The following is a 144,179-nucleotide window of genomic DNA, read 5'->3' on the forward strand; positions in this document are numbered from 1 at the left end:
GACATTCTTTTTTTTTTTTTAATTAAGCACAAAGCTACACAAGGGGCTATCTGTGTTCTGCCCACCACGGGTATCGAAACCCGGATTTTAGCGGTGTAAGTCCGCAGACATACCGCTGAGCCACTGGAGGGGGGAGGAGCAAAAAGAACGTCGCTTTACCTTTAAAGCATTTTTGTTCGCAACTACACAATATCGGATTACTGACGTAGTTTGGTAATCCGACGTTTCACAGATATCGAACGGTCCGTGAAAATACCAAGAAACATTTCAGTCTTGTCGAAAGCAACTCCAAGTTCGCGTGTTTTTGGCAGATAGATGTCAGAACAGAAGAGATGTACTTTAATTTAATATTAATTTTGGTTTAAAGTCTTTGTCAGAGCACAGTGTAGCACAAAAACTGATTGTAACTGTATTGATGTGTGCATTTACAAATAGTGTTACGTTCAAGTTTATTTTTTCGAATTTGAAAGCAGTTTATTTCTTAACAGATATGCGGAATAATATGGGTTAGTAAATATGCGGAATAATATGGGTTAGTAAATTCTTCGCACGTTAAAGAGGCGCGGGTTAAGCCTGCTTTAGAGCCCTGGATTTCGCAGCTAGACTGTCAAACCAGGTTCGAACCCGTGGGCTACCGTAAAATATTCCCCTCACTTTAAATGTTGATTACGTTATAATTGTGGCACTCATTGGTAAGTGACGAGGTGCTGCAGACTGGCTGCATTTCTTGGGATCATTGGTTCGAATTTTGGAACAAAGGCAGATAACCTAAAATGTATATATAATAAGCAAATTAATTTCGAGTGTTTTTATATTAAAATCGCACCTTTTGTTTTTTATTCAAACTTTTAAGGGGGTAAAATATTGAAGATTATCTGACATAAATATTTTATTTGCACTTTACCACATTTTTAAGATATCAAAACCCATATAGTTAAAGCTACATGAGGACTGTCTGCGCGAACCGTCAATAATTTAGTAGGGTAAGACTAGAGAGAAAACGGGTAGTCATCAACACCAATTCTGGAGCTACCCTTTTATCAACATATAGTGGGATTGACCGTTACTCTATAACTCTCCAACAGCTGAAAAGACGAGCAGGTTTAGTTTGATCGGGATTCGAACCCGTGACCTTTAGATTACGAGTCGATCGCCCTAACCAACTGATTATATCGGGCAGTTATGATAGGCAAACAGCATGAGAGATAACATTACACTCAAACTCATAATTGACATTCTGGTGTTTAGAAGAAGAAATAAAATAGTTTTCTGAAAATTAAAAAAAATTAATTAGTTTTAAAAAAAGCGCTTCTAGTGAAAGACGTTGTGATTAATTTATAACATAGCCTTAGCATTTTTCAAATTACTATTTGCCAGCAGGATGCTCGTTACTTTCGCTCCTATATACTGCGCTGAAGGAACAATTACCACCAACTGGGTCTGTAATGGAAGGCTTGGTTTAATTTTACATCTCAGGGAACAATTTTCAGTAACTTTCGTTAATAAATGGAGATTCTCATAATCTCGCAAATTACGACAGGTAGGTGCTCACCGCTCGGTAAAAATGAACACCGTAATTATGATAGAAAGCTAGATTCAGATACAGCTAGAGTTAACGACAATCAGTGAATCAAAGTCAGGGAGAAGACAATTTAAAGGAAAATTTTAAAATTTGGCTCCGATATGAATTACCATTCTACTTGACGAAATAAATCTCACGTGCTTTCTTTTCAACAAAAATTATTTTACAAATAGTTTGGATAATAGTTTATCTTTCCTTTCTGTTGTTATTTGTTTCCGTAGGAAAATACAGCAACTATTAAGTTAATTATATTTATCAAAAGCCACATCGGACTATCTGCTGTTTCCACAGAGAGGAATCGAACTCTGGTTTTAGCGCTGTAAGTCAATATATTTACCGCTTTCTCAGCTGGAGACTTATCAAAAGCAAACTGGCTCGGGGGAGTGGTTAAGGCACTCGACTCGTAATCCGAGAGTCACGGGCTCGAATCCCCGTCACACCAAAACATGCTTGCTCTTTCAGCCGTGAGGACGTTGTAATGTGACGGTCAATCCCACTATTCGTTGGTAAAAGAGTAGCTTAAGAGTTGGCGGTGGGTGGTGATGACTAGCTGCTTTCCCTCTAGTCTTACACTGCTAAATTATGGACGGCTAGCGCAGATAGCCCTCGCTTAGCTTTGCTCGAAATTCAAAACAAACCAAACCGAGAATCACGGGTTGAAATCTCCATCACACCAAAACATGCTCGTCCTTTCAGCGGTGTTACGGTCAATCCCACTATTCGATGGTACAAGAGCAGACCAAAAGTTGGAGAGTTTTGGAATATGAAGTAGATAAAAGAAAATATAAAGTTATGGGAATGTTATTGATAACACCATGTAACACAAATTTTGTTTCTGGATAGTATGTGTTATTTCTTAATTGCTTATGTTGTAAAAGTACAGAAAATGACCATCATTTCTTTCAAACTTTGCTTTAGTGACCTGGATAATGAAATTTAGAAATAAACCTATTTTCTATGTAAAAACTGGTAAATTTGCACATTTTCATTTACATAAGGTCTGAATAAAACAACATATGAATCAGATTTACATATTTTTGTACTAAAATTATACAAAAATGTTTAGAAGTGAGTAGTTTTTCGATATTTGCGACTATAATGTAAATCACTTTCACGTATCAGCCAACAAATATAGTCTCCCATCATGTTTTCGTTTCACGCTCCTTGGTAGCGGCGTTCAAAGTCCAGTATATCTTGGTGGAAGCGCTCGCCTTGCTCCTCTGAGTATGTTCCCCTGTTCTCCTTGAATGTATCAAGATGAGCGTCAAGGATATGGACTTTCAGGGACATTCTGCAGCTCATTTTTCCGTATTTCTTCTCCATAACCTCAACCAATTCCACATAATTTTCAGCCTTGTGATTGCCCAAGAAGCCCGAACCTCTGCGACAAAGCTGCTCCAAGCTTTTTTCCCTTCCTACTGAGCTTTTTGGGGAATTCTGTGCACTCCAGGATCTTCTTTATTTGTGGTCCAAAGAAGACACTAGCTGTGGCCTTTGCCTCAGATAGCTTAAGAAAGAAGTCTTGAAGGTACTTGAATGCTGGAGACACCTTATCAAGAGCTGTAACAAATTGTTTCAAAACACCCAATTTTATGTGCAATGATGGGAACAACACCTTCTGGAGGCCAACTAGTGGTTGACACTTGACATTGTGCCTCCCCACAGAGAACAAGGTCCGTTGTGACCAGTTCTTTCTGTTGTAGTGCGCTGCGGTGTCCTTGCTGTTCCAAAGGCAAAGATAACAGGGAAACTTGGTAAAGCCTCCTTAGAGACCCATCAGGAATGCAACCATTTTGAAGTCTCCAATACCCTCTCAGCAATACTCATCATACTTCAAGACTTCTAGCAAGATCTTGACGCTGTTGTATTCCTCTTTGAGGTGCACCAAAAGATATTTAAATTTTAAAAGGTCTAAAATGTATATAATATAAAATCTTTCTTTTCAAGCAAACAAAAATTTTCCGTCTTACCTTTTTTTCCAGTGTTCTCAGGTAAAATAACATACCCAGGGTTTGTATTGATCCATGACAGACATGATGAAATATGTCTTGTAGGCTTCACACATTTTAACAGAGGTTGTCACAAAGTACTTTTTCGTTCTTGTTTTGATAAATTGGCCACATATATAGCAGAATGTGTCTGGAGAATGCTCACAGCTTCTTGATGTCATCTCTGATAAAATCAGATAGGTCTATGTGTTTACTTAGGCAGCTAAAACTAAACTGAAGTGGTGAGTGGTGAGCACCTGTATATACATTACTATGGAAAGTTTTAGAAAATTCTAAATTCCTGAAAATTCTCGTAAGTTCTTCAACATTCTAGAAAATTCTTCTAAATTCTACAACATTATAGAAAGTTCTTGAAAATTCTTGTAAGTTCGAGAAAATTCTCTATCAGCTACTCAGCACTCGATCTATTTGGAATGTTCTAGAAAATGGGTAAATTTGAAAATTTCTTTACCCAGGTCACAAAAGCAAAATTAGAAGAGAAAAATAGGTCTTTTCCATTTACTTTAGGCGTAAGCAATTGGGAAATAACACTTTCTGTCCAGGAACAAGAAAAAGTAAAAATTTTGTTACACAGTGTAATTGTTAAATTTGATACATTAACTTACATTATAGACGCATGAAGACTATTGCTTAACCAGGTCGTATTTGATATTTCAATATCTGTGATTATATAGAATATACATGTCACGATTTACCAGTAAGATTGTTTGTTTTTGATTTCACACAAAGCGACACGAGGGCTATCTGAGCCACACGTTTCTAATTTAGCAGTGTAAGACTAGAGGGAAGGCAAGTAGTGATCACCACCCACCGCTAACTCTTGAGCTACTCTTGTGCCAACGAATATTGTGATTGACCGTTACGTTATAACGCTCCCACGGCTGAAAGAGAATGTTTGGTGGTACAGAGATTCGAACCCGCAACCCTCAGATTACGTGTCGAGTGCCTTAACCACCTGGTCATTCCAGGCCCTTCTGATTTGGAGAAGTCTCGTGATACTCGAGTTGTTTCATATCATTATAACCTTGTAGCCTTAAATGTTAGCTTTCAGAAAAAAAAAACCACAAAAAATCGTGAAATACGTGATTCAGTATATGAAATAAATCTGTTATATCTGAAAAAAAAAACGAGGCAGGTATTATAAATAGCGAAGATACTTACGTAAAAAAAACGCTAAACATCCAACCTTAAAATAAGTCAATAAGTGGTAAAAACGTTTATTATAAAGAGTACACTTGTTCGTTATAGATGTTGAACTTAATATAAACACAGTTATTAATTTTTTTTTAAAATGAAAACGAGACGTGATAATAGAGTGCGCAACTGTCACACTTAAATGACTTGTTATATTCTGAAAGTGAAGCCCTATTCATGAATGGCTTCAAAACCCTGCAGTTTCACCTTTTCCCCTGAAGGGTTAATTGGATTTCTCCCCGTTGGTGATCTGCTAGTCTTTCAGTGGAGAAGTTGGCGGGGAGTATTGAACTGAGCCGTCCGATCGATGAAGCACACACATGCCACCCATAATAACATAGCTCAGAAGGAGCGCTTCCTCAGAATTATATGTATTCGTGTGTAAAGTAATGATAGCTGTTTTTAGAAAGAGAAGAGTCTTCGATGTGTAAGCAGTTTTTTTGCAACGATATGAGACGTTTCAGTTATTCTGTTTTATTTCCTGCTCGTTTACCGATTTATTTATTAATGCGAGCTATTGAGGCAGCGGACTATTTCTTTGTAAGGGAACTTTGCAGTAGTTGAAATGTAATAACACATAATTTAACAGCTCAGACAACGAGGTGTTATTTACCTGTAACTCATACAGGAAGATATATTGATGACTAAAAACTTTGTTTTCTCAATATTTTTATTTTATTTTATGCAAAGCCACACGAGGGCTATCTGTGTTAGCCCTCCCTAATTTAGCAGTGTGAGACTAGAGGGAAAGCAACTAGTCATCACCACCCACCGTCAACTCTTGGGCTACTCTTTTACCAACTAATAGTGGGGTTGACCGTCATATTTTAACGCCCCCACGGCTGAAAGGGCGAGCATGTTTGGTGCGACGGGGATTCGAACCCGCGACTCTCAGATTCCTCAACAAATAAATTACCAGATAAAATATTTTGATTCACTTTTAAAATATATATATATAAATATATATATATATATATATTAATATTTAAATAACAGCTTTTGTTCGGTAATAATAAATTCAATAAATTGAGGACAATTTCGTACGGCATTTTCCTTAAGTCTTTTAGCTACTCTATTCAGTTATGGTACAAAACACGATTATGTACATTTCGTTTTGTTTGTTCATTCTGTCTTTGGTCTCACTCACCAGAGGGTACTACAGTCGTACTTGGTTCTGTAATATGACTAGCAAGCCTCTTATTATTATAACACTATATTACAAAATGTTTACTTTTTCTTGTTCCTGGACAGAAAGTGTTATTTCCCAATTGCTTATGCCTAAAGTAAATGGAAAAAGACCTATTTTTCTCTTCAAACTTTGCTTTTGTGACCTGGGAGCGTATAACGAAACCATGATGTGAAACTATATTTGAGGACTGATACGTGAAAGTGATTTACATTACAGTCGCAAATCTCGAAAAACTACTCACTTATAAATATTTTTGTGCAACTTTAGTATAAATACATGTGAATCAAGATTCATATGTTGTTTTATTCAGACCTTATGTAAATGAAAATTTACAAATTTGCACGTTTTTACATATAAAATAGGTTACTTTCTAAATTTCATTATCCAGGTCACAAAAGTAAAGTTTGAAAGGAATGATGGTCATTTTCTGTACTTTTACAACATAAGCAATTAAGAAATAACACATACTATCCAGGAACAAAATTTGTGTTACATTGTGTTATTTATGTTACTTAGTAGTGTAATTTTGCATAAATCATGCGAAACCTTTTCTCACGTGTTTATCATACTGAAAATAACTACTTTTTATCGACAGTTTTTCTAGTCTTGTCAATCGAACTGAGATGTCTTAATGAATGAAATAACTACTAGGAATATGTTACTAAAACTACAATGTCTTAGGTCACCCTCTTTTGATACTGGCACCTGCGTTTATACCACTTAAAGAAATAACTACTAGGAATACGTTACTAAAACTACAATGTCTTAGGTCACCTCTTTTGATACTGGCACCTGCGTTTGTACCACTTAATGAAATAACTACTAGGAATACGTTACTAAAACTACAAAATACGGCTGAAATATTGTCTAATAATTTTCAGGTTCAGTGATATCCGTGCATCCTAGTGGATTAGCAGTACGGTCATGAGAATATGGCGCTAAAATCGGGGTTCAATACCTGCAGTAGGCGCAGCGAAGATAAGACCAGTGTGTAACTTTCTACATGAACACAAAACACGCAATCATTTAACATCAGACTGAGACTGTTGACAACTTATTCTTCATTTTCGTATGTGATAACATAAAGCTTTTACTGTTAAGCTCACTTCAGTTACCCTTAGGGTACCTTAAACACTCCTGAGCAGTATTGTTTGCAACTCACTACAGAGATATTACTTTTAGATCAATAAAATGATTCAATGTAAAAACCAAATTTCGTGTTTAATCAGGAGTCTCGTAACTTAAAAGACTCTGGTAGGGTAGGGGGAGAAGCTACCATTCGTTCATTCAGCTAGAATTTGTTTGTTTGTTTGTTTGTTTTGGGATTTCGCGCAAAGGCTACACTAGGGCTATCTGCACTAGCCATCCATAATTTAGCAGTGTAAGACTAGAGGGAAGGCAGCTAGTCATCACCACCCATCGTCAACTCTTGGGCTACTCTTTTACCAATAAATAGTGGGATTGACCGTAAATTTATAACATCCCACGGCTGAAAGGACGAGAATGTTTAATGCGATGGTGATCCGAACCCGTTACCCTCAGATCACGAGTCGAACGCCTCAACACACTTGGCCATGCCGGGTCTTCAGTTAAAGACCCTATTCTATGGTATATTTTAGGTTATATCCAGCCCGTTAAGAAATTGTTCACAGAATCTGAATCCCTTCTGAACATGAGGGTGTTGTCACCTCCACACCCAAATGACGTCACTGCAGAAAAAGTTTTTGATTTTATTATTATTGTTTTGTAGTCATGACAGTCAAGTAAAAATATTAAATGTGTCAGATATATGTTTATATATATCTCGCTCATTACAATAAGATAATAATGTCTATAAATGTATACTTTTATATTTCACACAAAATGTGTATAATATGAACAGGAACAAAGTAACAGTTAAGCTCATTAGCTTTCGGATGTTTATAGAGTAGGGATTGAACCTCAGCAATGGGAGTGAGGAACACACTGGTACTACGAATGTGAACAAGTGTGAAGTGTGTTGTTTGATATACAGGGTGTTCGGAAAGTCACTGTACACTTATATATTTATTAACAGACATGTTTCAATATAGAATACAGGAGGTAAATATGAATGACAATTATAAACAATGTTGAAAGTGACCCCCGTTGGCATCAATACAGGTCTGGATCCTTTTTATTTTGTTTCTAAACACCGCTATCAGTTGCTGGCTTGAAATAGACTGAATAAAATATTATTACAAAACTGCACATGACTTTCCGAACACCGGGTAGAAGCCTAAAGTGTTTGTTTTATTATAGTATTATGTTCTTAGTCGTAGTGTATGTACTACGTAAAGTAAGGACCAAAAGTGTTTGTTTTATTATAGTATTATGTTCTTAGTCGTAGTGTATGTACTACGTAAAGTAAGGACCAAAAGTGTTTGTTTTATTATAGTATTATGTTCTTAGTCGTAGTGTATGTACTGCGTAAAGTAAGGACCAAAAGTGTTTGTTTTATTATAGTATTATGTTCTTAGTCGTAGTGTATGTACTACGTAAAGTAAGGACCAAAACGTTTTCGAAATTATCCTGTATTGTCACAGAAACTGAATAAGCTGACGTCATTAGACGTTATCCAGAATATGGTTAAAAAAAATTAACATCTGTTTTGGGTAGAGGGCGTGCTGAAGCACTATTGAACACCCGCCGGATATCTTATAGAACGTCCTATTATATATTGTGCTATGAACCCCCCCAGAGCACAATATATAATAAGAACGTTCTATAAGATATCTGTATTTTATAAACGAGTTTCGCTCAACCCAGTGTTTCTCATTAAAAAAGTGATGTAGTCTTAACTTGCAAACTGCGGATCGCGAGATCGAAACACATCGTCGAATATCCTCGTCCTTGCAGTCGTGTGAGGGTTATAATTAGACTGTTTTAAATAAAATATAAAATTATATACATTGTGAAGGTACTTAATATAAAGATGGCCCACTACGTGAGTGTGTGACCATTCATGGTATGTTAACTGGAAACATACAGAACACAAAGCAGAGTCTTAGAGGTTTTGCTCGAGATATAAGCCCCTAAAATAGAGCACATTTTCAATTTTTATAGACTTTTTATTTCCGTCGCCCACAATTATCTGGCTCGATTCCGTATTTTTAATGATTATTAGAAACTGTTTAACAATGTACGTGGGCCTTTTTGTTTCACGGTTTTTCTCTGAAAGTGGGATAAAGAAATCCTGAATTAGAATACATCTTTCTTTTTATAGACTTTGGTTTTGAACTTAAAGACACAAGTACGGGTTAACTGTTACCGTCCACAATGAGCATTTAATGAGGTCATTAGGGATAAAATAAGTAAATGAAAAAGGGGAACATTATCTTTTACAGAATCCTTAGCGCTCTCAGCAAGCGTGTTTAAAAGCTGCGGGAAATGAAATGTTATTATATATACGTATACGCTATCAAGTTAGCAAAACAGCAAAACCATAAGTCAGTGCAAATGTGTTGTACAATACATCCGAATTTAAAATTGTTATAGATGAAGACACAAATAGGTTCAGCTTGTTATGGTGCGAGATATTTTGAACCAACTATAGGCTCGGGAGGGCCAGGTGGTTAGGGTGCTCGACTGGAAATATGAAGATCGCGGGTTCGAATTCCCGTCTCACCAAACATGCTTGCTCTCTCAGCAATGATATGGTAATAATTCGTTGGTAAAAGAGTAACCCAAGAGTTGGCGGTGGGTGGTGATGACTAGCTGCCTTCCCTCTAGTCCTACACTGCTAAATTAAGGATGGCTAGCGCAGATAGCCCTCGTATAGCTTTGCGTGAAATTTAAACCTAACCAAAAATCAAACCGAGGGTCGCGGTTTCGAATAGTCGTCACACCAAACATGATCGCCCTTTCAGCAATGATAGGATAACAATGTGACAGTCAATCCCATTATTCGTTGGTAAAAGAGTAACCCAAGAGTTAGCGGTGGGTGGTGACGACTAGCTGACTTCCTTCCAGTCTTATACTGCTAACTTAGATAAGGCTAGCGTAGATAGCCCTCATGTAGCTTTAAGCGAAATTCAAACCAAACCAAACCAAGCATATTAGAGATCTAAACACTTGATAAATATTTACTATCTAAGCACCAGAGGAAGGAACAGAATATTCATGCAAATATAAGGCATTTCACTTTATATATTTTGTAGAAAAAATTCGCATATGTGCTAGAATAATCGCAGATCTGCAGCTGTGTTTTGAAGTCATAAAATCATGTTCAAAAATCGTTCTCATGGCGTGGCTCATCGACAGGTGGCAGCGCCGTAAGGAAGCCCGTCGATTTCGATGTAACGGTTGTCATGACAACTGTTTTTGTTTGTAGATGGCTGTTGTTGTTTTTTTTAATAAAATATTTTTCTCGTTCCTTCGAATTTTCAGTAACAGGAAGTTTAATGGTATAAAATAATAGGAATATTAGTCCACAAAAAAGTACAAAAAGAAACAAACCCACTTATCACAGTTCTGTTTATAAGTAATGCATCTTAAAACACTAAAGCAAAAAATTCACTATTCAGATTTTTTAACATCTGTGTCTCATGCAAAACGTACACTTGATACGGATTTTGTAGTTATTTTACTGAGAACTGATACACTTCCAGGCTAATTTCACACAGATTTCTGCTTCAGCTATACAGTGCTTTCGTGTTATTTGTTACGTAGATTTCTCTCACTGTCTTCCATTTAACGAAGACCTTGTGAAAGAGCTTGAAAAAAAAATGTTGTTCTGGTAGGACGTTTACATTAGTCTGTAGTTACACTTCCTAACATACACAACTGGAAGCGTTTCTTGTAAGTAGAATAATTCGGGTATCAAGCAAAATATCATAATTACTACCACGTTATTAAAAACTGTATACGTAGTAGTAGTTGTTGTTGTACAACACAAAGTTGCACAATGGGCTATCTGTGCTTTGTCCACCACGGGTATCTAACGTTGTAAGTCAGCAAAAACACTGCTGTACCATTAGGGGGGCATAGGTATATGTACACAAACTAAAAATATCAAGATGTGTGATCCTTATATTTTATTGCTTGCCACTTCTTGCACAAACAAACATGAGGACAATTGTTATTATTTTTGAAGTGATAGCCTAAGGAGAGGCAGCCAGTTAACACTAACCACTGACAGTTGTTGTACTTTGCACTTACTAACCTGAAGAGTGAAATTTGATTGTCACTCGCGTAAAAATCATTCACGGACAAAAGTCAGAGTGCTATTTGTGTATGTATATTTGTGGGTAGGTGACGGGAGGGAAGGGGGTATCGGGAACACTACATGCAGAACCTTAGATCCATTGCACGTCACACCAATTACTGGCTCGATTCTGGCTCTTCGGCCAAATATAAAACAGACTCGAGGCTCTGATACTGTAGAGCAGTGCCAGATGGCTCCAATTTATAACAAGACACAGTGAAAAAAGGAAAATAATAAATAAGGTTAAAACTAAAAAAATATGTTTGTGAAGCGTAAATTACTTTGTTTATACACAATAACTAAACGTGACATAAAATTCTACACATTAGTGTAATTGTATAACATTATTATTTAATGTACTATTATCTAAACAAACACGTTTAATTCAATGACCAACACGTGATTTTCAACCACTATAAAGTAACTGCAAGGTCGCTGTCTTCTTGTTCTAAAATTAAGTTTGTTGTTTTTTCTCTGTGAACACGCCCCTCCCTGCGGACTTACAATGAGAGAAACCGGGTTTCGATACCAGTGATGGGCAGAGCACAGATAACCCATTGTGTAGCTATGTGTTTAACTTCAAAACCAACAAACAAACCCTTTATAAAACACATATACCCTCCCATATTTAATCGTGGTATAGTTTCTGATAAACTTACAGTAGATATTAGAATAAACGAAATAGCAGCAGTACCATGGTGGTTGATTTCTATGATCTAAACCTGTAGTTATGTTGTGACTTTTTTAATGTCTACTTGTTTCTGGTTTCATTTGCTTAAACATATTTTAAAATGCCCAAGGCCTTAGAAGAGTTTGTTTGTTTGTTTGTTTGTAGAATTTCGCACAAAGCTACTCGAGGGCTATCTGTGCTAGCCGTCCCTAATTTAGCAGTGTAAGATTAGAGGGAAGGCAGCTAGTCATCACCACCCACCGCCAACTCTTGGGCTACTCTTTTACCAACGAATAGTGGGATTGACCGTCACATTATACGCCCCCACGGCTGGGAGGGCGAGCATGTTTAGCGCGACGCGGGCGCGAACCCGCGACCCTCGGATTACGAGTCGCACGCCTTACGCGCTTGGCCATGCCAGGCCCTCCTTAGAAGAGACATGTAACACTAAAATAGTTTTTCTATATAAGATTGGATTGATTATGGTGGATTCTCCGATTTTATTTTAAAGGAAATGCAAGGGATTTCCATCCCTCTTTCTTTTTTCTTTTTTTTTTATGCTGTCCTCAGCGCCATCTGTGGCGATCTCGCAAACTAATACAAATAGTTAACCAGTCGGATGTAATAGGAAGAATTTTCATCAAAATTCAAGGTAAATTTTGTAACAATTGACAGTGGAAATTGTATTGAATAGAGTTACTTACGTTTTTCAATTCATATTATGCTCCATTTATTTTAGTTAACGCACGAAACCAGTCACATTTGCTCTTCGCTAAAACTGACCTAGAGATATTAATAATTATTTACTAAATGTAAAATTCCTTCTTTGTATAATTTCATTTAACTAACCAACAATGTAATCAATAAGTTAGCTTAGAATTCATATTAGAATACAGAATATATATATATATATATGTGTGTGTGTCAGATGAAAACACAAAATGGTTGTATTCAAGCCCACTGAAATTCACTTCATACTCGTCAGATGTCTCTCATCGTAATATTTTCAACTACATTCTAGAAATTAGAGTAAAGAAGTCGAAAATACACTAATTTTATTGCTAAAAGAGATTTAAAAAATATGATTCTGTAATTTCTAGCACCTGTTATAATTATTTAAAAATTGCTCATAAAACGTGAGTACTCTGAAGTTTTACGATTTATTAGATACATAGAGAGAAAAACACTCACAAACTGTTCACCTTCTTATATATTTATCGTTTCATATTTGAAATGTAGTTTTCCGATTTTGTAACTTTAAAATACTGGTGAAAACAGAGTATGTTGATACGAATATATAAAAGTTATTTTTCAAACATGTACGGTAAAAAATACATTATTGTACTTCATTATAAGCACATATGGATAATAAACTCCCTTTTTCCCTGTAAGACTTCAGGGCTAGAAGGAAACACTTTATTTACAGATATATGTAGGTACATACATATACTGTGATATTTTGTGTATACCAGAATTTAAAATTCTACATTTCATATCTTGACCACCATGCAGCCCTGCTAGAAAATCGATATTTTTGTGTCGTATTTTTAATAATTTTTGTTTGATTGTCGTTGTCTATTACCAAAATTTTAAACCTTATAAGAACATACTTTTGAGCTTCTGACAAAAATTCGGTTACTTTTGTCCTAAAACATGAGTTTGTTTTATTTTATGAAATTAAATGAAAATTTCTCATCGATGTTTTAAAAGACAAAGGATAATTTTGTGATAGAAATTTATGAAAATACACAACGTGTATATTTATTAAAAGAAACAGAACTATGCTCCAAACATTCGCAACAAACTATTCCACAACCAACTGAAGCATTTGGACATAGCAAATTTTCCCCATAGAAAAAACAATGTACCCTGGACTGAAACCTCCACTGATTTGGTTAACTGGTTAGTAAAACTAAAACAAATTTTCTCAACTTTAATGTCTGTTTTGAACAATTGTTATGAACTCAAATCTGTAGCAACTGTTAATATATTAAAAAGAAATAAAGCTTAAATACGCAATATTTATGACAATATTTTGTTTTTAAATAGTATGAATACTGTAATTCAAGTACTTAACACCAGAGCACTGATATATTTTCATTGGTTGGTGTTTCTTGCTTTGAAACTTCTTGTTGTTTCCAGTCCTAAGAAATACACACTGCAGTAGATGTCTTTCATATTATTGAAAATACGAAGAGTGTACCAAACGGTTGGCGTCGGGTCAGTTAAAGGTTACTCAGCTAGAAGAAGAAAATAAATGATTAAAAGTACAATGCTTATAAATGTACAGAATTTTACAAGTCTAGAATAATTAGAAACACGTGTTTCGATATATTTCACTAATGAAGTCACATAAAGCGTTGTAAAATAAACCCTTCAAATATTCGTTTTATTCCAAGAAATCTTCATATGAGATTTATCATTGAACTTAACAAGGCATGGCTAGGTGGTTAAGGCACTCGATTCGTAATCCGAAGGTCGCGGGTTCGAATCCCCGTCACACCAAACATGCTCACCATTTCAGTCATGGGTGCGTTATAAAGTCACGGTCAATACCAGGATTCGTTGGTAAAAGAGTAGCCCAAGAGTTGGCGGTTGGTGGTGATGACTAGCTGCCTTCCCTCTAATCTTACATAGCTAATAAACTTATAAACTCCCTTTTTATTAAATACTTCACTTCGAAGTATATTTATTCGCTTGAAATATTGTGCTCGTGTACACACTCCAGTTTTATACGTAGGTACATATAGACAAAGTGGTCATGTATATTTGGAAAACACGCACATCTCGTTACACTCACGTACGTCTATCTGAAGTTAATAACCAATTAACATGGTGCATGCCAACATTTGGCACCTCATGTGAACTCCATGAAAACCAATATGTATTGAAACTATAGAATGTGAAAAGTTAGACAACTCCAAATGGAATGACATGACAAAAATTAACACAGTATCGAATGAAAATAAACAGAATGTCATTCCTACGACAGTCATTCGTCTGTATCATATATCTTCTGCCATCAACTACAAAATACAACCATATGCGATCATTTTATCGTGGTAACTACTTAAGTAACAACAATATTACTTTGGTGTCGTAGCATAGTAATTAGGCTGACCTACCATGTTTGTCTCGCTAGTGCTGCCATCTAGGTTTCCTACTAACCATTAAAAAAACATGGAAAATTCATTGGATGAGATATATATAAAAAATATAGATCTACACATTCTCTTTCATTTCTTTGGCTTTATTACATATTATTAATTATTTATTATTAATACATTCCCTTAGTGCATGACAGTGAGTCCGGTAAGCTCTATCAGGCACAATTGTATGAATATCATGTTTCTCCTAGAAAATTTCTACCAAGAAGTAGCCAGGAACATTCATCATGAAAGAGTTTCTAGAAAGCCAGCATTGTAACATTGTTACTGTTCTTAGCTCTTAGTGACAGTCAGCACCCACTACCACTTTCCATGGTTTCTTATTTTACAATGTTTCTCGTGATCTGCTACAAAGAAAAGTTCCTGTGTCACATCTACATATGTGTGTATCTCTTTCTCTCTGTAGGCCTGGCGTGGCCAAGTGGGTTAAGGCGTTCGACTCGTATTATGAGGGTCGCTGGTTCGAATCCCCGTCGCACCAAACATACTCGCCCTTTCAGCCGTGGAGGCATTATAATGTGACGGTCAATCCCACTATTCGTTGGTAAGAGAGTAGCCCAAGAATTGGCGGTGGGTGGTGATGACTAGCTGCTTTTTCCTCTAGTCTTACACTGATAAATTAGGGACGGCTAGCGCAGATAACCCTCGAGTAGCTTTGCGCGAAATTCAAAAAACAAACAAACAAGCACATCAAGCAACTGAGCAAGAATCAAACAGTTGCAATTTGAATTTTCGTACTCCTTGTGGATCTTACATGTGACACCAGCCAGTGTCAATGCACCATACATTCCACAAGAACATGCAGTGCATTCCGCTATAAACAAACAATTTAAATGGCGCATGTCAGAAAAGGTGTTGTACAAAACTAAAACAATTCAAAAAGGTAACTGGGAGGGGTACATGGTAGTGGTGGTAATTTCACAGCTCAGTGAGGTGAATCAAGATGCATCTTTCTTTTAATATGTAGGCCCGGCATGGCCAAGCGTGTTAAGACGTGCGACTCGTAATCTGAGGATCGCGGGTTCGCATCCCCGCCCTTTCAACCGTGGGGGCGTTATAATTGGATGGTCAATCCCACTATTCGTTGGTAAAAGAGTAGCCCAACAGTTCACAGTGGGTGGTGATGACTAGCTGCCTTTCCTCTAGTCTTACACTACTAAATTAAGGACGGCTGGTGTAGCTTTATGTGAAATTCAAAAATTCAAACAAACTTTTAATATGAGCATATGCATCATGTTTTAATAATTATTTTGTAATTGATATATTATTATTTTTTATTTAAAAAGTGAAAGACTTTAACTTTCATTTCTACACAACTCTTATTAATTTTTCTGCCTCTCGCAAAAACAAAGGTTTTTATTTTTTCGGAAACCTCCATCCTTTGAGAATATAATTAGTCGTATTGTATTGTTCTGATGATTTCCCTCAGTGTCCAATGTTCTAACACCTTGGGGTATGAACAGCCACTAATGGAGTACAGTATTGGATTGAGCAAGTTATGAAATATTAATTTATTGTAAATTGAAAGGTGACGTCAGCAGTAATTTATGATTTGGCGGTAAAAGTGGCTGCATGTAGATCGTCTGAAATAACCAAAGATATTATTTCTAATAACCAGGTTTAAGGTTAGACGATTACTTTAGTGTTCTAAAAGGAACAAGTGGGAAAATTTCATGAGTGAAAATTAATTTAAAACTTTCTTCTGTTCTGTTTTCTGCTTTCTTTAGTTCTTTCTGAGCTCTTAGCTCTTTTCGTACTCTGTGGCCTCTGAACGATGCTTGAACCTTGGATGCTGCAGTAGACAGGACTGGATCATTTGGATCAAAATTACTACGTTTCTGATCGCTCGTATTCTATGAATAAAACAAAAGTGGGAAAAGACATTTATCAAGGAAGGACATAAACTTTGTGTCTGAGCAAACAGTTACGTGATCTAAAACTAGAACCTGCACGTGCGCATATTTTGAACCAATGATGATCGCTAGGAAGTAGTTTGTTTCTCATTCAAAATTAATGAAATTCTAGTTTTTCACAAAACTGTCCTCATCTATAGTCTCCACCAGATATTTTGCGGCTCTTCTAGGTTCTTGCTTAAAATCAAATAGTTTTCTTTTTTCTAAATATCAAAATCATACTTTCAAAACAGCAGCTTGTTGTTGTTCTTGGTACGAAGTTAGATGTAAGGAACGTGAACTTGAGACAAAGTTTTACTCATTTCATAAAAAAAAAAGTCGTTAGAAAATTACTGGAAAGCGTGTCCGCTTTTATAAGTCCAGCCGGATTTAAAAGCCATAAGAACCCCTGTGATAAGAATATATTGTAATCCGGCGTAATTGAAACCATGTGTTTTTAACAGAAGAAGGGAGAGAAGAGACTAGAAGATGTGAGAGCGAAGGAATAAGTCGAGAAATAGGTGAATGTAGAAAGTAAATTGCTGCCAATAACATACAAAAAGTAGTTAAAATATATTTGCAGTAATAAACGGTAATTTGTTAAATTTAACTTCGTATTAGCAAGTTCTTGATAGAAAGTGCATTGCGAGTTTTGTCCACTCTTAAAAATCCATCCAAATCCAACATCACAAGAAGAGTTTAAAACACATCTACAGAAGGGTCCTAGGAGGAAAGTGGACAGAGTGACACAGTGAAGTCAGGAAAGAACGCAAGTTTCCCTTTTGTTCTCATGTTATCTATTTTAGTTTCAATGGTGGTTTAGGTAATTCTTACTGGTCATCCATTTTTGGTTCATTGCAGACAATTGACGCTAAAAGTATAGTCATTGAAATTCACTGACAAAATTCAGTTGATAAATGAATGCAGAGGACTGGGCGTAACATTTATTAGCAATTGTAAAAAAAAGACGAGATACAAACAGTTTGAAATAGGAAACACAGTACACGATTTTTCTTTGTTGAGCTTATTGAAAATTCGGAAACTGTTTGCAAAGGTTATCGTAACAACACTTTGCTAAGATAAACTTAGAAATGAAAGTGTTAAGTTTTGCGAAAGCGATAAAGATGTATTTTACGTATTTTGAAATAATAGCGAAAGCAGAAGAATAATTACAAGATATGATGAGAAAACGAATTCCTGCTTTGTCTGGAAAGGCACTGTTAACATACAATAACACAGTATCTGGAAAGACATAAGTAATACACAATAACACGGTATCTTGAAAGGCATTACTAATACACAATAAGACATCATCTGGAAAGGCATTACTAACACACAATAACACAGTATCTGGAAAGGCATTACTAACACACAATAACACAGTATCTGGAAAGGCATTACTAACACACAATAACACAGTATCTGGAAAGGCATTACTAACACGCAATAACACAATATCTGGAAAGGCATTACTAACATACAATAACACAGTATCTGGAAAGGCATTACTAATACACAATAACACAGTGTCTGGAAAGGCATTACTAACACACAATAACACAGTATCTGGAAAGGCATTACTAACATACAATAACACAGTATCTGGAAAAGCATTACTAACACACAATAACACACTATCTGGAAAGGTATTACTAATACACAATAAAACAGTGTCTGGAAAGGCATTACTAATACATAATAACACAGTATCTGGAAAGGCATTACTAATACACAATAGCACAGTGTTTGGAAAAGCATAACTAACACACGATAACACAGTATCTGGAAAGGCATTACTAACATACAATAACACTGAAAGCACATATAAAGTATAATATAGTGAAATCAGCTGTTATAGAGATGTATGGGTTAAGTCCAAAAATCTGTCACAGTATATTTAAAGAGTTAGAAAAGTGGACAAACGATACCTTTAAAAAGTTGCTTATAAAATGGACCAAAGGACCTAACTGTACTAGAGTTATGGTAAATTTAATTTCACGTTGCAAGATGAAATTTAAAAAAACAACAACAACAAAAAACCAATGCTGTAAGTAACAAAAAAGAGGTCAGTAAACACGTGAAGACAAAGGCTTTAACATTTTGTAAATATAACTAGATCAGTTGTAACATAGAACTGTAAGGAAGATGTTTCCACAGAATGGTTTTATGAATAGGAGCAACTACTCCTCAACTTGTTCATCTACGAACCATGGAGACGAAATGCAGAGTAAGAAAACTACACAAATAAAGAGTTTGTAGTTAAACACAAAACTACACAATGAGCTATCTGTGCTCTGTCCACCACAAATGTCAAAATTCGGTTTCTAGTGTTGAAAGTCCGCAGACACACTGGTGTGCCACTAGAGGGCAGAAAGAAGAGAGAAATAAATTTATTGTTTTGAAGAGAAAGGGAGAAAATTACAAATAAATATTTCGAAGTGATGATAATTAATTAATTCGTAAACACTTTGAAAGACTTTGGTAGTTAAAAAAACTGGTGGCTAAAGAATTAGTGAAATATAGTCCCCTAATACATTGTATTTTACTCGTGTTTTGCGTCACGGTGGCCGGATAACAAATTACATTAAATTAAACCGAAACAGGGATAGGAGTTTGTAAAGAAAAAAAAAAAAAGACTATTTGTTTGGTGTTTCAATTTCGCGCAAAGCTACAAGGGCTATCTACACTAGCCGTCCCTAATTTACCAGTGTAAGACTAGAAGGAAGGCGGCTAGTCATCACCACCCACCGCCAACTAAGCGAATAGTGGGATTGACCTTCACATTGTAACGCACCTACGGCTGAAAGGGACAAGCATTGTTTGGTGAGACTGGGATTCGAACTCGCGACCCTCAGGTCGGAAGTCGAGCGCCCTAACCACACGGCCATGCTAGTAAGAAACATATAATTAGAACAATATTTTACTTGTATCTCAATATGGCTGGTATGGGTATTAAAACTTTTATTAATATAAACTGGAGAACAACGTTTCGACCATCTTAGGTCATCTTCAGGTTAATAAAGAGAGTTTGCACATGTCGTAGGGACATACCAGGCGTATTGAGATACATTTCTACTTCAAGTGGGTTATCGTCGTCATCTTACTTGAGGCGAGGTTTCCTCTTTCATCTTTTCAACTTCTTTCCTTGCTTTGTATCCACGGAACATTGCTTGTATTTTTGTAGCAGCCATTTCTTCATCAGGAGTCGAAATGTAATCAGCTTTTGATAAAAAAAAAAAGAGTTTTTATCGTTTACATCTTATGACATTTTCGTCTAGTTTAAACTGTACAAAAATAAATATTGTCGATTCTCTTTTCAACTGCAAACAAAACAGTAATACTACTTGTGTCTTTTGTTTGTTTTGTTTTTGAATTTCGCGCAAAGCTACACGAGGGCTATCTGCGCTAGCCGTCCATAATTTAGCAGCGTAAGACTAGAGGGAAGGCAGCTAGTCATCACCACCCACCGCCAACTCTGGGGCTACTCTTTAAACAATAACCGTCACATTATAACGCTCCCACGGCTGAAAGGGCGAGCATGCTTCGTGCGACGTGGGTTCGAACCCGCGACCCTCAGATTATGAGTCAAACGCCTTAACCCACCTGGCCATGCCGGACCTCCTTCTTGTGTCATGTGAGCGTTTGTGTGAAATTACGGTCTGATGAAAAATATGGGAAAAGACTTTCGAATTCATAAAGTGGACAAGATATATTATATTGGTACGTATTTATGTCATCCAGCCCCATAAGTGGCACAGCGGACTGACACAGATAAAAACAGGGTTTTGATACCCGTGGAGGGCATACCACAGATAGCCCGTTGTTTAGCTTTATGCTTAATTCAAAACAAACCAACGTATCTATGTATGTATGTGTATATATATCTGTGTGTACAGTGATATATTGGTCTCTCTTGCCCTTGAAGAATAATTGACAATTAGTATCCGTGTGAAACGGATGTAATAAAATTTTTAATAACTGAAATTTCTAGACATAATTATGTATAAATTGCAAAGTCTAAAGCGTCATAATTTCTATATAAATTCGTACAGAAAATGTGAAAGACTTTCGATGTAAAGCGTCACGGTTGTGCATATCTGCAGATTTACAACCCTCGAAACTGGGTTTCGATACCTGTGGTGAGCAGAGCACCTATAGCCCATTGTGTGGCTTTGTCTTTAACGGACACATAAGAATTATAAATGTAGGTAAAACTCACAGTTTTATTTTAAATACGGCGATGGAATTTAGGTGTCGACAGCCTACATACGATCTCTGATTTTTGACATATGAAACATTTTTTTTCTCTGTTGGTATTTTTCAAGGGAGAATTTATTTTTTAACAAAACTTCCCCAAGAGGTTATATAAACTTTTAAAAATATCTCGTGCATACAAGACTCTGGTATTTCAGTAAACAAGTTCATTAATATATACGATATTTGAATAATTTATTTAATTGACCGCAGCTTTCCGTTAGATGTCAACGTCTATTGGCCAAACATCAATAAAAACATTTCAATTTCTTCCTGTTGTTTGTTTATTCTGACTTTAACGCAAATCTACACGATGGCTACCTACCCTAACCGTCTCTGATATAGCAGTGTAAAACTAACACGATGGCTACCTGCCCTAACCGTCGCTGATATAGCAGTGTAAGACTAACACTATGGCTGCCTACCCTAACCGTCTCTGATATAGCAGCGTAAGACTAACACGATGGCAAACTGCACTAACCGTATCTAATATAGTAGTGTAAGACTAACACGATGACAACCTGCCCTGACCGTCTCTAATATAGTAGCGTAAGACTAACACGATGGCTACCTGCCCTAACCGTCTCTGATATAGCAGCGTAAGACTAACACGATGGCAAACTGCCCTAACCGTATCTAATATAGCAGTGTAAGACTAACACTATGGCTACCTGCCCTAACCGTCTTTGATATAGCAGTGTAAGATTAACACGATGGCTACCTGCCCGAAACGTCTCTGATATAGCAGTGTAAAACTAACACGATGGCTACATGCCCTAACCGTCGCTGATATAGCAGTGTAAAACTAACACGATGGCGACCTACCCTAACCGTCTCTGATATAGCAGTGTAAAACTAACACGACAGCTACCTGCCCTAACCGTCTCTGGTACAGCAGTGTAAGCTAACACTATGGCTACCTGCCCTAACCATCACTCATATAGCAGTGTAAGACTAACACGATGGCTACCTTCCCTAACAGTCTCTGATATAGCAGTGTAAGACTAACACAATGGCTACCTGCACTAACCGTCTCTAATATAGCAGTGTAAAACTAACACGATGGCTACCTGCCCTAACCGTCTCTGATATAGCAGTGTAAAACTAACACGATGGCTACCTGTCCTAACCGTCTCTAATATAGTAGTGTAAGACTAACACGATGACAACCTGCCCTGACCGTCTCTAATATAGTAGCGTAAGACTAACACGATGGCAACCTGCCCTAACCGTCTCTGATATAGCAGCGTAAGACTAACACGATGGCAAACTGCCCTAACCGTATCTAATATAGCAGTGTAAGACTAACACTATGGCTACCTGCCCTAACCGTCTCTGATATAGCAGTGTAAGACTAACACGATGGCTACCTGCCCTAACCATCACTGATATAGCAGTGTAAGACTAACACGATGGCTACCTGCCCTAACCGTCTCTGATATAGCAGTGTAAGACTAACACGATGGCTACCTGCCCTAACCGTCTCTAATATAGCAGTGTAAGACTAACACGATGGCTACCTGCCCTAACCGTCTCTAATATAGCAGTGTAAGACTAACACGATGGCTACCTGCCCTAACCGTCTCTGATATAGCAGTGTAAGACTAACACGATGGCTACCTGCCCTAACCGTCTCTAATATAGCAGTGTAAGACTAACACGATGGCTACCTGCCCTAACCGTCTCTGATATAGCAGTGTAAGACTAACACGATGGCTACCTGCCCGAAACCGTCTCTGATATAGCAGTGTAAGACTAACACGATGGCTACCTGCCCTAACCGTCTCTGATATAGCAGTGTAAGACTAACACGATGGCTACCTGCCCTAACCGTCTCTGATATAGCAGTGTAAGACTAACACGATGGCTACCTGCCCTAACCGTCTCTAATATAGCAGTGTAAGACTAACACGATGGCTACCTGCCCTAACCGTCTCTGATATAGCAGTGTAAGACTAACACGATGGCTACCTGCCCTAACCGTCTCTGATATAGCAGTGTAAGACTAACACGATGGCTACCTGCCCTAACCGTCTCTCTAACCGTCTCTGATATAGCAGTGTAAGACTAACACGATGGCTACCTGCCCTAACCGTCTCTCATATAGCAGTGTAAGACTAACACGATGGCTACCTGCCCTAACCGTCTCTGATATAGCAGTGTAAGACTAAACTAACACGATGGCTACCTGCCCTAACCGTCTCTGATATAGCAGTGTAAGACTAACACGATGGCTACCTGCCCTAACCGTCTCTGATATAGCAGTGTAAGACTAACACGATGGCTACCTGCCCTAACCGTCTCTGATATAGCAGTGTAAGACTAACACGATGGCTACCTGCCCTAACCGTCTCTGATATAGCAGTGTAAGACTAACACGATGGCTACCTGCCCTAACCGTCTCTGATATAGCAGTGTAAGACTAACACGATGGCTACCTGCCCTAACCGTCTCTGATATAGCAGTGTAAGACTAACACGATGGCTACCTGCCCTAACCGTCTCTGATATAGCAGTGTAAGACTAACACGATGGCTACCTGCCCTAACCGTCTCTGATATAGCAGTGTAAGACTAACACGATGGCTACCTGCCCTAACCGTCTCTGATATAGCAGTGTAAGACTAACACGATGGCTACCTGCCCTAACCGTCTCTGATATAGCAGTGTAAGTATGGCTACCTGCCCTAACCGTCTCTGATAAGACTAACACTAATGGCTACCTGCCCTAACCGTCTCTGATATAGCAGTGTAAGACTAACACGATGGCTACCTGCCCTAACCGTCTCTGATATAGCAGTGTAAGACTAACACGATGGCTACCTGCCCTAACCGTCTCTGATATAGCAGTGTAAGACTAACACGATGGCTACCTGCCCTAACCGTCTCTGATATAGCAGTGTAAGACTAACACGATGGCTACCTGCCCTAACCGTCTCTGATATAGCAGTGTAAGACTAACACGATGGCTACCTGCCCTAACCGTCTCTGATATAGCAGTGTAAGACTAACACGATGGCTACCTGCCCTAACCGTCTCTGATATAGCAGTGTAAGACTAACACGATGGCTACCTGCCCTAACCGTCTCTGATATAGCAGTGTAAGACTAACACGATGGCTACCTGCCCTAACCGTCTCTGATATAGCAGTGTAAGACTAACACGATGGCTACCTGCCCTAACCGTCTCTAATATAGCAGTGTAAGACTAACACGATGGCTACCTGCCCTAACCGTCTCTGATATAGCAGTGTAAGACTAACACGATGGCTACCTGCCCTAACCGTCTCTAATATAGCAGTGTAAGACTAACACGATGGCTACCTGCCCTAACCGTCTCTGATATAGCAGTGTAAGACTAACACGATGGCTACCTGCCCTAACCGTCTCTGATATAGCAGTGTAAGACTAACACGATGGCTACCTGCCCTAACCGTCTCTGATATAGCAGTGTAAGACTAACACGATGGCTACCTGCCCTAACCGTCTCTGATATAGCAGTGTAAGACTAACACGATGGCTACCTGCCCTAACCGTCTCTGATATAGCAGTGTAAGACTAACACGATGGCTACCTGCCCTAACCGTCTCTGATATAGCAGTGTAAGACTAACACGATGGCTACCTGCCCTAACCGTCTCTGATATAGCAGTGTAAGACTAACACGATGGCTACCTGCCCTAACCGTCTCTGATATAGCAGTGTAAGACTAACACGATGGCTACCTGCCCTAACCGTCTCTGATATAGCAGTGTAAGACTAACACGATGGCTACCTGCCCTAACCGTCTCTGATATAGCAGTGTAAGACTAACACGATGGCTACCTGCCCTAACCGTCTCTGATATAGCAGTGTAAGACTAACACGATGGCTACCTGCCCTAACCGTCTCTGATATAGCAGTGTAAGACTAACACGATGGCTACCTGCCCTAACCGTCTCTGATATAGCAGTGTAAGACTAACACGATGGCTACCTGCCCTAACCGTCTCTGATATAGCAGTGTAAGACTAACACGATGGCTACCTGCCCTAACCGTCTCTGATATAGCAGTGTAAGACTAACACGATGGCTACCTGCCCTAACCGTCTCTGATATAGCAGTGTAAGACTAACACGATGGCTACCTGCCCTAACCGTCTCTGATATAGCAGTGTAAGACTAACACGATGGCTACCTGCCCTAACCGTCTCTGATATAGCAGTGTAAGACTAACACGATGGCTACCTGCCCTAACCGTCTCTGATATAGCAGTGTAAGACTAACACGATGGCTACCTGCCCTAACCGTCTCTGATATAGCAGTGTAAGACTAACACGATGGCTACCTGCCCTAACCGTCTCTGATATAGCAGTGTAAGACTAACACGATGGCTACCTGCCCTAACCGTCTCTGATATAGCAGTGTAAGACTAACACGATGGCTACCTGCCCTAACCGTCTCTGATATAGCAGTGTAAGACTAACACGATGGCTACCTGCCCTAACCGTCTCTGATATAGCAGTGTAAGACTAACACGATGGCTACCTGCCCTAACCGTCTCTGATATAGCAGTGTAAGACTAACACGATGGCTACCTGCCCTAACCGTCTCTGATATAGCAGTGTAAGACTAACACGATGGCTACCTGCCCTAACCGTCTCTGATATAGCAGTGTAAGACTAACACGATGGCTACCTGCCCTAACCGTCTCTGATATAGCAGTGTAAGACTAACACGATGGCTACCTGCCCTAACCGTCTCTGATATAGCAGTGTAAGACTAACACGATGGCTACCTGCCCTAACCGTCTCTGATATAGCAGTGTAAGACTAACACGATGGCTACCTGCCCTAACCGTCTCTGATATAGCAGTGTAAGACTAACACGATGGCTACCTGCCCTAACCGTCTCTGATATAGCAGTGTAAGACTAACACGATGGCTACCTGCCCTAACCGTCTCTGATATAGCAGTGTAAGACTAACACGATGGCTACCTGCCCTAACCGTCTCTGATATAGCAGTGTAAGACTAACACGATGGCTACCTGCCCTAACCGTCTCTGATATAGCAGTGTAAGACTAACACGATGGCTACCTGCCCTAACCGTCTCTGATATAGCAGTGTAAGACTAACACGATGGCTACCTGCCCTAACCGTCTCTGATATAGCAGTGTAAGACTAACACGATGGCTACCTGCCCTAACCGTCTCTGATATAGCAGTGTAAGACTAACACGATGGCTACCTGCCCTAACCGTCTCTGATATAGCAGTGTAAGACTAACACGATGGCTACCTGCCCTAACCGTCTCTGATATAGCAGTGTAAGACTAACACGATGGCTACCTGCCCTAACCGTCTCTGATATAGCAGTGTAAGACTAACACGATGGCTACCTGCCCTAACCGTCTCTGATATAGCAGTGTAAGACTAACACGATGGCTACCTGCCCTAACCGTCTCTGATATAGCAGTGTAAGACTAACACGATGGCTACCTGCCCTAACCGTCTCTGATATAGCAGTGTAAGACTAACACGATGGCTACCTGCCCTAACCGTCTCTGATATAGCAGTGTAAGACTATGGCTACCTGCCCTAACCGTCTCTGATATAGCAGTGTAAGACTAACACGATGGCTACCTGCCCTAACCGTCTCTGATATAGCAGCGTAAGACTAACACGATGGCTACCTGCCCTAAAGGTCTCTGATATAGCAGTGTAAGACTAACACGATGGCTACCTGCCCTAACCGTCTCTGATATAGCAGTGTAAGACTAACACGATGGCTACCTGCCCTAACCGTCTCTGATATAGCAGTGTAAGACTAACACGATGGCTACCTGCCCTAACCGTCTCTGATATAGCAGTGTAAGACTAACACGATGGCTACCTGCCCTAACCGTCTCTGATATAGCAGTGTAAGACTAACACGATGGCTACCTGCCCTAACCGTCTCTGATATAGCAGTGTAAGACTAACACGATGGCTACCTGCCCTAACCGTCTCTGATATAGCAGTGTAAGACTAACACGATGGCTACCTGCCCTAACCGTCTCTGATATAGCAGTGTAAGACTAACACGATGGCTACCTGCCCTAACCGTCTCTGATATAGCAGTGTAAGACTAACACGATGGCTACCTGCCCTAACCGTCTCTGATATAGCAGTGTAAGACTAACACGATGGCTACCTGCCCTAACCGTCTCTGATATAGCAGTGTAAGACTAACACGATGGCTACCTGCCCTAACCCTCTCTGATATAGCAGTGTAAGACTAACACTGCTACCAGTGTGCCCTAACCGTCTCTGATATAGCAGTGTAAGACTAACACGATGGCTACCTGCCCTAACCGTCTCTGATATAGCAGTGTAAGACTAACACGATGGCTACCTGCCCTAACCGTCTCTGATATAGCAGTGTAAGACTAACACGATGGCTACCTGCCCTAACCGTCTCTGATATAGCAGTGTAAGACTAACACGATGGCTACCTGCCCTAACCGTCTCTGATATAGCAGTGTAAGACTAACACGATGGCTACCTGCCCTAACCGTCTCTGATATAGCAGGGTAAGACTAACACGATGCTATATAACCGTCTCTGATATAAGAGACTAACACGATGGCTACCTGCCCTAACCGTCTCTGATATAGCAGTGTAAGACTAACACGATGGCTACCTGCCCTAACCGTCTCTGATATAGCAGTGTAAGACTAACACGATGGCTACCTGCCCTAACCGTCTCTGATATAGCAGTGTAAGACTAACACGATGGCTACCTGCCCTAACCGTCTCTGATATAGCAGTGTAAGACTAACACGATGGCTACCTGCCCTAACCGTCTCTGATATAGCAGTGTAAGACTAACACGATGGCTACCTGCCCTAACCGTCTCTGATATAGCAGTGTAAGACTAACACGATGGCTACCTGCCCTAACCGTCTCTGATATAGCAGTGTAAGACTAACACGATGGCTACCTGCCCTAACCGTCTCTGATATAGCAGTGTAAGACTAACACGATGGCTACCTGCCCTAACCGTCTCTGATATAGCAGTGTAAGACTAACACGATGGCTACCTGCCCTAACCGTCTCTGATATAGCAGTGTAAGACTAACACGATGGCTACCTGCCCTAACCGTCTCTGATATAGCAGTGTAAGACTAACACGATGGCTACCTGCCCTAACCGTCTCTGATATAGCAGTGTAAGACTAACACGATGGCTACCTGCCCTAACCGTCTCTGATATAGCAGTGTAAGACTAACACGATGGCTACCTGCCCTAACCGTCTCTGATATAGCAGTGTAAGACTAACACGATGGCTACCTGCCCTAACCGTCTCTGATATAGCAGTGTAAGACTAACACGATGGCTACCTGCCCTAACCGTCTCTGATATAGCAGTGTAAGACTAACACGATGGCTACCTGCCCTAACCGTCTCTGATATAGCAGTGTAAGACTAACACGATGGCTACCTGCCCTAACCGTCTCTGATATAGCAGTGTAAGACTAACACGATGGCTACCTGCCCTAACCGTCTCTGATATAGCAGTGTAAGACTAACACGATGGCTACCTGCCCTAACCGTCTCTGATATAGCAGTGTAAGACTAACACGATGGCTACCTGCCCTAACCGTCTCTGATATAGCAGTGTAAGACTAACACGATGGCTACCTGCCCTAACCGTCTCTGATATAGCAGTGTAAGACTAACACGATGGCTACCTGCCCTAACCGTCTCTGATATAGCAGTGTAAGACTAACACGATGGCTACCTGCCCTAACCGTCTCTGATATAGCAGTGTAAGACTAACACGATGGCTACCTGCCCTAACCGTCTCTGATATAGCAGTGTAAGACTAACACGATGGCTACCTGCCCTAACCGTCTCTGATATAGCAGTGTAAGACTAACACGATGGCTACCTGCCCTAACCGTCTCTGATATAGCAGTGTAAGACTAACACGATGGCTACCTGCCCTAACCGTCTCTGATATAGCAGTGTAAGACTAACACGATGGCTACCTGCCCTAACCGTCTCTGATATAGCAGTGTAAGACTAACACGATGGCTACCTGCCCTAACCGTCTCTGATATAGCAGTGTAAGACTAACACGATGGCTACCTGCCCTAACCGTCTCTGATATAGCAGTGTAAGACTAACACGATGGCTACCTGCCCTAACCGTCTCTGATATAGCAGTGTAAGACTAACACGATGGCTACCTGCCCTAACCGTCTCTGATATAGCAGTGTAAGACTAACACGATGGCTACCTGCCCTAACCGTCTCTGATATAGCAGTGTAAGACTAACACGATGGCTACCTGCCCTAACCGTCTCTGATATAGCAGTGTAAGACTAACACGATGGCTACCTGCCCTAACCGTCTCTGATATAGCAGTGTAAGACTAACACGATGGCTACCTGCCCTAACCGTCTCTGATATAGCAGTGTAAGACTAACACGATGGCTACCTGCCCTAACCGTCTCTGATATAGCAGTGTAAGACTAACACGATGGCTACCTGCCCTAACCGTCTCTGATATAGCAGTGTAAGACTAACACGATGGCTACCTGCCCTAACCGTCTCTGATATAGCAGTGTAAGACTAACACGATGGCTACCTGCCCTAACCGTCTCTGATATAGCAGTGTAAGACTAACACGATGGCTACCTGCCCTAACCGTCTCTGATATAGCAGTGTAAGACTAACACGATGGCTACCTGCCCTAACCGTCTCTGATATAGCAGTGTAAGACTAACACGATGGCTACCTGCCCTAACCGTCTCTGATATAGCAGTGTAAGACTAACACGATGGCTACCTGCCCTAACCGTCTCTGATATAGCAGTGTAAGACTAACACGATGGCTACCTGCCCTAACCGTCTCTGATATAGCAGTGTAAGACTAACACGATGGCTACCTGCCCTAACCGTCTCTGATATAGCAGTGTAAGACTAACACGATGGCTACCTGCCCTAACCGTCTCTGATATAGCAGTGTAAGACTAACACGATGGCTACCTGCCCTAACCGTCTCTGATATAGCAGTGTAAGACTAACACGATGGCTACCTGCCCTAACCGTCTCTGATATAGCAGTGTAAGACTAACACGATGGCTACCTGCCCTAACCGTCTCTGATATAGCAGTGTAAGACTAACACGATGGCTACCTGCCCTAACCGTCTCTGATATAGCAGTGTAAGACTAACACGATGGCTACCTGCCCTAACCGTCTCTGATATAGCAGTGTAAGACTAACACGATGGCTACCTGCCCTAACCGTCTCTGATATAGCAGTGTAAGACTAACACGATGGCTACCTGCCCTAACCGTCTCTGATATAGCAGTGTAAGACTAACACGATGGCTACCTGCCCTAACCGTCTCTGATATAGCAGTGTAAGACTAACACGATGGCTACCTGCCCTAACCGTCTCTGATATAGCAGTGTAAGACTAACACGATGGCTACCTGCCCTAACCGTCTCTGATATAGCAGTGTAAGACTAACACGATGGCTACCTGCCCTAACCGTCTCTGATATAGCAGTGTAAGACTAACACGATGGCTACCTGCCCTAACCGTCTCTGATATAGCAGTGTAAGACTAACACGATGGCTACCTGCCCTAACCGTCTCTGATATAGCAGTGTAAGACTAACACGATGGCTACCTGCCCTAACCGTCTCTGATATAGCAGTGTAAGACTAACACGATGGCTACCTGCCCTAACCGTCTCTGATATAGCAGTGTAAGACTAACACGATGGCTACCTGCCCTAACCGTCTCTGATATAGCAGTGTAAGACTAACACGATGGCTACCTGCCCTAACCGTCTCTGATATAGCAGTGTAAGACTAACACGATGGCTACCTGCCCTAACCGTCTCTGATATAGCAGTGTAAGACTAACACGATGGCTACCTGCCCTAACCGTCTCTGATATAGCAGTGTAAGACTAACACGATGGCTACCTGCCCTAACCGTCTCTGATATAGCAGTGTAAGACTAACACGATGGCTACCTGCCCTAACCGTCTCTGATATAGCAGTGTAAGACTAACACGATGGCTACCTGCCCTAACCGTCTCTGATATAGCAGTGTAAGACTAACACGATGGCTACCTGCCCTAACCGTCTCTGATATAGCAGTGTAAGACTAACACGATGGCTACCTGCCCTAACCGTCTCTGATATAGCAGTGTAAGACTAACACGATGGCTACCTGCCCTAACCGTCTCTGATATAGCAGTGTAAGACTAACACGATGGCTACCTGCCCTAACCGTCTCTGATATAGCAGTGTAAGACTAACACGATGGCTACCTGCCCTAACCGTCTCTGATATAGCAGTGTAAGACTAACACGATGGCTACCTGCCCTAACCGTCTCTGATATAGCAGTGTAAGACTAACACGATGGCTACCTGCCCTAACCGTCTCTGATATAGCAGTGTAAGACTAACACGATGGCTACCTGCCCTAACCGTCTCTGATATAGCAGTGTAAGACTAACACGATGGCTACCTGCCCTAACCGTCTCTGATATAGCAGTGTAAGACTAACACGATGGCTACCTGCCCTAACCGTCTCTGATATAGCAGTGTAAGACTAACACGATGGCTACCTGCCCTAACCGTCTCTGATATAGCAGTGTAAGACTAACACGATGGCTACCTGCCCTAACCGTCTCTGATATAGCAGTGTAAGACTAACACGATGGCTACCTGCCCTAACCGTCTCTGATATAGCAGTGTAAGACTAACACGATGGCTACCTGCCCTAACCGTCTCTGATATAGCAGTGTAAGACTAACACGATGGCTACCTGCCCTAACCGTCTCTCATATAGCAGTGTAAGACTAACACCATGGCTACCTGCCCTAACCGTCTCTGATATAGCAGTGTAAGACTATAGCAGTGTAAGACTAACACGATGGCTACCTGCCCTAACCGTCTCTGATATAGCAGTGTAAGACTAACACGATGGCTACCTGCCCTAACCGTCTCTGATATAGCAGTGTAAGACTAACACGATGGCTACCTGCCCTAACCGTCTCTGATATAGCAGTGTAAGACTAACACGATGGCTACCTGCCCTAACCGTCTCTGATATAGCAGTGTAAGACTAACACGATGGCTACCTGCCCTAACCGTCTCTGATATAGCAGTGTAAGACTAACACGATGGCTACCTGCCCTAACCGTCTCTGATATAGCAGTGTAAGACTAACACGATGGCTACCTGCCCTAACCGTCTCTGATATAGCAGTGTAAGACTAACACGATGGCTACCTGCCCTAACCGTCTCTGATATAGCAGTGTAAGACTAACACGATGGCTACCTGCCCTAACCGTCTCTGATATAGCAGTGTAAGACTAACACGATGGCTACCTGCCCTAACCGTCTCTGATATAGCAGTGTAAGACTAACACGATGGCTACCTGCCCTAACCGTCTCTGATATAGCAGTGTAAGACTAACACGATGGCTACCTGCCCTAACCGTCTCTGATATAGCAGTGTAAGACTAACACGATGGCTACCTGCCCTAACCGTCTCTGATATAGCAGTGTAAGACTAACACGATGGCTACCTGCCCTAACCGTCTCTGATATAGCAGTGTAAGACTAACACGATGGCTACCTGCCCTAACCGTCTCTGATATAGCAGTGTAAGACTAACACGATGGCTACCTGCCCTAACTGTGTCTGATATAGCAGTGTAAGACTAACACGATGGCTACCTGCCCTAACCGTCTCTGATATAGCAGTGTAAGACTAACACGATGGCTACCTGCCCTAACCGTCTCTGATATAGCAGCATAAGACTAACACGATGGCTACCTGCCCTAACCGTCTCTCATATAGCAGTGTAAGACTAACACGATGGCTACCTGCCCTAACCGTCTCTGATATAGCAGTGTAAGACTAACACGATGGCTACCTGCCCTAACCGTCTCTGATATAGCAGTGTAAGACTAACACGATGGCTACCTGCCCTAACCGTCTCTGATATAGCAGTGTAAGACTAACACGATGGCTACCTGCCCTAACCGTCTCTGATATAGCAGTGTAAGACTAACACGATGGCTACCTGCCCTAACCGTCTCTGATATAGCAGTGTAAGACTAACACGATGGCTACCTGCCCTAACCGTCTCTGATATAGCAGTGTAAGACTAACACGATGGCTACCTGCCCTAACCGTCTCTGATATAGCAGTGTAAGACTAACACGATGGCTACCTGCCCTAACCGTCTCTGATATAGCAGTGTAAGACTAACACGATGGCTACCTGCCCTAACCGTCTCTGATATAGCAGTGTAAGACTAACACGATGGCTACCTGCCCTAACCGTCTCTGATATAGCAGTGTAAGACTAACACGATGGCTACCTGCCCTAACCGTCTCTGATATAGCAGTGTAAGACTAACACGATGGCTACCTGCCCTAACCGTCTCTGATATAGCAGTGTAAGACTAACACGATGGCTACCTGCCCTAACCGTCTCTGATATAGCAGTGTAAGACTAACACGATGGCTACCTGCCCTAACCGTCTCTGATATAGCAGTGTAAGACTAACACGATGGCTACCTGCCCTAACCGTCTCTGATATAGCAGTGTAAGACTAACACGATGGCTACCTGCCCTAACCGTCTCTGATATAGCAGTGTAAGACTAACACGATGGCTACCTGCCCTAACCGTCTCTGATATAGCAGTGTAAGACTAACACGATGGCTACCTGCCCTAACCGTCTCTGATATAGCAGTGTAAGACTAACACGATGGCTACCTGCCCTAACCGTCTCTGATATAGCAGTGTAAGACTAACACGATGGCTACCTGCCCTAACCGTCTCTGATATAGCAGTGTAAGACTAACACGATGGCTACCTGCCCTAACCGTCTCTGATATAGCAGTGTAAGACTAACACGATGGCTACCTGCCCTAACCGTCTCTGATATAGCAGTGTAAGACTAACACGATGGCTACCTGCCCTAACCGTCTCTGATATAGCAGTGTAAGACTAACACGATGGCTACCTGCCCTAACCGTCTCTGATATAGCAGTGTAAGACTAACACGATGGCTACCTGCCCTAACCGTCTCTGATATAGCAGTGTAAGACTAACACGATGGCTACCTGCCCTAACCGTCTCTGATATAGCAGTGTAAGACTAACACGATGGCTACCTGCCCTAACCGTCTCTGATATAGCAGTGTAAGACTAACACGATGGCTACCTGCCCTAACCGTCTCTGATATAGCAGTGTAAGACTAACACGATGGCTACCTGCCCTAACCGTCTCTGATATAGCAGTGTAAGACTAACACGATGGCTACCTGCCCTAACCGTCTCTGATATAGCAGTGTAAGACTAACACGATGGCTACCTGCCCTAACCGTCTCTGATATAGCAGTGTAAGACTAACACGATGGCTACCTGCCCTAACCGTCTCTGATATAGCAGTGTAAGACTAACACGATGGCTACCTGCCCTAACCGTCTCTGATATAGCAGTGTAAGACTAACACGATGGCTACCTGCCCTAACCGTCTCTGATATAGCAGTGTAAGACTAACACGATGGCTACCTGCCCTAACCGTCTCTGATATAGCAGTGTAAGACTAACACGATGGCTACCTGCCCTAACCGTCTCTGATATAGCAGTGTAAGACTAACACGATGGCTACCTGCCCTAACCGTCTCTGATATAGCAGTGTAAGACTAACACGATGGCTACCTGCCCTAACCGTCTCTGATATAGCAGTGTAAGACTAACACGATGGCTACCTGCCCTAACCGTCTCTGATATAGCAGTGTAAGACTAACACGATGGCTACCTGCCCTAACCGTCTCTGATATAGCAGTGTAAGACTAACACGATGGCTACCTGCCCTAACCGTCTCTGATATAGCAGTGTAAGACTAACACGATGGCTACCTGCCCTAACCGTCTCTGATATAGCAGTGTAAGACTAACACGATGGCTACCTGCCCTAACCGTCTCTGATATAGCAGTGTAAGACTAACACGATGGCTACCTGCCCTAACCGTCTCTGATATAGCAGTGTAAGACTAACACGATGGCTACCTGCCCTAACCGTCTCTGATATAGCAGTGTAAGACTAACACGATGGCTACCTGCCCTAACCGTCTCTGATATAGCAGTGTAAGACTAACACGATGGCTACCTGCCCTAACCGTCTCTGATATAGCAGTGTAAGACTAACACGATGGCTACCTGCCCTAACCGTCTCTGATATAGCAGTGTAAGACTAACACGATGGCTACCTGCCCTAACCGTCTCTGATATAGCAGTGTAAGACTAACACGATGGCTACCTGCCCTAACCGTCTCTGATATAGCAGTGTAAGACTAACACGATGGCTACCTGCCCTAACCGTCTCTGATATAGCAGTGTAAGACTAACACGATGGCTACCTGCCCTAACCGTCTCTGATATAGCAGTGTAAGACTAACACGATGGCTACCTGCCCTAACCGTCTCTGATATAGCAGTGTAAGACTAACACGATGGCTACCTGCCCTAACCGTCTCTGATATAGCAGTGTAAGACTAACACGATGGCTACCTGCCCTAACCGTCTCTGATATAGCAGTGTAAGACTAACACGATGGCTACCTGCCCTAACCGTCTCTGATATAGCAGTGTAAGACTAACACGATGGCTACCTGCCCTAACCGTCTCTGATATAGCAGTGTAAGACTAACACGATGGCTACCTGCCCTAACCGTCTCTGATATAGCAGTGTAAGACTAACACGATGGCTACCTGCCCTAACCGTCTCTGATATAGCAGTGTAAGACTAACACGATGGCTACCTGCCCTAACCGTCTCTGATATAGCAGTGTAAGACTAACACGATGGCTACCTGCCCTAACCGTCTCTGATATAGCAGTGTAAGACTAACACGATGGCTACCTGCCCTAACCGTCTCTGATATAGCAGTGTAAGACTAACACGATGGCTACCTGCCCTAACCGTCTCTGATATAGCAGTGTAAGACTAACACGATGGCTACCTGCCCTAACCGTCTCTGATATAGCAGTGTAAGACTAACACGATGGCTACCTGCCCTAACCGTCTCTGATATAGCAGTGTAAGACTAACACGATGGCTACCTGCCCTAACCGTCTCTGATATAGCAGTGTAAGACTAACACGATGGCTACCTGCCCTAACCGTCTCTGATATAGCAGTGTAAGACTAACACGATGGCTACCTGCCCTAACCGTCTCTGATATAGCAGTGTAAGACTAACACGATGGCTACCTGCCCTAACCGTCTCTGATATAGCAGTGTAAGACTAACACGATGGCTACCTGCCCTAACCGTCTCTGATATAGCAGTGTAAGACTAACACGATGGCTACCTGCCCTAACCGTCTCTGATATAGCAGTGTAAGACTAACACGATGGCTACCTGCCCTAACCGTCTCTGATATAGCAGTGTAAGACTAACACGATGGCTACCTGCCCTAACCGTCTCTGATATAGCAGTGTAAGACTAACACGATGGCTACCTGCCCTAACCGTCTCTGATATAGCAGTGTAAGACTAACACGATGGCTACCTGCCCTAACCGTCTCTGATATAGCAGTGTAAGACTAACACGATGGCTACCTGCCCTAACCGTCTCTGATATAGCAGTGTAAGACTAACACGATGGCTACCTGCCCTAACCGTCTCTGATATAGCAGTGTAAGACTAACACGATGGCTACCTGCCCTAACCGTCTCTGATATAGCAGTGTAAGACTAACACGATGGCTACCTGCCCTAACCGTCTCTGATATAGCAGTGTAAGACTAACACGATGGCTACCTGCCCTAACCGTCTCTGATATAGCAGTGTAAGACTAACACGATGGCTACCTGCCCTAACCGTCTCTGATATAGCAGTGTAAGACTAACACGATGGCTACCTGCCCTAACCGTCTCTGATATAGCAGTGTAAGACTAACACGATGGCTACCTGCCCTAACCGTCTCTGATATAGCAGTGTAAGACTAACACGATGGCTACCTGCCCTAACCGTCTCTGATATAGCAGTGTAAGACTAACACGATGGCTACCTGCCCTAACCGTCTCTGATATAGCAGTGTAAGACTAACACGATGGCTACCTGCCCTAACCGTCTCTGATATAGCAGTGTAAGACTAACACGATGGCTACCTGCCCTAACCGTCTCTGATATAGCAGTGTAAGACTAACACGATGGCTACCTGCCCTAACCGTCTCTGATATAGCAGTGTAAGACTAACACGATGGCTACCTGCCCTAAGTCTCTGTAGCAGTGTAAGACTAACACGATGGCTACCTGCCCTAACCGTCTCTGATATAGCAGTGTAAGACTAACACGATGGCTACCTGCCCTAACCGTCTCTGATATAGCAGTGTAAGACTAACACGATGGCTACCTGCCCTAACCGTCTCTGATATAGCAGTGTAAGACTAACACGATGGCTACCTGCCCTAACCGTCTCTGATATAGCAGTGTAAGACTAACACGATGGCTACCTGCCCTAACCGTCTCTGATATAGCAGTGTAAGACTAACACGATGGCTACCTGCCCTAACCGTCTCTGATATAGCAGTGTAAGACTAACACGATGGCTACCTGCCCTAACCGTCTCTGATATAGCAGTGTAAGACTAACACGATGGCTACCTGCCCTAACCGTCTCTGATATAGCAGTGTAAGACTAACACGATGGCTACCTGCCCTAACCGTCTCTGATATAGCAGTGTAAGACTCTACCTGCCTAATATAGCAGTGTAAGACTAACACGATGGCTACCTGCCCTAACCGTCTCTGATATAGCAGTGTAAGACTAACACGATGGCTACCTGCCCTAACCGTCTCTGATATAGCAGTGTAAGACTAACACGATGGCTACCTGCCCTAACCGTCTCTGATATAGCAGTGTAAGACTAACACGATGGCTACCTGCCCTAACCGTCTCTGATATAGCAGTGTAAGACTAACACGATGGCTACCTGCCCTAACCGTCTCTGATATAGCAGTGTAAGACTAACACGATGGCTACCTGCCCTAACCGTCTCTGATATAGCAGTGTAAGACTAACACGATGGCTACCTGCCCTAACCGTCTCTGATATAGCAGTGTAAGACTAACACGATGGCTACCTGCCCTAACCGTCTCTGATATAGCAGTGTAAGACTAACACGATGGCTACCTGCCCTAACCGTCTCTGATATAGCAGTGTAAGACTAACACGATGGCTACCTGCCCTAACCGTCTCTGATATAGCAGTGTAAGACTAACACGATGGCTACCTGCCCTAACCGTCTCTGATATAGCAGTGTAAGACTAACACGATGGCTACCTGCCCTAACCGTCTCTGTAAGACTAACACGATGGCTATAAGCAGTGTAAGACTAACACGATGGCTACCTGCCCTAACCGTCTCTGATATAGCAGTGTAAGACTAACACGATGGCTACCTGCCCTAACCGTCTCTGTAATATAGCAGTGTAAGACTAACACGATGGCTACCTGCCCTAACCGTCTCTGATATAGCAGTGTAAGACTAACACGATGGCTACCTGCCCTAACCGTCTCTGATATAGCAGTGTAAGACTAACACGATGGCTACCTGCCCTAACCGTCTCTGATATAGCAGTGTAAGACTAACACGATGGCTACCTGCCCTAACCGTCTCTGATATAGCAGTGTAAGACTAACACGATGGCTACCTGCCCTAACCGTCTCTGATATAGCAGTGTAAGACTAACACGATGGCTACCTGCCCTAACCGTCTCTGATATAGCAGTGTAAGACTAACACGATGGCTACCTGCCCTAACCGTCTCTGATATAGCAGTGTAAGACTAACACGATGGCTACCTGCCCTAACCGTCTCTGATATAGCAGTGTAAGACTAACACGATGGCTACCTGCCCTAACCGTCTCTGATATAGCAGTGTAAGACTAACACGATGGCTACCTGCCCTAACCGTCTCTGATATAGCAGTGTAAGACTAACACGATGGCTACCTGCCCTAACCGTCTCTGATATAGCAGTGTAAGACTAACACGATGGCTACCTGCCCTAACCGTCTCTGATATAGCAGTGTAAGACTAACACGATGGCTACCTGCCCTAACCGTCTCTGATATAGCAGTGTAAGACTAACACGATGGCTACCTGCCCTAACCGTCTCTGATATAGCAGTGTAAGACTAACACGATGGCTACCTGCCCTAACCGTCTCTGATATAGCAGTGTAAGACTAACACGATGGCTACCTGCCCTAACCGTCTCTGATATAGCAGTGTAAGACTAACACGATGGCTACCTGCCCTAACCGTCTCTGATATAGCAGTGTAAGACTAACACGATGGCTACCTGCCCTAACCGTCTCTGATATAGCAGTGTAAGACTAACACGATGGCTACCTGCCCTAACCGTCTCTGATATAGCAGTGTAAGACTAACACGATGGCTACCTGCCCTAACCGTCTCTGATATAGCAGTGTAAGACTAACACGATGGCTACCTGCCCTAACCGTCTCTGATATAGCAGTGTAAGACTAACACGATGGCTACCTGCCCTAACCGTCTCTGATATAGCAGTGTAAGACTAACACGATGGCTACCTGCCCTAACCGTCTCTGATATAGCAGTGTAAGACTAACACGATGGCTACCTGCCCTAACCGTCTCTGATATAGCAGTGTAAGACTAACACGATGGCTACCTGCCCTAACCGTCTCTGATATAGCAGTGTAAGACTAACACGATGGCTACCTGCCCTAACCGTCTCTGATATAGCAGTGTAAGACTAACACGATGGCTACCTGCCCTAACCGTCTCTGATATAGCAGTGTAAGACTAACACGATGGCTACCTGCCCTAACCGTCTCTGATATAGCAGTGTAAGACTAACACGATGGCTACCTGCCCTAACCGTCTCTGATATAGCAGTGTAAGACTAACACGATGGCTACCTGCCCTAACCGTCTCTGATATAGCAGTGTAAGACTAACACGATGGCTACCTGCCCTAACCGTCTCTGATATAGCAGTGTAAGACTAACACGATGGCTACCTGCCCTAACCGTCTCTGATATAGCAGTGTAAGACTAACACGATGGCTACCTGCCCTAACCGTCTCTGATATAGCAGTGTAAGACTAACACGATGGCTACCTGCCCTAACCGTCTCTGATATAGCAGTGTAAGACTAACACGATGGCTACCTGCCCTAACCGTCTCTGATATAGCAGTGTAAGACTAACACGATGGCTACCTGCCCTAACCGTCTCTGATATAGCAGTGTAAGACTAACACGATGGCTACCTGCCCTAACCGTCTCTGATATAGCAGTGTAAGACTAACACGATGGCTACCTGCCCTAACCGTCTCTGATATAGCAGTGTAAGACTAACACGATGGCTACCTGCCCTAACCGTCTCTGATATAGCAGTGTAAGACTAACACGATGGCTACCTGCCCTAACCGTCTCTGATATAGCAGTGTAAGACTAACACGATGGCTACCTGCCCTAACCGTCTCTGATATAGCAGTGTAAGACTAACACGATGGCTACCTGCCCTAACCGTCTCTGATATAGCAGTGTAAGACTAACACGATGGCTACCTGCCCTAACCGTCTCTGATATAGCAGTGTAAGACTAACACGATGGCTACCTGCCCTAACCGTCTCTGATATAGCAGTGTAAGACTAACACGATGGCTACCTGCCCTAACCGTCTCTGATATAGCAGTGTAAGACTAACACGATGGCTACCTGCCCTAACCGTCTCTGATATAGCAGTGTAAGACTAACACGATGGCTACCTGCCCTAACCGTCTCTGATATAGCAGTGTAAGACTAACACGATGGCTACCTGCCCTAACCGTCTCTGATATAGCAGTGTAAGACTAACACGATGGCTACCTGCCCTAACCGTCTCTGATATAGCAGTGTAAGACTAACACGATGGCTACCTGCCCTAACCGTCTCTGATATAGCAGTGTAAGACTAACACGATGGCTACCTGCCCTAACCGTCTCTGATATAGCAGTGTAAGACTAACACGATGGCTACCTGCCCTAACCGTCTCTGATATAGCAGTGTAAGACTAACACGATGGCTACCTGCCCTAACCGTCTCTGATATAGCAGTGTAAGACTAACACGATGGCTACCTGCCCTAACCGTCTCTGATATAGCAGTGTAAGACTAACACGATGGCTACCTGCCCTAACCGTCTCTGATATAGCAGTGTAAGACTAACACGATGGCTACCTGCCCTAACCGTCTCTGATATAGCAGTGTAAGACTAACACGATGGCTACCTGCCCTAACCGTCTCTGATATAGCAGTGTAAGACTAACACGATGGCTACCTGCCCTAACCGTCTCTGATATAGCAGTGTAAGACTAACACGATGGCTACCTGCCCTAACCGTCTCTGATATAGCAGTGTAAGACTAACACGATGGCTACCTGCCCTAACCGTCTCTGATATAGCAGTGTAAGACTAACACGATGGCTACCTGCCCTAACCGTCTCTGATATAGCAGTGTAAGACTAACACGATGGCTACCTGCCCTAACCGTCTCTGATATAGCAGTGTAAGACTAACACGATGGCTACCTGCCCTAACCGTCTCTGATATAGCAGTGTAAGACTAACACGATGGCTACCTGCCCTAACCGTCTCTGATATAGCAGTGTAAGACTAACACGATGGCTACCTGCCCTAACCGTCTCTGATATAGCAGTGTAAGACTAACACGATGGCTACCTGCCCTAACCGTCTCTGATATAGCAGTGTAAGACTAACACGATGGCTACCTGCCCTAACCGTCTCTGATATAGCAGTGTAAGACTAACACGATGGCTACCTGCCCTAACCGTCTCTGATATAGCAGTGTAAGACTAACACGATGGCTACCTGCCCTAACCGTCTCTGATATAGCAGTGTAAGACTAACACGATGGCTACCTGCCCTAACCGTCTCTGATATAGCAGTGTAAGACTAACACGATGGCTACCTGCCCTAACCGTCTCTGATATAGCAGTGTAAGACTAACACGATGGCTACCTGCCCTAACCGTCTCTGATATAGCAGTGTAAGACTAACACGATGGCTACCTGCCCTAACCGTCTCTGATATAGCAGTGTAAGACTAACACGATGGCTACCTGCCCTAACCGTCTCTGATATAGCAGTGTAAGACTAACACGATGGCTACCTGCCCTAACCGTCTCTGATATAGCAGTGTAAGACTAACACGATGGCTACCTGCCCTAACCGTCTCTGATATAGCAGTGTAAGACTAACACGATGGCTACCTGCCCTAACCGTCTCTGATATAGCAGTGTAAGACTAACACGATGGCTACCTGCCCTAACCGTCTCTGATATAGCAGTGTAAGACTAACACGATGGCTACCTGCCCTAACCGTCTCTGATATAGCAGTGTAAGACTAACACGATGGCTACCTGCCCTAACCGTCTCTGATATAGCAGTGTAAGACTAACACGATGGCTACCTGCCCTAACCGTCTCTGATATAGCAGTGTAAGACTAACACGATGGCTACCTGCCCTAACCGTCTCTGATATAGCAGTGTAAGACTAACACGATGGCTACCTGCCCTAACCGTCTCTGATATAGCAGTGTAAGACTAACACGATGGCTACCTGCCCTAACCGTCTCTGATATAGCAGTGTAAGACTAACACGATGGCTACCTGCCCTAACCGTCTCTGATATAGCAGTGTAAGACTAACACGATGGCTACCTGCCCTAACCGTCTCTGATATAGCAGTGTAAGACTAACACGATGGCTACCTGCCCTAACCGTCTCTGATATAGCAGTGTAAGACTAACACGATGGCTACCTGCCCTAACCGTCTCTGATATAGCAGTGTAAGACTAACACGATGGCTACCTGCCCTAACCGTCTCTGATATAGCAGTGTAAGACTAACACGATGGCTACCTGCCCTAACCGTCTCTGATATAGCAGTGTAAGACTAACACGATGGCTACCTGCCCTAACCGTCTCTGATATAGCAGTGTAAGACTAACACGATGGCTACCTGCCCTAACCGTCTCTGATATAGCAGTGTAAGACTAACACGATGGCTACCTGCCCTAACCGTCTCTGATATAGCAGTGTAAGACTAACACGATGGCTACCTGCCCTAACCGTCTCTGATATAGCAGTGTAAGACTAACACGATGGCTACCTGCCCTAACCGTCTCTGATATAGCAGTGTAAGACTAACACGATGGCTACCTGCCCTAACCGTCTCTGATATAGCAGTGTAAGACTAACACGATGGCTACCTGCCCTAACCGTCTCTGATATAGCAGTGTAAGACTAACACGATGGCTACCTGCCCTAACCGTCTCTGATATAGCAGTGTAAGACTAACACGATGGCTACCTGCCCTAACCGTCTCTGATATAGCAGTGTAAGACTAACACGATGGCTACCTGCCCTAACCGTCTCTGATATAGCAGTGTAAGACTAACACGATGGCTACCTGCCCTAACCGTCTCTGATATAGCAGTGTAAGACTAACACGATGGCTACCTGCCCTAACCGTCTCTGATATAGCAGTGTAAGACTAACACGATGGCTACCTGCCCTAACCGTCTCTGATATAGCAGTGTAAGACTAACACGATGGCTACCTGCCCTAACCGTCTCTGATATAGCAGTGTAAGACTAACACGATGGCTACCTGCCCTAACCGTCTCTGATATAGCAGTGTAAGACTAACACGATGGCTACCTGCCCTAACCGTCTCTGATATAGCAGTGTAAGACTAACACGATGGCTACCTGCCCTAACCGTCTCTGATATAGCAGTGTAAGACTAACACGATGGCTACCTGCCCTAACCGTCTCTGATATAGCAGTGTAAGACTAACACGATGGCTACCTGCCCTAACCGTCTCTGATATAGCAGTGTAAGACTAACACGATGGCTACCTGCCCTAACCGTCTCTGATATAGCAGTGTAAGACTAACACGATGGCTACCTGCCCTAACCGTCTCTGATATAGCAGTGTAAGACTAACACGATGGCTACCTGCCCTAACCGTCTCTGATATAGCAGTGTAAGACTAACACGATGGCTACCTGCCCTAACCGTCTCTGATATAGCAGTGTAAGACTAACACGATGGCTACCTGCCCTAACCGTCTCTGATATAGCAGTGTAAGACTAACACGATGGCTACCTGCCCTAACCGTCTCTGATATAGCAGTGTAAGACTAACACGATGGCTACCTGCCCTAACCGTCTCTGATATAGCAGTGTAAGACTAACACGATGGCTACCTGCCCTAACCGTCTCTGATATAGCAGTGTAAGACTAACACGATGGCTACCTGCCCTAACCGTCTCTGATATAGCAGTGTAAGACTAACACGATGGCTACCTGCCCTAACCGTCTCTGATATAGCAGTGTAAGACTAACACGATGGCTACCTGCCCTAACCGTCTCTGATATAGCAGTGTAAGACTAACACGATGGCTACCTGCCCTAACCGTCTCTGATATAGCAGTGTAAGACTAACACGATGGCTACCTGCCCTAACCGTCTCTGATATAGCAGTGTAAGACTAACACGATGGCTACCTGCCCTAACCGTCTCTGATATAGCAGTGTAAGACTAACACGATGGCTACCTGCCCTAACCGTCTCTGATATAGCAGTGTAAGACTAACACGATGGCTACCTGCCCTAACCGTCTCTGATATAGCAGTGTAAGACTAACACGATGGCTACCTGCCCTAACCGTCTCTGATATAGCAGTGTAAGACTAACACGATGGCTACCTGCCCTAACCGTCTCTGATATAGCAGTGTAAGACTAACACGATGGCTACCTGCCCTAACCGTCTCTGATATAGCAGTGTAAGACTAACACGATGGCTACCTGCCCTAACCGTCTCTGATATAGCAGTGTAAGACTAACACGATGGCTACCTGCCCTAACCGTCTCTGATATAGCAGTGTAAGACTAACACGATGGCTACCTGCCCTAACCGTCTCTGATATAGCAGTGTAAGACTAACACGATGGCTACCTGCCCTAACCGTCTCTGATATAGCAGTGTAAGACTAACACGATGGCTACCTGCCCTAACCGTCTCTGATATAGCAGTGTAAGACTAACACGATGGCTACCTGCCCTAACCGTCTCTGATATAGCAGTGTAAGACTAACACGATGGCTACCTGCCCTAACCGTCTCTGATATAGCAGTGTAAGACTAACACGATGGCTACCTGCCCTAACCGTCTCTGATATAGCAGTGTAAGACTAACACGATGGCTACCTGCCCTAACCGTCTCTGATATAGCAGTGTAAGACTAACACGATGGCTACCTGCCCTAACCGTCTCTGATATAGCAGTGTAAGACTAACACGATGGCTACCTGCCCTAACCGTCTCTGATATAGCAGTGTAAGACTAACACGATGGCTACCTGCCCTAACCGTCTCTGATATAGCAGTGTAAGACTAACACGATGGCTACCTGCCCTAACCGTCTCTGATATAGCAGTGTAAGACTAACACGATGGCTACCTGCCCTAACCGTCTCTGATATAGCAGTGTAAGACTAACACGATGGCTACCTGCCCTAACCGTCTCTGATATAGCAGTGTAAGACTAACACGATGGCTACCTGCCCTAACCGTCTCTGATATAGCAGTGTAAGACTAACACGATGGCTACCTGCCCTAACCGTCTCTGATATAGCAGTGTAAGACTAACACGATGGCTACCTGCCCTAACCGTCTCTGATATAGCAGTGTAAGACTAACACGATGGCTACCTGCCCTAACCGTCTCTGATATAGCAGTGTAAGACTAACACGATGGCTACCTGCCCTAACCGTCTCTGATATAGCAGTGTAAGACTAACACGATGGCTACCTGCCCTAACCGTCTCTGATATAGCAGTGTAAGACTAACACGATGGCTACCTGCCCTAACCGTCTCTGATATAGCAGTGTAAGACTAACACGATGGCTACCTGCCCTAACCGTCTCTGATATAGCAGTGTAAGACTAACACGATGGCTACCTGCCCTAACCGTCTCTGATATAGCAGTGTAAGACTAACACGATGGCTACCTGCCCTAACCGTCTCTGATATAGCAGTGTAAGACTAACACGATGGCTACCTGCCCTAACCGTCTCTGATATAGCAGTGTAAGACTAACACGATGGCTACCTGCCCTAACCGTCTCTGATATAGCAGAGTAAGACTAACACGATGGCTACCTGCCCTAACCGTCTCTGATATAGCAGTGTAAGACTAACACGATGGCTACCTGCCCTAACCGTCTCTGATATACCAGTGTAAGACTAACACGATGGCTATGCCCTAAGCAGTGTAAGACTAACACGATGGCTACCTGCCCTAACCGTCTCTGATATAGCAGTGTAAGACTAACACGATGGCTACCTGCCCTAACCGTCTCTGATATAGCAGTGTAAGACTAACACGATGGCTACCTGCCCTAACCGTCTCTGATATAGCAGTGTAAGACTAACACGATGGCTACCTGCCCTAACCGTCTCTGATATAGCAGTGTAAGACTAACACGATGGCTACCTGCCCTAACCGTCTCTGATATAGCAGTGTAAGACTAACACGATGGCTACCTGCCCTAACCGTCTCTGATATAGCAGTGTAAGACTAACACGATGGCTACCTGCCCTAACCGTCTCTGATATAGCAGTGTAAGACTAACACGATGGCTACCTGCCCTAACCGTCTCTGATATAGCAGTGTAAGACTAACACGATGGCTACCTGCCCTAACCGTCTCTGATATAGCAGTGTAAGACTAACACGATGGCTACCTGCCCTAACCGTCTCTGATATAGCAGTGTAAGACTAACACGATGGCTACCTGCCCTAACCGTCTCTGATATAGCAGTGTAAGACTAACACGATGGCTACCTGCCCTAACCGTCTCTGATATAGCAGTGTAAGACTAACACGATGGCTACCTGCCCTAACCGTCTCTGATATAGCAGTGTAAGACTAACACGATGGCTACCTGCCCTAACCGTCTCTGATATAGCAGTGTAAGACTAACACGATGGCTACCTGCCCTAACCGTCTCTGATATAGCAGTGTAAGACTAACACGATGGCTACCTGCCCTAACCGTCTCTGATATAGCAGTGTAAGACTAACACGATGGCTACCTGCCCTAACCGTCTCTGATATAGCAGTGTAAGACTAACACGATGGCTACCTGCCCTAACCGTCTCTGATATAGCAGTGTAAGACTAACACGATGGCTACCTGCCCTAACCGTCTCTGATATAGCAGTGTAAGACTAACACGATGGCTACCTGCCCTAACCGTCTCTGATATAGCAGTGTAAGACTAACACGATGGCTACCTGCCCTAACCGTCTCTGATATAGCAGTGTAAGACTAACACGATGGCTACCTGCCCTAACCGTCTCTGATATAGCAGTGTAAGACTAACACGATGGCTACCTGCCCTAACCGTCTCTGATATAGCAGTGTAAGACTAACACGATGGCTACCTGCCCTAACCGTCTCTGATATAGCAGTGTAAGACTAACACGATGGCTACCTGCCCTAACCGTCTCTGATATAGCAGTGTAAGACTAACACGATGGCTACCTGCCCTAACCGTCTCTGATATAGCAGTGTAAGACTAACACGATGGCTACCTGCCCTAACCGTCTCTAAGACTGATGGCTATAGCAGTGATATAGCAGACTAACACGATGGCTACCTGCCCTAACCGTCTCTGATATAGCAGTGTAAGACTAACACGATGGCTACCTGCCCTAACCGTCTCTGATATAGCAGTGTAAGACTAACACGATGGCTACCTGCCCTAACCGTCTCTGATATAGCAGTGTAAGACTAACACGATGGCTACCTGCCCTAACCGTCTCTGATATAGCAGTGTAACAAGACTAACACGATGGCTACCTGCCCTAACCGTCTCTGATATAGCAGTGTAAGACTAACACGATGGCTACCTGCCCTAACCGTCTCTGATATAGCAGTGTAAGACTAACACGATGGCTACCTGCCCTAACCGTCTCTGATATAGCAGTGTAAGACTAACACGATGGCTACCTGCCCTAACCGTCTCTGATATAGCAGTGTAAGACTAACACGATGGCTACCTGCCCTAACCGTCTCTGATATAGCAGTGTAAGACTAACACGATGGCTACCTGCCCTAACCGTCTCTGATATAGCAGTGTAAGACTAACACGATGGCTACCTGCCCTAACCGTCTCTGATATAGCAGTGTAAGACTAACACGATGGCTACCTGCCCTAACCGTCTCTGATATAGCAGTGTAAGACTAACACGATGGCTACCTGCCCTAACCGTCTCTGATATAGCAGTGTAAGACTAACACGATGGCTACCTGCCCTAACCGTCTCTGATATAGCAGTGTAAGACTAACACGATGGCTACCTGCCCTAACCGTCTCTGATATAGCAGTGTAAGACTAACACGATGGCTACCTGCCCTAACCGTCTCTGATATAGCAGTGTAAGACTAACACGATGGCTACCTGCCCTAACCGTCTCTGATATAGCAGTGTAAGACTAACACGATGGCTACCTGCCCTAACCGTCTCTGATATAGCAGTGTAAGACTAACACGATGGCTACCTGCCCTAACCGTCTCTGATATAGCAGTGTAAGACTAACACGATGGCTACCTGCCCTAACCGTCTCTGATATAGCAGTGTAAGACTAACACGATGGCTACCTGCCCTAACCGTCTCTGATATAGCAGTGTAAGACTAACACGATGGCTACCTGCCCTAACCGTCTCTGATATAGCAGTGTAAGACTAACACGATGGCTACCTGCCCTAACCGTCTCTGATATAGCAGTGTAAGACTAACACGATGGCTACCTGCCCTAACCGTCTCTGATATAGCAGTGTAAGACTAACACGATGGCTACCTGCCCTAACCGTCTCTGATATAGCAGTGTAAGACTAACACGATGGCTACCTGCCCTAACCGTCTCTGATATAGCAGTGTAAGACTAACACGATGGCTACCTGCCCTAACCGTCTCTGATATAGCAGTGTAAGACTAACACGATGGCTACCTGCCCTAACCGTCTCTGATATAGCAGTGTAAGACTAACACGATGGCTACCTGCCCTAACCGTCTCTGATATAGCAGTGTAAGACTAACACGATGGCTACCTGCCCTAACCGTCTCTGATATAGCAGTGTAAGACTAACACGATGGCTACCTGCCCTAACCGTCTCTGATATAGCAGTGTAAGACTAACACGATGGCTACCTGCCCTAACCGTCTCTGATATAGCAGTGTAAGACTAACACGATGGCTACCTGCCCTAACCGTCTCTGATATAGCAGTGTAAGACTAACACGATGGCTACCTGCCCTAACCGTCTCTGATATAGCAGTGTAAGACTAACACGATGGCTACCTGCCCTAACCGTCTCTGATATAGCAGTGTAAGACTAACACGATGGCTACCTGCCCTAACCGTCTCTGATATAGCAGTGTAAGACTAACACGATGGCTACCTGCCCTAACCGTCTCTGATATAGCAGTGTAAGACTAACACGATGGCTACCTGCCCTAACCGTCTCTGATATAGCAGTGTAAGACTAACACGATGGCTACCTGCCCTAACCGTCTCTGATATAGCAGTGTAAGACTAACACGATGGCTACCTGCCCTAACCGTCTCTGATATAGCAGTGTAAGACTAACACGATGGCTACCTGCCCTAACCGTCTCTGATATAGCAGTGTAAGACTAACACGATGGCTACCTGCCCTAACCGTCTCTGATATAGCAGTGTAAGACTAACACGATGGCTACCTGCCCTAACCGTCTCTGATATAGCAGTGTAAGACTAACACGATGGCTACCTGCCCTAACCGTCTCTGATATAGCAGTGTAAGACTAACACGATGGCTACCTGCCCTAACCGTCTCTGATATAGCAGTGTAAGACTAACACGATGGCTACCTGCCCTAACCGTCTCTGATATAGCAGTGTAAGACTAACACGATGGCTACCTGCCCTAACCGTCTCTGATATAGCAGTGTAAGACTAACACGATGGCTACCTGCCCTAACCGTCTCTGATATAGCAGTGTAAGACTAACACGATGGCTACCTGCCCTAACCGTCTCTGATATAGCAGTGTAAGACTAACACGATGGCTACCTGCCCTAACCGTCTCTGATATAGCAGTGTAAGACTAACACGATGGCTACCTGCCCTAACCGTCTCTGATATAGCAGTGTAAGACTAACACGATGGCTACCTGCCCTAACCGTCTCTGATATAGCAGTGTAAGACTAACACGATGGCTACCTGCCCTAACCGTCTCTGATATAGCAGTGTAAGACTAACACGATGGCTACCTGCCCTAACCGTCTCTGATATAGCAGTGTAAGACTAACACGATGGCTACCTGCCCTAACCGTCTCTGATATAGCAGTGTAAGACTAACACGATGGCTACCTGCCCTAACCGTCTCTGATATAGCAGTGTAAGACTAACACGATGGCTACCTGCCCTAACCGTCTCTGATATAGCAGTGTAAGACTAACACGATGGCTACCTGCCCTAACCGTCTCTGATATAGCAGTGTAAGACTAACACGATGGCTACCTGCCCTAACCGTCTCTGATATAGCAGTGTAAGACTAACACGATGGCTACCTGCCCTAACCGTCTCTGATATAGCAGTGTAAGACTAACACGATGGCTACCTGCCCTAACCGTCTCTGATATAGCAGTGTAAGACTAACACGATGGCTACCTGCCCTAACCGTCTCTGATATAGCAGTGTAAGACTAACACGATGGCTACCTGCCCTAACCGTCTCTGATATAGCAGTGTAAGACTAACACGATGGCTACCTGCCCTAACCGTCTCTGATATAGCAGTGTAAGACTAACACGATGGCTACCTGCCCTAACCGTCTCTGATATAGCAGTGTAAGACTAACACGATGGCTACCTGCCCTAACCGTCTCTGATATAGCAGTGTAAGACTAACACGATGGCTACCTGCCCTAACCGTCTCTGATATAGCAGTGTAAGACTAACACGATGGCTACCTGCCCTAACCGTCTCTGATATAGCAGTGTAAGACTAACACGATGGCTACCTGCCCTAACCGTCTCTGATATAGCAGTGTAAGACTAACACGATGGCTACCTGCCCTAACCGTCTCTGATATAGCAGTGTAAGACTAACACGATGGCTACCTGCCCTAACCGTCTCTGATATAGCAGTGTAAGACTAACACGATGGCTACCTGCCCTAACCGTCTCTGATATAGCAGTGTAAGACTAACACGATGGCTACCTGCCCTAACCGTCTCTGATATAGCAGTGTAAGACTAACACGATGGCTACCTGCCCTAACCGTCTCTGATATAGCAGTGTAAGACTAACACGATGGCTACCTGCCCTAACCGTCTCTGATATAGCAGTGTAAGACTAACACGATGGCTACCTGCCCTAACCGTCTCTGATATAGCAGTGTAAGACTAACACGATGGCTACCTGCCCTAACCGTCTCTGATATAGCAGTGTAAGACTAACACGATGGCTACCTGCCCTAACCGTCTCTGATATAGCAGTGTAAGACTAACACGATGGTAACCGTCTCTGATATAGCAGTGTAAGACTAACACGATGGCTACCTGCCCTAACCGTCTCTGATATAGCAGTGTAAGACTAACACGATGGCTACCTGCCCTAACCGTCTCTGATATAGCAGTGTAAGACTAACACGATGGCTACCTGCCCTAACCGTCTCTGATATAGCAGTGTAAGACTAACACGATGGCTACCTGCCCTAACCGTCTCTGATATAGCAGTGTAAGACTAACACGATGGCTACCTGCCCTAACCGTCTCTGATATAGCAGTGTAAGACTAACACGATGGCTACCTGCCCTAACCGTCTCTGATATAGCAGTGTAAGACTAACACGATGGCTACCTGCCCTAACCGTCTCTGATATAGCAGTGTAAGACTAACACGATGGCTACCTGCCCTAACCGTCTCTGATATAGCAGTGTAAGACTAACACGATGGCTACCTGCCCTAACCGTCTCTGATATAGCAGTGTAAGACTAACACGATGGCTACCTGCCCTAACCGTCTCTGATATAGCAGTGTAAGACTAACACGATGGCTACCTGCCCTAACCGTCTCTGATATAGCAGTGTAAGACTAACACGATGGCTACCTGCCCTAACCGTCTCTGATATAGCAGTGTAAGACTAACACGATGGCTACCTGCCCTAACCGTCTCTGATATAGCAGTGTAAGACTAACACGATGGCTACCTGCCCTAACCGTCTCTGATATAGCAGTGTAAGACTAACACGATGGCTACCTGCCCTAACCGTCTCTGATATAGCAGTGTAAGACTAACACGATGGCTACCTGCCCTAACCGTCTCTGATATAGCAGTGTAAGACTAACACGATGGCTACCTGCCCTAACCGTCTCTGATATAGCAGTGTAAGACTAACACGATGGCTACCTGCCCTAACCGTCTCTGATATAGCAGTGTAAGACTAACACGATGGCTACCTGCCCTAACCGTCTCTGATATAGCAGTGTAAGACTAACACGATGGCTACCTGCCCTAACCGTCTCTGATATAGCAGTGTAAGACTAAGCACGATAAGACTAACACGATGCCCTACCCCTAACCGTCTCTGATATAGCAGTGTAAGACTAACACGATGGCTACCTGCCCTAACCGTCTCTGATATAGCAGTGTAAGACTAACACGATGGCTACCTGCCCTAACCGTCTCTGATATAGCAGTGTAAGACTAACACGATGGCTACCTGCCCTAACCGTCTCTGATATAGCAGTGTAAGACTAACACGATGGCTACCTGCCCTAACCGTCTCTGATATAGCAGTGTAAGACTAACACGATGGCTACCTGCCCTAACCGTCTCTGATATAGCAGTGTAAGACTAACACGATGGCTACCTGCCCTAACCGTCTCTGATATAGCAGTGTAAGACTAACACGATGGCTACCTGCCCTAACCGTCTCTGATATAGCAGTGTAAGACTAACACGATGGCTACCTGCCCTAACCGTCTCTGATATAGCAGTGTAAGACTAACACGATGGCTACCTGCCCTAACCGTCTCTGATATAGCAGTGTAAGACTAACACGATGGCTACCTGCCCTAACCGTCTCTGATATAGCAGTGTAAGACTAACACGATGGCTACCTGCCCTAACCGTCTCTGATATAGCAGTGTAAGACTAACACGATGGCTACCTGCCCTAACCGTCTCTGATATAGCAGTGTAAGACTAACACGATGGCTACCTGCCCTAACCGTCTCTGATATAGCAGTGTAAGACTAACACGATGGCTACCTGCCCTAACCGTCTCTGATATAGCAGTGTAAGACTAACACGATGGCTACCTGCCCTAACCGTCTCTGATATAGCAGTGTAAGACTAACACGATGGCTACCTGCCCTAACCGTCTCTGATATAGCAGTGTAAGACTAACACGATGGCTACCTGCCCTAACCGTCTCTGATATAGCAGTGTAAGACTAACACGATGGCTACCTGCCCTAACCGTCTCTGATATAGCAGTGTAAGACTAACACGATGGCTACCTGCCCTAACCGTCTCTGATATAGCAGTGTAAGACTAACACGATGGCTACCTGCCCTAACCGTCTCTGATATAGCAGTGTAAGACTAACACGATGGCTACCTGCCCTAACCGTCTCTGATATAGCAGTGTAAGACTAACACGATGGCTACCTGCCCTAACCGTCTCTGATATAGCAGTGTAAGACTAACACGATGGCTACCTGCCCTAACCGTCTCTGATATAGCAGTGTAAGACTAACACGATGGCTACCTGCCCTAACCGTCTCTGATATAGCAGTGTAAGACTAACACGATGGCTACCTGCCCTAACCGTCTCTGATATAGCAGTGTAAGACTAACACGATGGCTACCTGCCCTAACCGTCTCTGATATAGCAGTGTAAGACTAACACGATGGCTACCTGCCCTAACCGTCTCTGATATAGCAGTGTAAGACTAACACGATGGCTACCTGCCCTAACCGTCTCTGATATAGCAGTGTAAGACTAACACGATGGCTACCTGCCCTAACCGTCTCTGATATAGCAGTGTAAGACTAACACGATGGCTACCTGCCCTAACCGTCTCTGATATAGCAGTGTAAGACTAACACGATGGCTACCTGCCCTAACCGTCTCTGATATAGCAGTGTAAGACTAACACGATGGCTACCTGCCCTAACCGTCTCTGATATAGCAGTGTAAGACTAACACGATGGCTACCTGCCCTAACCGTCTCTGATATAGCAGTGTAAGACTAACACGATGGCTACCTGCCCTAACCGTCTCTGATATAGCAGTGTAAGACTAACACGATGGCTACCTGCCCTAACCGTCTCTGATATAGCAGTGTAAGACTAACACGATGGCTACCTGCCCTAACCGTCTCTGATATAGCAGTGTAAGACTAACACGATGGCTACCTGCCCTAACCGTGATATAGCAGTGTAAGACTAACACGATGGCTACCTGCCCTAACCGTCTCTGATATAGCAGTGTAAGACTAACACGATGGCTACCTGCCCTAACCGTCTCTGATATAGCAGTGTAAGACTAACACGATGGCTACCTGCCCTAACCGTCTCTGATATAGCAGTGTAAGACTAACACGATGGCTACCTGCCCTAACCGTCTCTAATATAGCAGTGTAAGACTAACACGATGGCTACCTGCCCTAACCGTCTCTGATATAGCAGTGTAAGACTAACACGATGGCTACCTGCCCTAACCGTCTCTGATATAGCAGTGTAAGACTAAGACTAACACGATGGCTACCTGCCCTAACCGTCTCTGATATAGCAGTGTAAGACTAACACGATGGCTACCTGCCCTAACAGTCTCTGATATAGCAGTGTAAGACTAACACGATGGCTACCTGCCCTAACCGTCTCTGATATAGCAGTGTAAGACTAACACGATGGCTACCTGCCCTAACCGTCTCTGATATAGCAGTGTAAGACTAACACGATGGCTACCTGCCCTAACCGTCTCTGATATAGCAGTGTAAGACTAACACGATGGCTACCTGCCCTAACCGTCTCTGATATAGCAGTGTAAGACTAACACGATGGCTACCTGCCCTAACCGTCTCTGATATAGCAGTGTAAGACTAACACGATGGCTACCTGCCCTAACCGTCTCTGATATAGCAGTGTAAGACTAACACGATGGCTACCTGCCCTAACCGTCTCTGATATAGCAGTGTAAGACTAACACGATGGCTACCTGCCCTAACCGTCTCTGATATAGCAGTGTAAGACTAACACGATGGCTACCTGCCCTAACCGATATAGCAGTGTAAGACTCACGATGGCTACTGTCTCTGATATAGCAGGGTAAGACTAACACGATGGCTACCTGCCCTAACCGTCTCTGATATAGCAGTGTAAGACTAACACGATGGCTACCTGCCCTAACCGTCTCTGATATAGCAGTGTAAGACTAACACGATGGCTACCTGCCCTAACCGTCTCTGATATAGCAGTGTAAGACTAACACGATGGCTACCTGCCCTAACCGTCTCTGATATAGCAGTGTAAGACTAACACGATGGCTACCTGCCCTAACCGTCTCTGATATAGCAGTGTAAGACTAACACGATGGCTACCTGCCCTAACCGTCTCTGATATAGCAGTGTAAGACTAACACGATGGCTACCTGCCCTAACCGTCTCTGATATAGCAGTGTAAGACTAACACGATGGCTACCTGCCCTAACCGTCTCTGATATAGCAGTGTAAGACTAACACGATGGCTACCTGCCCTAACCGTCTCTGATATAGCAGTGTAAGACTAACACGATGGCTACCTGCCCTAACCGTCTCTGATATAGCAGTGTAAGACTAACACGATGGCTACCTGCCCTAACCGTCTCTGATATAGCAGTGTAAGACTAACACGATGGCTACCTGCCCTAACCGTCTCTGATATAGCAGTGTAAGACTAACACGATGGCTACCTGCCCTAACCGTCTCTGATATAGCAGTGTAAGACTAACACGATGGCTACCTGCCCTAACCGTCTCTGATATAGCAGTGTAAGACTAACACGATGGCTACCTGCCCTAACCGTCTCTGATATAGCAGTGTAAGACTAACACGATGGCTACCTGCCCTAACCGTCTCTGATATAGCAGTGTAAGACTAACACGATGGCTACCTGCCCTAACCGTCTCTGATATAGCAGTGTAAGACTAACACGATGGCTACCTGCCCTAACCGTCTCTGATATAGCAGTGTAAGACTAACACGATGGCTACCTGCCCTAACCGTCTCTGATATAGCAGTGTAAGACTAACACGATGGCTACCTGCCCTAACCGTCTCTGATATAGCAGTGTAAGACTAACACGATGGCTACCTGCCCTAACCGTCTCTGATATAGCAGTGTAAGACTAACACGATGGCTACCTGCCCTAACCGTCTCTGATATAGCAGTGTAAGACTAACACGATGGCTACCTGCCCTAACCGTCTCTGATATAGCAGTGTAAGACTAACACGATGGCTACCTGCCCTAACCGTCTCTGATATAGCAGTGTAAGACTAACACGATGGCTACCTGCCCTAACCGTCTCTGATATAGCAGTGTAAGACTAACACGATGGCTACCTGCCCTAACCGTCTCTGATATAGCAGTGTAAGACTAACACGATGGCTACCTGCCCTAACCGTCTCTGATATAGCAGTGTAAGACTAACACGATGGCTACCTGCCCTAACCGTCTCTGATATAGCAGTGTAAGACTAACACGATGGCTACCTGCCCTAACCGTCTCTGATATAGCAGTGTAAGACTAACACGATGGCTACCTGCCCTAACCGTCTCTGATATAGCAGTGTAAGACTAACACGATGGCTACCTGCCCTAACCGTCTCTGATATAGCAGTGTAAGACTAACACGATGGCTACCTGCCCTAACCGTCTCTGATATAGCAGTGTAAGACTAACACGATGGCTACCTGCCCTAACCGTCTCTGATATAGCAGTGTAAGACTAACACGATGGCTACCTGCCCTAACCGTCTCTGATATAGCAGTGTAAGACTAACACGATGGCTACCTGCCCTAACCGTCTCTGATATAGCAGTGTAAGACTAACACGATGGCTACCTGCCCTAACCGTCTCTGATATAGCAGTGTAAGACTAACACGATGGCTACCTGCCCTAACCGTCTCTGATATAGCAGTGTAAGACTAACACGATGGCTACCTGCCCTAACCGTCTCTGATATATAGTGTAAGACTAAGCCTAAGTGTAAGACTAACTAACACGATGGCTACCTGCCCTAACCGTCTCTGATATAGCAGTGTAAGACTAACACGATGGCTACCTGCCCTAACCGTCTCTGATATAGCAGTGTAAGACTAACACGATGGCTACCTGCCCTAACCGTCTCTGATATAGCAGTGTAAGACTAACACGATGGCTACCTGCCCTAACCGTCTCTGATATAGCAGTGTAAGACTAACACGATGGCTACCTGCCCTAACCGTCTCTGATATAGCAGTGTAAGACTAACACGATGGCTACCTGCCCTAACCGTCTCTGATATAGCAGTGTAAGACTAACACGATGGCTACCTGCCCTAACCGTCTCTGATATAGCAGTGTAAGACTAACACGATGGCTACCTGCCCTAACCGTCTCTGATATAGCAGTGTAAGACTAACACGATGGCTACCTGCCCTAACCGTCTCTGATATAGCAGTGTAAGACTAACACGATGGCTACCTGCCCTAACCGTCTCTGATATAGCAGTGTAAGACTAACACGATGGCTACCTGCCCTAACCGTCTCTGATATAGCAGTGTAAGACTAACACGATGGCTACCTGCCCTAACCGTCTCTGATATAGCAGTGTAAGACTAACACGATGGCTACCTGCCCTAACCGTCTCTGATATAGCAGTGTAAGACTAACACGATGGCTACCTGCCCTAACCGTCTCTGATATAGCAGTGTAAGACTAACACGATGGCTACCTGCCCTAACCGTCTCTGATATAGCAGTGTAAGACTAACACGATGGCTACCTGCCCTAACCGTCTCTGATATAGCAGTGTAAGACTAACACGATGGCTACCTGCCCTAACCGTCTCTGATATAGCAGTGTAAGACTAACACGATGGCTACCTGCCCTAACCGTCTCTGATATAGCAGTGTAAGACTAACACGATGGCTACCTGCCCTAACCGTCTCTGATATAGCAGTGTAAGACTAACACGATGGCTACCTGCCCTAACCGTCTCTGATATAGCAGTGTAAGACTAACACGATGGCTACCTGCCCTAACCGTCTCTGATATAGCAGTGTAAGACTAACACGATGGCTACCTGCCCTAACCGTCTCTGATATAGCAGTGTAAGACTAACACGATGGCTACCTGCCCTAACCGTCTCTGATATAGCAGTGTAAGACTAACACGATGGCTACCTGCCCTAACCGTCTCTGATATAGCAGTGTAAGACTAACACGATGGCTACCTGCCCTAACCGTCTCTGATATAGCAGTGTAAGACTAACACGATGGCTACCTGCCCTAACCGTCTCTGATATAGCAGTGTAAGACTAACACGATGGCTACCTGCCCTAACCGTCTCTGATATAGCAGTGTAAGACTAACACGATGGCTACCTGCCCTAACCGTCTCTGATATAGCAGTGTAAGACTAACACGATGGCTACCTGCCCTAACCGTCTCTGATATAGCAGTGTAAGACTAACACGATGGCTACCTGCCCTAACCGTCTCTGATATAGCAGTGTAAGACTAACACGATGGCTACCTGCCCTAACCGTCTCTGATATAGCAGTGTAAGACTAACACGATGGCTACCTGCCCTAACCGTCTCTGATATAGCAGTGTAAGACTAACACGATGGCTACCTGCCCTAACCGTCTCTGATATAGCAGTGTAAGACTAACACGATGGCTACCTGCCCTAACCGTCTCTGATATAGCAGTGTAAGACTAACACGATGGCTACCTGCCCTAACCGTCTCTGATATAGCAGTGTAAGACTAACACGATGGCTACCTGCCCTAACCGTCTCTGATATAGCAGTGTAAGACTAACACGATGGCTACCTGCCCTAACCGTCTCTGATATAGCAGTGTAAGACTAACACGATGGCTACCTGCCCTAACCGTCTCTGATATAGCAGTGTAAGACTAACACGATGGCTACCTGCCCTAACCGTCTCTGATATAGCAGTGTAAGACTAACACGATGGCTACCTGCCCTAACCGTCTCTGATATAGCAGTGTAAGACTAACACGATGGCTACCTGCCCTAACCGTCTCTGATATAGCAGTGTAAGACTAACACGATGGCTACCTGCCCTAACCGTCTCTGATATAGCAGTGTAAGACTAACACGATGGCTACCTGCCCTAACCGTCTCTGATATAGCAGTGTAAGACTAACACGATGGCTACCTGCCCTAACCGTCTCTGATATAGCAGTGTAAGACTAACACGATGGCTACCTGCCCTAACCGTCTCTGATATAGCAGTGTAAGACTAACACGATGGCTACCTGCCCTAACCGTCTCTGATATAGCAGTGTAAGACTAACACGATGGCTACCTGCCCTAACCGTCTCTGATATATAAGACTAACACGATGGCTACCTGCCCTAACCGTCTCTGATATAGCAGTGTAAGACTAACACGATGGCTACCTGCCCTAACCGTCTCTGATATAGCAGTGTAAGACTAACACGATGGCTACCTGCCCTAACCGTCTCTGATATAGCAGTGTAAGACTAACACGATGGCTACCTGCCCTAACCGTCTCTGATATAGCAGTGTAAGACTAACACGATGGCTACCTGCCCTAACCGTCTCTGATATAGCAGTGTAAGACTAACACGATGGCTACCTGCCCTAACCGTCTCTGATATAGCAGTGTAAGACTAACACGATGGCTACCTGCCCTAACCGTCTCTGATATAGCAGTGTAAGACTAACACGATGGCTACCTGCCCTAACCGTCTCTGATATAGCAGTGTAAGACTAACACGATGGCTACCTGCCCTAACCGTCTCTGATATAGCAGTGTAAGACTAACACGATGGCTACCTGCCCTAACCGTCTCTGATATAGCAGTGTAAGACTAACACGATGGCTACCTGCCCTAACCGTCTCTGATATAGCAGTGTAAGACTAACACGATGGCTACCTGCCCTAACCGTCTCTGATATAGCAGTGTAAGACTAACACGATGGCTACCTGCCCTAACCGTCTCTGATATAGCAGTGTAAGACTAACACGATGGCTACCTGCCCTAACCGTCTCTGATATAGCAGTGTAAGACTAACACGATGGCTACCTGCCCTAACCGTCTCTGATATAGCAGTGTAAGACTAACACGATGGCTACCTGCCCTAACCGTCTCTGATATAGCAGTGTAAGACTAACACGATGGCTACCTGCCCTAACCGTCTCTGATATAGCAGTGTAAGACTAACACGATGGCTACCTGCCCTAACCGTCTCTGATATAGCAGTGTAAGACTAACACGATGGCTACCTGCCCTAACCGTCTCTGATATAGCAGTGTAAGACTAACACGATGGCTACCTGCCCTAACCGTCTCTGATATAGCAGTGTAAGACTAACACGATGGCTACCTGCCCTAACCGTCTCTGATATAGCAGTGTAAGACTAACACGATGGCTACCTGCCCTAACCGTCTCTGATATAGCAGTGTAAGACTAACACGATGGCTACCTGCCTCAACCGTCTCTGATATAGCAGTGTAAGACTAACACGATGGCTACCTGCCCTAACCGTCTCTGATATAGCAGTGTAAGACTAACACGATGGCTACCTGCCCTAACCGTCTCTGATATAGCAGTGTAAGACTAACACGATGGCTACCTGCCCTAACCGTCTCTGATATAGCAGTGTAAGACTAACACGATGGCTACCTGCCCTAACCGTCTCTGATATAGCAGTGTAAGACTAACACGATGGCTACCTGCCCTAACCGTCTCTGATATAGCAGTGTAAGACTAACACGATGGCTACCTGCCCTAACCGTCTCTGATATAGCAGTGTAAGACTAACACGATGGCTACCTGCCCTAACCGTCTCTGATATAGCAGTGTAAGACTAACACGATGGCTACCTGCCCTAACCGTCTCTGATATAGCAGTGTAAGACTAACACGATGGCTACCTGCCCTAACCGTCTCTGATATAGCAGTGTAAGACTAACACGATGGCTACCTGCCCTAACCGTCTCTGATATAGCAGTGTAAGACTAACACGATGGCTACCTGCCCTAACCGTCTCTGATATAGCAGTGTAAGACTAACACGATGGCTACCTGCCCTAACCGTCTCTGATATAGCAGTGTAAGACTAACACGATGGCTACCTGCCCTAACCGTCTCTGATATAGCAGTGTAAGACTAACACGATGGCTACCTGCCCTAACCGTCTCTGATATAGCAGTGTAAGACTAACACGATGGCTACCTGCCCTAACCGTCTCTGATATAGCAGTGTAAGACTAACACGATGGCTACCTGCCCTAACCGTCTCTGATATAGCAGTGTAAGACTAACACGATGGCTACCTGCCCTAACCGTCTCTGATATAGCAGTGTAAGACTAACACGATGGCTACCTGCCCTAACCGTCTCTGATATAGCAGTGTAAGACTAACACGATGGCTACCTGCCCTAACCGTCTCTGATATAGCAGTGTAAGACTAACACGATGGCTACCTGCCCTAACCGTCTCTGATATAGCAGTGTAAGACTAACACGATGGCTACCTGCCCTAACCGTCTCTGATATAGCAGTGTAAGACTAACACGATGGCTACCTGCCCTAACCGTCTCTGATATAGCAGTGTAAGACTAACACGATGGCTACCTGCCCTAACCGTCTCTGATATAGCAGTGTAAGACTAACACGATGGCTACCTGCCCTAACCGTCTCTGATATAGCAGTGTAAGACTAACACGATGGCTACCTGCCCTAACCGTCTCTGATATAGCAGTGTAAGACTAACACGATGGCTACCTGCCCTAACCGTCTCTGATATAGCAGTGTAAGACTAACACGATGGCTACCTGCCCTAACCGTCTCTGATATAGCAGTGTAAGACTAACACGATGGCTACCTGCCCTAACCGTCTCTGATATAGCAGTGTAAGACTAACACGATGGCTACCTGCCCTAACCGTCTCTGATATAGCAGTGTAAGACTAACACGATGGCTACCTGCCCTAACCGTCTCTGATATGGCTACCTGCCCTAACCGTCTCTGATATAGCAGTGTAAGACTAACACGATGGCTACCTGCCCTAACCGTCTCTGATATAGCAGTGTAAGACTAACACGATGGCTACCTGCCCTAACCGTCTCTGATATAGCAGTGTAAGACTAACACGATGGCTACCTGCCCTAACCGTCTCTGATATAGCAGTGTAAGACTAACACGATGGCTACCTGCCCTAACCGTCTCTGATATAGCAGTGTAAGACTAACACGATGGCTACCTGCCCTAACCGTCTCTGATATAGCAGTGTAAGACTAACACGATGGCTACCTGCCCTAACCGTCTCTGATATAGCAGTGTAAGACTAACACGATGGCTACCTGCCCTAACCGTCTCTGATATAGCAGTGTAAGACTAACACGATGGCTACCTGCCCTAACCGTCTCTGATATAGCAGTGTAAGACTAACACGATGGCTACCTGCCCTAACCGTCTCTGATATAGCAGTGTAAGACTAACACGATGGCTACCTGCCCTAACCGTCTCTGATATAGCAGTGTAAGACTAACACGATGGCTACCTGCCCTAACCGTCTCTGATATAGCAGTGTAAGACTAACACGATGGCTACCTGCCCTAACCGTCTCTGATATAGCAGTGTAAGACTAACACGATGGCTACCTGCCCTAACCGTCTCTGATATAGCAGTGTAAGACTAACACGATGGCTACCTGCCCTAACCGTCTCTGATATAGCAGTGTAAGACTAACACGATGGCTACCTGCCCTAACCGTCTCTGATATAGCAGTGTAAGACTAACACGATGGCTACCTGCCCTAACCGTCTCTGATATAGCAGTGTAAGACTAACACGATGGCTACCTGCCCTAACCGTCTCTGATATAGCAGTGTAAGACTAACACGATGGCTACCTGCCCTAACCGTCTCTGATATAGCAGTGTAAGACTAACACGATGGCTACCTGCCCTAACCGTCTCTGATATAGCAGTGTAAGACTAACACGATGGCTACCTGCCCTAACCGTCTCTGATATAGCAGTGTAAGACTAACACGATGGCTACCTGCCCTAACCGTCTCTGATATAGCAGTGTAAGACTAACACGATGGCTACCTGCCCTAACCGTCTCTGATATAGCAGTGTAAGACTAACACGATGGCTACCTGCCCTAACCGTCTCTGATATAGCAGTGTAAGACTAACACGATGGCTACCTGCCCTAACCGTCTCTGATATAGCAGTGTAAGACTAACACGATGGCTACCTGCCCTAACCGTCTCTGATATAGCAGTGTAAGACTAACACGATGGCTACCTGCCCTAACCGTCTCTGATATAGCAGTGTAAGACTAACACGATGGCTACCTGCCCTAACCGTCTCTGATATAGCAGTGTAAGACTAACACGATGGCTACCTGCCCTAACCGTCTCTGATATAGCAGTGTAAGACTAACACGATGGCTACCTGCCCTAACCGTCTCTGATATAGCAGTGTAAGACTAACACGATGGCTACCTGCCCTAACCGTCTCTGATATAGCAGTGTAAGACTAACACGATGGCTACCTGCCCTAACCGTCTCTGATATAGCAGTGTAAGACTAACACGATGGCTACCTGCCCTAACCGTCTCTGATATAGTGTAGCAGTGTAAGACTAACACGATGGCTACCTGCCCTAACCGTCTCTGATATAGCAGTGTAAGACTAACACGATGGCTACCTGCCCTAACCGTCTCTGATATAGCAGTGTAAGACTAACACGATGGCTACCTGCCCTAACCGTCTCTGATATAGCAGTGTAAGACTAACACGATGGCTACCTGTGTAAGATATAGCAGTGTAAGACTAACACGATGGCTACCTGCACTAACCGTCTCTGATATAGCAGTGTAAGACTAACACGATGGCTACCTGCCCTAACCGTCTCTGATATAGCAGTGTAAGACTAACACGATGGCTACCTGCCCTAACCGTCTCTGATATAGCAGTGTAAGACTAACACGATGGCTACCTGCCCTAACCGTCTCTGATATAGCAGTGTAAGACTAACACGATGGCTACCTGCCCTAACCGTCTCTGATATAGCAGTGTAAGACTAACACGATGGCTACCTGCCCTAACCGTCTCTGATATAGCAGTGTAAGACTAACACGATGGCTACCTGCCCTAACCGTCTCTGATATAGCAGTGTAAGACTAACACGATGGCTACCTGCCCTAACCGTCTCTGATATAGCAGTGTAAGACTAACACGATGGCTACCTGCCCTAACCGTCTCTGATATAGCAGTGTAAGACTAACACGATGGCTACCTGCCCTAACCGTCTCTGATATAGCAGTGTAAGACTAACACGATGGCTACCTGCCCTAACCGTCTCTGATATAGCAGTGTAAGACTAACACGATGGCTACCTGCCCTAACCGTCTCTGATATAGCAGTGTAAGACTAACACGATGGCTACCTGCCCTAACCGTCTCTGATATAGCAGTGTAAGACTAACACGATGGCTACCTGCCCTAACCGTCTCTGATATAGCAGTGTAAGACTAACACGATGGCTACCTGCCCTAACCGTCTCTGATATAGCAGTGTAAGACTAACACGATGGCTACCTGCCCTAACCGTCTCTGATATAGCAGTGTAAGACTAACACGATGGCTACCTGCCCTAACCGTCTCTGATATAGCAGTGTAAGACTAACACGATGGCTACCTGCCCTAACCGTCTCTGATATAGCAGTGTAAGACTAACACGATGGCTACCTGCCCTAACCGTCTCTGATATAGCAGTGTAAGACTAACACGATGGCTACCTGCCCTAACCGTCTCTGATATAGCAGTGTAAGACTAACACGATGGCTACCTGCCCTAACCGTCTCTGATATAGCAGTGTAAGACTAACACGATGGCTACCTGCCCTAACCGTCTCTGATATAGCAGTGTAAGACTAACACGATGGCTACCTGCCCTAACCGTCTCTGATATAGCAGTGTAAGACTAACACGATGGCTACCTGCCCTAACCGTCTCTGATATAGCAGTGTAAGACTAACACGATGGCTACCTGCCCTAACCGTCTCTGATATAGCAGTGTAAGACTAACACGATGGCTACCTGCCCTAACCGTCTCTGATATAGCAGTGTAAGACTAACACGATGGCTACCTGCCCTAACCGTCTCTCATATCGTGTAAGACTATAGCAGTGTAAGACTAACACGATGGCTACCTGCCCTAACCGTCTCTGATATAGCAGTGTAAGACTAACACGATGGCTACCTGCCCTAACCGTCTCTGATATAGCAGTGTAAGACTAACACGATGGCTACCTGCCCAAAGTGTGTCTGATATAGCAGTGTAAGACTAACACGATGGCTACCTGCCCTAACCGTCTCTGATATAGCAGTGTAAGACTAACACGATGGCTACCTGCCCTAACCGTCTCTGATATAGCAGTGTAAGACTAACACGATGGCTACCTGCCCTAACCGTCTCTGATATAGCAGTGTAAGACTAACACGATGGCTACCTGCCCTAACCGTCTCTGATATAGCAGTGTAAGACTAACACGATGGCTACCTGCCCTAACCGTCTCTGATATAGCAGTGTAAGACTAACACGATGGCTACCTGCCCTAACCGTCTCTGATATAGCAGTGTAAGACTAACACGATGGCTACCTGCCCTAACCGTCTCTGATATAGCAGTGTAAGACTAACACGATGGCTACCTGCCCTAACCGTCTCTGATATAGCAGTGTAAGACTAACACGATGGCTACCTGCCCTAACCGTCTCTGATATAGCAGTGTAAGACTAACATATAGATGGCTACCTGCCCTAACCGTCTCTGATATAGCAGTGTAAGACTAACACGATGGCTACCTGCCCTAACCGTCTCTGATATAGCAGTGTAAGACTAACACGATGGCTACCTGCCCTAACCGTCTCTGATATAGCAGTGTAAGACTAACACGATGGCTACCTGCCCTAACCGTCTCTGATATAGCAGTGTAAGACTAACACGATGGCTACCTGCCCTAACCGTCTCTGATATAGCAGTGTAAGACTAACACGATGGCTACCTGCCCTAACCGTCTCTGATATAGCAGTGTAAGACTAACACGATGGCTACCTGCCCTAACCGTCTCTGATATAGCAGTGTAAGACTAACACGATGGCTACCTGCCCTAACCGTCTCTGATATAGCAGTGTAAGACTAACACGATGGCTACCTGCCCTAACCGTCTCTGATATAGCAGTGTAAGACTAACACGATGGCTACCTGCCCTAACCGTCTCTGATATAGCAGTGTAAGACTAACACGATGGCTACCTGCCCTAACCGTCTCTGATATAGCAGTGTAAGACTAACACGATGGCTACCTGCCCTAACCGTCTCTGATATAGCAGTGTAAGACTAACACGATGGCTACCTGCCTCAACCGTCTCTGATATAGCAGTGTAAGACTAACACGATGGATACCTGCCCTAACCGTCTCTGATATAGCAGTGTAAGACTAACACGATGGCTACCTGCCCTAACCGTCTCTGATATAGCAGTGTAAGACTAACACGATGGCTACCTGCCCTAACCGTCTCTGATATAGCAGTGTAAGACTAACACGATGGCTACCTGCCCTAACCGTCTCTGATATAGCAGTGTAAGACTAACACGATGGCTACCTGCCCTAACCGTCTCTGATATAGCAGTGTAAGACTAACACGATGGCTACCTGCCCTAACCGTCTCTGATATAGCAGTGTAAGACTAACACGATGGCTACCTGCCCTAACCGTCTCTGATATAGCAGTGTAAGACTAACACGATGGCTACCTGCCCTAACCGTCTCTGATATAGCAGTGTAAGACTAACACGATGGCTACCTGCCCTAACCGTCTCTGATATAGCAGTGTAAGACTAACACGATGGCTACCTGCCCTAACCGTCTCTGATATAGCAGTGTAAGACTAACACGATGGCTACCTGCCCTAACCGTCTCTGATATAGCAGTGTAAGACTAACACGATGGCTACCTGCCCTAACCGTCTCTGATATAGCAGTGTAAGACTAACACGATGGCTACCTGCCCTAACCGTCTCTGATATAGCAGTGTAAGACTAACACGATGGCTACCTGCCCTAACCGTCTCTGATATAGCAGTGTAAGACTAACACGATGGCTACCTGCCCTAACCGTCTCTGATATAGCAGTGTAAGACTAACACGATGGCTACCTGCCCTAACCGTCTCTGATATAGCAGTGTAAGACTAACACGATGGCTACCTGCCCTAACCGATCTCTCATATAGCAGTGTAAGACTAACACGATGGCTACCTGCCCTAACCGTCTCTGATATAGCAGTGTAAGACTAACACGATGGCTACCTGCCCTAACCGTCTCTGATATAGCAGTGTAAGACTAACACGATGGCTACCTGCCCTAACCGTCTCTGATATAGCAGTGTAAGACTAACACGATGGCTACCTGCCCTAACCGTCTCTGATATAGCAGTGTAAGACTAACACGATGGCTACCTGCCCTAACCGTCTCTGATATAGCAGTGTAAGACTAACACGATGGCTACCTGCCCTAACCGTCTCTAATATAGCAGTGTAAGACTAACACTATGGCTACCTGCCCTAACCGTCTCTGATATAGCAGTGTAAGACTAACACGATGGCTACCTGCCCTAACCGTCTCTGATATAGCAGTGTAAGACTAACACGATGGCTACCTGCCCTAACCGTCTCTGATATAGCAGTGTAAGACTAACACGATGGCTACCTGCCCTAACCGTCTCTGATATAGCAGTGTAAGACTAACACGATGGCTACCTGCCCTAACCGTCTCTGATATAGCAGTGTAAGACTAACACGATGGCTACCTGCCCTAACCGTCTCTAATATAGCAGTGTAAGACTAACACGATGGCTACCTGCCCTAACCGTCTCTGATATAGCAGTGTAAGACTAACACGATGGCTACCTGCCCTAACCGTCTCTGATATAGCAGTGTAAGACTAACACGATGGCTACCTGCCCTAACCGTCTCTGATATAGCAGTGTAAGACTAACACGATGGCTACCTGCCCTAACCGTCTCTGATATAGCAGTGTAAGACTAACACGATGGCTACCTGCCCTAACCGTCTCTGATATAGCAGTGTAAGACTAACACGATGGCTACCTGCCCTAACCGTCTCTGATATAGCAGTGTAAGACTAACACGATGGCTACCTGCCCTAACCGTCTCTGATATAGCAGTGTAAGACTAACACGATGGCTACCTGCCCTAACCGTCTCTGATATAGCAGTGTAAGACTAACACGATGGCTACCTGCCCTAACCGTCTCTGATATAGCAGTGTAAGACTAACACGATGGCTACCTGCCCTAACCGTCTCTGATATAGCAGTGTAAGACTAACACGATGGCTACCTGCCCTAACCGTCTCTGATATAGCAGTGTAAGACTAACACGATGGCTACCTGCCCTAACCGTCTCTAATATAGCAGTGTAAGACTAACACGATGGCTACCTGCCCTAATCGTCTCTGATATAGCAGTGTAAGACTAACACGATGGCTACCTGCCCTAACCGTCTCTGATATAGCAGTGTAAGACTAACACGATGGCTACCTGCCTAACCATCTCTGATATAGCAGTGTAAGACTAACACGATGGCTACCTGCCCTAACCGTCTCTGATATAGCAGTGTAAGACTAACACGATGGCTACCTGTCCTAACCGTCTCTGATATAGCAGTGTAAGACTAACACTATGGCTACCTGCCCTAACCGTCTCTGATATAGCAGTGTAAGACTAACACAATGGCTACCTGCCCTAACCGTCTCTGATATAGCAGTGTAAGACTAACACGATTGCTACCTACCCTAACCGTCTCTGATATAGCAGCATAAGTCTAACACAATGGCTAACTGCCCTAACTGTCTCTGGCATCGCAGTATAAGACTAACACGATGGCTACCTGTGCTAACCGTCTCTAATATAGCAGTGTAAGACTAACACGATTTCTACCTGCCTTAACCGTCTGTGATATAGCAGTGTAAGACTAACACGATGGCTACCTGCCCTAACCATCTCTGATATAGCAGTGTAAGACTAACACGATGGCTACCTGCTCTAACCGTCTCTGATATAGCAGTGTAAGACTAACACGATGGCTACCTGCCCTAACCGTTTGTGATATAGCATCGTAAGACTAACACAATGGCTATCTGCCCTAACTGTCTCTGGCATCGCAGTATAAGACTAACACGATGGCTACCTGTGCTAACCGTCTCTAATATGGCAGTGTAAGACTAACACTATTGCGACCTGCTTTAACCGTCTCTGATATAGCAGTGTAAGACTAATTCGATTTCTACCTGCCTTAACCGTCTGTGATATAGCAATGTGAGACTAACACGATGGCTACCTGCCCTAACCGTCTCTGATGTAGCAGTGTAAGACTAACACAATGGCTACCTGCCCTAACCGTCTCTGATATAGCAGTGTAAGACTAACACTATGGCTACCTGCCCTAACCGTCACTCATATAGCAGTGTAAGACTAACCCGATGGCTACCTGCCCTGACCGTCACTCATATAGCAGTGTAAAACTAACGCGATGGCTACCTACCCTAACCGTCTCTTATATAGCAGTGTAAGACTAACACTATTGCTACCTGCCCTAACCGTCTCTGATATAGCAGTGTAAGACTAACACGATGGCTACCTATACTAACCGTCTCTGATATAGCAGCATAAGACTAACACGATGGCTACCTACCCTATCCGTCTCTGATATAGCAGTGTAAGACTAGCACAATGGCTACCTGCCCTAACCGTCTGTGATATAGCAGTGTAAGGCTAACACGATGGTTACCTTCCCTAATTGTATCTGATATAGCAGTGTAAGACTAACATGATGGTTACCTTTCCTAACCGTCTCTGATATAGCAGTGTAAGTCTAACACGATGGTTACCTGTGCTAACCGTCTCTGATATAACGGTGTAAGACTAACACGATGGTTACCTGTCCTAGCCATCTCTGATATAGCAGTGTAAGACTAACACGATGGCTATATGCCCTAACCATCTCTAATATAGCAGTGTGTGACTAACACGATGTCTACCTGCCCTATTCGTCTCTAATATAGCAGTGTAAGACTAACACTATGGCTACATGCCCTAACCGTCTCTGATATAGCAGTGTAAGACTAACACGATGGCTACCTACCCTAAACGTCTCTGATATAGCAGTGTAAGACTAACACGATGGCTACCTACCCTAACCGTCTCCGATATAGCAGCTTAAAACTAACACGATCGCTACCTGCCCTAACCGTCTTTAATATAGCAGTGTGAGACTAACACTATGGCTACCTGCCCTAACCGTCTCTGATATAGCAGTGTAAGACTAACACGATGGCTATTTGCCATAACCGTCTCTGTTATAGCAGTGTAAGTCTAACACAATGGCTACCTTCCCTGACCGTCTCTAATATAGCAGTGTAAGACTGACACTATGGCTACCTGCCCTAACCGTCTCTTATATAGCAGTGTAAGACTAACACGATGGCTATCTGCCCTAAACGTCTCTAATATAGCAGTGTAAGACTAGAGCGAAGACAGCTAGTCATCACGCCACGCCAACTTTTGGGTTACTCTCTTATCAATGAATAATAGGATTGACCGTGCGATTATAACGATCCAGTTGTTGAAAGGATGAGCATGTTTGGTGTGACGGGTCACGATGATAGTAATGATAGATATTCTGATAAGAAAGTATATATACAGTTATAACTTTCCTGTGGAAGGTTCTGTCATTTTACACTGTAGAGCCCTGCGTTGTCTAATAATTAGCGTGGCAGACTACACACAGTGATGCATGGTTTGTTACTCGTCCCAGCAAAATATTCTCATATACTCCGAAATGTCTCGTCGTGTGTACTTTAGAGAAATAATAGTCGGGCCCCATTGTTCGTTTTTGTATTCCAGTAATTAGCAGTTGGTGCTGTTCAGTGGATCTCTGTTCAAAATTAAAAACGAAACTAAGGCTTAAATTTCACATCAAAGCGTGAAAGATATCCCCACTTAGAATGTTGTTGCCAGCGTTAGCTCATCGTTAAATTCTAAAACTTACAATGCTACAAAACGTTGTGTTTGACCCACATAGTTCAGGTAACTCTTTGCATAGCTGTACGCTTCAGAACGAGAGAAGTAAACAGACATGTCTTATATGTTTGAATTTCATTACCGCTTCACTCTTAAATTTAAAACATCTGACACGTCGACGATAAAATCTGAAACATAGAGACGAACATATTTAATACACAATGTGATCACATGCGTAGAACATTGTTTGTTTGTTATTAATAAAATACTGAACCACGCATTTGCTACACGAAACGGTTTCTTGCGTGCATTCTGTTAAAACAATTACAGCTTGTTTAATATTGAATGTGCCTTTGCATAACGTATTGAAAGGATTACCAATAAAAAACATATTTAGCGACTTGTTGGCAGCTCTTGTAACTTGTCTTGCGTCTGATACGCACAGAAACAAGGAGAAAGCTTGTTCTCTTTGTTGTCGCTTGTTTTAAAGAAATACATCAAAAGAAAAGTAACATTAAATAGTCAATACGACAAATGATTTTTCACAATGAAACTCCCTCTAAATTTAATTATATCGTCTAAATACATCAAATATTTCATTAAAACAAACATACGGGCCTGTCATGGCCAGGTGGGTTAAGGCGTTCGATTCGATATTCGAGGGTCGCGGGTTCGAATCCCGGTCGCACCAAACATGCTCGCCGTTTCAGCTGTGGGGCGTTATAATGTGACGGTCAATCCCACTATTCGTTGGCAAAACAGTTGGCGTCTGGTGTTGATGACTAGCTGTCTTCCCTCTAGTCTAGCACAGCTAAATTGGGGACAGCTAGCGCAGATATCCCTCATGTAGCTTTGCGCGAAATTCAAAAAACAAACAAATAATATCTAAATACCAGAAATTCCAAAGTTTTCTTATTCAATTCGGGAAGAAAAAAAACTGTATTTTTTCGTCAATTCTCAACTACTTAGTAACACCGAAGAAGATGGAAGAAAAACACGCCAATACAACAGAGAATAAGCAAAAATGAAGTTACAGACTTAGTCAAAGAATTACTCTTTTTGTAAACATTTATGATATGTAAACAACATAAAATTAAGAGCACTAAGCAGAAGGCACTGAAGGAAGAAATGGGTCAGCAACAGATACATTCAGAAACATAAAAGATATACAAGAGTCGGTCACACATACCGATCTGTCAACAATAGCCCATCATGACAGATATGACCAAACAATAAACTGGAATAACAGGACATATCACACATGAGAAAAACACAGATAAAAGAAATCGTCTACATCTACCTGACTAATAACATTGTTAGTCCACCAATCATAGATAACCTTTTAAGTAAAAAATGTACAAATATTCAATTAATTCGAGTTTTAATGGGGATTCTACTGGACAACGAGTTGACAACGAACCACAATTGAGTCCCGGTCACTAACAGTACGTAAAATGAAACCATTATTTAAGGCTAAAGAGTTCGTCTTCGGTGTCTCCCTCCCAGTGAGTTGCACAGCGGCATGTCTGAGGACTTATAATGCTAGAAACCGAGTTTCGATACCCGTGGTAGGCAGAGCATGGATAGTCCATTGTATAGCCTTGTGCATAGTTACAAACAAAGTGTCTTCAAAGAAATAAAAAATGAAGCAGTCCCAAATACTCTATTTTGATGTATTTCATCTTTACATTATTTGTAAGCTAGGTACTAATTATACATCGGAATAAATAAAAGCATTTAATGTTGTACTTCCAAACCTATTGTGATTAATAGGTGTAATAAACACCAAGTCTTGTTTGTTTGTTTGTTTTGGAATTTCGCACAAAGCTACTCGAGGGCTATCTGTGCCTGTCGTCCCCAATTTAGCAGTGTAAGACTAGAGGGAAGGCAGCTAGTCATCACCACCCACCGCCAACTCTTGGGCTACTCTTTTACCAACGAATAGTGGGATTGCCCGTAAAATTATAACGCCCCCACGGCTGGGAGGGCGAGCATGTTTGGCGCGACGCGGGCGCGAACACGTGCCCGTCGGATTACGAGTCGCACGCCTTACGCGCTTGGCCATGCCAGGCCAACACCAAGTCATGAAAAATAAAAGAAACTTTGAAAGTCGTATTTAACATGCTAGGTACAAAGCCCAATCTCTTACTACAGCCATTACTGAGGTCTGACGTGTATCGAGCACTTTGAACCCGATTTTACGTTGAATATTTCATTAAGTTGAAGTTTTCATTATTCAAAGTTAAGTAACAATCATTTACAGCTATGTTTAAGGACACTCTTTGGTAACGCCGAGTTTAGCCTTTTGACGCTTCAATAAAGCAAGTAATTTGAGTTGCATCTTATGATAGAAACTTAACTGCCGCTCAATCAAAACAATAACTGGTGTGCATGTTTTAGGCTGAAATTATAACCATAATAATTAGCTGTTTTCTTTTTTACTCGTGGAACAGTAGTAATTATGGTGTATATGTAGTATTGTATGAGGTCTTTCTCTAGAAAGAAACAGTAGAAATATTTTGTAACATATACATGCATGTGTTATAATTAAAATCAACATAATAAATGTTGTCGAAATAAAAGAACAATAATTATAAATTAGGAAGGTATTAATAGACTGAATTTTTTATTCAGATACATAAATCATCGTAAAAAAAAAAACACCACCTTCCAAAATAACCCAGAACTCTGGAAATCATAAAATCAAGTTCGGGCTATCTTGTCTGCTCACCACGAATATCGAAACCTGGTTTTGTAAGTCTTGCTAGGCCTGGCATGGCCAGATGGTTAAGGCTTTCGACTCGTAATCAGAGGGTCGCGGGTTCGAATCCCCGTCGCACCAAACATGCTCGCCCTTTCAGCCATGGGGTGGTAGTAATGTGACTGTCAATCCCACTATTCGTTGGTAAAAGAATAGCCCAAGAGTTGATGGTGGGTGGTTATGGTTAGCTGCCTTTCCTCTAGTCTTACACTGCAACATTAGGGACGGCTAACTCGTGTAGCTTTGTGCGAAATTCAAAACAAACAGTCAATCCTGCCGATGAGGTACAGAAGTAAGCGTGAGCTAAAAAAAACTGTTACCATGTAAACATTTTTAATAATAATTTATTAATATTTGGTATCTCCAAATAAATTCGACAATAATGTTACGTAACTGTCAAAGATAATCCAAGTTATTTAGAATTCCGTTTAGTTTCTCATGTTCGTCATTTTTCAAAACATTTCAAAATCAGTCATGTCCTCCGCTGGGACAGCGAAAGCCTCCGCATTTATAACGCCAGAAACAGGGGTTCGATCCCTAGATTACGAATCGAGCGCCTTAACTACCTGGCCATGCCGAACTTTCCAACATTTGAAAGGATGCAATAATTTCAAGTATAACAATGGTGACTAACATATTTCAACAAGAAATATTTCTATGAAAGATATACACGAGTCTTACCAAGAAATATGCGAGCGCAGCGGGGTATATGATTTTTTTTTCTTATTTGTACACTAACATTTATTAAGGCTTTCTGCGCCAGACTTCATTAATTTTAAGGTAAGTAAGCAGAACAAAGGCATCTGTTCCTCAACATCCACCTGACCCCCGGGCAATTCTTATTGGACGCGATAGAGGAACTGCAACTCTTTAACGTTAAGAGAAAGCACAACATGAATTTGAAGTAATTGGATGCGAAATGCAAATTTATGGATACATATTTCGGCACATAAATTATTAGATTATATCAGTCATTTTTTGTTTAGTAATGTTTTACATGTTGAATGTTGTAAAACACATTTAAAGAAGAATGAACTAGAATTCTAAGAGTTTGTTTGTTTGTTTCTGAATTTCGCGCAAGCTACTCGAGGGCTATCTGCGCTTGCCATCTCTAATTTAGCAACGTAAGACTAGAGGGAAGGCAGCTATTCATCACCACCCACCGTCAACTCTTGGGCTACTCTTTTATTAACGAATAGTGGGATTGACTGCCACATTATAACGCGCCCACGGCTGAAAGGGCGAGCATGTTTTCTAGGAGTTTCATGATCTTGATGCCTAAAACACATAAATTGAATGGAAAGCAGGCTAGAGTTTTGGAAAGCTGTGTCGCTTTTCCTAATCTATTTATGTATTTTAAATCTGTATACTATATAAATTATTTGTTTCATATATAACGCCCTTCTCGTGTATTTCATCAATACGTTTATGAAGAATTAGTTTGAATTTTGTGTAAAGTTACACGAGGGCTGGCTGTGATAGACTAGAGGGAAGGTAGCCAATCAACAATGTCCTCTTCCAACTCTTGGGCTGTTCTTTTTTACTTCTAACAAGCCAGACCATTAAACCCATGTTTATTATAATAGTTTATTTTGAACTACTCGTCTTCTAGCGCTAAAGACCAAAGGTTAATTTCTAATAACAAAGAGTTAAGGTTGATTTCTAATAACAAAGAGTTAAGGTTAATTTCTAATAACTTAGTCGACTTTGTTTTGAAAAGTGGTTACAAAACCAAAACCATCATTGTGCTGATAATAAAACTGGCAGCTATTACTTCAACACTGGCATTTTGGTAGAATAAAAATATTTGTTATGACTGAGAGCTTTTTGTTATAATATTTACAGTGTCTTCAGAGAACCCTTTGATCTTTTTGTGTGATAATTTAGACGCTACTTTGAGACATATCTTTTGTTTGATTTGTATACACAAATCATAAGAGTCTTTCTTTAAACATTTATACTAGTTGTTTAGATAAATAATTTGAGACAAATCAAAAGCCTGTAACAAGAACGTTTTTCGGGGAGAAAGGTAATTATAAGAAGGCAATTCAAATATGTTGTTTTTTCTTTTTGTATCCCACATTCTACTCGCTGTGAAGCATCAAATAAACTGCTATAGAAAGAGAAAGTGTTCTGAAATAAGCACAGGCTGTCGATGAAGCTAGAGAGACATTCTTAAGATAGGCTAAGGTTAAGGAACCTGTGGAAAACGTGCCAAGAGTGGCAAACAAAACTATTTTTTGTGGCACGCGGTAATGTTATCCCCGTTGTGAGAGGAAGAAACGTACATTGAACTTTCACAACATGCACAAATTAAGTTTCCGATTGAAATACTGCAGGACAAGAACTTTATATATAATACTATATCTGTTTGTTTGTTTTAAATATCGCGCAAAGCTACTCGAGGGCTATCTGCGCGAGCTGTCCCTAATTTAGCAGTCTGAGACTAGAGGGAAGGCAGCCAGTCATCACTACCCACCGCCAACTCTTGGGCTATTCTTTTACAAACGAATATTGGGATTGACCGTCAAATTATAACGCCCCCAACGCTGAAAAGGCAAGTATGTAAGGTGTGACAGGGATACGAACCCGAGATCCTCGGATTACGAGTCTAACGCCTTAACCCACCTGGCCATCCTGGGCCCTACAGGAAATAAAGGAAATCTTAATTTTTATATAGAACAACGTACACTTAATCTGGAGGGAGGACATAAAAACCTCTGGTATATTTCAGAGAATATTGAAGTACTCTATATGGAAGAATATAATGAAAAGTAAAATGGCCGCCGATTTTTGAATACTGTATAAACCCATAAGGTTGTACTCTAAGAGCCACTATAACGCTTATATGAAGAGCTGTTCTTTGAGTTATATTTACTACCTAATTTGACATACGACTTTTCAACTTTGGCCGCAAGACACTTCTTCAGCCAAATACCGTCATTTAATTAATCACATAAAACACTAAATTCGTATTCTAAATACACAGTGATGCAGAGGAGGGAATAATATTTAAGATGATAATGAAGTTTTCCTTGTTGACACTAGATGGTAACAACTCTGTTGTTTATTTCAAGAATGTCCAATGCAATAGCATTGAACTAAGATATTTACGTATTGCACAACCAATGTACCACACTTTACGATATTTATTAATTAATAGAAACGTAATAAGAATGAATGAAGCTTCGTTTGTTTTATAGCAAAGCCACATTGGTCTTTCTCCCTGTTATGTACATTGCGGGCCCGGCATGGCCAGGTGGGTTAAAGCACTGGTAATCTTTCAGCCGTGGGAGCGATATAACGTTATGATCAATTCCACTGTTCGTTGGTGAAAGAGTAGCCCAAGAGTTGGCGGTGGGTGGTGACAACTAGCTGCCTTCCTTCTAGTCTTAAACTGCAAAATTGAGGACGGCTAGCGCAGATAGCCCTCGTGTAGCTCTTCGCAAAATTCATAAACACACAAAAAATGTCTATTGCGGATTATCGAACGTTGCATTTTAGGATTGTAGAACCACAAACTTACCGCCATCTCATAGTGGAGAATTTGAAAGAAGCAAAATCTTTAACTGTATTATATTATATACTCTTCAAGAAAAGAAAGGCAAAATTTGAGACAAATTGTTAACAAGTTTATTCCAGGTAGTTCTCTATGACATGTGTGAAACTTTGCACATTCACTGATGAACATCCAAAGTCTGCAAAGGCGAAGTCCACGCTCACTAGTTGAAGTTTAACGTCACTCAACGTCAATAACGAGTATGCCCCCCGTGAGCATCAATAACTGCTTGGCATCTCCGGCCCATGAAAGCGATGAGATAACGAATCACATCCTGTGAAATGGCTGTCCACTCAGCCTGCAAAGCTGCTGCAAGCTGAGGTAGAGTCTGCGGTTGAGGTTGTCGCCGTCGCAGACGTCGGTCCAACTCGTCCCAAAGATGTTCGATTTGGTTTAAATCTGGTGATCTGGAGGGCCAGGGAGGAACGTTGATGTTGTGGTGTCTCAAGAAGACAGTGGTGAGTCGGGCTGTGTGAGGACGGGCGTTGTCATGTTGAAAAATGTCGTTGACGTTCACCATGATGGGTTGCACATGGGGCCTAAGAATCTCGTCGACGTATCGTTGAGCCGTAAGATTCCATCGAATGTGCAAAAGGTCTGTTCTAGCATTGTAGGCGATGGCAGCCCACATCATGACGCTGCCACCACCAAATCTGTCAACATCCTGCACACAGTTTGCTGCAAAACGTTCACCTCAGCGACGGTAAACACGGGTTCTTCCATCCTGCCTACGAAGCATGAAAGGTGATTCATCGCTGAACCAAACATGCCTCCATCGTCGATGAGGCCATACCCGATGTGCCCGAGTCCACTGCAGCCGTGCTTGACGATGTTGCTGGGTGAGGATGACGCCTCTGACTGGACATCGAGATCGGATTCCTGCATCTCGTAGACGGTTGCGTACGGTCTGATCAGAAATCCTACGCAGCCCTGGTATGGTTGAGGCAGTAGACGTTGCAGTGGTGGTCCTATCCCGAAGGTGAAGTAACCGGATGTAGGAGATCTGCCAGATCGTGGACGGTCACGAGTTGATCCATGTTGTTGGTGACGATTCCATAGCCTTGTGATGGTGCTTGGGTGGACATTCACAGCTCTGGCAACATCTGATCGAGATTCGCCTGCTTCCAAGCGACCAATGGCGTTGTTGCGTTGTGCTTCTGTCAGTATTGGCGTAACTGTATTGCGTATCGGTGGCTTAACACTGAGCTATGGAAACCGAGAACCCGTCACTTTTATAGGGATTTTGCACATGTTGCGCGTGCAGAACATGCAGATCTCTCAAACAAATTTATTGGACACGAATGCGTTTTGGCGAAAAATCCGATGTTTTCCTCCGTTTTCAAAGTGCACAACTTTTATTGTCATTTTGGTCTGACAATCAGTGCCTTAGCACGTGCAACATCACATACTCTGAGCTTGTAACGTTATTACATATATTTCTCTTTAAAATAAATAAAATATCCCTTTTCATTACTTTTTTTGAAGAGTATATATTGTTTGGTTTCTTTTCTATCCGTTTCACACGTTTCAATAGAAAATTCAGTGGTTTATTTCTAAGTTAAGTTATTTGTTATGGATAAAGACTTCGATAAAGTCTCTTTAGCTTTTCATAGAAAGAGTTACGTGTGGTGGAAAACTAGTTTGTTTGTTTGTTTTGCATGTTGAATGTTGTAAAACACATTTAAAGAAGAATGAACTAGACTTCTAAGAGTTTGTTTGTTTGTTTTTAAATTTCGCGCAAAGCTACTCGAGGGCTATCTGCGCTAGCCGTCCCTAATTTTACAGTGTAAGACTAGAAGGAGAACAGTAAGTCACCATCTCTCACCGCCATCTATTGGTCTACTCTTTAACCAGTAAATAATGGGATTGACCGTGAGATATAATACCCCCAAAAATGAAAGGGCGAACATGTTTAGTATGAGAAGAATTCGAAATAGCGACCGTCAGATTACTAGACGAGTGCCTTAACCACTTGGCCATGCTGGGCCTGGAAGTGAAGAGACAAGCTGATATCACTTGGATATTGTTTATCGTGAACTTTTAATGGAAAATTCAATGCAAATGAGTACCATTTTATTATATTTTTATGTCTGTTTCTTTCCTAAGGGCCTGGCATGGCCAAGCGTGTTAAGGCGTGCGACTCGTAATCTGAGGGTCGCGGGTTCGCATTCCGGTCGCACCAAACATGCTCGCCCTTTCAGCCGTGGGGGCGTTATAATGTGAAGGTCAATCCCACTATTCGTTAGTAAAAGAGTAGCCCAAGAGTTGGCGGTGGGTGTTGATGACTATCTGCCTTTCCTCTAGTCTTACACTGCTAAATTAGGGACGGCTAGCACAGATAGCCTTTGAGTAGCTTTGTGCGAAATTCAAAAACAAATATACAAATCTTTCATAAGTCCTTTCTTACTCGTGAACCATGAAAACGCCACGAATAGAAAGTGCCAATTGGCTAACAACCAGATAGACGCCACTTGCAGCGCCTCGTAACTAACATTATGAATAATAATAATAATTTCGTTTCATAATGGTTTTCTGAATTATTCAGTCGCTTAGTGCCCGGGCAACATTACTTGGAGCGAAACGTACACGAAAGTCATACATTAGTAGCAGAGTAATCTGCAGTTACTTTTTTGAGGTTACCAATGCTAGCGTTTAAATTACTGCAGTTATATTATAATCTTTATAAATGTTCTGTTTGTTTATTAGAACAGAAAGTAATCACAGAAATTCTCATACTGACAGTATTTAATTATACATTTGAATTATTTCTCTATTTATTAAACATAATTCCATTAAATCATGTATTTTTCTTGTAAGACACGCACGAATGTTATTAAATAGGATGGTGATTTATGACTTCTACTTTACGAGAATACCTGGTGATTTATCATTTTTATTTCTCATGTCTTTATGCCCCCCAGTGGCTCAGCGGTATGTTTGCGGACTTACATCGCTAAAAACCGGGTTTTGATACCGGAATTCATGTCTGAATGTTGTTGTTGTTAATTAAGCACAAAGCTACACAATGGGATATCTGTGCTCTGCCCACCACGGATATCGAAACCCGGTTTTTAGCGTTATAAGTCCGCAGACATACCGCTGAGCCATAAGGGGGCTCCCATGTCTGACTTTCATGTTTTGTTTTAATAATATTGCTGACTAGAACGGCCATTACCATATAATATCAAACAATTAAACAAACGTCATGGCACAAGTTACTCAAAATATTTGCCATGCAGGTTGTGGATCATATTAATAGGTCTTCATTTTGCCCAAACAAACAAATTAATATATTCTTTTTTATTTTACATATATTTTTAAAATTATATTTCTTATCTCGATTACTTCGGTGACAAGTATGAGGACTTATAACGCTAAATGTCTCGTTAAAATAACGCAAATATCTCACCATGAAGATTTCTGTTTGCAACATATACATCTAGAAACAGGGTTTCGATACCCGTGGTGGACAGAATACAACTAGTCATCACTATCCACAACCAATTCTTCGGCCACTCTTTTGACAACGAAAAGTGGGACAGAAAGTCAAATTGTAACGCCCCAACGGCTGAAAGGACAAGCATGTTCAGTCTACAAGGATTCGAACCCGATACCCTTATATTACTAACCACCTGGTGTTATTTATCAGAACAAGACGCTGAACAAAGAAAGCCTGACTTAGACGTCTGTCTTCTTGGCACGAATCTGTGAAAATAACACTTCTGTTTTCGGTGAAATGCAGGTTTTGTGTCTACCATTGAAATACGTAAGTTTTACGAATAAACGTTTAACATATAAGAACACAGGAAACGATTTTGTTTTCTTGAATTTCACGCATATCTACAATTTGCATTAGACGTTCATAAGTTTGAATATTTAGACTAGATAAAACAAATCTACCGATACTTCCAGCTTTTCTGCTCCTCCTTACACACGAAATGATTTCACCGTCATTGGTGTTGCACATTCACTTTTTACAGAGAATAATAAGGCTGTCATTCGTATAACACATTCACATTTTACAGAGAATAATAAGGCTGTCATTCGTATAACACATTCACATTTTACAGAGAATAATAAGGCTATCATTCGTGCAGCACATTCACATTTTACAGAGAATAATAAGGCTGTCATTCGTGCAGCACATTCACTTTTTTACAGAGAATAATAAGACTGTCATTTGTTTCACGCACTGAAAACTCAGTTTTATAACATAAAACTTCATATATACAACCCAACAGTAACTACTGGATCAATCCAGACCAACTGCAAAACTGTGAGCATTGAAAATGCTGGACGGTTTATTTTTGAATTATGCCCAAAGCTACAAATAAGCATAATAACCTAACAGAAAAATTAGTTAATCTTGTATTTCAATTGAACTAAATATCTTCTCTGGTGTTGTTTCATAAGTAAAATAACTGTTAGAAAACTATGTTATGAAACAACTTCTGACAATAAAGTTACCAATGACATTCTTATGACAGATTTAACCAAATTTTGCGAAACTATTTATGCATCAAATTACATATATGTTCATTATTTAGTTTACATGTTAGTGATAAAATATGAAAGACTCTGGTTAATTATTTAATATGTGGATCACAGTGATAGGGAAAGGATAGAAAGCTAACACAACAATTTATGTCTGTTGTTTGATATTCACGTAATTAAGTGTACTTTAAGAAAAACAGTATAGTACTGTTAGTGGCTTTTAAAAATGCAACTGCAGGAAGTCTTAGATAAAAAAATAAATAAAAGTATGCTTTGCCGGCTGCAGTTTGCATTCCGAGAGTCATTCGAGATGACACAGCTGCACGGTCCACCATGATATTTAATGTTAGCACAACAGTGGCTGAAGGAAATAATTCTCACCATTATATATTTATTTAGTACTAGAATGTGACTAAGAAATTGTTCGTCGTTTAGGTCTCTTGTCTCTTTCTTTCCAAATTGTTCTTTACAATGTTTTTTAGGAACTTGAAAGATTGCTGATTTTGGTACGCTTCCAATCTTAGGAGGTCGGAAAAGAAACAGGATAATTTTAACACTTAAAAGAAATACTTAAATAAACGTATATGCATACATAATTATTCAATGCACTGATCTAAATTATGATCCTTTTATTTGCTGTCAACTGACTACACTATCACATATTAACTTAACGAAACGCCCTAAAACTTAATATTGGTGGGATTATTTGTTTGGTTTGTTTTAAGTTTCTTGCAAAGCTACACGAGAGCTATCTGTGCTAACCGTCCCTACTTTAGCAATGTAAGACTAGAGAGAAGGTAGCTAGTCATCACCACCCACCGCCAACTCTTGGGCTACTCTTTTACCAACGAATAATGGAATTGACCGTAACATTATATCGCCTCCACGTCTAAAAAGGCGAACATGTTAGGTGTGACGGGGATTATAGTACTCGTAAAACAGTGCTTGAGAGTTCACGAGAAGTCGAGAGATATATATCACAAAATTGAGTATTCTATTACACACGAGTTGAGATTCCGTTAGATTAAATCACTGGCGTAGCTATTTATCCTTGTAAAGAACGAATAGGAAACGAAGTATAGTTTTTTTATTATTTTTAAGCTGCAGAGACGATAACTAAAACAAAACTAATAAACATTTCTTACTGAAATGAGTTGTTCAAATTCTTTTTAACGATCCATGAATTATAGATGATAAGGGCAAATAACGGTAATAATAATTATATTTGTACAAGTTTACACGAGGGCTATTTGCGCTAGCTGTTCTTAATTTAGCAGTGAAAGAGTAAAAGAAAGGCAGCTAGTCATCACCACCCACCGCCAACTCTTGGGCTACGCTTTTACCAAAGAATAGTGGGATTGGTCGTAACATTATAACGCTCCCACGGGTGAAAAGGTGAGCGTATTTTGTGAAATGGGGACTCGAACCCGAACTTTGTACTTAACAACAAAACATCATATAACCAAAGTAATTCCTTTCAAACGTCCACGTGCGTTATATTAAGCTTTTAAGACCATGTAATAGGTATAATAATACTAAAGTTTATTTGCGCAAGACCCGACTCGTAATCTAAGGGTCGCGGGTTCGAATCCCGTTCGCACCAAACATGCTCGCCTTTTCAGCCGTGAGGGCGTTATAACATGACGGTTAATCCTACTATTCGTTTGTAAAAAAGTAGCCCAAGAATTGGCGGTGGGTGGTGATGACTATCTGCCTTCCCTCTAGTCTTACACTGCTAAATTAGGGACGACTAGCACAGATAGCTCTCAAGTAGCTTTGTGCGAAATTAAAAACAAACAAACATATTATTTGCCTATAAAGTAAAAATATAATCACTTGACATGAGGTAAAAGGAAGATTCTGATATAAAATGAATAACAACATATTTAAGTAAAAATATATCAGCAGTTATTGAAGGTTTTATAAAAATCTTAAGTTACCAAGGTCGCATTTTCTGAAACGAATGAATGATTTTAGGCTTAGGTAGACAAAATAGAATAAATAGATTTTTAACTGTTCATTCATAAGCTACATTATCTTGTGACTGGATATGACCTTATAGTTAATTTTCTAAGCAGTGAATTGTAAAATGTAACTTTAGGCTACCAATGATACATTTTCTAAAACGAAGGAATGATTTTAGGCTTAGGTAGACAGAATAGAATAGATAGATTTTTAACTGTGCACTCATAGGCTACATTATCTTACAGCTAGATATGGATCTAGTGATTTGCGTGCCAGGCTGTGAACTGTAAAATTTAATGTTCGAGTTCGCGATATATTCCTAAACAAATCCAGCACTTTTACATGATAAAAATAATAAATATTTGCGCTACTCGTTTAAAAAAAATGAGTAATAACAATAACTTGTGATTGGTTGTCTTTAGTTAACAATTAGAACTTAGTGATACACACACTACCAATCAACAGACAAAGCTTCATTATACAGGGTGGGTGAAACGTTACCATGCAGTTAATACAGTTATCATATGTTTCGTACTTAGTAAAATATTACGAAGACAATGAAATTAAGCTGTGTTCTCAATGAAACAACTTTAAACTTACGTTTTTGACCACCCCATAATAACCCCATATAGTCATAATAATCTGACCTGGTCGTTTAGCCCACCTGTCACACAAAGTATCGTTGAAGTTGAAGACACTGAACTACTTTGAATAAACTAAAATTATTCCAGTTGTTCTCTATTAATTTCACTATGTTAGTTAACAACAGTGGACCCGCAGCTCCACAGCCCGACACGTTAATCACTGGGTCACGCTTATGTCTACACCCTCATAGTCAAAGCTTTTGAAAATGTCGTATACGAGTATATTATGGAAGAATTTTATCGAAAATATAAAATATCAACACTACCAGTTTAATAATATGGAATTGCTTTGAGGTAAATAATATACTTAAGTTAACTTTAAACCTAAGTATTAAATACCTCTAGCTTAGTTGAATTTTAACTGTGGTTCAGATGAATTGTAAATTATAGTCTATTATTTTCTAAAAAATTCAGCGTTAACTTATCCAACTGAGACAGCAAACGATTGCTTTTCTATTCTGCTTGACGTTTTGGCTTACGCCATTTTTCATTTATTGTCTATTTATGAACTACTAAATACAAATCGAACAAAAGATCTGTTAAAAAAAAAAGCATTATGTGTGTGTTTTCTTATAGCAAAGCAACATCGGGCTATCTGCTGAGCCCACCGAAGGGAATCGAACCCCTGATGTTAGCGTTGTAAATCCGTTGACATACCGTTGTACTAGCGGGGGTGGACATTATCTGCTGAGCCCACCGAAGGTAATCGAACCCCTGATGTTAGCGTTGTAAATCCGTAGACGTACCGTTGTACTAGCGGGGGTGGACATTATCTGCTGAGCCCACCGAAGGGAATCGAACCGCTGATGTTAGCGTTGTAAATCCGTAGACATACCGTTGTACTAGCGGGGATGGACATTATCTGCTGAGCCCACCGAAGGGAATCGAACCCCTGATTTTAAGCGTTGTAAATCCACAGACATACCGTTGTACTAGCGGGGGTGGACATTATGAAGTACTCTAAAAGTAAAGCTACCATATCCAGGCAACTCGCAGTCAATCTTAAACCATCTTATCCAGAACCTGACATGTTTCTATAACCCATAGTTCGAGGAAATTTGTATTAGATTCTGTTTCTCTAATACTCTGTAAGCTTCTTCTACTTCACTCTCTTCTGAGCAAATCTCTGTCAAACCTAAATAGCACCGATGAAATTCTCACCAGGTTATGCGAAGGTGATTTATAAATGACTTCGAACACCATCCTCAAAGCTGTTTCAATGTGTCTTTCCTTTCCAATAGATGAAAGTATAAGCTCAATTATGAACTTTAACTATTAATATTATCAATTTATTAATAAGCTCTTATTAACAATAACATTAACATTAAGAATCCAAAGGTATTGTCATGGACCACAATATTGCTGTTCTCGTGACTTATTTTTTTAAGTATTTCTTCAAGCCGTCAGCTCCACTCAATGGAACTTTGAAAGTACTCTTGAACCAGCTAGATGGCACAGATCTACGTATATTTAGGTATATTGAACCTTCTTTTTAGGAGTTATTTGAAGTATTTAATAATCAGCACCCTGATTTAAAGATCTGCTATTATGATGTTGTATAAGACCTTTCTTGATACAATGGTTACAACTGAAAACAATAAATTACTAGCTGTGTGCTCTAAGGTATAAAAATAAATTGATAAACTTAATTATACATTAAAATTCACAACATCCACCAGTTACTAAATGAAATCCCTTTATCAGTTAGTTTAAAAGAATTGGAAATACCTTTAACACCACAGATTATACGATACAAGCCAGGTTGAACCTTTAAAAGCTTTATCGTTAAATGGCTATCCGTATAATTACATTATTAAAACATTTCGTAAATTTAACACTCAAAATTTTAACGTATGATAACAGCTGACGAAAACTTTTTTATGGGTTATCCCTTCGTGGACGAACCTTCTAACAACTGCTCGTCTCTGTCAAGTGATTATACAATATTGGTTGAATACACACGTCATGAAAAAGCCATAAGGATATACATAATACACATTATCTCAACTTTCAATTTTAACATCAGTTCAGGTATAAAAAAAAAGTGCTTTGATAAGACCCATGACTTAGGCTTAGTAAAACTCTTCACAGTTTAGAATATTGATTATAAATTGACGTGTACACAGTGTTCAGAAACTTTAGAACATTGTTTATAAAGTAAGACGTAAAACGTATTCAAACACTTGAGGAACGTTGTATATGTAGTGACGTGTACACAATATTCAGCCTCTTTAAAACATTGTTTATACAGTGACGTGTACACAATTATCAGACCACTTACAAGCGCAGTGCTCAGACACTCAAGAACATTCTTCATAACGTAACACAAGCGCAGTGCTCACACACTTAACAACATTGTTTATACAATACACCGTTCTATTGTATTGTTGTAGTTCAACAATATTTTCGGTTACCGTCATTTAAATTTAACTTGCAAACTTTGATATTCAATCATTTTCGAAAAAAGACGTTAACTGAAACGTCGATTACAAAATATCCCAAACTGTATTTCGTTTTCTTTTATATAAAGAAAGTTAATTTAATTACTCTGCTATTAGGCCCGGGATGGCCAGGTGGGTTAAGGCGTTCGACTCGTAATCCGAGGGTCGCGGGTTCGAATCCCTGTCGCATCAAACACGCTCGCCCTTTCAGCCGTGGGGGCGTTATAATGTGATGGTCACTCACGCTATTCGTTGGTAAAAGAGTAGCACAAGAGTTGGCGGTGGGTGGTGATGACTAGCTGTCTTCCCTCTAGTCTTACACTGCTAAATTAGGGACGGCTAGCGCAGACAGCCCTCGTGTAGCTTTGCGCGAAATTAAAAAAAAAAAACACTTTACGATTAATTCCATAATATGCTCTTGATTAAAATGTGTTAAATTTGCACGAATGATAGATTAGCGAAGCCTACTTCTTTAAAAATTATATTAAGTCCGATAAATTAAAAAAAAAATCGTTTATACTTATCATGATTTAAACTTAACGTGTTAAATGTATTTGCTATACAAAAAAAAAATTCTAATGTTAAAACAAAAACAGTATATTATGTTTACCATACTCTTAAAACTTCATGTTAGTCTTAACAGTAAATTCTTTAGAAGTCTTCAAGGCTTAAAACATTTTTTACGTGTGTTTATAATTCTTTAATCATGAATTAATGTCTACAGAACTGATTAGCCATAAAACAGTTTTTTTATATTAATAAAGTTTTATGTCTGATATTTTGCACAACTTAAAATTTCTTTTCTAAGTTCTGCGTTATGTGTGGTTCATTTTCATCTTTGCATACAAGAACTTACGTTTACTGTGAACTAAATAAAACGACTTTGACATCAATACATCCTCGGAACAACATGCAGCTATACTATACTATACAAAGTTAACCTAAGTTAGTACCGGTTCAAACGGTCACCTTACCTTGTTTTGTTTCTACACGACCTTTATCGTCTCTTCTCTCTTCCTTCTTTCCCTCAACTTGAATGTCTTTACTAGTATTACATCCCATTTTACCACGTGTATGATTCTTGAGATACAGGCTAACTTCTTAGGACTAACCACGCACTGTTTCCGCGTGTGTATGACGAATATCGTTCTGTATTTTTCAACGTGTTGATAGTTCTCTGTTCAAACGTGTCTCTAACCAAACCCCCTTCACTCAAAATATTAGGGTTCACACACTCGCTTAGTGCTCAGGGCCGCACTGAGATACGGATATAAGCAGTCACACCGACACGCAGTTCTTGATCATGAATAAAGCAAATGGTTCGAAAGAGAAAAACTCAGTCAGATTTTCCGCAGATATTTTTCTCTAGCGAAATGGTCATGTTTCAAGGATCTGTTTTCACTGTCGACGTTATATGAACCGCACAACCAGAAACGTTAGCTCACTCCAAAGACACAGACAGCTTCATCTGCCTCATTACTACAGTCGTTTCCAGACTGTCTCATTCCGCTCTTATCGGCGCTTTCTGTCCAGTTTTCTTTTGGCATGTCACTTTACGAGCTCAGCTTTTTCTTATATAGTGTGAGAAAGTCCAACTGTTACAACTGGAATATGGACAATGTCTCACCCAGATATTTTTTATACAGTATACCTTTTTAAGACATCTTGAAAGTTTGTTTGATTCAAAGTGAGAATCTAAGTGGGTGGGTAATTTCATAATTATAGCTTGTATTTTTCAGTACGAGAAATTACACATCGTTGCAAAAAATTCACCACTTTCACTTTTTTTCTTAAAATAAACGTTTTATTAGAAAGATTGTTGTTGTTTTGAATTAAGCACAAAGCTACACAATGGGTTGTCTGTGCTCTGCCCACCACGGGTATCGAAACCCGGTTTTTAGCGTTGTAAGTCCGTAGATATACCGCTGAGCCAATGGGAGGTTGTTGTTGTTTTGAATTAAGCAGAAAGCTACACAATGGGCTATCTATGCTCTGCCCACCACAGGTATCGAAACCCGGTTTTTAGCGTTGTAAGACATACCGCTGAGCCACTGGGGTGGGGGCATTAGAAATAAATAGTTCTATCTCAATAACAAAATGTCAAACACATTTTTCAGTTGAATACAAGAGACTAAAAACTTTTCAAAAATGATTGGTAAATACAAAAGACACGAAAAAAAACATTTTTGTCTGAACACAAAACAGAAAAATGTGATTCATTTCATGTAAAGAGAAACTTGAAGCAATCGCCTAGAATTGAAATATCGTGCAAAAAACATCTTAACTATTTATACAAGTTAGAGAAATTTTGGTGGTTAACTTCATTTGATCATCACATTCAAGTCTTATTGTTTTACGTTTTCATAAAGTATGTGCCTTATGCTTTATCAAAGTAACGCCAAATCAGATGTGATCGGTTTACGTGTATTAGTTTCGTATTTTGTAAATAACTAATTTAATAAGAAGTATGTTATCGCTAAAAGGATCGTACTTTTAAAGCTGTTTTAGCGCCCTCACATAAATTTACATTAAATATGTCTTACAACACAGACAGGTCAGATGCAGCCTAACCTACTACAGACTGAAGGTCCAATGTTTGAGGAGTCACTGACCACGTGGTACATTTTCAGTTGTGTAAACATTTTTAGTGTAAATGTCAAGCCTCCCATACAGTTAAAAGAAGATTCAAAATGGCGACATCACGAACTGCTATGGTTCATCCATAGCTGTCCTTAAACTTTAACTCCGAAAAAGAGAGAAAAGGCATCCAGTTTACAGATCCTGTCTCCTCTAGTAACCACTTTACTCTTAACCGAATAAGGAGTTGACGAACAATCTTATAACATACCTACAGATGGAAACGTTAAGGGTGTTTACTAATACCAAGTCTTGTACCAGAGTTTGTTTGTTTTGAATTTCGCACAAAGCTACTCGAGGGCTATCTGTGTTAGCTGTCCCTAATTTAGCAGTGTAAGGCTAGAGGGAAGGCAGCTAGTCATCACCACCAACCGCCAATTCTTGGGCTACTCTTTTACCAACGAATAGTGGGATTGACCGTAACATGATAACGCCCCCATGGCTGAAAGGGCGAGCATGTTTGGTGCGACCCTCAGATTACGAGTCGCACGCCTTAACACGCTCGGCCATGCTGGGCCCGTTGAACCAGAGATTCTTGGATTCATAATCCGAAACGTTAACCAGTAAGGACACTTACGGTCTTTCATAAAATGAGTTCGAACAATTTAATTAGGCTAGCACTAAGTTTTACTGGAACAGAGATACCTGTTTGTTTTGTTTTCTTTTAAATTTCGCGCAAAGCTACTCAAGGTCTATCTGCTCTAGCCGTCCCTAATTGAGTCGTGTAAGACTAGAGGGAAGGCAGCTAGTCATCACCACCCACCGCCAACTATGATCTAGAGATGAAAATAATATCAATACGAACAATTTAAGTAGCCTAGCGCTAAGTTTTACTGGAACAGAGATACCTGTTTGTTTAAACCATCTGAAGTCCTGAGATCAAAATAATACTAGTACCAATAATTTAATTAGCCTAGCGCTACGTGTTACTGGAACAGAGATACCTGTTTGTTTAAACCATCTGAAGTCCTGAGATCAAAATAATACTAGTACGAACAATTTAAGTAGCCTAGCGCTAAGTTTTACTGTATGTTTGAATCATCTAATATCCTGTGATGAAAATAAAATACCCTCCTTTTAGCTGAAGTTACCTTCACTTAACATCAGCGCTTTACAGCCCATGTTGTTTTGTTTCCACATTCCTTTCAATTATTTCTTTGTGGGTTTTACAGCACAGGTGTTTAAAAATAGCCCCAAGTAGACCTTTTATTAGAAAAATCACTCAGCTCAGCTGAATCTTTGAAACTAAAAATGTTCTTTTAATTCACGTAAGTAGCATCTTTTAGATGTTACGAACTGTGTGCTGCACTATGGCATATTGTTTTCAAAAGATTTAATGTTTATCCAATAAATGTAGATCAAAAGTAACATATAATTTTCAATTGTTGTAGAACTAGACGACAAAGAGAAATAATAATAATATAAAAACTAAACGAAATTTATTATTAAACTAATTTAAAATATATATATATATATGTGTGTGTGTGAATTTCAACATGTTTTATTATATATATATGTGTGAATTTCAACGTGTTTTATTATTTATATGTGTGAATTTCAACGTGTTTTATTATATATATATGTGTGAATTTCAACGTGTTTTATTACATATATGTGTGAATTTCAACGTGTTTTATTACGTATAAGTGTGTGAATTTCAACGTGTTTTATTATATATGTGTGTGAATTTCAACGTGTTTTATTATATATATATGTGTGAATTTCAACGTGTTTTATTATATATATGTGTGTGAATTTCAACGTGTTTTATTATATATATGTGTGTGAATTTTGACGTGTTTTATTATATATATGTGTGTGAATTTTGACGTGTTTTATTATATATATATGTGTGAATTTCAACGTGTTTTATTACATATATATATGTGTGCATTTCAACGTGTTTTATTATTTATATGTGTGAATTTTGACGTGTTTTATTATATATATATGTGTGAATTTCAACGTGTTTTATTACATATATGTGTGTGAATTTCAACGTGTTTTATTATATATATGTGTGAATTTCAACGTGTTTTATTATATATATATGTGTGAATTTTAACATGTTTTATTACATATATGTGTGAATTGTGAGGTGTTTTATTATATATATATGTGCATTTTAACGTGTTTTATTACATATATGTGTGAATTTTGACGTGTTTTATTATATATATATGTGTGAATTTCAACGTGTTTTATTATATATATGTGTGAATTTCAACGTGTTTTATTACATATATGTGTGTGAATTTCAACGTGTTTTATTATATATATGTGTGAATTTCAACGTGTTTTATTATATATATATGTATGAATTTCAATGTGTTTTGTTATATATATATGTGTGAATTTCAACGTGTTTTATTATATATATGTGTGTGAATTTCAAAATTTCAACGTGTTTTATTATATATATATGTGTGAATTTTAACATGTTTTATTATATATATATATGTGTGAATTTTGATGTGTTTTTTGTTCAATAGCTTTTCTGTATACTGTTATTGCAACTTAATGTATCAGTGCTATTTTGAACTAAACATATCTGGTTGTTCAGTTCAACTTATTAAAGTTTAATTATTCATCGTTCTGCTGTTTTATTATATATATATGTGTGTGACTCCTGTTTCTGTTCTTTGACATAGCTAAACCAAAGTATTAAAGTAAAGAGTTATTCTAAAGACGGATGGTGTTGTTGTTAAAACTTTAATTAAAATAAAGTACAGAACAACGTTTCAATATTCGTAGGTCATCTTCAGGTTGACAAGGAGAGTTAGTGACTGATCGTTTCTAGGGTCATGTCTTAGGGACGAGTGTGTGAACAAGCATGAGGATGTAGGGGGCGTTGCAGTTAGATTATTAATATAAAGGTGTTCCTTTATATTGCTTTACATTTTGTTTGGGTTGTTGCATAAGTTGAGTTTATTTGATTTTGCGTTTGTTGGTATTTTTTCCTTCAGGTAATGTTTTTCTGTTTAGCTGATAAATTTGAAAGTTCGTTTCTTTTATATTTCGTGACCCAACATGGCCACGTGGGTTAAGGCGTTCGACTTGTAATTTGAGGGTCGCGGGATTGAATCCCCGTCGCACCAAACATGCTTGCCCTTTTAGCCGTTGGGGCGTTATGATGTGACGGTCAATTCCACTATTCGTTGGTAAAAGAGTAGTCCAAGAGTTGGCGGTGAGTGGTGATGAGTAGCTGCCTTTCCTCTAATCTTACATTGCTAAATTAAGGACGGCTAGCGCAGATAGCTCTCGTGTAGCTTCGTGCGAAATTCAAAACAAACAAACGTTTAAATTTCGCGCAAAACTACACAAGGAATATCTGTGCTAACCATCCCTAATTTAGCAGTGTAACACAAGGTAGTGCAGCTAGTTATCACAACCTACTACTACCTCTTTGACCATTCTTTCACCAACGAATAGTGGGATTGACCGTCATATAATAACCTGTCCACGGTGAAAGGGCGAGCATGCTTATTGTGATGATGATTCGAATCAGCGAGCCTCAGATTACGTGTTAAGCTCCTGACTACCTAACCATGCCAGACCAATAAATTTGAAAGACAAATTCTTATCAGCGAACTACTTCATGGAAATAATAAAAGCTTGTATTATTTTAAAGTTTGCGTTTACAAGGATGTTCTATATGTTATACATATGAAGATGAAAATTATCACAAACTGTTTAAAGATATCTTTTAACGGGTTATTGAAGCATCTTGGTACGGCGAATTGCAATTAATATTATACAGGCAAATTAACTATTATTTATGCCAGTATATTTATAATGAACCAGCATATAACTGTATTTTATGAATAACATTTTTGGGTTTTAAAATAATGTGGGAAAACAGTCAATAATGTATTTAAATTTTAATTAAACAGAAATAAATATGTAACTATTTTTTTCATCAGTTTTATTCATTGTTGGTGAGTTTCACTCAACATCAGAAAGTAATATTCCGATACTTAAGTAAAAACTAACAACTCTTCTTACATTTTCACTTTCAATATTAGGATGCAAAAATTCATCAGCTGGGTATACTTACTGTTAACGATACTTTCAGCTATATTACTTTTGAAATTTGTTTACACTGTAGGTTAGTGTTCAACAGTGCGAGGCAACTTTCTTCTTGGGTTCTGGACAAAAGAAACCCTTAATAATGCTTTGATTACATCGGATATATTTCTGTTGCACACAAAAATGTTTTTAACTGCAGTACCTCAGTGGCTCAGCAGTATGTCTGCTGACTTACAACGCTAAAAACCGGGTTTTGATACCCGTGGTGGGCAGAGCACACATAACCCATACTGTACCTTTGTGCTTAATTCAAAACACAACAATAAACAACAACATTTTAAACAACAGTATATTGGCATTTCTTTACACAAAGTTGAACAATAATATAGGATTTAATTCTGTTATTAAACTTTCTTATAGCTCTAAACCAGATGTTATTTTAAATTATTATTTTATTAAGTGTTCCCCTTAATACCTTAATATAATCAGATAGGTAAATATAAATTAATTTAAAGTGAATTTAATTGAATAGACCCAAACTTCTGATCTTGAAAATGTGTGAAAAATACACGATGCCAGCAGATATAAATTAATTAAATACTGAATAACAGCACAAGATGGAAGTCGACAATAATAAAAACTTACAATAAAAGAAAAAAGAACAGTATTCGTAATACAATGTAAGATCACATCAAATCACAATTTAAAGATAAACAAACCTACACAATGGACAATCTGTGCTCTGACTACTACGGGTATCAAAACCAGTTTTTAGCGTTGTAAGTCCGCAGACATACCACTGAGCCACGGGGGGTTGTTTTGAATTAAGCACAAAGCTACACAATGGGCTATCTGTGCTCTACTCACCACGGGTATCAAAACCCGGTTTTTAGCGTTGTAACTCCACAGACACACCGCTGAGCCACGGGGGGTTATTTTGAATTAAGCACAAAGCTACACAATGGGATATCTGTGCTCTGCCCACCTCGGGTATCGAAACCCGGTTTTTAGCGTTGTAACTCCACAGACATACAATACCGCTGAGCCACGGGGGGCTGTTTGGAAATAAGCATAAAGCTACACAATGGGCTATCTGTGCTCTGCCCACCACGGTTATGGAATCCCGGTTTCTAGCGTTATAAGTCCGCAGACATACCGCTGAGCCACTAGAAGAATAGAAAGAATGAAACAACAGTCAAATTATGAAAAGAATAAACATTATATAGATGATAAATTTAATATTCAGTAAAATATATTGAAGTACAGCATATAATAATGGCTAAGCAAGAAAAAAGACGGACACAATTTACAAATTTTAGAAAAACAGCTTAAATTATATCAATAAATTATGTAATAAAGTCATAGAAATAAAATAAAATATGATCTACCACAATATAATATAAAATATGATCCACTACAATATAATATAAAATAAATATGATCCACCACAATATATTATAAAATATATATGATCCACCACAATATAATATAAAATAAATATGATCCACCACAATATAATATAAAGTGAAATATGATCCACCACAATATAATATAAAATAAAATATGATCCATCACAATATAATATAAAGTGAAATATGATCCACCACAATATAATATAAAATAAAATATGATCCACCGCAATATAATATAAAATACAATATGCTCCACCACAATATAATATAAATTAAAATATGATCCATCACAATATAATATAAAGTGAAATATGATCCACCACAATATAATATAAAGTTAAATATGATTCACCACAATATAATATAAAATAAAATATGATCCACCGCAATATAATATAAAATAAAATATGATCCACCAGAATATAATATAAAATGAAATATGATCCACCACAATATAATATAAAATAAATATGATCCACCACAATATAATATAAAATATATATGATCCACCACAATATAATATAAAATATATATGATCCACCACAATATAATATAAAATAAATATTATCCACCACAATATAATATAAAATAAATATGATCCACCACAATATAATATAATATAAAATATGATCCACCACAATATAATATAATATAAAATATGATCCACTACAATATAATATAATATAAAATATGATCCACTACAATATAATATAATATAAAATATGATCCACCACAATATAACATTTATTTTAAATAAAGAATGAAACAACGAAAAAAATTGGATCAGATTAATAACTGACTGTAAATGATAAATCAAGCACAGTGGACAAAGAGTCTCTCCAGTTACCAATCTGTACATGCATAAAGAAACAACATAATATGAATATTAACAAATGGATGCGTCATTTGGTTAAGATCTCTCGCTGCATATCCCACTGTAACTGGGATGGTTCCTGCTACTTGTTCCAATCTTAGACTCTTAGTCAGAAGTTCCACACAATAACAATTTAGTTTCTGGTAGATCAGGGTTTTAGCTAAAATTCCTTTGGTTGCCTAACCATTAATATGCTGACACAACTTTTTTCCTGATATTAATGTCCAGGTCTTCTATGAATAATGCTGATGCTAATCACAGGTAAATCATCAAAGATTACGACTTTTAAAATCCTGGTGGTGAATGTTCTGGTGATCTTTCTTTAGATTTTAAAATAATAAATAAATAAAGCTGCTGGTAAATTCGATGTCCAACAAGAGATGTGATGTTGAAGGTGATCTGATTTGGTGTCCAACAAGAGATGTGATGTTGAAGGTGATCTGATTTGGTGTCCAACAAGAGATGTGATGTTGAAGGTGATCTGATTTGGTGTCCAACAAGAGATGTGATGTTGAAGGTGATCTGATTTGGTGTCCAACAAAAGACGTGATGTTAAAGGTGATCTGATTTGTTTTTACAGTACCTTTTTTTGAATTGATTTCTATAGATTTGTCTAACATTACGTAACATTTTATTTATGTTTAGATTATAAAGATACTTATATGAGAAAATCATCCTTATAACCAGAATAGATAGCACATCAACAAAGCTGAGAAATAGGGTTTGTTACGTATTATAATTTATCTTGGACGAGTCTCCAATTTATTACATTACTTATTGCGATTTCAAATATCCGGAAATTTTAATTTTAATGTAGAAGTTAATTAATTTTTGATATGTATTAAATTTATAAGATTTGCATATTCTTTACCATTATTAATTAAACAATGAATACATCTCATTTAGTACTAATTACTAAACAAACGTATTTCTCTCAATTAACAATTCGTGTGCCTAAATAAACTTGCTATAGTTGTTATGTCCCCCGCTGGACTCAGCAGATAGCCCAATGTGACATTGTTATAAAAAAAACACACACAGTTGTTACGTATTATTATTTACTTCGGACAAGTCTCCAATCTATTTTGTTATGTATGTTAACGTATTACTAATTCACATAAATGGGAATTTTACTTTGAACTTAGCAGTTAAACACAATTCCCCTTTATAACACAGATATATTTTAATATAGAAACATAAAAACACAATACAATATAAAATAACAGTTATTGCAAACAGTTGTTACAAATGACAGTTTAGATACAACAGTTTTTTTAAATTTACAAAGAGTACTGATTTGTATATCCAGTTTAGAACTGAATATTTTATCGACGATCCAGGTCCACCACGAGCGAATTAATTCTGATTTGATAGTGTCACATACCTTGTAGTTTGGTTCGCTGCCATGAAGACGTCTTTCTGAGCTAGCCTTACACAGGTTCACTTCTTCCGACGATGGAGATATTTAATGTTCTCGTAGAAATAATAACGTCTTAAGTAGTTCAGGGAAATTGAACGGTTTCTAATGTTCGAAATCTATAACTTTTCTGGTCAAATTCTATAGTTTCCGATTTATAGACGTTAATAAATATTATAGTTTCCTGGGCCTATAGCGTACTGATTGTAGATGTCCAACAATAATATTTTCCTTCGGTTAGCCGTTTTTGCATAAGAATTACAATAGTTCGTAGAACTTTCGGCAAAATTCTCGTGCACTTTTGTCAAACAAGCATTGTTGACTCTTACTCTCATGAACGTTCTACATATTTCGAAACCAGTCGGTACTTGTGTAATACACAGTCAGCAACATACGTAGAATGCAAAAAGCCTTGAAGGAAGAAGCGTAAGCATTACAATAGACATATATAGATAAATCAGTTACAGAGTATATACACTATGTAATAAATAGGTGCGACCATAGACCTAACTGGAACAAAATACAAGAAACAAACATATATATACACACACACACATATTAGACTGAAAGACAATTATTTATACACAGTAACCGATAATAACCAATATCTGACCACCAATGCTTGTAGTGGTTACTCAGCACTGTGCTATCACCTATCAGCTATGATATTTAATAAGTTTGACCCTTCCAGCTACTTCCAGCCACGGGGCAACGTTCAACTGTAGAAAGCTTCTCTGCACTTTACATAACCTGAACTTAGATTAAGGCTGCAAACTATTATATGCTCTCTTGTGCAAAGAGTCTAACGTAGTGCTCACTAGAAACTACATCAGAAACAATTGCACTGTCTATTCATGCAACCTGCTTGAGCTACCATATTGTCCATTACTGAATTATCATGTACAAGCTAAGAAATCCAATACCTCATGTTTATCAGAAAATTAATTGGAAAATAGTAAACATTCCATCTTGATTTATACGTAACTGTTGATATAATTTCCAATGAAGTCACATGGCGTTTTCCACGCTAATGGTTGTTAATAGTGAACAAAAATAACATCGACGTGAGTTGGCAAAGACTAAGAGATTTTTCAACACATCTATAAGTTCTCAAATTTCACCTCACCATCAATTCTAGATTTACATCTAGTACCTACAGTCGCTACAGCTACAGTTATTTAGTGAGATTTCAGCAGCTTAAACCACCCACTAATTATCTCAACAAGTTAAGACCACCGTTTTTATTCAGCAATTGAGAGTTTAAAAACCCAAGCTTTCAACCACAGAACTGACTCTCAATGACATAATGTTAGCTCTGCTAGAATCTGGGGTTCAGTACTCGTGTTGGGAATAGCACAGAGAACCTATTGTGTAACTTTGTACTTAACTCTAAACAAAACATCACACATCTGTCCTCAATACTGTAACATGAAATCTTCTGAAAGTTGTTTAGATAGTTTAATAATTAGGGATCATTAGTGTATTAGTGTATTTTATCATTTGAGGACAACATTTGTAGTGGTTATGATGCCTGACAGTAAAGCTGAGGGTCCACAGTTAAAGTTTTGCAACACAAGACTGTGCTACAAATCTAAGGATCAAAAGTGAATAATAAAAATAATCGAACTTTGATCATCTGTTCTCCATATAATTCATCGTGTAGCCATTTTGTAAATATATCAAATACACATTTTTAGTGTTTAGATCTGCTTAGTGCCTCGTCTGCTAACCTTCAATGTCATTCTAACAGGAATTCATCATTAGTTCTGGCCATACCAATAATGCGTCGATGTTTGTCATTTATTTGAATATTTGGGATTATCCCATAATCAACTCTTATTTATTTGACTTATAATTAATGACCTGATAAGTGTATAGTGCATCATCGTAGTAAGTTGATTCAAGATATGATGATGAAATTCACAGTTGACGTTAAAGCTGATTTGACCCTTCGATAGAGACTTAACGTCAATTTAAAACGATTTTGGAGACTCACAATGCTCGTTGTCACGTTCGTTAATACTATTTCTGACGACCAAGAATCTTGTAAATAGCCTTGGAATATAATTTCAACTACAAAAGAAGGCCATGTCCAGAGAATAGAAATACCTGTGCATGCTTTCAATGACGTATCTAGTACATGAGGATGACACTTTGTCAGTGTCCATTTTATAAGTACCAGAATATAATTCAAGATTTATTTGTGAAATCATGCCGAATTATTTAATACCAAGACTTGGTGCAACTTCAGCCACAATTATAGAGAACTGGTTGGCAGGCTTTGTTCAGTGAGTGGACTTGGACAGCGTGAAGGTAATGGTATATTGATGAAAGGCATTGTATATCCTTATATGGCTGCTCTACAGAGCGTGGAGTATAGCATTTCCAAGCATTGCTTAATTGTACATTCAGAAGTTGACTTAACATCTCTTGATAGATGCTCGTGCATGCATCTGTGCTTACACTGACCATGTCTACAGGTTCCTAGTTGTTCTCCCAACCCTATGTCCCTGATTATTTTTCTGATCTCCATGCGAATGAACATCGTGAAAATTGCCAGTACAAATTAATGTGATGAGTGTTGACTTGTCATGCATCTTTCAAGTATCTAACTTTACCAATGTTGATATGGCGTTATTTGACATGGACGCAATGGATGATGTAAAATAACGTTTGAAATTTTGAATTTAAGCCCCATACAGCAATTAAGGCGTGGCTTGGCCAGGTGGTTAGGGGGTTCGACTCACAATCTTAGAGTTGTGGGTTCGAATCTATATCTCATCAAAGATTACTGTTCTTTCAGCCGTGGGGGAGTTAAAATGTTATGATTAATCCCAACATTTATTGACAAAAGAGTATTCCAACAGATGGCGGTGTTGGCTGCTTTGTTTTTTATAGCCTTTCATTGCTAAATTAGAGATAGCTACTGCTCATATCCTTTGTGTGGCTTTGCGCGAAATTCAAAACACACTAAATGATTGCATTTACAATTTTGGCAGTGTTCCAGATCAGGGCAGCAAAATCTAAGTTTAGAATGAAGTAACTTGGAGTCTCACAAGATAAAGAAAAAAATTATGAAACGTATTTGTTCTTGTTTTGTAAACAGTCCCAGAAAAAGTAACCCTTATTCTCTCTTTCATTTTGAGTTTTAGACATTACGCGTGTTCGATACAAAATATTGAAACAAGGGAATACTGATAATTAATATGCTGTTTTGTCTCCTTTTACTTATATAGTTTTGTATTTCAATACGGAAATGAGGCCTGTTGGTTTGCAACAATATAATCAAGTTAAGATTCAGAAACAGTGAAAACACTTACTGACGAGCAGTGACTAAGGGTGCCAATATTTAAAACCATGGCAGGAAAATACAGCTACAGAGAAATACGTATTAAACCAACATATCAACTGTTTTTCCCAAACTATCATGCACTATAGAGGAAGGTTTTGTTTACTGAAATAATGGGCCATTGACGGGTTTCGTAACAAGAATTATTCTTAGACTATTGAGAATAAATTATTCTAGTGTATATCAAAACTTCTTATAGGAAGAAAAACATTATTCTGCTAATAACACTTTAGAGACAAACTGATTTGTAAGTATAAGGACAAATTTTTCTGTTGTTTTCTTACCTACCTTTATATTAACATAATGCGCTTCGTTAGTCGAATCATATTGCTCCTTGCTAGTACAGCGGTAAGTCTACGGAATTACAACACTTAAATCAGGGGTTCGATTCCCGTCGGCGGGCTCAGCGGATAGCCTGCTGTGGCTTTGCTGTAAGAAAAACACACATAACTATATTTGACGACCGTACTTTGTTTTGATAAATTCTTTAGGTAGATTATTCGTGATGAAAATAAAATGAATGGACGTCAACTGCCTGTTGTAGAAACAAGTGGACGACGTTTCCAAAGTCTTCCATTTGCCGTCCCTTCGGCTGTCGCTTATTTTTCGTTATTGCACTTTTTTCACAAGGACACAGCTAGTGAACAAAAAGCTGAGAAGGAGGCAGAAGTTACAGTTAAGGGTACAGAGATAAATCCATTGTTATGTATTGTTGTATTTTTCTTGACTACTATGGCTGTTAAGATGAATATTGCTTTACTTAAAGAGAACTGTAGTAAGGAGAAAATTAAATGATTTGATTAGGCTTAAGTCCATGCCTCCAAAGTCTTTAAGACTAATTTAACATGTGTATTAAACGTGTATGAATAATGTTAATATTAACGGGCAACAGTCTTTCGAATATACCCGGCATGGTCACGTGGGTTCGACTCGTACTCTGAGGGCCGCGGGTTCGAATCCCAGTCGCACCAAACATGCTCGCCCTTTTAGCTGTGGGGACGTTATATTGTGACGGTCAAACCTACTATTCGTTGATAAAAGAGTAACTCAAGAGCTGGTGGTGGGTGGTGATGACTAGCTACTTTCTCTCTTATCATACACTGCTAAATTAGGGTGGGGTAGCGCAGATAGCCCTCGTGTACCTTTGCACGAAATTCATAAACAAACAATAACAAAACGAATTATTAGAAAGCTATTATATATATATAAATATATATATATATATATATATATATATATCGGCCACACGCTAGTACAGTGATAAGTCTACGGATTTACAACGCTAAATTCAGAGGTTCGATTCCTCTCGGTGGGCTCAGCAGATAGACCGATATGGCTTTGCTATAAGAAAACACACACACACTAGACACATATATATATTAGCATATCAGCACGTCATCGCATATTTAACCTTGGATACCACACTTTCCAAAGTAGAACATTGAACAACTCAAGGTGTTGTTATAAGAAATCATAAGTACATATATTCAATAAGATTTCTTTTTTAATGTTTCAAATGGTATGAATAATATACTACAAATTAAGCGCTAGCTACAGTTGGTTTATATATTTTTTTGTTTATTTATTGTAAAGCATAAGGCTATGTGACGTACCTTTTGTTCTGTGCTACCACACAGGTATCAAAACTCGATTTATAGAGTTGTAAGCTCCAAGACTCACCCCAGCAATTGGGGAAGAGAAGTTTTGATAAAAAATAATAAATTAAATCGCATTTTTGTAATGAAACCGATATAAACCTTTGAGGATCAGATGTGGTTCTCCTGTTATGTTTGGTCTGGGTAGACAAATGTCCTCAATTGGTGTTTCTTAAAAGTGACAACCAAATCCTACTAATCAGTTTAGTTGAAGCCAAACAGATGGCAGAGTGTGCAATTGAGTAGCTTGTTTCGTTGTAGTCTATTGGTTCAGAATTAGGGACATTTATGGACATGACCTCTGCGTAAGACCTCTCAAATGTTCTAAAACACAAAAGTAAATTAAATCTTTAAACTTTTTCTCGTCAGTATTCAAGCTAAGTTTTTTATCATGCTTTATATGTTGTAAATATAATCTATATCGTCTCAGTAAAATATTACGTATGTGTCACTTATGAAGAAGTGATGACGTAGCCACTAAACCAAGGTTCTGACTTTATATCGTTTACTCCTTATATGTCTCCCGCTCGTACAGCGGCAAGTCTACGAATTTGTTTGTTTTTTGAAGTTCGCGCAAAGCTAAACGAGGTCTTTCTTCGCTAGCTGTCCCTAATTTAGCAGTGTAACGCTAGAGGGAAGGCAGCTAGTCATCACCACCCACCGCCATTTCTTGGGGTATTCTTTTACCAACGAATAGTGAGATTGACCGTAACATTATAATGCCCCACGGCTGTGAGATTCGACCCTCAGATTACTAGTCGACGCCTAACCCACCTGGCCATGCCGGGCCCTACGGATTTACTACGCTAAAATCAAGGGTTAGATTCCCATCGTTGGGCTCAGCAGATGTGGCTCTGCTATAAGGAAAGAAGCACACACACACACTCCTCTTACCTTACTTTCAAGTATCTTAAATTTTACCTCTCACGTCAGTAATAAAAATACAATTTTAGTATGGAATCCCTAAAATAATAACATTTTCATTACATAATCTCGTGCATTTTGTGTTTATTTTTTATACATCATTATATGATTTTATTTTTTGGTGTTAATACGCTTACTAAAAATTAAAAGACTAGTGTTAAAGGTAAGAACTTTCCTATACTTAATATCCGTTTGAAACTGGGGATTATTGTTATATCTAAACGACTGGTATTTAGCTCTGAAAAATACACTGTTAAATTTCACTTGATACTCACTTACCATAGCTATGAGTCAGCAAAAGCATGTGCGCTTGTAATTTATTATTCGTTGCTATACAGAATCATTAATCTACTCGTTAATAGATGGCGACAGCATGCAAAACACCATGAGCAGAAATAAAAAAAACATTTGAGCTTTTTCTCTGCATGAGTAACTAAAATAGAAAAAAAAATGAAGCTCTATGCTTGTTTTAGTATACTGCGGAAAACTTATATGGTTTTAACAATGTCTAAACTAATTTATCATAAATGGAAAACAAACATGCGTGTCGGTGAACATGGTAATTAATAAACACTCCTAATAGGTGATATACAGATATAAATTTAATTTCTTTACTACGTTCGAATCCCCGTCACACCATACATGCTGGCCATTAGAGCCGTAGGGGTGTTATAATATGATGATGAATCCCACTATTGGTTGGTAAAAGAGTAACCCAAGAGTTGGCGGTGGGAGGTGATGACTAGCTGTCTTCCTTCTAGTCTTACGCTGCTAAATTAAGGATAGCGCAGATAGCCCTCGAGTAGCTTTGCGCGAAATTAAAGAAACAACAAGCAAATAAACAACTTCTTCGACTTGCCTGAATGTTTTTTGGTTGTTTGAACTTTCTAACGAATAGATTTACTATACTTACAGTAACCTGTCCAAGTTCATGATGTTTTGACATTGTTAATCTACAATCTCAGCATGTATTGACTGAATTATCTTGATGATTACGTAAAATAGATTATCTCATAATATGTGGATACCTGTTTACTTCTAACAGTTGCACCAAATCAATTATAGTTCATATATGAAGTTTCAAGAAATTATACACCCGCATTAACTTTATTTACCGCAAGCTTCCAGTCTTGAAATTTTGCTTATATAAGGACATAGAAAAATACCTATAATTTTAGCTGTACTTTATTGTATTTTCTACAATAGTTAAACACTAGTAATACACACACACACACATACCTTTACTCTTGAAAGGAAAACTTTTATGTAGTTATAATTACTAACGATAGGTGGCAGAAGAAACTTTTCCACTTGAACTTGTTGCAATTATGCTTTTCTTTACTCTAAATAAGTCTGCCATCAGTGATTGCTGGCAAACAACAATCAACTTGTTATTTAATAATTTAAATTGGAATTTAAAAGAATTTTGAATGCTACGCAAGCTAGATCGAAGCTAGCTGATACGTTATCATGAATTATCGCGTTCTTGAAATTCAAGATTTTTTCTTTTGAAATCTTCGAAATCTGACGGAATAAATGTTCCTTCTTTTTCCCCACATTTCTTTGTGGCGACATCTAGAGAACGGAATAATAATTTCTGACTCAAAAATAAATCAATCTTAAAACATTTTACTCGACAGAGTTTAGATGTTCAACCCATGATTGCTAGTTCAGCGCAACAAATTAAAAACTAATTTAGTACATGAATATATCTCTTATTTCAGAGGTCAAGACACCTAATAAAAAATATCCATGAAATAAATGGCTTCTTGTATAATGAACCTTTGGATGGATTTAGGTTGAAAGATATTATATCAGAAGAAAATATTGTGTGTTTTTCCATCACTTTTTATTCCAAATATTAAGGTTTAATTTTACGCTAACTGGGAAAAATGTTAAAGCATAATGAGTGATTTGGAGACAAAGTTATGTTAAGATGACTATAATATTTGTGAGAAACATTTGTAAATATTAATTACTAGTTTGGATGCAAGTTATAACTGGAAATTACCGTATTTTACGCCTTGTAAGACGCACATCTTTTCTTTAAAAATACCTTGAAAAATTTCCATGCGTCTTCCAAGACAAAAGTGATGGGTTAAGGCAACAGTGCTTAGGGTCGCAAGAGGTCAGCTTAGGGTTAACTCAAAACGACCTCTCATACAGATCGTAATCTCATTACTTACCAATTACAAGTATTTTCAATAATATAAAACATTCAGTTTAACTAATATTGTCGATATACTCTGAATTATACGATGTATTTGACTATTTTTACTCAGTAAGTTGAAAACAAGTCAAGATTACATCAAGGTGTTGGTTGCTGAGTCAGCATATTTTTTTCTTATAATTTTCTTTCCAAAACTGAGGTACGTCTTTCACGATATAGCGTAAAATACAAATGTGGTTCTGATAAAAATACATCTCAGTTTTTGCTCATTGATGTGACAATATATAAGAAAAGCTATGATTGAAAGTGACAAAAATCTTAAGATACTGTAAGAAATACAGCTCCCTTCATGTGGACCCGACACGATCAAGTGGTTAGGGCACAAGTCTCGTAATCTGAGGGTCGAGAATTCGAATCTTCGTCACACCATTAGAACCGTTGCTCATTAGAACCTTACTAACACATATCAGCAAAAGTATCGTCTTCACATTGGAGCAGTTTTTCTCTTCAAATAATCGATTCATCTAAAAAGAAATGCTTTTAGAGAATCTAGTAAAAAGTTTATCGGAAAAAAGCTTTTGGTTGTAAAAAGGATTGAATGTTTGTGAAACATTTCGAAGTAAAACGGTCAATCGTGTAACAAACAAGACAAAAACAAAATGAACTTTCTGAGAAAACGTCAATATTTTTAGTAAATCTCCAACGTTATAATTTAAGTTACAAGTAGCCAACACTTCATAATATTAGAAATCAATACGAATTGACAATAAAGCACTTTTGTATAAAATATCTTTCAAAATCATATTATATAGAAGTGAGTAACAAAAATTATGAAGACTTTACTAGCAAAACCATGGTCGTTAATAAATGAAGTATTCGAGAAACGTACGATTGTCTTTGGTTTTAATGAATTTTGTAGTGAGGGCGCTTCACCAAGTACCAACTGTTTCAAGTATCAATTATTTTACATTATATATACATATATACTTAACACGCGGGTCAACTATCTTAAAACGTTGTAAAATTATTATTTTTTACAGTTAACATGCTTTGTAGGCTTAACAATTAATATAAGCTAATATTTTATTAGAAGTATAAATTAATTTTTTCAGTTGTATTTAGTTGGTATAATTACTTGGCATGAATACCTTCTATACACTCAACAATAGATCGGTTCTTATATGCACTAGCAAGCTGTAAGACTTATATATGAATTAATTATTTGTTCTCGATGAGTATCACATGACTTTGAAAGGTCGATGTAAGGTACCTCAAGCTCAGAAGATTCCTCAACAAAGGAAAAATGGCGGAGAAGTTAATTTATGGAAGACTTGATAAATGAAGTGTTTTAACGTATATTGGTAGAGCGTGACTTGAATAAAATAATACAGAATACAATTTCTCGTTTAAATACGCCAAGGGAAAGAATAATACTTGATATTATGTATTCTGTGAGTTATGTACTCTACAGTGTAATGAAAAATAAAATGTTTGTGAACTTTGAGAATAAATATGAAGAAAAACTTAAATTTCATTAATTGTCTCATTAGTAAAGTTTGTGAGAGGTGAAGCAGTGACCTGTCAAAGACAAAATTATTATTTTACGTATTATAATTTATCTCGGAGTTGTCTTCGATTTGGGCTTGGCATGGCCTAGCGCGTTAAGGCGTGCGCTTCGTACTCTGAGGGTCGCGGGTTCGCGCCCGAGTCGCATCAAACATGCTCGCCCTCCCAGCCGTGGGGGCGTTATAATGTGACGGTCAATCCCACTATTCGTTGGTAAAAGAGTAGCTCAAGAGTTGGCGGTGGGTGGTGATGACTAGCTGCCTTCCCTCTAGTCTTACACTGCTAAATTAGGGACGGCTAGCAAAGATAGCCCTCGAGTAACTTTGTCCGAAATTCCAAAACAAACAAGTCTTCGATTTATTATGTCACGTGCGTCACGTCACAATTTCCAAGAACCAGAAATTTTAAATTTAATTTAAAAGTTAATTGGGTTTCGATGTGTATCAAATTTATGACATTTGACAACTAGATTAATGCACACAATTTTATTTCTTAACACAAACATAGTTTAATGTGCAAACAACAATTATAAGAACGGTTATAACAAATAATGATTTATATTCAAAGGTTTTACAAACTTACAACGAACATTGAGTCTTCCATCTGGTCTGGGTCAGATTATTTTATCGACGGTTCACGATAAACAAATTAATTCTATATTGATATCTGTACAGTTTACTAAATTAACGGGTAAACTATCTCTCGCTGGTCACCAGTGAGATTTTCACAGACGAAGATATCTAATGTCCTCTAAGCAATATTAACATTCCAAGTTAATTCAGTGAAGTTAAGCGCTTTGTAATTGTTATTAGGTTAAGGTTCTCTAAGTTTCAGTTGGCAATAATCTTTATAACCACGAGTATTTTGCATACATATGTCATACATTGTTGATTTTTACACTCAAGAATTTTCTACAAATTCAGAGAACAAGTGGGACTTTTCACAATCCACATTTAACAATATAACTTACATGCATTTCTATTCATAAATATTAAATAAAATATATAACATTAAATACGTTACAATCATTGGAATGAAGAATGGTTGTACGTAAAAATATATAAATTATTTTCCAATGCAACTATTAACTTGAAATAAAATGTTCATTATACCCTCTAATGTCGAAAAGAGGTATAATATTTTATTAAGCGTGTTTAATTTAACAATAATAGTAATATTTGTAGGAGAATGTTTCTCTTGTTGCTTCCTTCAACAATAATAATAATATTTGTAAGATAATGTTTCTCTTATTGCTACCTTTAACAATAATAATAATATTTGTGTTAGAATGTTTCTCTTGTTGCTTCCTTTAACAATAATAATAATATTTGTAGTAGAATGTTTCTCTTGTTGCTTCCTTTAACAATAATAATAATATTTGTAGGATAACGTTTTTCTTGTTGCTTCCTTTAACAATAATAGTAATATTTGTAGGAGAATGTTTCTCTTGTTGCTTCCTTTAACAATAATAATAATATTTGTAGGATAATGTTTCGCTTGTTGCTTCCTTTAACAATAATAGTAATATTTGTAGTAGAATGTTTCTCTTGTTGCTTCCTTTAACAATAATAATAATATTTGTAGTCAAATGTTTCTCTTGTTGCTTCCTTTAACAATAATAATAATATTTGTAGTAAAATGTTTCTCTTGTTGCTTCCTTTAACAATAATAATAATATTTGTAGAAGAATCTTGTTCTTGTTGTTTTCTTTAACAATAATGATAATATTTGTAGGATAATGTTGTTTTTGCTCACACTTGTAGAAAAGCTCTCAGTTAAACCAAAATTATTTAAAATTTCTAAATCTATTACCAATTACTCCAAGATAACATGTCTAATAACATATGCATTTAAATTCTGTTTAACTTTCATATACTAATAGTCAAATCAATATAGTTAAATTAACTGTAGCTTTGATAGAATGTGTGTTAATAATTTCACGCTAAACTATCTGCAGTAGCCGTCCCTTAATATAGTAGTGAAAGACAAGAGGGAAGGCACCCCTAAAGGCCAATTCTTGGGCTACTCTTTTATCAACGAATAGTGGGATAGAACGTAACATTATAACACCCCCACAGCTGAAAGGGCGAGCATGTTTAATGTTAGGGGATTCTAACCCTAAATCTGCAAATTTGGAGTCAAAAGCTCTATCAATCTAGCCCTAACTCTTTGAAAATCATCAGTGTATTCCTATTTGAGGTGCTTCTGTACTTATAGGAACAGGTTACAATCTAAAAAATCAGACATGCATGAATATAATTTATCATTTAGTTTTTTGATAAGGTTATCTTGATGGTAAAAGAAAAAGTTCCAACTATTCGTTATTAAACAAATTAAGTATAATGCTGCATTTCCGTGATAATATTCTTTGTTTTTGAATTTCGCGCAAAGCTACACTAAGGCTCTCAGCACAAACCGTCCCTAATTTACCAGATTTGTTTTATGTTCGCGCAAAGCTACTCAAAGGCTATTTGCGCAAACCGTCCCTAATTTACCAGTGTAAGACTAGAGATTATAACCACCCACCGCCAACTCTTAGAATACTCTTTCACCAACGAATAGTGGGATTGACCGTCACATTATAACGTCCTTCTGGATGAAAGGGCGAGCGTGTTTGGTTAGATAGGGATTCGAACTCACAACTCTCTGATTATGATTCGATCGCCTTAACCATCTGGCCATGCCGGGTAGCGTAATAAGAAAAACTAAATATTTGAATAAGACAATATCAGATTATAAAACATTTTAAAAATATATTATTATTATTCACTGTCAAAGTTCCCTTATAAAAATAAAGGCACGAAATCTTAGAAGAAATTGCTTGTTTATCCAATATTATCGTCATTTTTGTGCTTAGGATCCAAATATAATTGAAAACGAACGAAAATAAAATTAACACTTGTGTTATTCGTCAAATACGTGCATTACTAATTAACGTTTCGATTTCCTTCGGTAGACTCAGCAGATAGCCCCATGTGGCTTTGCTATATGATGACACACACACACACTAACTAACGTCTTAAGCGACGAATAGGCCCGGCATGGCCAAGCGTGTTAAGGCGTGCGACTCGTAATCTGAGGGTCGCGGGTTCGCATCCCCTTTGCGCCAAACATGCTCGCCCTTTTAGCCGTGGGGGCGTTATAATGTGATGGTTATTCGTTGGTTAAAGAGTAGTCCAAGAGTTGGCGGTGGGTGGTGATGACTAGCTGCCTTCCCTCTAGTCTTACACTGCTAAATTAGGGACGGCTAGCAAAGATAGCCCTCGAGTAGCTTTGTGCGAAATTCAAATAACAAACAAATAACAAACTGAAGCGAAGAAAGTCCTCTGTTTGCACATAAAAAGCGAAGTTGTCCGTATATGGAGTGTATATGTTTTTGTGTGCTTTTTCCCATGGCAAGGCCACATCGGGCTATCTGCTGAGCTCACCGATAGGAATTGAACCCCTGATTTTAGCGTTGTAAATCTGTAGACTTAGCACTCTACTGGCAGGGGGGCTATGGATGGGCACAGATTAGTTCTCTGGTAAAATATTAATTTCGCAGCTAAAGAAAGGATTCTAATTGGCACGGTACTACAAATATTTCGCACACTTTTCGTTTTGCGTGCGTTACAAGAATAATAGTAAATCCCCCAGCATTGTTTGTGGGCTGTAAGCTACTACTGACTGTTTACCTTCCTTCTGGTCAGTAGTTTAAAATTAAGAAAGGCGACAAATAGCCTTTGTAGTTTTTGCAATAAATACAAAAAGTGTCCGGTGTTTTGACGTCACAAAATTGAACCAATTTTGATTATATTTCGCAAAGGATCTCAGGCAAAATTTAAAAGTACAACGAATCATACAAATAGTTAATGTTTTTCGTTTTTCTCAGTTTATATGACATCAAACGAAAGTGACGTTTAGTGCCATTCGCGGCACGGGATTCTTTGTTTATCAATCATATTCAGTAAACATGCACAGAACACAAAGAACACACACGCCTACTCGCCATCTTCGTGAAAACAAAGAAATATATGGTACAAAAGGTGCAGATACATTGGATAGTGAACAATAAAACTGGAATTTCGTAAACGATAAAGTAAGAATTGGTCTTTCTTAAACATACTAAATAAATGTTATGCTCTTTGGAGTGGCTTTAAGCCTAACAAAAACCAGACAAACCTCGATATTTCAACGATTTGGTATTAGAAATTATTTTGTATCAAACCTAAAATCCGTTCTATTTGTTTGGTTTTCGTGCAAAGCTACACGAAGGTTATCTTCGCTAGCCGGCCCTAATTTAGCAGTATAAGACTAGAGGGAAAGCACCCTTCGCCAACTTTTGGGCTACTCTTTTACCAACGAATAATGGAATTGACCGTCACATTATAACGCCTCCGCTGTCGATAGAATAAGAACGTTAGGTAGGATGAAAAGTTGAATCCGCGAATTTAATATTGCGGGTCGAACGCCCTAACCACATGGTCATGTTGGTCTGACGTTTCTGTCAGAACAAAGTAAATTTAAAAAGACATAGATGAATCAACAAATTAAAATTATTATTTATATATTAATTACAGGTAACAATAATAAGAAAAACAACATTTAATAATTTCTTATTATGTTAGCAAATTGTACAATATTACGTCTTACCTATAACATTCAACATAACGTCTAATAACATTTTTCGTGATCATTATCCATTAATACATATCTTTGGTCCAACAACATCTTACTATTTGATATCTTATTAATTTTAAGTGCTTTGGTGTTGTGATAATTTTGTCCAAGGGTTGTGACAGTAGATAAACTGACAAATTTCTCGGTTATGTTTGTACGTTCTTTCAATATCCCCGTTGCACCAAACATGTTCGTCCCTTTCAGCCGGGGGCGTTATAATGTGACGGTCAATCTCACTTGTCGTTATTAAACGACTAGCTCAAGAGTTGGTGGTGGGTGATGATGACTAGCTGCCTTCCCTCTAGACATACACTGATAAATTAGGGACGGCTAACGCAGATAGCCCTCGTGCAGCTTTGCGCGATATTAAGAAAAACAAACAAGAAAACGATCCTTCAACAGACAGACGTTAAATTAAATAGTGAATCAATCTCAGTAACAAACAACAATTGATGTGTATTTTAACTCTACATTTTAATTGGCCTTTGATGTGTATGTTAACTCTACATTATGATTGGTCTTTGGTGTTTATTTTAACTCTACATTATGATTGGCCTTTGGTGTGTATTTTTACTCTAAATTATGATTGGCCTTTGGTGTGTATTTTTACTCTAAATTATGATTGGCCTTTGGTGTGTAGGTTAACTCTACATTTTGATTGACCATTGGTGTGTATTTTAACTCTACATTATGATTGACCATTGGTGTGTATTTTAACTCTACATTTTGATTGACCATTGGTGTGTATTTTAACTCTACATTTTGATTGGCCTTGGTGTGTATTTTAACTCTACATTTTGATTGACCTTTGATGTGTATGTTAACTCTACATTATGATTGGCCTTTAGTGTGTATTTTTACTCTACATTATGATTGGCCTTTGGTGTGTAGGTTAACTCTGCATTTTGATTGGCCTTGGTGTGTATTTTAACTCTACATTTTGATTGACCATTGGTGTGTATTTTAATTCTACATTTTGATTGACCTTTGATGTGTATTTTAACTCTACATTATGATTGACCTTTGATGTGTGTTTTAACTCTACATTATGATTGACCTTTGATGTGTATTTTAACTCTACATTATGATTGACCTTTGATGTGTATTTTAACTCTACATTATGATTGACCTTTCATATGTATTTCAACTCTGCATTATGATTGGCCTTTGGCGTGTATTTTAACTCTACATTATGATTGACCTTTGGTGTGTATTTTAATTCTACATTATGATTGGCCTTTGGTGTGTATTTTTACTCAATATTGTGATTGACCTTTGATGTGTATTTTAACTCTACATTATGATTGACCTTTGATGGGTATTTTAACTCTACATTATGATTGACCTTTGATGTGTATTTTAACTCTACATTATGATTGACCTTTGATGTGTATTTTAACTTTACATTTTGATTGACCTTTGGTGTGTATTTTAACTCTACATTATGATTGGCCTTTGGCGTGTATTTTAACTCTACATTATGATTGGCCTTTGGCGTGTATTTTAACTCTACATTATGATTGACCTTTGGTGTGTATTTTTACTCAACATTGTGATTGACCTTTGACGTGTATTTTTACTCAACATTGTGATTGACCTTTGACGTGTATTTTAACTCTACATTATGATTGAGCTTTGGTGTGTATTTTAACTCTACATTATGATTGAGCTTTGGTGTGTATTTTAATTCTACATCATGATTGGCCTTTGGTGTGTATTTTTACTCAACATTGTGATTGACCTTTGATGTGTATTTTAACTCTACATTATGATTGAGCTTTGGTGTGTATTTTAACTCTACATTATGATTGGCCTTTGGTGTGTATTTTTACTCAACATTGTGATTGACCTTTGATGTGTATTTTAACTCTACATTATGATTGACCTTTGGTGTGTATTTTTACTCAACATTGTGATTGACCTTTGATGTGTATTTTAACTCTACATTATGATTGACCTTTGATGTGTATTTTAATTCTACATTATGATTGGCCTTTGATGTGTGTTTTAACTCTACATTTTGATTGACCTTTGGTGTGTATTTTAACTCTACCTTATGATTGCATTTGATATTTTTTCTCCACATTTCGTTAAAGTACCGAAACATCTGAAAACAAAATACAAAAACGTAAAACTATAAATATTACATAGAGATAAACCAAGTTTCTGGAAAACAAACAATACTTATCCGACAGGTCTCAGTACTGAATATAAACAATCATCATCATCATTACCATCTCTGATTGTTGTGTAAGTCTAATGTAAAGTTGTTAAATTATCCAATGTCATCTGTGGTCTGTTGATACGTAAACCGTAGTGCACAACACACAAAGAATCCAGAAATAGTATATTCACTGCAGGTAGACAATCGAACATATCTATTAACGAAAATTCGGAAAGTAAATCCATAGAAAAGAGCTGACATAACTTCTAAATGAGGTAGCGATATCGTATTCTCGTAAAAAAAACAGTTCGGTTTTGTCTCCACAACCAAAACGTTAGGGACAAACTCGAGTTCTTGTCATAGCAACGTTAGGGACAAACTCGATTTCTTGTCATAGCAACTTTAGGGACAAACTCGAGTTCTTGTCATAGCAACGTTAGGGACAAACTCGAGTTCTTGTCATAGCAACGATATGGACAAACTGGAGTTCTTGTCATAGCAACGTTAGGGACAAACTCGAGTTCTTGTCATAGCAACGTTAGGGACAAACTCGAGTTCTTGTCAAAGCAACTTTAGGCAAAAACTCGAGTTCTCGTCAAAGCAACGTTAGGGACAAACTGGGGTTCTTGTCATAGCAACGTTAGGGACAAACTGGGGTTCTTGTCATAGCAACGTTATAGACACACTCGAGTTCTTGTCATAAAATCGTATGATAATATTTTGAACCAACTTTTTGTATAATATACCAGCGTAACATGGATATGATAAAAAACCTGAAATGTCATAAAATATTTATGTATTTACATTCGGTTAGGTTGTTTCTTTTTATTTCGTTTTGGTCTTTTTAAAACAGTCTTTCTGTTGCATAGAGCTCTTGATATTATTAAAACAGTCTTTCTGTTGCATGGAGCGCTTGATATTATTAGAATACCTAATGTTCAAAACATTATTTTTTTGTTGTTTATGTATTGTTTTTGTCACATATATTCATGGTTTAATATAACATAACCTTGCTTTCTCTGCTATCATGGTTCATATAGCTGCAGTTGATACATCATTGTAGGCTTAGTATTGTTTATCTGGTCTGCACTTTGTATTCTCAGGTGTACTTGTCATCAGTAATTCCCAGAGTAATACTGAACATAAAAAACAGAAGAAGGATATTGTACTTTGAGTCTCTCATACAGATATTTTTAAGGTATATCTAGACTGAACAGATATTTTCTCATGTGAAAGGCTCTTATTGGTTTAGCCACAAGTCAGTTCAGTTGTTTCAACCTCCAAGTTCATCTATCTGTAGTTTCGTCATCGCCAGAGACGTAATCACATTAAATCGAATTTGGCAGACGGACAATCGGAAACTTTCATTGATAAACATGACACGTGTTTAACTTTCTTCATATTTGTACACGCTATCCGAATAACTTTGCTAGATGATAAAGTTATTTAAAGAGGCAAATTTGATATACGGATAACGTTACGGTTAAATTTGTTTTTCACAAACACAATTTCGAAGCAAATAGAAAAAAACAAAGAATAATTTAAACTGTTTAGTATCGAAACTTTGTTGGTCAGTAAGTTTTATTATTTTAAATAAAATAAGCTCTGGGCATACTTATGCTCTATCTAAGGTCTAACGATTTGGTAAAGCGAGCAGATCCACGAAATTAATTAATTTAAATAGCAAGACGCACCCTGAGTTTTTTCCTATTTAAATCTCCAATTTGTTGATATAAGTTATTTACTTTTCGAAAATTAATTTCCAAATTAAATGTTAACTGTCTCTGTAGAATAGCATGTGGTCAGTTACAATGCTAAAACTATCAAACAAAGGATGTATTGTGCAGAACATTCTATGAAGCGGCTCGGTTCATTTGTAACAGAGTATAATCGTTAGTAATAATTACAATCAGAAATGTAGTTTAAATACTTTGTATGATTCGATTAGACAATAGTTATTCAGGTTAAAAGGAATGTTATTCTGTTGTTGACCAAAAATATTGTTTTAGGGCAGATAAATATTCACAAAATTCACTTAGATTCTTTACATTAATTGGGTAGGACCAGCATAATATCGGAAGATTTAACAAAATTGCCTTGAAAAACCTAAGTCTTAGTTGTTTTAACTTCCACTGAGTTTGAAACAGTAAATGAAACTGGACACAAGGAAACAGTGTTAAACAAATTTTGTTTCAACATAAACACAATCATAGTTTAAAACCAACTGGATTTTGTAGTGTATTTGATGGAAAATGAGTCAGTATTTTTTTAAATCAGTGGTGAAGCCTTTGTTACAATCTTTAACATTATGTCTCAGGTTGACAATACATGACATTATGTATTAACAGTAATAGTGGTATTCTTTCCAGTTTGAGGACCCGCATGCCCAAGTGGGTTAAGGCGTTCGACTCGTAATCTGAGGGTCGCGGGTTCGAATCCCCATCCACCAAACATGCTCGTCCTTTCAGCTGTGGGGGGCGTTAATTGACGGTCAATCCCACTATTCGTTGGTAAAATAGTAGCCCGAGAGTTGGCGGTAGGTGGTGATGACTAGCTGCCTTCCCTCTAGTCTTACACTGCTAAATTAGGGACGGCTAGCACAGATAGCCCTCGTGTAGCTTTGCGCGAAATTAAAAAAATTAAACAAACAATCTTCTCAGTTTGAAGGCACACCCCATGTCACTGGCAGTTTTTGTTTTGCTCAAAACAATAGATATTGTATTTTGGAGACATCACGTGACTTACCAGTGAAAACGATTATGAAAAAGTAAACGTGAAAACTCTAGTTGAACGTCTGCTAGTAACTAGGACGAGATCAGCATTTTTATTAGTTTGTTTAAGAATATGTGCTCAATAGTTATATAAATTTGAAAATAAATGCTACATTAAATAAAGGGATAGTTGAAAATTCTCTAAAAGTATATTTAGTTAATTTAGGGTATGTTGTTTTTTTCTTTCTTGAATTTCGCGCAAAGCTACACGAGAGCTATCTATGCTAGCCGTCCCTAATTTTGCAGCATAAGACCAGAGGGAAGGCAACTAGTATTACTATCTACCATCAAATATTGGGCTACTTTTTTACCAAGTTATAGTGGGATTCACCTTCACATAATAACGCCTTCAAGGCTGAATAGGAGATCATATTGATTGGACAAAAAATGGAACCAGCAGCAACCCTCAGATTTTGAGCCGAGCTGGTCATGCTGCGCCTTATTTCTTCTTAAGTACAAAGTTATACAACGGGTACCCACTACGGGTATCGAAACCTAGATTTAAGCTTTCATACATATTTGTTTGGTTTGTTTTTTAATTTCGCGCAAAGCTTCTCAAGGGCTATCTGTGCCAGCCTTCACTAATTTAGCAGTGTAAGATTAGAGGGAAGGCAGCTAGTCATCTCCACCTACCGCCAACTCTTTTACCAATGAATAGTGGGATTGGCCGTCACATTATAACGCCCCAACATCTGAAAGGGCGAGTATACTTGGCGTGACGAGAATTCGAACCTACGACTCTCGTATTATGAATCGAGCGCTCTAACCACCTAGTCATGCCGAGCCTGTATTTAGGAGATATCTCACATTAAACAACAACAGACGTAATGATCAGAAAGATTTCAGGTTAGCACTGACTGTGTTAGTAACCGAACTGTTCATCGAAACGCTTCACACATATTTTTATTTGTGGCTGGTTTCGTTTCATTGCTAGCAAGAACATTAAACGTTGCAAAACAAAGTAATAGTAAATCTACTATATATAATATGATTATAACTCCTCAACCAGCCTGGGACAACTGAAATGGAGTGCGATTTGAAACACTGTTTGTACATAAAACTTATGAAAAAGTATTATCTCACATGGCTAAAAACATGAACTCCACATTAATGCTCCTAAATATATATATCATATATTTGTAAAACTAATTATAGTACATTTCTTTTGATATAACTGTCCGATATATATGTTTCTGAGCAGAGTATCTAACACGACATAACTATTCCATACTGTTTTCTAAATTGGATTTTGAAATGAATAATAAAACTGGAATCCACCTGCTGTTTGGTTTGTTTCTCTCAGCACGAAGCAAGACTATTTAGGATATATACATTTACACGCGAGGAATCGAGCCCTGGATTTTAACGTTTGTCCGAAAGACTATCGCTTACACACCGGGGAACTCTCACAAATCTAAGCCATGAAAATCGAGAAAGCGTAATACGCTGTGTGACACAAACGAGTTTGGTAAATATAGAGACACATTTTTCTCATGTTGAACTGCACGTGCATTCTTGAGGTAAGAGATTTAAAAAGGTGCCCTCCGTGTATCTTAAGATATATTATCACCTGTCTTACGGAATGTGGCAAAATCTGGAGATACAAATAGTGCAGATCAGACAATATTTGTAGTACACAGTGCAAATATTTTAGTCCTACAAAGCAGCTGGATCTTGGTGGTGAGAACAAACACATCTGTTATCATCACCATGATAACGAGTTTTTTATACAAATGACAATGTGGGAAGAAGTAGTGTAAATTCTCATTTAACAGTGTATAAAAACATAGAACCGGATGTCAAAAATTTCTTGTGTTTTAAAGGAAAAAAAATACTTGTAATTGTTTATTTCGAAATATTTTATTCTATGTAAGACATATTATTAAATCTCCTAATGTCACGCTGAATTATTAAACAGAAATCTGTGGTAAATATATTTGGAATAAAATAATATTTTGGTATCGCTAATTTTACAGTGAGTAATCTCCTAAATATCTGGTGGTTAATATTATCATTAAGAGAGTAACTATAGATTATTACACATTACTCTAACATTTTATCAGGATTTAAACTTTACTTTATCTTCAGTTTCTTTCGAAAATATCAATTCATCTCATATCATAACAGAAAAAAACACGTCAAATAACAGACCCGTCATGGCTATGTAATTAAGGCACTCGACTCTTAATCCTAGGGTCGAAACTCCGTCACAACATGCTTGCCTTTTTAGTCGTAGGAGCATTATAATGTAACGGTGAGTTTTACAATTCGTTGGTAAATGAGTAGTTCAAAAGTTGGTGGTAGGTGGTAAGTAGTCTTACACTTCTAAATTTGTGACGGCTAGCGCAGATAGCCCTCGTGTATCTTTGCGCGGAATCCAGAACAAACAAACGTCAAATAAGTAAGACTGTATCGTCAGCAGATTGATAAAATGACAGTATTTTCGGAAATCAGAAAAAGCCGCAGTGATTGAACCTCGAATTTTACCCTTAGGAGCCCTGAAGTTTACTATTGAGCCACGGTTGGCTTGAAGAGGGTCATAAAACAATAAGTTAATCCTAAAACATCCTAGGTTTTAGTCACTAGAATGAATACATATTTTATATAAGAGAACAGATTAAATCGTATTTCAAAAACAATTGAGAAATATTTAATCAAATTACAATTATCAGTAGTCTTAAATAAAAAAATGGCCGATCTCTACGAATCACAATTTAAAATGCGATTCACAAATTGATGCATCTAATTTTATATAACAAACTAAGAATTATAATTAATCAGCGAAACGTTCTAATTCAGTAGTTGGATGTCATCTGTATTACTAACTTCTTCAACCGTAAACTCAACCATTTCTCGAGAAATTCCTTCAGTTTAGATTGAAACTTCAATTAATATGTGTAGCCAGCTATGCACACAGTGGTATTTATAACAATGATAATGTATTTATATTTAATAACATTCCAAACTCGTTTAATTGTATAACCAATGATATTAGAGCTGTAATGAAAGATTCGTTAAAAGAAAACAGGACATCTTAATGGTTACCTTAAAACTTCACATTTTAGTCTGTAAAAAGTAAAACTTTCTTAAAGATGGAAACGTATATGTTAAGGGAAGCAGGTTTGATGAAAACATGTTGTTAGGGCTAAGGTAGTGTAAAATAAAGATTATGAAATTCACTTATTTGACATAACTTAGTATTATTGAAACTGGAGGAACGTGTTCGATTAGAAGCGTTTCTTTTAAAGTTAATTTAAACAATCTGTTGTTTGGAATTTCGCACAAAGCTACTCGAGGGCTATCTGTGCTAGCTGTCCCTAATTTAGCAGTGTAAGACTAAGGGGAAGGCAGCTAGTCATCACCACCCACCGCCAACTCTTGGGCTACTCTTTTACCAAAGAATAGTGGGATTGACCGTCACATTATAACACCCCCACGGCTGAAAGGGCGAGCATGTTTGGCGCGACCGGGATGCCAACCCGCGACCCTCAGATTACGAGTCGCACGCCTTAACACGCTTGGCCATGCCGGATTTCCAGGGAGATCTATGTTTTTGTTTCTTTCGTGGAATTGAAAACATCTGAAATGTTGTAATTACACTTGTGTAAGAGATGCACCAGCGAAAACACGTCACTCGTCAACTGTTTAAAATTTTGATGTGTTTAATATGCCAATTACTGAAAGGGCGAGCACGTTTAATGCGACGGGGATTCGAACCCGCGACTCTCAGATTAGAAGTCCAATGTCTCAACCACCTGGCCATACCGAGCCGTTGTCAAGATAATGACAAATATAAATCAAAACTTTGAGAGTTTGAGCTTTCTTTAGATTGTTGTAATCTAAATTTCTACACGAAACGTAATTTTTTCTTCCTGTATTCATTTTGTGGACGATTTAGGAAATATGAGATTATATCATCCTTCTCTATTTCTGTAAACGAATAATGAATTTCTCACTCGATTATTCATTCGCGTGATAGCTTTACGTGATGTGTTTAAAGCAATAGGAAGAAAAATTCACAATGACTTTAAATAACTGGCAATTATGCATTATTCGATATCAAAATACTTATGTGTGTAATAAGAATTGTACGAAGTAGGTTTTTAAAACCAGCCATTTTCCCCTATCGACTAATATGAATACTTTTTTCTTTATTACAAATCTTTACTTGACTTACATATATAACGCTATTTACTAGTATTCAGGCCTGATTCCGTTTTGAATGAGAAAGGGGCGAAACACTGATTGTACATTGTGGGACTCGGACAGTGTCTTCTTAGTTAGCCCCTCACAAGTTTCAACAATATCAAGTTTGCTAGTTATACTTATAACTTCAAAAAACAACCACATAATGTATAAATAGAAGGGGAATATTCGTCTCTATGTATTTAAGATGTCGGATATTTGTTTCATTATTTTAAGTTCATAGACATAGTTACATATCATTTACACATTGAATCATTTTATCACAAACCTTATTGCACAAAAGGAAAAGTGAAATAAAATATCTTATCATTTCTTTTATATTAAATCAATTTTAATGAATCTCACACACTAATAAACTAGTTATGTGGAATATTAATAAATATTATTTTTTGCATGTTTCTTTTTGGGTTTTTTAAGGGTTTAAAATTAAATTAATATTATTTTGACACCCTACTGGCCAACGGCAGGTTCATGGATTTATAAGCTAAAATTCGGGGTTTGATGACTCGTGGTGGACAGAGCTAGTTTATTGTATAGTTAAAACAATGTTTATACAATGTTAAAACAATAACAACAATCCTAGTATTGTAGTAATTGTTCATTTGTTTGTTTTTGAATTTCGCGCAAAGCTACACGAGGGCTATCTGTGCTAGCCGTCCCTAATTTATCACTGTAAGACTAGAGGGAAGTCATCACCACCCACCGTTAAATCTTGGGCTACTCTTTTACCAACGAATAGTTGGATTGACCGTCACATTATACGTGGTTGTCAACGTTTTATACATGTTGAAATGTTACCTGATTTCAATAAAAAATATTCACTTGTGAAGAAGTAGATAAGATATTTTGTGAAAATTCTACATGCCGAGTAAGAAAATCGATTTTATTTTAGAATTCAGTGTACAGGAATTACTGTAGAAGATGTAAAAATATAAAAAAATAAAACCATTGCGGGCCTGAGTAATTGGACTTTCCAGTATTTGAGCTCAAACGAGGTGAAAACATGGTCATAAAATTATGTCACAAACTTCATTCAATAGGCAGCAAGTAAGTAAGTCACGTACCCTGAAATACAAGTGATTGGTTATTCAGTCTGCACTCGTAAATGAAAACTTTGCAGGGTTGCCTTAATATCTTTACAGTTCATGTTATTTACCCCCTCCCACCAGGGAGTAGTCACAAGAAACAATAAAGTCAGCCCTCTACAAATAATAAATGTTTCAAATTATGGTGATCTAAAAATCCGAAATCGCTAGAAAGTGATTGGATTTGTACATTAAAGATTACAGACTATCTTGTCCAGATGTCCAAGCAAACATGCAATTGATTTGGAGAGTGCTAATGACACTTTTAAACACTGGTTCCAATTCGCTACTGGTTTTCATCAGTTTCCCTTAACCTTATGGTTCTTAAAATGAAAAAAAAAAAAAAAATCAAATGTTTTTGTTGAGCCTAAATAAGGTTCATTAATAAATTTGAACGATTTAAATTTTATGAATTATTATTATTATTATGAATTATTTGAACAATTTTTTGTTATTCTGCACATTTCCACATTTCACATTCTTATTCGAACTGCCGTTTCACATGCGGATTATTTATTGCCGTTTAATGTTGTTATTTCATGTTATAGTGTTTCCACGTGTTATTTCATGTTATACTGTTTCCATGTGTTATTTCATGTTATACTGTTTCCACGTGTTATTTCATGTTATACTGTTTCCCCGAGTTATTTCATGTTATACTATTTCTCCGAGTTTTTTCATGTTATACTATTTCCCCGAGTTATTTCATGTTATACTGTTTCCACGTGTTATTTCATGTTAGTCTCTATCCACTATACTTTTTTCTTTATGTATTATCATTTTAATACTCCTAACTATATGTTTCAATACTCCTAACTATATGTTTTAATACTCCTAACTATATGTTTTAATACTCCTAATTATATGTTTTAATACTCCTAACTACATGTTTTTAATACTCCTAAGTATATGTTTTAATACTCCTAACTATATGTTTTAACACTCCTAACTATATGTTTTTAATACTCCTAACTATATGTTTTAATACTCCTAACTATATGTTTTTAATACTCCTAACTATATGTTTTAATACTCCTAACTATATGTTTTTAATACTCCTAACTATATGTTTTTAATACTCCTAACTATATGTTTTGTTTCTTATTTTTCCACTTTACCTTATTATTTCATCTTTTCGGCGACTCGTAGTCCGAGGGTTGTGGGTTCGAATCCACGTCGCACCAAACATAATCGCCCTTTCAGCCGTGGGGACGTATAATGTGACGTCAATCCCACTATTCGTTAGTAACAGAGTAGCCCAAGAGTTGGTGGTGGGTGGTGAAGACTAGTTGCCTTCCCTCTAGTCATACACCACAAAATTAGGGATGACTAGCGCAGATAGCCCTCGTGTAGCTTTGCGCAAAATTCAAACCCCTGTTTAAAACTAACTACATATAGTTTAATATAATTGTATATGTGTATTACGAAAAACATAATTTTACCAGATGATTTTGTTTTTAATCCGTAAATTCGTATGTATTTACGATTACGGAAGTATCATGTATATATTTATATAATTCAAGATAAATTTTACGTTGTTTTTCAAAGCACGAGCAAAGCAAAAATTACAAATTAAAAATAAACACAACATATTAATACATGTTTATTTGTTTGTTATTAAGGGTCGTCTATCTGTTCTCTGTCTTCCAAAGTTTCATTGTAAGCTTCAATACTTACCCATGAGCCACTGGGTGGCGTTAGCAGATGTATGACATCACATTTTACACGTACTTTATATGGAAAAAGAAATTCAAGAGTACTGGAAGAAAAGTAATTTCTAATATAACTGTTTTGAAAACTCATTCTTTCAGAACAGACGTACTTTAATTTCTCAATACTATTCCCGTAGTTATATATAATATTATGATATATATATATATATCCTGAGATAAATGTTGTATGATATCTCTCGAAAACACCAATAAGAGAATTCTAGTTCCGATTGTACCAGCTGAAAACAAATAAAAACTTAGGAGACCCATTTGAAGAAGTTAAGAGATTTGATCAAAATTTCCCACGTACCAGCAATTGGTCGTACCTCACGCCATATGTTTTTGCAATTTAACCAAACTTTAACGTTCTTTTTTTCATACAGGTTCTAGCGTTAACTTACAAAGGAATAAACTATTCTGAAAGGAATTGCTGAAGTTGTCAAAAGTAGAAAATATATAGATATTAATACAAACATATGTTTGTCCTATCAGTCTGATATTATAAATTATTTTTTATGAATAATAATTAGAAACCTTGGTTGTTTATAGGTAACGTAAACAATTCATTATATGTTGTTGTTTTCTGAATTCCGCAACTTTTAACTGAAAAAGGAAATCAGAAGCAGCTTGCTGAGTGATATAAGAAAACAAGACATATAGTGCACCTTTCTATCAACTGATATCAAAGTTATATAACAGAATAAAACATTAAGCTTCAAAGCATTACACATAATATGTGTAATATGTGAAATGTCACCAGAGCTTGGATCTACTATATAGAAATACAAATATAATAGTTTGTTTCTATGGTGGACTCCCCCGGTGAAACAGTGTAAGCCTTGGGGCTTACAAAACCAAAATCAAGATATCGATTTCCGAGGTGGATAAATCAGATAGCCTAGTGTAGCTTTGCTGTGATATAAACAATGAAACAATACTGTGAAGAAATAATTCACAAATGAGAAATCAATATTTTTTTTCCCAATTTTACAAAAGTAATAATGTAATTAGATATTATATATACATATATATATATTCGCGTGTATTACAGTATCAACTGTATAAACTAATAATATAATCGTTTCGTACGTTGCTTGTTTTACTACCTAAACATTACGTTTTGGGGCTTTCAGCTGTAAAATCTGGGATTTGTGTTCAAAACAATGGGAACAGTTCGAATATTTGTATGCACGATGCATGTTAAGTTATATTGATCGATTGAGTTACGAAAGAGAAAAGTATTTATTTATATTTCGATGGTTGAGTTCACCCTTTGTTAAAGGTATAGATTTGGTATAGAATACCATGCAATATTTTTTCGTATTTTAAGCTATGGGTATGCAATAAGATTGGCAATCAATCCCTTAACAAGATGGCTAGTACAGAGATGTTTTACTCGTGGTTACTCAATGAAAGCTATATATTTAGGTTTCTATTTTAAACACACACAACACGCACGTGGAATATACCAGTAATTTCATCAAATATTACTTGAAATATCTTATATTATCATTAACTAGTTCGTTAAACCTGGTAAGAAGTTATAACAAATATCACTTACCACTCTTAACGGTCTTTATGTTTACCGTACACGTGATTTTATACTATGAGCCATGAAATATATGATTGCACTTACAATTGCGACCTTATTACTGACAGGACACCTATATATCAGGTCAGTATATAATAAAAAATATTGTGCTAAATTATAATTATTGTTGCAGAAAGCAAGTGTCATTTACATTTGAGTATTCAACGTTGTAATTTCATATTAGAGACTTTGCAAGTCTAGAGTTACGTTGTCTCTGTAGAGGAGATTTGGTGACAAATACATATACGCTTATAATACAATTATATGTTTTGTAAAAGACCAATAAACTCGTGGCTGTAGACACCAAGCAAAGAAGAGTATTACTACCATACGGTGTACTCTACCTATAATGTTATTGATGTCACAGTATTGGTGGATTCAAACGAATATTGGTGTAATCTACCAAATACAGTTATGGATCTTTTGTATTGATGGGTCCAGAAGAATATAAGAAGGTGTAATCAACAACTGTGGCGTTACATTACTTATTGATCTATACTAATATGATATCCTACTTACATACGTTTTGTAACTATCAATACTTTGACCTTCAAGGAATAATCTCTATACTTATTAACAAAAGCGACTTAAGGTATCTTTAATTTTGTTATTTCATTTTTCTATTTTTTAAACATTAATATCAGCTTAAGCTTATTTTGTACTATCTAGTACAAGAAACATATTAAGTGGACCTCAGTGGATCTTCTTACTCCAAATTATATTTAAATATAAAATATAAAATTTAACCGATTGAAGGTAACGTGTGAAAGAGAAAATAATATTTTCCTTACACAGGATGTCATGTTAGACACTTCGACTGAAAGTAAAACGGAATGTAATATGTCACCTGCTCTAATATTTCTGTATTCTTTACTTCCGAAGCCTTACGTACAATATCAACGCTCATCAAAACGGTTGAGATTTTATAGAAATAGTAATGGCATAAGTATGTCATTTCATTTTACACAACGGCTGACGGATCGCTAGAAGGTTACGCCCTCACTTCAACCATGAGATGTGACTAGTACAAATGAAAATATGATGGACGAGTAATAGAAAACGAAGTTAAGTGAGTGGAAACGCTAGAAGGAGTGTAGAATTGATTCCTGTTGTATGTTACGGTCTGTTAAGTAATATGAAGTTCTTTGACCCACTGATTTATGGTTTTTTTGTATGCATTTACACTTTAAAAAAAGTTACAGATGGTGATAATGGGTTACAAATAACTAGTGTTACCTCTTCTGCACTTGAGGTGATGAATCATCAGGGCCGTTATAACCTGGAAGATGTTTCATTAGGCGATCAGCATAATGTGTAAGTTGAACAAATGTTCCGGATGAGCTATGAAGCGTAGAGGCTAGTGGGTTAGACTATGAAGCCCATCACCAAATAGAACGTTTTGTGTACAAAAACATAATTGGAAATAACGAATTTCAGTGCTCCAAAGATGAGAACAATTACTTGATACAACCATAAAGTAGGACGTGAAATGGTAACTTGAGACCATGACGTTTCAAGATGTGTAAATGTAGGTAATAGAAAAAGTGATCCACGAATGATAACCATAACTGGGATGAGGTGAAGTTTACATAAATAGATAAATGAAGGCTTTAATCACAGAAGGTACCGAATAGGCAGTGAAGAACTTGTAATCAAAAGGTAACTTTCTTTTTAAAAGACACCTGATACAATTTCCATACGTTTGTCGCAGACGAGTCCAAAATATTCCAGAGATTTGGAGTTAAATCGTGTACTCGAACATTTAATAAAGATACTGATGAAACTTGTGTCTCTTAAGGCCTAACAGAACAAATCTACTTTCATGAGCATAAGTAGAAAGACATCAGCGACGACTTTAAGTGACGAACTGATGGACGACAGCTTGCAGGATCCTGGTAACTGTCGTCTTGCACGTGGTTAGCATAACGCTATCGTCAGCATACTGAAAGGGAGAAACTGGAGAAGTGGTAAGTGGCGTATCAGATGCATGCAGAATACAGAGTATTGGTAATAATTATACACGAAACTCATATTACTATCAATAAAGTGTATTCTGTTTATCACAAACAACAAGACAATGAATGCAAGGTACAGACTGGCTCATTTTCAGTAGATGCTGCAGTTTTCTGCAAAGTAATTTTAAGACTAATACCGGCATCACTTGTGTATTCCATGTTGAAAATACCTAGACCTAACAAATGAAGATACATTGTACTTCCTTTATTATGATTTGTTTGTTTGGAAGTAAGCACAAAACTACTCAAGGGACTATCTGTCCTCTGCCCACTACGGGTATCGAAACCAGGTTTCCAACGTTGTGAGTCTGCACACATACCGCTGTGTCATTGAAGGGCCGTTTATTATGGTCCCGGTGGCGGGTTCGAATTTCCCTCCTATCAAACATGTTCACCCTTTCAGCCATGGAGAATTATAATATCGCAATCAATCACACTATTCGTCAGTAAAAGACTAGTTCAATAGGTAGGGGGTGGGTGTTGCGTTCCCTCTAGTTTTTCACTGCTAAATTAGGGACTGCTAGAGTATATATCCCTCGTGCAGCTTTGCGCGAAATTCAAACCAAATAAAATCAAGCTGTCGTTATATCCGATATCTTACAGGACGCAATATAACAATGAAAAGACTAGAAGATGGTATAAGGATGTCATGTACTAGATTATACGTAAAACAACAATTACAGGAACTTTGGTGGTAAATTATTGTTAAAATAGGAAAATAATATTACACCACTTTTCTAAACAAGAGCACTTTCTAACAGTAAAAAGTAAAATCTTGATCATTCTACATTTGCCGGAGCTAGGTAATGACGGATAGATGAAAATGTCGGTTACCAAAGGGTTTACGTTGCGATATTTTCCCGGATATAATTTTGTTTCTTTTTTTGTTTGTTTTGAATTTCGCGCAAAGCTACTCGAGGGCTATCTGCGCTAGCCGTCCCTAATTTAGCAGTGTAAGACTAGAGGGAAGACAGCTAGTCATCACCACCCACCGCCAACTCTTGGGCTACTCTTTTACCAACGAATAGTAGGATTGACCGTCACATTATAACGCCCCCACGGCTGAAAGGGCGAGCATGTTTGGCGCTACGGGAAGGCGAACCCGCGACCCTCATATAACGAGTCGCACGCCTTAACACGTTTGGCTATGCCGGGCCTAACTTTTATTGAGAAAACGACTACAACAATAAACACAAGTTATACCAACATAGAAAGAAGGTATGAAACATTTCTAGTCATACTTTCAATAATATTTCAGCCAATATAACGTTTCGTTCGGTTACGCATAGGGCCTGGCATGGCCAAGCGCGTAAGGCGTGCGAATCGTAATCTGAGGGTCGCGGGTTCGCGCCCGCGTCGCGCAAAACATGCTCGCCCTCCCAGCCGTGGGGGCGTATAATGTTACGGTCAATCCCACTATTCGTTGGTAAAAGAGTAGCCCAAGAGTTGGCGGTGGGTGGTGATGACTAGCTGCCTTCCCTCTAGTCTTACACTGCTAAATGAGGGACGGCTAGCACAGATAGCCCTCGAGTAGCTTTGTGCGAAATTCCAAAACAAACAAACAAACAAACGGTTACGCATACCCTATGTACTTAAGAGTAGCGTCACAGAACTAGAACACACTTATTTAACTTCAAATGAGACGTTTTGTATCAGCACGGAACATTTTGATCAGCTCCTCAGATTAAATTTGTGGTTAAAGTTTTCGCGCGTTTCTTTGAACAAGAAATACACAATATGAATAAATAACTAAAGGTTTTGATAACATTGCATTTACGGTTGGTTCAGAGTTTCATTAAAAAATACACGCAATCATAAAATAAACATGCTGGTCATTCTCTTTAAAGAACACACGTGACTGGCATTCTGTTTAAATCCAGAGATAAAATTCGACGAATTCATTACATTGCTAGAAAATGAGTGCTCAATTTTGAATAAGGCCTGGCATGGCGAAGTGGTTAAGGCGCTTGACTCGTAATCTCAGGGTCGCAGGTTCGAATCCCCGCCACACCAAACATGCTCGCCCTTTCAGCTATAAAGGTGTTGTAATGTGACTGTCAATCCCACTATTCGTTGATAAAAGAGTAGCCCAAGAGTTGGCGGCGGGTGGTGATTACTAGCTGCGTTCCCTCTAGTCTTACACTACTAAATAAGGGACGGCTAGGCCCGGCATGGCCAGGTGGCTTAAGGCACTTGACTCGTAATCTCAGGGTCGCAGGTTCGAATCCCCGCCACACCAAACATGCTCGCCCTTTCAGCTATAAAGGTGTTGTAATGTGACTGTCAATCCCACTATTCGTTGATAAAAGAGTAGCCCAAGAGTTGGCGGCGGGTGGTGATGACTAGCTGCCTTCTTTCTAGTCTTAAACTGCTGAATTAGGGACGGCTAGCGCAAATAACTCTCGTATAGCTTTGCGCGAAATTTAAAACTAAACCAAACCAGCATCAAATCCAACCATTTTAGTAATCAAAGAAGTTAAATATTATCCCTAAATTTGTTTGGGTTAATAAAAAACAATCATTGAAAATCTCCAATTTTAAAACTAACATAGCGTACCTTTTTGACGTTGCAGTATTGAAAGATAAGCAATGTAATTGTTTTCAGTTATTGCGATGTCCCATTTCTGGACACGTGCATGGCTTTATGCCATGTGTTGCAGGCCTACAACCGAAACACACAGTTTCGCTTGCGAAAGAAAAAAACAAACAACGAATAAGGTAATTGCTTTGCTGCATGTAGCACACGATTTAACGACCTCGTTGAACTCACAAGGGCGGAGATCTTTGAGCTGGAAAGGCCCGAAGGGACATTGATACTTTGTAACTGGTTTTCCCTTTATCGGAATAATTCTTATTCAGATGTGCATTGTATATAAAGTATGATCCACGTAAAATCAGCATGTATTTCACTGATACGGGTATCTAAATGGACGTAAAAATAAAACGTATACTATACATATGAAGTGACGAATTTCGAATATGTAAATGTGTTTCTCATTTCCAAATCGTATTCATACACTAAAGGAAGTATTAAACTCTAATTCATATTAGAAGTTTTTAGGTATAACTGTATAATGTCCTCTCAACACTTCTAATGACACTAAGCAATAGTTTTATATGAATTACTGAGAAACTGACAAGATCTGATAAATGCAGTTTCATAACTAAACATCTTAATTTGAAGCTATGAACTTCAATACTAAACATCATTATTTGAATCTGTGTACTTCAATACTAAATATCCTAATTTGTAGGTGTGTACTTCAGTAGTAAATATCCTAATTTAAAGCTGTATACTTCAGTACTAAACATCCTAATTTGAAGTTGTGTTCTCAATAATAAATATTCTAATTTATAGTTGTGTACTTCAGTACCAAACATCTTAATTTAAAATGTGTACACTAATACTAAATATTCTAATTTGTAGTTGTATACTTCAATACTAAACATCCAAATTTGATGGTGTGTTCTTTAATACTAAACATCCTAATTTGAAGCTGTGTAACCTGAAGATGACCAAAGAAGGTCGAAACATTGTTCTGAATTTTACTTTAATTAACATTTGAAAATCAGCACCAGACGTATCATGAGGATGGTCAAACAAAGCCGAATCGTTGTTTTGTACTCTATTTTAATAAATCTTTTAATACCCATACCAGCCGTCTTTAGAATAAAAATATTAGTTTTGATTCTGTAACTTTATGACGTTCTACAACACACATTTTCAGCAGAAATATATAATGCATATTTAGTCTAGAAAACGAAAAAGTTCCACAAAGTAATGGTAAATAATACACGTCATCCTTAATACAATCACGTTGCCCGGAATCGCCAGGTATTTAAGGCACTCGGCTCGTATTCTGAAGGTCGCGGGTTCGAATCCCCGTCACACCAAACATGCTTGCCCTTTCAGCCATGGGCGTTATAATGTGACGGTGAATTCCACCATTTGTTGGTAAAAGAGTAACCCAAGAGTTGGCGGTGGATGATGATGACTAGCTACCTTCATTCTAGTCTTACGCTGCAAAATCATGGACAGCTAGCGAAGATAGCCCTCCTATAGCTTTGCGCGAAATTCAAAAACAAACGAAACAGTATGCAGTCACTCCGTGTTATTAATAAAACACAAAAGGATTTCTTTGGGGGCAAACTATTTCTATGTTTAATATTTAAAAAAAAAAGCTAAAATACATAATTTTGAACAATGTTCCGCCATTGTTAACAGCGTGAGGTATGTTGCTATACCATTTTAGCCGTTTTAAATATATTACATTTTGTTGAGTGTGTGAGATACATAGAAAATTTATAAGCTCTTTGTATAGTTAACGCATTATATATTTATAGATATGAGCATTATATATTTATAAATATGAGCTTTCTGAAATCAAATATGATATCATGACATATAAGGTATTTAGTAACAAACATCCCTTACCTACTGCTCGTATGATATCATTATATCAAATATCTGTTGTTTCATTATGATTGGAATATAACAAAAGATTGGTTTACAAACATGGGTATATGTTTACAACTACAGAATTTAAAATATTACGTATTTGTTTTACCAAATATATTCTTACAAAAATAACTTTTATTATTTTTATAAGAATTATAATTCATGTACATCGAAAGATAATACAGAAATCAAATGTACAACACATGTTGCCCAAATACATCTGTTTACTAACGTGGTAATACAAACATCCAGTACGTTAGATAGAAATAAAGTTTTGTACAGAATATGTTGCCCATACACACCTATTTGCTAACTTGGTAACATAATGTTCCAAGCTTAACACAGAAATCAAGTTGGATTGAGAATGTGTTGCCCAAATACCCTGTTTACTTGGAAGCACAGATTCTCACTACGTTTTATTAAAATGATTTTGTAGCCTCATCACGTCGATACAGCTTGTGTTATCACGTCATATAATGTTCTGTCTGATGACCCTGCATCTTGACAAACGCCATGCAGCGTAGTTCCGTTGCCAAAGGTTCCGTTATATCGAACAAAACACTTGTTTTCCTTAAGTGGTTAGCATGAGGAAACTAATATATAAATACGACTGTTTTCCAGTTTCCCTTTCAACAGTTCGATCGTTCAAACGCTTCAACAAACTACTTTGTTAGTACCTCTTTATAAATAAATACCATAAATACGTTTTTCATTCTTCACCTGCTTCAGGTGTGCGACAGTTGAACAGATATGTCATGGAAGTAGCTTATGTTAACGTGAACGATCTATCTTTTCTAGGCAGAGATCCTTTTTGATTAGTTTGTTTATGGTCGCCCGGCCATTTTTGAAATAATTTGTGTTCGCCGACTGTCACTTTTTAGAAGACGCTCAACTTTGTTTACCACAACTGAGGTGGAACTTGTTGTAGGTCTATTTCCGTATGGTGCTGGTTTCCCAAATTGATTCATATTCCATTGTTTTCCAATATTATTAATTACGAGGAATAGTTTTGTCTTAAAAATATGTCTTTATTGACTGATTTATGAATATTTCACGTTGGAAAAGTCTCTAACACACCTTTATAAAAAAAGCGATCAATGTTAACTGATATTAACACTACCTTGAAAATGCCAACAACATCAAAATGTAGTTCTTATACACACCATTCTATCACGACTTTATATCGACCGTGTTCGTCACGTGATTTCTTAATGATTTACATATACAAAATTAGTTTGATATAACTTATTCAACCCTCTTTGGAGTGGTTAATTAAAGCAAGTTTATATTTGAAGCCCTCTAGTGGCAAGGTTTGTTAGTCTGTAGACTTACAATGCTAAAAGCTGGGTTTCGATACTCGGGGTAGGGAGAGCACAATTATATTTGATATTTTCCAACTTGACAAAAACAGAATAAAATTTTGCCAAGCCTACTCATATCACATGTCTCACTTATAACAAGTAGCATGTATATAAGTTGACTTTTGACATTTAAATAACTACCGTGTATTTTTATTTGAATTTATGCTTTTAACGTATTATTTACATTATGTTTGTTTGTTTGTTTTGGAATATCTCACAAAGCTAATCGAGGGCTATCTGTGCTAGCTGTCCCTAATTTAGCAGTGTAAGACTACAGGGAAGGCAGCTAGTCATCACCACCCACCGCCAACTCTTGGGCTACTTTTTTACCAACGAATAGTGGGATTGACCGACACATTATAACGGCTAGAAAGGGCGAGCATCTTTGGTGCGATCGGGATTCGAACCCGCGACACTCAGATTAGGAGTCGAACGCCTTAACCTACCTGGCCATGCCGGGCCATTTACATTATGATATCAGTAGGTAATACGGAATGTTTATTAAATAATATACGTGCGCTTTTAAACATTTACCTTCAGGTACGAAACGCAATAACTTCGTCATCGTGCAATCTTATCCAAACGTTTACAATGTTTATCTTTCAAAATATAATAGTTAAAAATAAATTTAATGTGAGAAAACGTTTCAGACAAAAGAATCCTCCACCACTGCAACCTGAAATGTTTGTCATAATTTTTCGGGGAACAACGCGTTTAATTTTTCTTTTGAAAGTTAAGTACGTACATGCGTATGATATAACTTTGGGAAATTGTTCCCTAGAAACATCTACGAGTACACTAGAACAAAATTAAGTTCATAGAAAAAAATTAACAATTTTTTCCAACAAAAATAAATTGCAGATATAACTTTGGAACGTGCTTACATCTTTTTGTGAAACTCAGTGATTGTTATTTCGAAGCTCTATATTTATACTAGCTTTTATTTAGATTTCAAAGCCAGGGCGTTTTAATAGAATCAGGAAAAACATAGAGGTTATCCTACAATAAAATCTAAACGATTTTTGCTGGGTTTTTTTTCAAGACGTCTGCTCTTACGAAAACTAAACTTCGTTCTTCAATCGTGCCGTATATTTTCAGATATATGCAACAATCATCGATTATCAGTTTCCCAAACTTAATCCATTGAATGATTCGAACTGGAAAAGAATTACATTACGATAGAGAATGAATGAAATCGACCACCTGCCATACTATTCGTGCGCCCAGATCAATTCTGAAACAAGAATTGTTCAAATGTATTTTGACCGAGAAAATAGAGAACTTGGACAGAAGAGTAGGACTCACGCGAGATTAGAAACTCTTAAAAGAAAGGTGTGCGTTGGATTAAAAAAAAAATTACATTTTCTCTACTATTTCAATAATCATCCACTACACTTAAACAGACAAGCATGGGAATCGATGGATTTCTTATTCAATAAAGTCAAACAAAGCCCTTAGTTCGCGAGCCCTTGTTGAGGTGATTCTTCAAAGGTGAGCAAGAAACGAGAGTATTAGATAGATTAAATCAATCCCGTATTTTCCTATTGTGTATTTTAGTTTGAATCAAGTAAAAGAAATCTACAGTTTTTGAACTGAAATTAAGATGATTGAGCTGACAAAAAAATCTAATATTAAATCAAGATATTTAAGTCAAGCAATGCATTAATCTAGTCACGTTCTTTGGCTTCGCTTTCGTTTAAAAGTGTTTGAAAGTTCGAAAAATTGAAATTTTGTCTTGTCAGAGATCGTTTTTATGGACAATATAGTTATACAATGCAGTGAAAATATTTTCTTTTCATATGTACTATTTTGAAAGATTACTTCTTTTGAAGTTATTACAACTTCCAATGAAAACTCTCTCATAATTTGTGTTGGTAGTTAATTACTAAAAATGTCATATTTATTATATTCACAAACTTGAAAGAACCACAATTAATAAAAACGGAATTAAAGTATTTTTCTTTCATTCTAATCGATTGTTTTATCCAGAGTGTTATAGCTGAGATCTCGCGCTGGTACAGCGGTAAGTCTAAGAATTACAACCATGAAATCAACGGTTCGATTCCCTTCAGTGGACTCAGCAGAGAGAAAACACACACGTGCTATAACTGAGAATAATTCGCTTATGGATAAAGTAAATATTTAATCTCGTTGAGTAAAAGCAGGCAGAATATCAGAATACAAAAAACATCTAATCCCTAAAATTATTGTAATTAAAATCTTATAAAAAAATAAAATTTTCGACTAAACGACCGATCCATTTCCTTATTGGTACAATATTATGTGTACTACGTAATTTTACATATAAAGATAATTGTAAAAGCTGTGGTTGTTATTACTATGTCAATATTTTTTTGTATACAAATGATTCGCAAAATATTACAATTGCCGCATGTCTTACATGCACATAGTCTTAGGAGAAATTACTTCAGAAATGAAGGCTTGTTTGATTAAATCCTTTTATGTTGTAATATTCCTTAGTGTTTCAAAGTTTATTTCGCACCACAAACATTACTCTAATTTGCTTATGTTAGTTAGTTAAGGTCATTAAGTGTATTATGTTTCATCATAAAATTGTTTGTATTTTAAAAGTAATGGCAAAAATACGCTAAAGAAAAATAGAAAAACGTATTTTGAAATAAGCGTAGTTTACGGGATTTCCGCTAAGCCTAATTTACTTATTTTCAGTACCTATTAAAATGTGTTTCTCATATACTTATGATTTTTTTTTCTTCCCTTAGATTTTTCATTGGAATATGATTTTCAGTTTAATAACTTGTGTGTGTTTGTTTTCTTATAGCCACATTGGGGCTTTTTGCTGAGCCTACCGAGGGGAATTTAACCTCTAATTTTAGGGCTGTAAATCCGTAGACTCACTGCTGTACCAGCATTGAGACATTGTGTGCAACCATTTAAACAATAGAATTACTGTGGACATGTTTTCTTACTCTTTATATTCAGATATAATTTAGTATTTGATATAATATTAAGTTTAAGACATTATCAGCTTGCGATAACATAGTTTCTATTTCAAATACAGTAACCTTATAATTTAATACTATATGCTGTTTTAATCTAACCAACGCATACTATAAATGAATTGTATCTGTAAGACTAAGTAATATGTTCTATGTTTTCTAAATCTAAAATAATAATTTTACTTCCATCCTCTATATTTTTCAAGTAAAGGAATATTTCAATTTATTTATTCTGGTTTGTTATAATAATTATTAATAATATAACAATATAATATAATATAATATAATATAATATAATATAATATAATATAATATAATATAATATAATATAATATAATATAATATAATATAATATAATATAATATAATAATATTATTATTATAATTATTAATAATATGATAATTATTACTAAAGTGTTCTTTAATTAAACGTGTTATTCCTCAGTTTGCTGCTGTACAAGTATCGAATCTGTAGAAAAGTATAAGTTTGAAATATTTATAAAATTATTTTCATGTGATATAAGATAATGTTTTTGAATTTCACACAAAGCTACTCGAGGGCTATCTGTGCTAGCCGTCCCTAATTTAGCAGTGTAAGACTAGAGGGAAGGCAGCTAGTCAACACCACCTACCGCCAACTGTTGGGCTACTCTTTTACCACCGAATAGTAGGATTGACCATAACATTATAACGCCCCCACAGCTGGGAGGGCGAACATGTTTGGTGCGATCGAGATTCGAACTCGCGACGCTTGAATTACGGGCCCGATATAAAATGAAGCGTAAAATATTTTTTTCCATTTATCGCTTCTTTGTTTATTATACGTATTTCAGTCCACTTCACATTCAAAAACAAAATTCTGTTACTAGATACTGGTTTCAGCAAGCTGTATTTACGGTTACGTCCATTTTCGTCAGCACCGATAATTAAGTTTATATACAATTTAAAACTGCTTCCATCTGTATGTTTCTGTATTGAACGTAGACAAAAGTATGAAATAGGGCCGTCTATGTTTGAACAAAATCCTTAGTGAATTCGTTGTATAGTCTGTAAACAGTATCTATATACACGTGTGGGTGTAACAGTCTGTAATAATATTTAATAAACTTTGTTGAAATTAATCTAATTAACTTTTGTACTTATAATTACAGAGCTGAACCAGCCATCTTTGGGGGATTTAAATAAGTTACATCACCTATTTATCTGTGTCATTAAAAAATAAACCTATCAAAATAAAACACAACCCATAGAACAACGAAAATTAAATGATGGATAACATCAGATATTATTTTGTAATTTATGATATGTTTCGTAAGTATATTTTCAGAACCGTAAACCAATAAAAATACAAAAGAATTAATAATACTTATGCGATTATAGTGTTTTATCTTATCAGTATTATTAAATAATTGTGCTTTTATCAACACCTCATACATATTATATAGATCAAAACGTCACTAATATTTTAAAAATAGACAACAGGAATCTAATGGTGACACTGAATAAGTTGAGATAGCACGAGTTCGTTGTGCACCAGGCTCAGCATGGCCAGGTGGGTTAAGACGTTCGACTCGTAATCTGAGGGTCGCGGGTTCGAATCCAGGTCGCACTAAACATGCTTGCCCTTTCAGCCGTGGGGGTGTTATAATGTGACGGTCAATCCAACTATTCGTTGGGAAAAGAGTAGCCTAAGAGTTGGCGGTGGGTGGTGATGACTAGCTGCCTTCCCTCTAGTCTTTACTAAATTAGGGACGGCTAGAACAGATAGCCCTCGAGTAGCTTTGTGCGAAATTCAAAAACAAAACAATCGTTGTGCACCCTCATAAGGACGCCTATTGTGTAACTTTATTTCAAGCTGCTATAAAACTCATTTTAGAAATACTATCGTGATTATAAGATACACAATCTATTTTCAATGTGGGTTATCGTGTTTTTCATAAGAAGGAAGTCGGTTCGCTTGTTACATTTGTAACGTATTAAAGAAATGGGTAAATAATAAATATGTAAAAAATGAAGGAAATCGAATTTCCTTACAATTATGTTAACTACAAGTTTGGTGTTAATTGTTAATACGGGTATGTGTTTATTATTTATTCTTCTCTGTACAAATAAATCTTGTCACTTGAGACACTTAAGACATGATGCACATTTCGTAGATTACACTAGAAATCTATAAGCTTTTAAAGACACTTGAATACGGCAAAGCTTTTAGAATCATTAAGAAAACCCGAATTTAGTTGTATCAAAATGAACTATTATTGTAGGTGGTTGATAACCTGCTTTTTAATCATCCATAATAATAGATATTTACATTTGTTTGTCCATCGCAGGCATAAATTGATCACAGTTTTAGATTGTCCAGCCTAGGTCATAGGTTACGAATTAGGAATACTATTTTTTCTTACTTTTTCATAGCGTCCATTCGTCTTTCTCTAAGTCTATTATTCTTAAGTGTTCACTGTTCGTGTTTTTTGTTACAGTCCTTACTTATATGGTTTTAAATTCCAGAGTTATTGAAATGGCTGTTATGCACGTGCTACTTGACTCTGATAGCTAAGGTTCGAGTCGTTGACCCCATACAAACTTGTCAGCAGGAAGGACACAAATATTTGTATATTACAAGTGAGTTGTTTGAAGTGAGTATTTTCTTTTCTAAATCGTTTTTAATCAGCTTATTACCAAGTCAGCTTGGGAGTAATCCGATAAACGGATACGCAGTGTTTTTCCTTTTAAAAAACAAAATACCTTCTTGAAAAAAATAAACACAAACCTACGTAATACATTTTAAATGTTTAACTAATTTTACAGACCTAAACAGATGCCAAAATATAGGCAAGTATTACATTCAATCACTATATTAGGAATTTGTTAAGGTATTCTGTTTCATAGGGCCTGGCATGGTCAAGCGCGTAAGGCATGCGAGTCGTAATCCGAGTTCGCGCCCGCGTCGCGCCAAACATGCTCGCCCTCCCAGCCGTGGGGACGTTATAATGTGACGGTCAATCCCACTATTCAATACTGTTATTGTTCTTCGTACATAAAGTGATTTTTCTGAGCTTGGAATAGGATAGCTCTCTAAATTGAGATATATAAAAGGATTTTATCATATAGAAAGCTCCCAATTAAAAGAGGTGCACAATATACTAGTCTTGTACTTCTGTTTAGAAAAGATTGTGTTCATTCTTATTTACTGTTTCAAACTCGGTGGAGGTTAACATTCAGCTTCACACTTCACACAACATTTTACGTCGAGCCTCCTGCTATTTTGCGGCTCTTACCAGATTATTCTAAGGGAAAGCAGTAAACCTAAGATATGACACAAATATACTAATATAGCTGAGTCCGGCATCGCCAAGCGTGTTAAGGCGTTCGACTTATAATCAAAGGGTCGCGGGTTCGAATCCCCATCGCACCAAACATGCTGCCCTTTTAGCCGTGGGGGCATTATAATGTGACGGTCAATCCCATTATTCGTTGGTAAAAGAGTAGCCCAAGAGTTGGCGGTTGGTGGTGATGACTAGCTGCCTTCCCTCTAATTTTACACTGCTAAATTAGGGACGGCTAGCACAGATAGCCCTCGTGTAGCTCTGTGCGAAATTCCAAAACAAACTATAATCAGATACGACATTAAGAACGCAGTGCCATCTGACGATCATTATGTAATTTAGCCTTACTCTAAGTTTGTTGGAACATATTCTATTTTATTGTTCGTGAGGTATTACGGACTCAAATTGCCCAAAGATATTAACAACTATGAAGGACATATTCATGTGTTTTCTGCCTCACGCACCAATTACGACCAGTACAATTCTGCAAGTCTTCGGTTTGTGAACAAAATATAGATCGAATAAACATTCGATTCCCTCTATTATTTGGCCAACATATAGGAAATCACAGCCTCTACTGTATCGGTGATCCTTTCACGTAGTGACTCCAGGTCACTTGCCTTTGTCCCAAAGAAAAAAAAGATATCTCTCACATAACCAAAAAAGTGAATAGTTCAGAAAATTGATGTTAGGCGGTCTGATGATCGACCCATCAACATTCCTGTTTTCTGTAACACGTTCCTCGAGTCTTGAAACGGATGGTACGACCTTTTGACAGAATTATTAACTGGTGGATATTTTCTATACACTCTATGATATTGTGTAGCAGAGTGATAGACAACTTGACCTTCGCTAGATGACTTATAACACCCCACGACTGAAGAGGTTAGCATATTTGGTGTGACGGGGATTCGAACCCTCGACACTCAGATTGCAAGTCGTGTGTTTTAACTACCTGGCCATACCTGTCCTGTTAAGTTTCTTAACGACATAACTGGTGAGCGTACACGCGTTATAACTAATTACATAAACTGCACACAAGAGCTTTTCAGCTTTCAGAAACTCTAAGTTCTCAAATGTTTCTGAACTTGTCGTGGTTTAACTTGGTTATACGTCACATAATTGTAACGTCCCCTAGGAATGTATATATATATATATAAACTAAAACAAATACATACCTGACAAGGAAACTAAAGAAACACACACAAAAGAACGCTTCTCCATCGCGTTGGAGACAAACTTTTCAGTTTTGTGATGAAGTTTCTTATTTTTAATTCCAGTTTTAACTTTTAATAAAAGGGAATCTCTTACGTGCACGGTTCGAGTTTATAGCGAATTATAAACTATCACTCGTAACCACAAAGCCCGGCATGGCCAGGTGGGTTAAGGCGTTTGACTCGTAATCTGAGGGTCGCAGGTTCGAATCCCAGTCGCACCAAACATGCTAGCCCTTTCAGCCGTGGGGGCGTTATAATGTGACGGTCATTCCCACTATTCGTTGGTAAAAGAGTAGTAGCCCAAGAGTTGACGGTGGGTGGTGATGACTAACTACCTTCCCTCTAGTCTTACACTCCTAAATTAGGGACGGCTGTTGAAAATTTGGGAATGGCAAAGAATAGCCTCAATATGTTTGCTATATAAGAATAATACTTTAAAAGTTACATTGCATCTGCCAATAGCTTGTGAAACATAAGAAACCAAATGATCTAACAACTGTTATATGAATCACGTGAATTACAGAAGTTGTTTTTTCCACGTTCCTCTTAACTTATCCTAATTGAATTTAAAATAAAAAGCGTGAATTCATGTTGACTTGTTTGTTTTAAGTATATTTCTTAATTAAGTTCTTTAGATACTGTTTGTTCAAAACGAAACCTAAACTGTTGCAGTAGAACTTTTACTTAAAGTGCGGTTTCCCGCTAGTACAGAGGAAAGTCTCCTGATTTATAACACTAAAATCAGGGGTTCGATTCCCCTTGGACAAGTGCAGATCACATCAACACATGTCAAGTTATCAATTTTCTAAAATGTACGAGAACTGTTTAAAGATATATAGTTCAATATTATTTATCAGAAGCAGGTTGTTTAATCATTACGCCAGGTCGAAACGTTCTTCTCTGTTTATCAATAACAGTGTTAGTACCCATACCAGCCGTTCTAAGATGCAGTTTTGTTTCAAGTGCGTTTCTTCCCATCAACTTTATTTTGTCTGTTTTTTGAATTTCGCGCAAAGCTACACGAGGGACTGACCGTAACATTATAACGCCCAACGGCTGAAAGGGCGAGCATGTTTGGTGTGATGGAGATTTAAACAGGCGACCCTCGGATTAAGAGTCGAATGCCTTAACCACCTGGCCATATCATTGGTAAAAGAGTAGCCCAATAGTTGGCGATGGGAGGTGATGACTAGCTGCCTTCCCTCTGGTCTTACACTGCTAAATTGTGGGCGGCTAGCGCAGATAGTCCTCGTGTAGCTTTGCGCGAAATTTAAACCAATCTCCTTAAATGAAGGATTTGTGTTTGTTTTTTCTGAGTTAAGTTTTGCTATTATCCTTTTTCTAAATAAAGGCAAAAAATTGCTCTGAAATGGTAGATGATAATTCATTCTCTGCATACATAAAATAATGTTTACTTTATCAAGTATACACGTATTAACTATTTCCTCTGATAAAGCCAACACAAATATTATTAATATAGTGAAAATAAAAATAAAACATCACGATTTAAACAATAATTCAAATTACTTCTTTGTTAACTGACTTAACACGGGTATCCAGAAATAATATTATGTAATTGTACTTCAGTTATACCTTTCTTACTGTACACAGTTGTATAATAAAGCAACGCGTTTTCAAATATTATACTTATGTGTTCGAATTTTTAATTAAAAGTATCTTTCAAAAATCAAAGATAGGTTATCCACAATGAAAACGTTTAACGTCAGTAGAAAAGAATCTTCCTTTATCACCTTGTTTGATTTTATATGTTTGTCCAGCATTAATTAGTTCTTTCAACTCAAACATTCACATTTTTGTTTGAGTCTGAATCGAGTGATGTTGGTAATCATATTCTGAAACTTTATATAGCACTGATAATAAAGAAGGGGCAGGAGTTGAACCCACGATCTTGTCTTTGAAAAGAGACATTAACCTAATAACCTATCGCCATGTCCTTCAGTTTTAACTCCATCGTTTGCTGTTTGTTTGGATGGTTGTTAAACGCAAAGGCTCACAAGGGACCATCTGTGCTCTGCCCACCACGGGTATCGAAAACCGATTTTTAGCTTTTTTTGAGGAAAAACTGCAAAACTTGAGCGATACTAATCAGCTTTTAAAGCTCGGAATTCTCTTTGATTGTTTCGTCATCATTTTATCAACGGTTTTAGAGTTTGTTTGTTTTTTACTGTGTTGACTGGCTGGACGTATGATACTAAAACTAATGAAAGGTAGTGATGTATGGATGGAAATGTATTATAATACATGAATGAATACACGAGTCAGTAATAACAAGTACTAGTTAGGTTTAACCCTCATCTCTATATGTTTTATGTTGTATTCATATAACTCATCGATTCAATTTTTGTACAGGATCGTATCTGTCTCTCTGTATAAATCATAAACTTCATAATTTATTTTTATTTCAAAAATGAAATATAACGAAGATTTGGGACAAACATAGACCATTCTTTATAAACTTCTATCTCGTATTCAAACTCTATGAACATATTTCACATTCATCAGTTTATTTATTTACGTTGTTGAGATAGATGACACTTCCTGTTTGGGAAGTGAAATATTTTAAAACATTTGAATAATGTTATTTTTCTGACATATATCGTGTAGAATATAGCTAACAATAAACACAGTTCCAGTATCAAAATACGTTGTTGCTAAATGTGTGAGATATCAAATTCTTTCCTTTTATGGTTATGGTTGTCTTTAACGTTCATTTATTATTTTTTATGTTTTAGTTTATCTATGAATTTTTATTTGTATTAAAACACTAACTCACCTTCGAAATAATAATTTGTATTTTTGAGTAAATATGTGTGTATGATAAAACTGACACCAGCTTCTCTAGCGCTGACGTACAGATACTATTAATGTACATGTAGCAGAAGAGTATGTAAATTTATTATCACATGAGGATGTAATCTCGTGATCAACTCAGTGAATAAATGCCCTTCTATAAGCTTTAGAAGAAAGAGTTTGTATTTTCTTTTGAATTAGATTTTTCTTTCTGATTTTTTTATTGATACCATTATTACTGACTTATTAATATTTAT

The 144,179-nt window shown here is 39.4% G+C and overlaps 1 long non-coding RNA gene across 1 annotated transcript; it reads right to left on the reverse strand.

Annotated features, from left to right (window-relative positions):
- Positions 1–13,230: 13,230 nt before the first annotated feature.
- Positions 13,231–89,038, reverse strand: LOC143222474 (uncharacterized). The gene is made up of 3 exons (XR_013012263.1): positions 88,510–89,038; positions 20,032–20,147; positions 13,231–14,108 (listed from the first exon to the last, which is right to left on the reverse strand). It is a non-coding gene; the product is annotated as an uncharacterized LOC143222474 (long non-coding RNA).
- Positions 89,039–144,179: the final 55,141 nt, after the last annotated feature.

This window comes from Tachypleus tridentatus, chromosome 1 (assembly GCF_004210375.1).
Source record: "Tachypleus tridentatus isolate NWPU-2018 chromosome 1, ASM421037v1, whole genome shotgun sequence".
Lineage (NCBI taxonomy): Eukaryota > Metazoa > Arthropoda > Merostomata > Xiphosura > Limulidae > Tachypleus > Tachypleus tridentatus.